We start from the raw sequence: 142,527 nt of genomic DNA, 5'->3' as shown, positions 1-142,527 counted from the left end.
GTGCTAAACTCATTTCCTCACCCATTGCTTAATTATTTTAACTAATCTTTTGAGGTTTGTTTTTGTTTTGTTATGGTGAAAGCTGAATATAGCCAATGTATATTGCAGAATCAACCTTCTAGATTAGTTTATTATCGTTTAGTGTTGATGGAACACACTTTAACTGCTGATTTTTGGCTGCTCAGGTGTTTAAACTTTGGTTGTCACTTTACTGTTCTACTTTTTATGGTATATTGCTTGTCGATTCTATAGTTCTTGAATGTCTGCCGGGCTTACTTTGTAAACTATAAAGGTTTTTATCAAATAAAACAGGGCGCTGGAGAAAAGTTAATCTGTCAAGGAGGCAACTACTGTCGCTCTAGTTTCGGTACCTACGCGCGCAAAAGGGTCAGCCGGGGACCACTTCTACTTTATAATTTGTTTGCACCTTCTTTAGTAAGGAGCTGCAGTTTTTCTTTTTGTGATACATAATAGCATCTCATGTCTAGAACCCTCCCGTTGGTGACTTTCAGAAGTCTTACTAACCCACAAGTAGGCAGTGTATGTTGACAAGAGTTTTGTTGCAGGGCAAATCTTCAGTATTTAGTTTAATATTCATCTGTGATGTTTTTGTTGAGTACAGACCAGGTGGAGCAGGCGTCTGAGCACTATGCATGAGTAGGCCAACAAAAGCATCTAAAACAAGGGAATGATAGCATAACCACACCAGCTAGGTGGGGAGGGTGACAGCACACACATTGGGTAACCTGAAGATGGTGTGTTAAGGCGAGTACTGTAACATAAGCACTTCAACACAGCAGTCCATCTACACTGAAAAAGCACAGCTAAATGGTAAAATACGGGCTAACGCAGTACTTCCCAAACTGTGGTCCAGGGACCCCCGAGGTTCCATAAAGGCTCCTCATGGAGCCCACCACTACTTTGATAGATTAATAACGGTTATATGAATAAAGTGGCTAAATGTACAACTGAACATTTTAAAACGTTCTGTAAATGTCAAGGAATTTAAAATTGGAGGCTAAAATGTAATTAGCATCCTCAGATTGATTCGTGGGAGCAGTGCAGGTGCATCAAACAGAATATAGTATGGATGATGTGTGGCTTCAATTAAATTTAGCAAAGCTCCAACCTTCCAATTGAAATTATTTTTTATTTTTTGTATTTGTTTGCAAATTAAATAAAACGTGTTATTTGTGTGTGTGTGTTTGATGGATGCTTGTTTCTGTATTTTTTGTGTATTGTTTTGTGGTTCAAATCAAAGACAGTGTTTAGGCTGGGATCCCCGACTTCCATTAATGACTCAGTAGGGGGTCCTCGGATTCCAATAATGATTCAGTGGGGGTCTCCGAGTTTCAGTAAAGATACATTGGGGGCCACAGAAGTCAAAATGTTTTGAACCAGTTAACCAGAATGAGAGCTTATGTTTTTTATCTTGTCAGACCAACAAATTCTGAATTTCTTATCTTCAGTTATTAGAAAGTAACCAAATCACGCTCCCTTTTGCAACTTAAACTTAATTTATTTAGATGTGCTTAGGCCTGGCATTGGCAGTTAAAGTAGGCCTGTTTTGACAGCCTCCGTTCATAACACAAATTTGGAAGACAGCTACAAACTAAAAATACTCTCTCAGTGAAAAGCAAACTATGGTCATACTGTGCACCGCTGATGGGACAAAACCAAAGAGATGACAAGCTATAGATATTCAATATCAGTCATCATTAAGCTATTTTTTCTGATTTTCATTCTTTGCGACAGGCACCTGAAAGAGATTGTATTTGCTTATTTTGTGCTAAATAAATGTCTTCTCGACTCTCTAGCCAGCGTCCTCTCCTGCTGTGTGTTTTAGGGTACAATGGTCACCGCTTGTCGCATGTCGTTTGAGCGAAGTAATAAAACAAATGTGTTGTTATGTTAAAGCTTCTTTGTGGATCACAAAAACCTCCTCTGAATCATGCCCGTTCATTTCTCTTTTGCTTATTGTAATGTTCAAGACGAATGTTCATAGCTTCCCATAAAACAGTATAACAGTTCAGGAGGAGGAGACGAGATTCTCACCTTTTTGTACACAACACAGAAAGACAAAAAAATAGGTCAGACAGACACACTCAGTACTCCGCCTTTTATAATGATCCAACATGTAAACGTGCTCATTCAGACGGAGCTCCATCGCTTATTCATAGCGCAACACTATCAGCCTGTGCATTGTGAGCAGGCTTAATGAAAATTAGCGCTGCATTGCACTTAATGGTGAGAGGCTTCCTAGTTTCCTTTATTTCAATGTCAGCACATATTAGCAATCACCGCCCGCCTTATGTCCATAGGTAACATTAGCTGGATCCAGTGGTACTCTCTTCCCACTTCTCTGTATAAATTAATTTAGAAGCGATACAAGATGGCGACCTGCTGAACCAGTTAAACTCCTCATGCCTAAAAAAACACAAGCATCAGCCACAAGAGAGGGCAGGGAGGGGATGGAAAAGCAGCGGTGGGAGGGGTGGGGGTCAGGGCTGGACTGGGAATCCAAAGCAGCCCTGGCAATTTTGTAAGGCCAGCCTTATTGTCAGGGGCATTCAACTGAGTAGCACTGTTGCTTTTGTTACTGGGGGTAGAGTTTGCAGTTCTGCTGCAAAACTGGCCCTCAGTAACAAAACCGGCCCGCCACTTTAAAACTGGCCCCCACACTTCCAGCCTCCTGGAGAATGACCTGATGCCCACTATGGCCGGTCCAGCCCTTGTGGGAGTACAAATGACGATGGGAGGCGTGTGGGTGCTGTAATGATGTAACATGGCTCCATGCCAGAACACTGGGCATGGAACCAGCTTGTTCTGAGGTTCTGTCAGGCAGGGTTCTCTGCATGACAGTTGATATGCTGGCTGTTGGTTGAGGCTGTAATAAATACCTCCTACCACATATCTTCATCTGGTGTGGAGAAAACGGACCAAATGTTTCGTGGCGGCCATCTTAGATGAGGAAGAAGGAATTTTTTTTTATTTAATTTTTTTTTTTTTTTTTACAGCGCAATTGTTGGAGGACATCGAAGAAGAACATCGCCGGTCTATTGGAAGTTGAAACTTAGACGGAGACTGGATAAGGATCACTATATTGGTTTGTGGTCACGGGAATATACATTTCTTTGGAAACTTTATTGCACTTGTTGAATACAAGTATTGGGCGTTGTAAAATGAATTAAACTGAAAAGGTCGTCTCTGCGGTGACAAACACACCTGAAGACCCGTGTTTGATATAGCGGCATCGTGCTGGGACATACAGTGACTGGCACACCTTTTGGACTTTAAGTACTTTTAGCAACTAGTAGGGTTTGGAATATATTGTGGGGAAGAAGTGTTTTACACCTCTTGTGAGTATGCAGAATGTTACGGCGCCGCCGTTTTTCTTGTCAGATCCAGGAGAACCGGTTATTAAGTGGAAGAAATGGAAAAAGATTTTTGAGAATTATGCCACGGTGTGTGGTACGAATTTGAGTGGTGAAAGGAAGCAGGCACTTTTGTTACATTGTTTAGGGGGTGAAGGACAGGAGGTGTTGGAAAATCTACCTCCATTGTCGCAAGCTGATCAGAGGGGGTTGAATGAATATGAAATATGTGCAAGACAACTAGATTTACATTACTTGCCAAAGATTAGTAATATTATGGAAAGGTACCATTTTGGTTTGCGGGAGCAAGGGAAAGAGGAGAGTGTTGAAGAATATATTACGGCTTTACGGAAGTTGGCTTCAAGTTGTAAATTTGGGGCGTTGGTAGAAGAAAGGATTAGAGATCAGTTTGTGCTGAGGCGTTGCAGTGATAAAGTGAGGGAAGAACTCTGGCTAAAGGACGAGCCACCGTTGGATGAGGTTGTTAGTATTGCAAAAAGGGTAGAGCATATGTTAAAGTGTGTTGGAGAACTAAGTAAAGCACATAAAGAAGACAAGGTCAGTGTAAAAGCACAAGAAGTGGAGTGTCAAGTCATACAAAAAGATGAGAAGGAAAAAAAGTATGAGGGTGTCCGTGAGAAAGGTGTTGTAATAGAAAATAGTGCAGGAAAGACACAGGGGAATAGGAGGTTTGCAACACCTTTTCAAGGAAATTGCTACAGATGTGGAAGATTTGGACACATGGCTAATGCAAGTGAGTGTCCTGCTAATAGGATTACTTGTAATGTTTGCGGAAAAAGAGGACATTTTGGAAAAAATTGTAGGATGAGGAATAGGAGAGATTCTAGATCAGAAATAAAGGAAGTCAGTTTTCAAGTTAGTGAGAGTGAGGTGGAACATCCCTCTGAGTGGGTTTTGGTGGGGGATGTTAGAGTCAAAATGAAATTTGATTCGTGCTCTCACATCACGTTTCTCTCAAAGGATTTTTTTATGAAGAATTTTCAAGGAAGGAAGAAACTGTTCAAACCTAATATTAAACCTACGGGTTATGGTGGGTTGCCAATTAAGTTATTAGGTTATTTTGATGACTGCATTGAGTACAATGGTAGGTTCACAGATGCTAGGATTTATGTTGCTGAGAGGGGTGATAATTTGTTGAGCTGGAGTCATCAAGCACGCTTGGGTGTCATTCTCAATCCTAATGCACATCCATCTGTTCAGGTACAATCTATTGAGGGTGACGAAAACAAGTTTGTGAGAGCTTTTGGTGAATTGTTCAGTGACACCTTGGGGTGTTTAAAGGGGTACAATCACCATATTAAGTTGAAACAGGGCGCAGTACCAGTTGTGGCAAAAGTTAGACGCATTCCCATTTGTGTCCAAGACGCTGTACAAAAAGAGATAGATAAATTGTTGTCCACTGGTGTTATACAGCCTGTAGAGGCAACGGAGTGGTTAGCTCCCATTGTTGTGGCACGTAAACCAAATAATGAAATCCGTCTATGTGTGGATCTTCGTGCCTTAAATGAAGAAGTGGTGGTTGACAAGTTCCCACTTCCCAATATTGAGGAATTAGTATCATCGTTGGATGGTGCTTGCTATTTTACCACAAAATATACCTCTCCAAAAACTATCATTAAGCTGTTTAAAAATGCTGTCAAGACGGATGATGGTCGCATCTGGAATCATAGTCGTGTAGCACATTTTGGGGGGTGTGGTGTGGCCGACAGGAGAGATGATACTTCTTATCGTTTTCCCTCTGACATTGATTTAAGGTCTGATAATACTCGTAGGAGTGTCAGAACACGCAGGTTTCCTTTACATTTGCGTGATTTTGTGTAGTTCTTTCTACCCTCTTTTTCTTTCTGTTCAAATGTGTTTTTTGTTCTCATGTTATTTCTGTTCTAATGTAAAGAGGAAGAAGTGTAATGATGTAACATGGCTCCATGCCAGAACACTGGGCATGGAACCAGCTTGTTCTGAGGTTCTGTCAGGCAGGGTTCTCTGCATGACAGTTGATATGCTGGCTGTTGGTTGAGGCTGTAATAAATACCTCCTACCACATATCTTCATCTGGTGTGGACTCACTTTATTACAGGTGCAAGCAGCAACAGGTAAGAAACAATGACGAGGAAGCAATGACACTGAAGGAAACAAATTGAAAATTAAAAAAAGTACCTGAATACAAGTGCAACCAGTGGAGGGACACTAATGAAGCAACAGTTAACCACAACGTGGTCCATGCTCCAGGGACGGGTTAAACACAGGAAGAGGAAGGGAAACTAACACACGCTGATCAATGACAAACAGGGAAATGAGACTGACGATGAAACCAACCAATGGGAAGTAATGGGCAGGCTAAAAGCCCCTTTGTAAAGTTTTTGTAAAAGAAACAAAAGGCTATCACAAGTGACAACGCTTGCGCATTGTCTAAGGTGAGACCTAACAACACAAACTGTATGTGCTTTTTCTTGAGCTCCTGAGCAGCTCCCCATCTCTCTGCCCTGCCATACCCTGCCCTGCCTAGAAACGCCAGACACTTAAGTTGCAAGTAAAGTTGCAACAAGGGTGACTAGATTTTTTTTATCGAACTGGCTATATATATATATATATATATATACTAAGACCCTCACTTATTTTTCCTCATGAAAACTTACCAAGAGCAAAAGAGGGACAAACACACAAAGGGAAAAGAAGGAGGAAGATGGGGAAAAAGTCTCAATGGGTGAAAGTAGGAACCTGCAAGAGTGAGATAAAGGGGCAGGGAATGTCTAGTAGTGGATTAAAGAGGGAACAGCCGTGCCAACATTTAATTGCACAGCCGAATGCTTCTGAGCAGAAGTTTGGGCACCGGCACTGATCCTTTTGCAAGTTAACCACTAGAAACACATGAAGTACAGAAGGGCTCTAGCCAGAAACAGGTTTTTTATGCAACGGGTAAATGCTTACAATCCTCAACTTTAAATGCAGATGGGAGCAGAAATTTTAAAATAGGAAGGGTTCAAATAGCTAGGAAAGAAGTAATTGCTTTCCCAATGTGTTCTTCTTTTTCATATGACTACAGTGAAATTTAACCATTATGAAGGCAAAAGTGTTGTGCACGCCCCTCCCAAGCTGATTATCACTATCCCACCCAACTATCTACTCTTTGCTTTTTAAATATTGCACCACGAATAATATTTTCTTTCTTGTTTTGATAGTTGTTTCTGTCGAACTACTGATGTTTCTAAGTGCTACAAAAACAGTTCTTCCTTATACCAATTTGATGGCACTCTTTCAACTTTCCTTGGAAAGATGGGAGTTCAAGAGATGCAGATGTGTGACCTGCACATCACAGCAGACGGGTGCAGTGAGTATTTACTCGCTGAGCCATCTAGCTAGCATATCAGATGACTGTCTGTGCCTTGGAGTTAGTGGTACTGAGGATGGTATGAGAATGAAGCACCAAGGACATGAAGACACAAGGAAAACGGAGTAAAAGCATGGGGACAAGAAAAGAACATTGTGTTGACAAGGAAAGGGAGGAAGTAAAGATAAAGGGTTAGACATAGCATAGGTGGAATAAATCACTAATAAACCAGTACGAGATGCTGATAAAGCTGGTGAGAGTAAAGGAAAGCGGAACCAGAAAGCAATTGAAGAAGAAAAGAAAAGAGAGGGATGGAGTAAGGAGTGATTTTAAGAGCGAACAGGAAAGGAAGATTAAAAGGGATGAACATAAAAGTATACCTTTGTGCTCGTTTTCTCAATATCTCATCACTTAATATGAGAATATTTAATAAGTTGTGCTCTCTTTTACTTGGAAAAATTACATTTTACATTTATCAAATGCTAAAAGTTTAGAAAGGACATTCAAGAAAGAGTAGAGAGGGAAAGGAAAATAAGCACAGGAATACCAGGAGGTTAGATGTTTATATGGTATACTGACCAGGAGTGTGCACCCAGTACAGGTGTCAAGCCAAGTGTACTAAAGCACAGATAAAAGAGTGTGAAAATGGATTACACATAAAAAGGGACAATTTTTTTTGTGGGATCCGTTATTCAGATGCTTTTGTCAGCACTTGTTTCCCAGTGTTGCCGGGTGGATCACCAACTGATTTCACATGTAAACTAGTTCCTCATGCATTCTAATCGAGTCAGAAAGACATATCTAGATAGAAGAGTGTGATAAAATATTTTCCTGGGCTGGTTTAAGATGTGCCTAATAATGTCTTAGGGCTATGACTGAACGTTCTGGGGCAAAAGAAGCCAAAGGCAGAGCACACTAGCCCAAAGCTCCTTAAAGTAAGTATAGAATACAATATGTTTGCAATAGATGCCAAACCAAACAAGCATTTGCGATGCAATAGGTCTCGTATTTGCTTAAGTTAGAGCAATTGGCATTGTAAATTCATAACTGGACTTTTCTTGCCACATAAATTGGTCAACCATGTCTCATAATTTTGGCTTTTCCTCCCACATAATTCCAGTAGCCCTCCCTATAACTAAATCACTTCCATTTACCCTCTTCCTCTATCTGCAGCCAAAAAAAGAGAATGTTGCCATTTAGCATCCTAATTTAAATCTGCCATACTAATTCCAAAAGAATACCACTTTCACCACTCCACCATCAAAGTTGCTGTATGGCTAACACAATTTGCAAAGCAAAGATACAAGACAGTCACGGAGGAGTAACAAGAGAAATAAACTAGATGGGTCATCCCAACATATCAAGAGTGTTCAAACAATCATAGTGTAATACGGATGTTAAGTTGGCCTGAATCATGGTCATAACTGCAACAAGGAGAGATTATTAAAACATGTACAATTATTGTGTAAACCCAGGAAAAACCTTTATCAGAAATAAACTTTTGGCATTAGACCGTAATGCTCAGAATAGCCCCTAGATGACACCACAATGAAAATAGAATTTGTAAGAAACACTATCATGTAACCATAGAGTTAGCCTCTAAAGACCATAACCTCATTAAAAGAAAATGGCAGAAAGTAATGCAGTGTGACCGTTAGAAATGGGGTCTCTAGTTGCAGTCGGTTTGCACCCTGTCCAAGTAGGGACCCTCACATATAGTCAGGATAAGGGAGATACCCGCTCAGATAACCCCTGCTCACCCCTTTGGTAGCTTGGCACAAGTAGTCAGGCTTATCTCAGAAGCAATGTGTAAAGCATTTGCACATAACATACAGTAATAAGTGAAAACACTACAAAAGGACACTACTCCAGTTTTAGAGAAATAGCCAATATTTATCTGTGTAAAACAAGACCAAAACGATAAAAATCCAACATACAGTGCCAACCATGTGACTTTTGTAAGATTTAGCTTAAGAATACAGTTCGATGAAGTAGATAGTTCCACCTGGGGCTATCACGGCGTCATGAGCAACAAAAAACAACAGTTTAGGCCGGCTGCGGCGTTGCGGGTCAGCTACAGTGTCGAGAAGACCCGCAAACAGTACCTTGGATTTGTAGGGCATTGTGCTCCTTGCAGTGAGCTCCGTAGAGCGCCGTCGCTGGTGTCGCATTGTCGGTTCTGGAGTCGGTGCGGGAGTCGTCGAGCCCTTGAAGTCACACACCTCGGGGATCGAACTCTGGGCTGATGAAATCAGGTGCGCTGGCGTGGATGGCATCAGGGCTGCGGGGCGAAGTGGGACAATGTGATGTGCGGTGCCCACAGGTCGCAGTGCAGGAATCCAGTGGTGTCTGTGAGACCAGGGCTGCGGTGTGAAGCAGGGCGGGGCGGTGCAACGTGCGGTGTCACCAGGTCACGGTGCAGGCAGCGTCGTCGTTGCTGAAGCGCTGTTGTAGGTAGGACCGAGCCAGCGGTGTGGGAGGGGACGGTGCTTCGTGACCCTCACGAGCGGGTTCACAGGTCAAGGTGCAGGCAGGATGCCCGGTGACGACATGGGAGTCGATGATGCTGGTGTCAGTGGACTGGGGCTGCAGTGCGGGACGGGACTGTGCTTTGTGTACCTCATGAGCAGTGTCCATAGGCCACGGTGCAGGCAGCGGTGCCAGTGTCAGAAGGAATGTCGTCGGGGATGTCCAGGCTGCAGTGTGAGCAGGCGATGTCGGAGTGTGGGGCCCACAGGTTGCGGTGCGAGCAGCGGCTCGGTGAAGTCATCCGATGATGGCATCGCTGAGACCAGGGTCGTGGTGCGAGAGGGGCAATGTGACTCTGTGAGGCGTCAGCAGGTCACTGTGCAGGGCAGCGACGTCCTTGGTGGTGTTGCAGTGGTTTCTCCTCTTGAACAGCACAAAACACACAGTTCCCAGTGCTGCAGGTGGAGGTAGCTGAAGTCTTTGGTGTCCCTGAGACTTCCAACAGGAGGCAAGCTCTACTCTAAGCCCTTGGGGAACTTTCTCAAGCAGGACACACAGCAAAGTTCACCCTTTGCTGTCCTTTCAGGCAGAAGCAGCAACTGCAGGCCAGTCCAGCAAAGCAACACAGCAAATGAACAGTACTCCTCCCCCAGCTCTTCAGCTCTTCTCCTTGGCAGAGGTTCCTCTTGATTCCAGAAAGATTCTAAAAGTCTGGGGTTTAAGGTTTTCTTCTTATACCCTGTTCTGCCTTTGAGGTTGGCAAACATCAAAGCAAAGTCTCAAGTGTTTGCAAGATCCTTCCTTGTCCAGGCCGGGCCCCAGACGCACACCAGGGGGTCAGAGACTGCATTGTGCGAGGGCAGGCACAGTCCTTTCAGTTGTGAGCAACCACTCCTCCCTCCCCTCTAGCTCAGATGGCTCATCAGGATATGCAGGGTACACCCCACCCCCTTTTGTGAGAGGTGCAAAACATCCCAACTGTCAAACTGACCCAGACAGACAATCCACAAACAGGCAGAGTCACAGAATGGTTTAAGCAAGAAAATTCCTACTTTCTAAAAGTGGCATTTTCAAATAGGCAATTTAAAACCAAATTCACTAAAAACGTATTTTTAAATTGTGAGTTCAGAGACCCTAAACTCTAAATTTGTATCTGCTCTCAAAAGGAATCTGCGCTTTAAGGATATTTAAAGGCAGCCCCCATGTTAACCTACGAGAGAGATAGGCCTTGCACTGTGAAAACTGTATTTGGCAGTATTTCACTGTTAGGACATATAAAACACAAATCGTATATGCCCTACCTTAAACATACACTGCACCCCGCCCCTGGGGCTACCTAGGGCCTACCTTAGGGGTGCCTGGCATGTAGTAAAAGGGAAGGTTTACACCTGGCAAGAGGGTACACTTGCCAAGTCGAATTGGCAGCTTAACACTGCACACACAGACACTGTAGTGGCAGGCCTGAGCCATGTTTGCAGGGCTACTTATTTGGTTGGCACAACCAGTGCTGCAGGCCCACTAGTAGCATTTGATTTACAGGCCCTGGCTCCTCTAGTGCACTTTACTAGGGACTTACTAGTAAATCAAATATGCCAATCATGGATAAACCAATCAACCGTACAATTTACACAGAGAGCATATATGCTTTAGCACTGTTTTAGCAGTGGTAAAATGCCCAGAGTCCTAAAGCCAAGAAAAACTAGTCAGAACAAATTAGGAGGAAGGAGGCAAAAAGACTGGGGATGACGGGCCAGCTGCAACAGTAGCCATATATTTATCCACTAAAGGGCGTGGTGCCTTACACATTTTCTGAGCTAACAGGCCTACTTCAATGACATTACAAATAAGGTCTTAAAACACAGACTACTCTCAGCTGTAAAACAAAAGCTCAAGCTGCCATGAGAAAGCTTAAACAGACACTGAATGGTGGGAGAGGCTGTTATTTTGGGGTTCCTACTAACCTAGTGTAGACAGAAAGAGCACATTGTTGTGAACGTTTTGGTGGTGGTCCCAATGTCCTAGGACCACCAAAGACTAAGTTATGAGCAAAAATGTTTTCTAAGAGTATTATGGGGCTGGTTTCCTGAGTGAAGTGAAAATTGTAGTATCGGTTCCCCCACTCTGTCAGGATCCTTTGAGAATTTCTGTGTTTTTGACATAAAGCATTTAGCAATTACAAGTGGTTTTTTGTGAAAGCTATTGAGCGTGAAGGGGACAGCCAAAAGAAATGACTCTGATTAGGTAACAGTGAGAACAATGTGACCAGTGCTTCAATACTGGCAATGGAATTTGTGCTGTTCTGCACTGTGAGTGGCATGGGCGCCATGGAGCATGAAAAGGAGAGACAAAAGAAAACAATAGTTCGCCCACCCTGAAGTATATCGGCAATAGTGCAATAATCCATGTAACAGGATAAGTCCACAAGGCTGTAACAAAACAGCTAAAGGTGGGAAAAACATAGACTATTTACCAATTACATCAAGGGGTTTTTGAAGGGCAAGCCCACTAACGAGTAAAAGTGATGGGCGTGAGATGGGCATGGTTCAAAGCCCAAAAAATACTTACAACAGGTCGAAAAGTGCTTGCACGCTCGACCTAAATAACAGCCAAATAAGGATTCATGAAACAAAGGTCTTTACCACCTTTTGGAATCCTTAAGTGCCAGCTCCGGTAGACTCTTGCAGAGATTTGTGGACTGAAGTAGGAAAAGCTTTTCTCCTGCCTTCGTCCAATTCAATCTTAAGACAACCGTCAGGCAATTATCGTCAGATTTCACCTCTATGGATAGAGGTGTGAAGGTGTGGTCCCATGATGCCCTATGTGCGAGAGTCTCATGTGAGCGAAATACACCCTTTAATGCATTGCCGTACATAGCCTGTGAAGTAGTTTGTGTATCAGACAGAGAGAGAGTGGTTTGTGTGCATATGTGTGTGTGGTATGCATGTAGCATACCTTTAGTCATGCCTCTATGCAGTTTGGTGCAATAATCCAGAGCAGTGGCAAAAACTGTGTGAGCAAAGAAAACAAGTGATTCTCAGACGAAAACCTTTGACCCTTTTGCTATGCTTTACGGGTTATTGTCTGTAGTTGGTGTTGTGCATCACTGTAATATACACCCTATAACCCTGACTAAAATCAGAGTGCACTGCAACTGTGCCATGGGTGCAAAGTACTATATAAATTATGCAATCGTAGTATCTACTTACTTGACCATTCTGAAAGTCACTTATGCCATAGGTACTACTTGACTCTGTTGAGTTTAGTTATCGCCTGTACACTTTCATTGTAAGAGTACGGCAGACATTCTAAACTATCTTTCAGCTGCAACAATGTAGTAAGTATTGCTCTTGGTGCTTAGAGGTTTATGGTTCACAAATAGTCAAAGAAAATGCTTTCAAAATACTTTGCATGCACAAAACCAAAGGACATGAGCTGGGTAACTTGTGAAAGAGTTGTCTGCACTGCTGGTTTCTCATTATGATAATTTGGTTTTACACCATGCTTCATACTCCAATGTTTGCTTACTCATGCTCTCTACAACAGTGGGGTATCTCTTATTCACTTTAAAGGTACTCAATTTACTGACCTCGGAAGATGAAAGGTTGAGTTGGTCCTATTCGGATTTGAACTCACAAGCAGCAGGCCACAGAAAAATGAGACGAGGGCATTTAACTATGTTGAGCCATCTTACTGTCTAATAGATAGTATCATCACACAATTCAAAGTGTATTAAAAAAAAACAGAGAACATAAGGTGACCGAGGTACGTTGACCCCGGACACAGCCCAAATAGCCCTAAATGACAAAGTTACTTCAATGCTGACACTGCTGTTCTTATTTTAAGGCTCCCTGTTTTTTTCCAGCAAATGTGTGCCTTGTCACAAAGTAACAAAGCTGGAGACTGCTTCCAAAACCTGTTTGCCAAACGCCTGCATATTGTGGCCGTAGGTGCATACCCCTAACAGTGCACTCACCACAGAGCTCATTTGTGTACCGCTCTGAAGATGGCAGAAGATTTGGTGGGATTGGATTGGAAATAGGTGAGCACCACGGACTAGACTTTTAGTTTACTTCTAATCAGTTGCCTTAAAGCTAGTGTTACTTGCCTAATAAAGGAATGACTAATTTTGTATGGTTTTGTGTTGTGACAATAATGTTCAGTGAAATGTTTGGAATCCGTTTGCAATGCTCAGTATGAGGTTAGGTGCTGCTGTGTATGTCTCCCTGTTACGAAGCAGGAGGCGCTATATATTGGCCATGTCCACACAATAGGTAATGAGGAACTAGGCTGGTGACGTGTTCTGGGGAATTCTTCCTTCGCAGTAGTATAGTATAGTATAATTGAAGTAAAACCAACGCGCTTAGCAATATCTTGCTCGCATTTTCTTAACGATCCGGAGCTTAGCTCCGCTCTAATACCATGTGTGAATGTATTTCAAAGAGTTAATATTTGTTAGCGCGACTGCCAGGAATTACTAAGTTTTATTGTTTCAGGAATTCCGGAGCTTCGGCTCAACGTACTTAATGTCCCCTTGTCATTAAAATCCCCATCGGTGTGGAGCGGGAGCAGGCCGTAAGAACGAGCGCGTACTCGTTTAGAAGACGCTGTCCTCTTTCGATGCTCATGCGTGCGCACGCGCATCGAGCCGATCAGAGGTTTTCCGACCGGCTTCTTGCGGCGTGTGTTCGCGAGTGGCAACTCTCCAGGAAATCGGCCTCAGAGCGCCCGTAGGGGCTGAAATAATACTAATAGAGCCTGGCTCAGGGGGCACACTAGATTTTTTACAAGTGCTATTATAAAATAGAATTTTTGCAGGTGGCTCCCTCCACTTTAAGACCTTTTACCGGATAAAATCAAAAAATTTACACCTGCTCAGGGTTTTTTGCCCCCCCCTGCCAACTCCTCCTACCAGAAACATACATACATATACTAAGATGGCGTACTACGCCAATGAGGAAGAGCAGTATGACGAACTGCAAGAGGCACCCTCAGAACACCATATGGAGGAAAGACTGGTGGAAGCACTTGGTTACCATGTGCAAGATTCCGTGAATTGGGCGCTAATTCAAGCCCTCAAAACATTTACCCAGCCTCTATCTAACTTCGCTAGAAGATAATTTTGGGGCGAAAGTAGTCAACAACCTCGCCTGCAAACCGGAGACTCCGGTGAAGTGTTGGGTCTTAAACTGCAACGCTCAAGTGGCACCTCTTCTGCAGAGATTTTGTCACAAATGGCAACCTCAGTGTTGCGTGACCATGTGTATGGAGGATTTTTGCCTCCTCAAACTTCGCCTTCCAACCCTTTGCAATCATCTTCCCAGTCCAGTTATCACGACCCTTCTTCCTCAAAATCGGATTCAGATGAATCACAGGCTGACCCTCAACCGCGCAAAAAGCTGCGCAAGACGAAGCATAGCGCACCCAAAGAGGACACCCCTCAAGGCAAGAACCTCTTATTCTCCCCAGAGGATATCATCCACCCTAGCTCTACTGAGTGGGTTCCTCACCAAGAGGTAGCAAACTACGTCCAAGACAGACTGCGCAGAAGCTTTGAGAAAGAGGTGCGCAACACTCTTAGATCAGAGTGTCCCCGCCCCTCCCTCATAGGCAAGGTGGCAGACACTCCAGAACTGGACCCTAGTATGGCATCCTTCCTCCGTAAATTCGCCAAGGACCCAAAAAAGGGTCTAGACCGTGCCTGGAAAGGTTGCCAGGACAAATTATTAGACATGTCCGGTCCGCTTACGAAAATATTGGATTTAGCCATAGAATCCAAAGAAACCGAAACCCCTTTGGATACGGAAACAATACTTCAATGGACCCAGAGAGCAATCTGCCTCTTGGGCAATGCAAACTGTGCCATGTCAACGGAGCGCAGACGATCTTTCCTCATTCGCTTGGACCCGAAGCTCGCCGAGTTGGCCACCAACGAAGCCGGATCGGCAGCTAACGGAATGCTCTTCGGAGATAAATTCATTTCCAATTTGAGCAAATACGTAGCTACATTCACAGCCCTTGATAAGGCCCAATCTAACATAAAAAAGGTATTCAATAATGCTCTTTTTATTCGGGCCGGATGCTTCAGGGGTCGAGCGCCAGGCTGAAGATACCAGACCCCCAGATATGCCTCCCAGGGTAACAGAGGAAACTACTCAAACCAAGGCAACTTCTACCCCAATCGCTACAGAGGGCGAGGTAGAAACTCAAGAGGATATCGTGGAGGTAACTCCATTCAAGACAGCACAAACTCAGGTGAGAATTATTCTTCCCTCAGAAGTGATATTGGGGGGCAGGATTTGACTGTTTCTCCCGGTTTGGGAATCCATTACCCAGGATCCTTGGGTTCTTCAGACGGTTCAGGGCTTTCAACTAGAGTTTTACGCCCCCCCCCCAAAGCAAGCGAGTCCTCCTATGCCTCTCCTTTTTTCCCTCGCAGATCGCAATTTCATAAAAGAAGAGATTATCTCTCTCATTCAAAAAGGGGCAGTGGTGGAATCCTCACCTCACCCTCGAGGTTTCGCCAGCACTATCTTCTTGGTACAAAAGAAGGGCGGCGGATCCAGACTGGTCCTAAACCTAAAAATTTCAATTCCTGGATGGTGTACCGCCATTTCAAGATGGAGGGCATCCACCTTCTCAGGGATCTTTTAAGAGACAAAGACAGGATGGTACGGCTAGACCTCAAAGACGCCTATCTCTCAGTCCCAATTTTCGCACCTCACAGACGTTTCCTACAATTCTAATGGGATTCCCAGTGGTTCGAATTCAAAGTGCTCCCTTTCGGCCTCTCCTCAGCGCCCTGGTGTTTCACCAAACTCCTTCGCCCAGTGGTGCAATACTTAAGAGAACGAGGAGTGCGCCTAATTATTTATCTGGACGATATTCTCATCATGGCCCAGGAAAAAGATCTGGTGCTGACTCACCTCAATTGGACAATAATGTTACTCCAGGACGTCGGGTTTGTCCTAAACTCAGAGAAGTCCAGCCTGACCCCTTCACAGAGTATGGATTTTCTGGGGTTTCAGCTAGACTCTCTAACATCATTACTAATTCTTCCGATCAACAAACGGAATCTAATCAAGAAAAAGTTGAGGAGAGCGCTTGTCTCTCCGACTATATCCTTGAGGACACTAGCCCGACTTGTCGGCCTTTTAGCATCATCTATTCAGGCAATTTTCCCGGGGCCTCTGCATTACAGAGCCCTTCAGAGGTTGAAGATTCGTCACCTTCAGAGAGGCCTTCAGTACTCAGAGTTAGTTCCCCTCTGAGAGGAAGCCAAGACAGAGATATCATGGTGGCTAGACCACATGGATGCATGGAATGGCAGAGCGATTTTTCCCTCCAAACCAGATATAGTGATAGAATCGGACGCCAGCCGTTGGGGCTGGGGAGCACGTGGCGGCCAGGTGGAGACAGGAGGCCGTTGGTCCCCGGGGGAACTATCTTATCACATCAACTGCCTGGAACTCCTGGCAGGATCGTTCGCCATCAAATCCTTGGCTCCCCGCCGGGCTCATTGCTGCATTCTCCTGCGGATGGACAATGTCTCCGCAGTAAGATACATCAATCGCCTAGGGGGGACCAGATCTCACCTCCTAGCGGAGATAGCGAAAGAATTCTGGCGCTTTTGCATCAATCAGAGAATTTCGGTAGTAGCGGAATACATTCCGGGCAGTATCAATACGACAGCAGACTGGAATTCTCGTTTCCTTCGGGATGGCAGCGATTGGAAGTTCAAACGGAGCATTTTTCAAACACTCCAACTTTGTTGGGGAACATGTCAGATAGATCTTTTTGCATCCCGATTGAACAGTCAGGACCCCTGTTTCTTCAGTTGGAGGCCGGATCCTCAAGCGAAGGGGACGGACGCATTCATGCTGTTATGGCCAAGAGACCTTCTCCATGCCTTTCCCCCCTTTGTGATGATTCCTCGCGTCCTGGCACAGGTGCGTCGCCAATGCTCAGAGATCATTCTAGTGACCCCTGGTGGAGTGCTCAGCCATGGTTCCCTTCCGCAATGAAACAGTCATGCGACTTTCCGGTGAAGATCCCGTGGTCGATGGATCTTCTGTCAGATCCATCAAACAATTTTCACCCATTGGTTCTACAGGGACTGTTAATCCTGATGGCCTGGAGACTTTCAGGCGATGATGGCAAGTGCCTGGAGTTTCGGACTCAGCATTGTTTTTCTTATCCCAATCTTGGGCCCCCTCCACTCAGAAAAGATACAAACAGGCCTGGAAGAAGTGGATACGTTGGTGCGATACAAGGAGTGTGGATCCCCTGGGGTCAGAGATTCATGTCATAGCCAATTTTTTGTCTGACTTGGCCTCCAAAGGTTTGGCTTATAGGACAATTAACAATTGTCATTCAGCTCTTTCGGCGGGTCATCCCCACATCCAGGGGAAACCGGTAGGCGAACATCCATTGATTTGCAAATTGCTTAGAGGTATCCGCATGGTAAAACCCCCACAACCAAAGTATACCTCCTTGTGGGATGTTAATATTATTCTATGTTTCTTAGAAACTGGCCGGATAATGACGGTCTATCTCGCAAACAACTATCAGCAAAATTGACTATGCTCTTATGTTTGCTCTCCTGCAGAAGAGTATCAGATGTTAAAGCTCTGGATTTATCAGGTAGAGTATTCACTCCTACTGGAGTATCTTTTTCCATTTCGAGACGTACAAAAACTTCATCCAAATGCATTTCTTATCCATCTTTCCCACATAACAAGAAACTATGTGTGGTTCAGTGTTTGAAGAGTTATGAAGATGTCACACGAGAATTCAGACAGAACGTTTCGGGGCAATTGTTGATTTCCTTACAAAAGCCGTTCAGTCCGGTCTCTGCAGCAACCCTAGCCCGATGGGTCAAATGGTTATTAGCCGAATCCGGCATTGACATAAGTGTGTTTGGGGCTCATTCAGTTAGAGGAGCCATGGCCTCCAAAGCCTTTGCAACAGGAGCCAGGCTTGAAGACATCATGGCTGCAGCTGATTGGTCAAACAATTCCACATTGAAGGTTTTCTATCACAAACCCACTGTGGATGTAGTGTCGGAAGTAGTAAATAGACTTTGAACTAGCATAATCCGAAGCCTCCGGTCCTGACATAGAATAAAAAATTTCTAGCTATCGCGTCAAGAATTTTAGATTCTATTAAGGACACGGAGGCGAGGATTATCCCACCCAATATGTACATTTATGTCATCAATGTGATAAATGCTTAATTGTCATTTTATGTCATTAATATGATTAGGATTAATTGTCTTAATTTAAAAATGTGAATTAAGTACCCTCCCATGACATACTCGATATTAGTGGATTGTTTTTGTTTCACTCAGGAACATCCAACACGACTTCATGAAAAGACTCCAATGAAGCACTGTTAAGGCGATCATCCTCCAACGTCTTGAGTTCATTACAAGGATCTGGAAAGAGTTCGTTATCAAGTTCTGCAAGTTAACGCATGTTTGAACTGTTTTCGCAAAGAAAGAGGAAGGACTATGGAGTTCATGCTATTTATGGACAGTATCGTGTCATGATTGGTGGGCTAAGGCTCATGGGATTTGTAGTTTTAAAAAATAGTTGTTTATTGGCTGCTGTGTTTGTCAGTAAAGTTAAGAGAAGCATAATCCTCGCCTCCGTGTCCTTAATAGAATCTAAAATTCTTGACGCGATAGCTAGAAACTTTTTAATTCTTCTCTTACAATTGCCTTTGGGCTGGGTCGCACAACCCTCCACCACCAACCAGATAGCACGCTACATCCGCAATTGTTTCGGCTATAGCCATCTGAAGTAATCGACAGGAGGTATGTCTATGGTAGTGCTTGCAAGTGTGTGTTGCTATGGGCCACAGGAATTACCTCTGGTATCAACAATTAACCCTCTGTCCTTTATTCCTGAAGGGGGCGAACAGAGCACGTGACAGGCCTCAACATTTTATTTTTTGCACTTTTAAACAGCTCAAAGAAAACAAAGCTTGAAACTCTGTTTTTTTTTGTTTATACTTTGGGTCAGGCCATAAATTATTATTTTTTTATTCATTTTAAAGTAGAATGTAGATATAGTTTAATAATTGAATCTGCTTAATAGCTTTATGTATATTGTATACAATTAAAAAAATGTATACAATAAAGCAATTGATTAATAATACATCCAGCAGATTGCTATGTGCTTAGTTGAACTCTAATGATGAGAGGTTCCCTGTACTGGGATTTTAGTTAGACCCTCATTATGGTATCAGTTATAAATGCAATTTGGCGATGGAAGAGAATATGCGGGCCAAGATGGCGGACGTGCTGTGGTGAGCTCCCACCTGCCAGCACCAAGAGACTGTTCGTCCTGGGTGCTTTCACGCCTCTTGAGGTCGGAGTCGGCCGGACAGGAAGATGATACGGCTAGATTATTTAGGTGCTGAAACACACTGAGTGGAGCAGGATGAGCTGCGGCCTCCGGGTGCTGCAGAATCCAGAATGGCGGGTTGGAAGTAATGCTCTTCTCCTGAATCGTGGCATTCGCTGCACCGCACCGGTGCCCATGTCCTTCTCTGGACAACAAGCAGCCCATGGGCAGAGAGAATTCCCCGCAGCACAATGCACCACAGAAGGCCCTCCCTAGGAGGCAGATTGGATCGCAGCTGCAATCACTGGTGGTACTAGGAGGGCTGTGCCAGTGACGGCGCCCAGGCCGTGAACACCCTTTATCCCCTGGCATAAGGCGAGCCGGACACAACCGGGTGCACCCCTCCGAGGTGGATTCAGCCTGTGGGACCTTTTTGGATGCAGGACCTTGGGGGATCCACTTGAGTTCAGTGGAGACAGGCTCTGGGGTTCAACGGGTTGAGGAAAGAGGCGATCATCAGCCTGGGGGTCTGGGCAACCAGATCAATGGGTGAGTGGAGGAGGGGGGACTTGTTGGGGTGTACTTTGCCCCCCTTCTGATCTGCACCCACTTCCCCTCCCCCGGTCACATCACATTCTGTTGAGAGAGGCCTTGGAGCACAGTGCCCCAGGTGACAAGTCTGGTGCAGAACTTTCTGGAGCCATGTAACTTGGACCATGTGGGGACCCTGAGTTGGTGACCCCAGAAGATCCAGGATTCCCCAGAGGGGGCTTGTGCTGACCAGTGGTGGAGGACCTTGCATACAGGGGTTGAGGGCCAACTGCTTGTGCTGCCTGGGTGGACGCCAGGGAACAAGCAGGTTGGCATCCCCCTGAAGTGGACTTAGACTCCGGCCTTCCATCAGCGAGGGACCAGGGGGACCTGACCCTTGGCACCTCCCTTCCATGTTGCAGTGGTGGGGCTCGGAGAGATGGGATGAAATGGGCTGCAACAAGGCCTCAGAGTGCCAAGCCATAACGGACAAATTGACAGCACCACTGGGGATCGAGGGCGAAGGGTGTCCCAGATGGAGGGAACAGAGCCGGGGCCTCACTGGCTGGAGACAACACCTCGTTAATCCTCCCTCCCACGCTGCAGTGGTGGGACTCAAAGAGACAGGACAAAATGGGCAGCGACAAGGCCGCACAAATCAAATCAAATCATTAACATTTATAAAGCGCGCTACTCACCCGTGCGGGTCTCAAGGCGCTAGAGGAAAAGGGGGGGTTATTGCTGCTCGAACAGCCAGGTCTTTAGGAGTCTCCGGAAAGCGGAGTGGTCCTGGGTGGTCCTGAGGCTGGTGGGGAGGGAGTTCCAGGTCTTGGCCGCCAGGAAGGAGAAAGATCTCCCACCCGCCGTGGAGCGGCGGATGCGAGGGACAGCAGCGAGTGCGAGGCCAGAGGAGCGGAGGAGGCGGGTGGGGACGTAGAAGCTGAGGCGTCTGTTGAGGTATTCCGGTCCCTTGTCGTGGAGGGCTTTGTGTGCGTGGGTGAGAAGTCGGAAGGTGATCCTTTTGCTGACTGGGAGCCAATGCAGGTGTCTCAGGTGTGCGGAGATGTGGCTGCTGCGGGGTACGTCGAGGATGAGGCGGGCCGAGGCGTTTTGAATGCGTTGCAGGCGATTTTGGAGTTTGGCTGTGGTCCCGGCGTAGAGGGTGTTGCCGTAGTCCAGGCGGCTCGTGACGAGGGCGTGAGTCACGGTTTTTCTGGTGTCGGCGGGGATCCAGCGGAAGATCTTACGGAGCATGCGGAGGGTGAGGAAGCAGGCGGAGGACACGGCGTTGACTTGCTTGGTCATGGTGAGAAGAGGGTCCAAGATGAAGCCGAGGTTGCGGGCGTGGTCAGCGGGGGCCGGTGCGGTGCCGAGGGCTGTGGGCCACCAGGAGTCATCCCAGGCGGACGGGGTGTTGCCGAGGATGAGGACTTCCGTTTTTTCAGAGTTCAGCTTTAGGCGGCTGAGCCTCATCCAATCTGCGACGTCCTTCATACCCTCTTGTAGGTTGGTCTTGGCGCTGGCGGGGTCCTTGGTGAGGGAGAGTATAAGTTGGGTGTCGTCGGCGTAGGAGGTGATGATGATGTCGTGCTTGCGTACGATGTTGGCGAGGGGGCTCATGTAGACATTGAAGAGTGTTGGGCTGAGTGATGAGCCTTGGGGTACGCCGCAGATGATCTTGGTGGGTTCTGAGCGAAACAGAGGGAGGTAAACTCTTTGGGAACGGTTTGCGAGGAAGGAGGCGATCCAGTCCAGGGCCTGGCCTTGGATCCCGGTGGAGCGGAGGCGGGTGATTAGGGTGCGGTGACAGACGGTGTCAAAGGCAGCCGAGAGGTCGAGGAGAATGAGGGCGACTGTTTCACCGTTGTCCATCAGGGTTCTGATGTCGTCTGTGACTGAGATGAGGGCGGTTTCAGTGCTGTGGTTGGTTCGGAATCCGGTTTGTGAGGGGTTGAGCAGGCTGTTGTCTTCCAGGAAGGTGGTCAGCTGTTTGTTGACGGTCTTCTCTATTACTTTGGCTGGGAAAGGCAGAAGAGAGATGGGGCGGAAATTTTTCAGGTCGCTCGGGTCAGCCGTAGGTTTCTTTAGTAGGGCGTTGACTTCGGCGTGTTTCCAGCATTCGGGGAAGGTAGCAGAAGAAAAAGAAGAGTTGATGATGGTCTGGAGGTGCGGGGCGATGATGTCGTCGGCTTTGTTAAAGATGAAGTGCGGGCAGGGGTCCGAAGGGGCGCCGGAGAGGATAGAGTTCATGATGGATTTGGTTTCTTCCGTGTTGATGTGGGTCCAGTTGTTGAGGGTGATGGCCGGGGATGCGGGTTCGGTGGTGTTTGGTTGGGTCTAGTGTCCGAAGCTGTCGTGGAGGTCGCTGATCTTGCGATGGAAGAAAGTGGCGAGGGATTCGCACAAATCCTGTGAGGGCATGACGGCGTTGGCGTTGGCGCTGGGGTTGGAGAACTCCTTGACGATGCTGAAGAGTTCTCTGCTGTTGTGGCTGTTTTTGTCCAGTCTGTCGGTGAAAAAGTTCCTTTTAGCAGCGCGGATCAGGTGGTGGTGTTCGCGGGTAGCGTTCTTGAGGGCGATCATGTTGTCAGCGGTGTGGTCCTTGCGCCAGGCTTTCTCAAGGGCGCAACAAGTTTTCTTTGATTCTTTGAGGGTGTCAGAGAACCAGAGAGGTTTTTTGGTGTTGGTCTGTCGATGCGTGCGTTTGAGGGGAGCAAGGTTGTCTCCTCAGTTGGAGATCCAGTTTGTGAGGTTGAGGGCTGCGTCGTTGGGGTCGGTGGTGAGGGTGGGTTGGTTGGCGGCGAGTGCGGAGAAGAGTTGCTCTTCAGGGATCTTGTTCCACTGTCGACGAGGGATGGGTTGAGTGCGGAGGTGGCGGGTCTCGCGTCGGAATGTGAAGTGGACGCAGCTGTGGTCGGTCCAGTGTAGGGCAGAGGTGTGGCTGAAGAAGACGTGTTTGCTGGCGGAGAAGATAGGGTCGAGCGTGTGTCCGGCGATGTGGGTGGCGGTGTTCACCAGTTGTTTGAGGCCGAGGTTGGCGAGGTTGTCGAGCAGGGTGGTGGTGTTGGGGTCGTTGTTTTGTTCCAGATGCAAGTTGAGGTCGTCTAGGAGGATGTAGTCCGGTGAGGCGAGGGCGTGCGGGGAGATGAAGTCGGCGATGGCATCGCTGAAAGGGGCGCGTGGTCCGGGAGGATGGTAGACAAGGGATCCTCTGAGGGTGGTCCTCGGGTCGGTGCGAATCTGAAAATGCAGGTGTTCAGCGGCGAGAGCGGTGTCTTCGGTGGAGGTGGTGACGCTGATGGAGTCTTTGAAGACGATGGCGATACCTCCTCGTGCTTGGTTGGTGCGGTCTTTCCTGGAGATCTTGTAGCCTTCGGGGATGGCGGGTGGCGATGTCTGGAGCAGAGGAGGCGTTCATCCAGGTCTCCGTGATGAAGGCGACGTCCGGTGGAGTTCAACGGCGTGTTTGTGGACGGAGCGAGCGTTGACTAGGATGCACTTGAGGTGGTTGATGGCGCGTGGGCTTGTGGTCGTGGTAGTTGCGTGGTGGAAGATGCGTTTGCAGGAGTTGCAGGCGAAGGGTCCTTGGGTGCGTTTGGGGTGAGCTTGGAAGCAGGTGTTGGAGCGTCCTGGGTTGAGGGCGTGGAGGGTGGTGGGGTCGTAGCGGATCAGCGGGGCTTGGGAGAGCTGGGGACCAGGGGTCGTGGCGCTGGGCGCGGGCCAGGCGCAGACGGGCTTGCCTCTGGCGCGCCTCTGGCACAGCGGCCGCCATATGAGGTAGGAGGGGGGGAGGGGTCAGCTGGGGGCGAAGGGGAGCTGGGGGGCGGGGGCGTGTAGGAGGTCGCGGCGGGAAAGCGCGAGGGAGGGGGGACAGGTAGAGTGAGAAGAGCTGGGGGAGGGGGTTTAAGGGTGGAGGGGGGTGAGTGTTAGGAGGTTTAGGAGATTAGGGAGAAAGATAGGAGTAGGGTTGTGAAGATAGGGGAGGGGGGTTGTAGAGGTGGGTGAGGGTGAGAGGTAGAGTGAGAGGATAGGAAGATAGGTAATAGAGGGGGTGGCGGGAAGAGGGGGAGAGATAGAGAAATAGATAGAGAAAATAGATAGATAGAGAGATCGATAGATAGAGAAATAGAAAGAGAGATAGGAAGATAGGAGGAGGTGGAGAGTGAGGGAGTTAGATAGTGGGATAGAGAGATAGAGAGATAGGTAGATAGGAGGAGTGAGGGAGGTAGATAGTGAACGGGTTAGATAGGGGAGATAGAGAGGGGGATGCGAGTGAGGGAGGGGGATGAGGAAGGAGCAGGAGGGCAGGCGCGGGGAGAAGAAGATGGAGGAGGCAGAAGAGCCGAAGGCAGAAGATAGAAGACCGGAAGAACAGAAGAACAGAAGAACAGAAGAACAGAAGAACAGAAGAGAGGAAGACCAGAAGAACACAGAAGAACACAGAAGAACACAGAAGAAGATACAGAAAACGAAAAACAGAGAGCAGAAGACCACCGAAGAAGATGAGGAAGAAGAGAGGCGACAGGAGAGGCTGAGAAGCACACAGAAGAAGAGAGAAGACGGGGAAAAGAAGAGTACAGAAGAAGATTACAGACGAGGAGCGAGGAGGAAGAACAGAGAAGAAGAAAAGAAGAAAAGAAGCAGGAGCAGCAGAGAGGGTGAGTAGCGCAGGGCAGAGCAAGGGGCTGGGAGGTGGGGGGTACTTACTGTGAGGTGGGTCTCAGGAACTCAGGAACATGGAGGAGCTGGAGGAGCTGCAGCGGCAGGGGGAGCGACCTACCCTTGGGTCAAGGGTCGCTACCACTGTCGCGCAGCGGCTGCCATATGAGGTAGGGGGGGAGGGGTCAGCTGGGGGCGAATGGGAGCTGGGGGGCAGGGGCGTGCAGGAGGTCGCGGCGGGAAAGCGCGAGGGAGGGGGGGACAGGTAGAGTGAGAAGAGCTGGGGGAGGTGGGTTTAAGGGTGGAGGGGGGTGAGTGTTAGGAGGTTTAGGAGATTAGGGAGAAAGATAGGAGTAGGGTTGTGAAGATAGGGGAGGGGGGGTTGTAGAGGTGGGTGAGGGTGAGAGGTAGAGTGAGAGGATAGGAAGATAGGTAATAGAGGGGGTGGCGGGAAGGGGGGGAGAGATCGAGAAATAGAGAAAATAGATAGATAGAGAAATAGATAGAGAGATAGGAAGATAGGAGGAGGTGGAGAGTGAGGGAGTTAGATAGTGGGATAGAGAGATAGAGAGATAGGTAGATAGGAGGAGTGAGGGAGGTAGATAGTGAACGGGTTAGATAGGGGAGATAGAGAGGGGGATGCGAGTGAGGGAGGGGGATGAGGCAGGAGCAGGAGGGCAGGCGCGGGGAGAAGAAGACGGAGGAGGCAGAAGAGCCGAAGGCAAAAGATAGAAGACCGGAAGAACAGAAGAACAGAAGAACACAGAAGAACACAGAAGAACACAGAAGAACACAGAAGAAGATACAGAAAACGAAAAACAGAGGGCAGAAGACCACCGACGAAGATGAGGAAGAAGAGAGGCGACAGGAGAGGCTGAGAAGCACACAGAAGAAGAGAGAAGACGGGGAAAAGAAGAGTACAGAAGAAGATTACAGACGAGGAGCGAGGAGGAAGAACAGAGAAGAAGAAAAGAAGAAAAGAAGCAGGAGCAGCAGAGAGGGTGAGTAGCGCAGGGCAGAGCGAGGGGCTGGGAGGTGGGGGGTACTTACTGTGAGGTGGGTCTCAGGAACTCAGGAACATGGAGGAGCTGGAGGAGCTGCAGCGGCAGGGGGAGCGACCTACCCTTGGGTCAAGGGTCGCTACCACTGTCGCGCAGCGGCCGCCATATGAGGTAGGAGGGGGGGGAGGGGTCAGCTGGGGGCGAATGGGAGCTGGGGGGCGGGGGCGTGGAGGAGGTTGCGGCGGGAAAGCGCGAGGGAGGGGGGGACAGGTAGAGTGAGAAGAGCTGGGGGAGGGGGGTTTAAGGGTGGAGGGGGGTGAGTGTTAGGAGGTTTAGGAGATTAGGGAGAAAGATAGGAGTAGGGTTGTGAAGATAGGGGAGGGGGGGTTGTAGAGGTGGGTGAGTGTGAGAGGTAGAGTGAGAGGATAGGAAGATAGGTAATAGAGGGGGGTGGCGGGAAGGGGGGGAGAGATAGAGAAATAGATAGAGAAAATAGATAGATAGAGAGATCGATAGATAGAGAAATAGATAGAGAGATAGGAAGATAGGAGGAGGTGGAGAGTGAGGGAGTTAGATAGTGGGATAGAGAGATAGAGAGATAGGTAGATAAGAGGAGTGAGGGAGGTAGATAGTGAACGGTTTAGATAGGGGAGATAGAGAGGGGGATGCGAGTGAGGGAGGGGGATGAGGCAGGAGCAGGAGGGCAGGCGCGGGGAGAAGAAGACGGAGGAGGCAGAGGAGCCGAAGGCAGAAGATAGAAGTCCGGAAGAACAGAAGAACAGAAGAACAGAAGAACAGAAGAGAGGAAGACCAGAAGAACACAGAAGAACACCGAGGAACACAGAAGAACACAGAAGAACACAGAAGAAGATACAGAAAACGAAAAACAGAGGGCAGAAGACCATCGAAGAAGATGAGGAAGAAGAGAGGCGACAGGAGAGGCTGAGAAGCACACAGAAGAAGAGAGAAGACGGGGAAAAGAAGAGTACAGAAGAAGATTACAGACGATGAGCGAGGAGGAAGAACAGAGAAGAAGAAAAGAAGAAAAGAAGCAGGAGCAGGAGAGAGGGTGAGTAGCGCGGGGCAGAGCGAGGGGCTGGGAGGTGGGGGGTACTTACTGTGAGGTGGGTCTCAGGAACTCAGGAACCTGGAGGAGCTGGAGGAGCTGCAGCGGCAGGGGGAGCGACCTACCCTTGGGTCAAGGGTCGCTATCACTGTCGCGCAGCGGCCGCCATATGAGGTAGGAGGGGGGGAGGGGTCAGCTGGGGGCGAATGGGAGCTGGAGGGCGGGGGCGTGCAGGAGGTCGCGGCGGGAAAGCGCGAGGGGGGGGACAGGTAGAGTGAGAAGAGCTGGGGGAGGGGGGTTTAAGGGTGGAGGGAGGTGAGTGTTAGGAGGTTTAGGAGATTAGGGAGAAAGATAGGAGTAGGGTTGTGAAGATAGGGGAGGGGGGGTTGTAGAGGTGGGTGAGGGTGAGAGGTAGAGTGAGAGGATAGGAGGATAGGAAGATAGGTAATAGAGGGGGGTGGCGGGAAGGGGGGGAGAGATAGAGAAATAGATAGAGAAAATAGATAGATAGAGAGATCGATAGATAGAGAAATAGATAGAGAGATAGGAAGATAGGAGGAGGTGGAGAGTGAGGGAGTTAGATAGTGGGATAGAGAGATAGAGAGGTAGGTAGATAGGAGGAGTGAGGGAGGTAGATAGTGAACGGGTTAGATAGGGGAGATAGAGAGGGGGATGCGAGTGAGGGAGGGGGATGAGGCAGGAGCAGGAGGGCAGGCGCGGGGAGAAGAAGACGGAGGAGGCAGAAGAGTCGAAGGCAGAAGATAGAAGACCAGAAGAACAGAAGAACAGAAGAACAGAAGAACAGAAGAGAGGAAGACCAGAAGAACACAGAAGAACACAGAAGAAGATACAGAAAACGAAAAACAGAGGGCAGAAGACCACCGAAGAAGATGAGCAAGAAGAGAGGCGACAGGAGAGGCTGAGAAGCACACAGAAGAAGAGAGAAGACGGGGAAAAGAAGAGTACAGAAGAAGATTACAGACGAGGAGCGAGGAGGAAGAACAGAGAAGAAGAAAAGAAGAAAAGAAGCAGGAGCAGGAGAGAGGGTGAGTAGCGCGGGGCAGAGCGAGGGGCTGGGAGGTACTTACTGTGAGGTGGGTCTCAGGAACTCAGGAACCTGGAGGAACTGGAGGAGCTGCAGCGGCAGGGGGAGCGACCTACCCTTGGGTCAAGGGTCGCTACCACTGTCGCGCAGCGGCCGCCATATGAGGTAGGAGGGGGGGGAGGGGTCAGCTTGGGGCGAATGGGAGCTCGGGGGCGGGGGCGTGCAGGAGGTCGCGGCGGGAAAGCGTGAGGGAGGGGGGGGACAGGTAGAGTGAGAAGAGCTAGGGGAGGGGGGTTTAAGGGTGGAGGGGGTGAGTGTTAGGAGGTTTAGGAGATTAGGGAGAAAGATAGGAGTAGGGTTGTGAAGATAGGGGAGGGGGGGTTGTAGAGGTGGGTGAGGGTGAGAGGTAGAGTGAGAGGATAGGAAGATAGGTAATAGAGTGGGTGGCGGGAGGGGGGGAGAGATAGAGAAATAGATAGAGAAAATAGATAGATAGAGAGATCGATAGATAGAGAAATAGATAGAGAGATAGGAAGAAAGGAGGAGGTGGAGAGTGAGGGAGTTAGATAGTGGGATAGAGAGATAGGTAGATAGGAGGAGTGAGGGAGGTAGATAGTGAACGGGTTAGATAGGGGAGATAGAGAGGGGGATGCGAGTGAGGGAGGGGGATGAGGCAGGAGTAGGAGGGCAGGCGTGGGGAGAAGAAGACGGAGGAGGCAGAAGAGCCGAAGGCAGAAGATAGAAGACCGGAAGAACAGAAGAACAGAAGAACAGAAGAACACAGAAGAACACAGAAGAACACAGAAGAAGATACAGAAAACGAAAAACAGAGGGCAGAAGACCACCGAAGAAGATGAGGAAGAAGAGAGGCGACAGGAGAGGCTGAGAAGCACACAGAAGAAGAGAGAAGACGGGGAAAAGAAGAGTACAGAAGAAGATTATAGACGAGGAGCGAGGAGGAAGAACAGAGAAGAAGAAAAGAAGAAAAGAAGCAGGAGCAGGAGAGAGGGTGAGTAGCACGGGGCAGAGCGAGGGGCTGGGAGGTACTTACTGTGAGGTGGGTCTCAGGAACTCAGGAACCTGGAGGAACTGGAGGAGCTGCAGCGGCAGGGGGAGCGACCTACCCTTGGGTCAAGGGTCGCTACCACTGTCGCGCAGCGGCCGCCATATGAGGTAGGAGGGGGGGGAGGGGTCAGCTGGGGGCGAATGGGAGCTGGGGGGCGGGGGCGTGCATGAGGTCGCGGCGGGAAAGCGCGAGGGAGGGGGGGGACAGGTAGAGTGAGAAGAGCTGGGGGAGGTGGGTTTAAGGGTGGAGGGGGGTGAGTGTTAGGAGGTTTAGGAGATTAGGGAGAAAGATAGGAGTAGGGTTGTGAAGATAGGGGAGGGGGGGTTGTAGAGGTGGGTGAGGTTGAGAGGTAGAGTGAGAGGATAGGAAGATAGGTAATAGAGGGGGTGGCCGGAAGGGGGGGAGAGATAGAGAAATAGATAGAGAAAATAGATAGATAGAGAGATCGATAGAGAAATAGATAGAGAGATAGGAAGATAGGAGGAGGTGGAGAGTGAGGGAGTTAGATAGTGGGATAGAGAGATAGAGAGATAGGTAGATAGGAGGAGTGAGGGAGGTGGATAGTGAACGGGTTAGATAGGGGAGATAGAGAGGGGGATGCGAGTGAGGGAGGGGGATGAGGCAGGAGGGCAGGCGCGGGGAGAAGAAGACGGAGGAGGCAGAAGAGCCGAAGGCAAAAGATAGAAGACCGGAAGAACAGAAGAACAGAAGAACAGAAGAACACAGAAGAACACAGAAGAATACAGAAGAAGATACAGAAAACGAAAAACAGAGGTCAGAAGACCACCGAAGAAGATGAGGAAGAAGAGAGGCGACAGGAGAGGCTGAGAAGCACACAGAAGAAGAGAGAAGACGGGGAAAAGAAGAGTACAGAAGAAGATTACAGACGAGGAGCGAGGAGGAAGAACAGAGAAGAAGAAAAGAAGAAAAGAAGCAGGAGAGAGGGTGAGTAGCGCGGGGCAGAGCGAGGGGCTGGGAGGTGGGGGGTACTTACTGTGAGGTGGGTCTCAGGAACTCAGGAACCTGGAGGAGCTGGAGGAGCTGCAGCGTCAGGGGGAGCGACCTACCCTTGGGTCAAGGGTCGCTACCACTGTCGCGCAGCGGCCGCCATATGAGGTAGGAGGGGGGGAGGGGTCAGCTGGGGGCGAATGGGAGCTGGGGGGCGGGGGCGTGCAGGAGGTCGCGGCTGGCAAACGCGAGGGAGGGGGGGACAGGTAGAGTGAGAAGAGCTGGGGGAGGGGGGTGAGTGTTAGGATGTTTAGGAGATTAGGGAGAAAGATAGGAGTAGGGTTGTGAAGATAGGGGAGGGGGGGTTGTAGAGGTGGGTGAGGGTGATAGGTAGAGTGAGAGGATAGGAAGATAGGTAATAGAGGGGGTGGCGGGAAGGGGGGAGAGATAGAGAAATAGATAGAGAAAATAGATAGATAGAGAGATCGATAGATAGAGAAATAGATAGAGAGATAGGAAGATAGGAGGAGGTGGAGAGTGAGGGAGTTAGATAGTGGGATAGAGAGATAGAGAGATAGGTAGATAGGAGGAGTGAGGGAGGTAGATAGTGAACGGGTTAGATAGGAGAGATAGAGAGGGGGATGCGAGTGAGGGAGGGGGATGAGGCAGGAGCAGGAGGGCAGGCGCAGGGAGAAGAAGACGGAGGAGGCAGAAGAGCTGAAGGCAGAAGATAGAAGACCGGAAGAACAGAAGAACAGAAGAACACAGAAGAACACAGAAGAACACAGAAGAAGATACAGAAAACGAAAAACAGAGGGCAGAAGACCACCGAAGAAGACGAGGAAGAAGAGAGGCGACAGGAGAGGCTGAGAAGCACACAGAAGAAGAGAGAAGACGGGGAAAAGAAGAGTACAGAAGAAGATTACAGACGAGGAGCGAGGAGGAAGAACAGAGAAGAAGAAAAGAAGAAAATAAGCAGGAGCAGGAGAGAGGGTGAGTAGCGCGGGGCAGAGCGAGGGGCTGGGAGGTGGGGGGTACTTACTGTGAGGTGGGTCTCAGGAACTCAGGAACCTGGAGGAGCTGGAGGAGCTGCAGCGGCAGGAGGCGCGACCTACCCTTCGGTCAAGGGTCGCTACCACTGTCGCGCAGCGGCCGCCATATGAGGTAGGAGGGGGGGGAGGGGTCAGCTGGGGGCGAATGGGAGCTGGGGGGCGGGGGCGTGCAGGAGGTCGCGGCGGGAAAGCGCGAGGGAGGGGGGACAGGTAGTGTGAGAAGAGCTGGGGGAGGGGGGTTTAAGGGTGGAGGGGGGTGAGTGTTAGGAGGTTTAGGAGATTAGGGAGAAAGATAGGAGTAGGGTTGTGAAGATAGGGGAGGGAGGTTGTAGAGGTGGGTGAGGGTGAGAGGTAGAGTGAGAGGATAGGAAGATAGGTAATAGAGGGGGGTGGCGGGAAGGGGGGGAGAGATAGAGAAATAGATAGAGAAAATAGATAGATAGAGAGATCGATAGATAGAGAAATAGATAGAGAGATAGGAAGATAGGAGGAGGTGGAGAGTGAGGGAGTTAGATAGTGGGATAGAGAGATAGAGAGATAGGTAGATAGGAGGAGTGAGGGAGGTAGATAGTGAACGGGTTAGATAGGGGAGATAGAGAGGGGGATGCGAGTGAGGGAGGGGGATGAGGCAGGAGCAGGAGGGCAGGCGCGGGTGGAAGAAGACGGAGGAGGCAGAAGAGCCGAAGGCAAAAGATAGAAGACCGGAAGAACAGAAGAAGAGAAGAACAGAAGAACACAGAAGAACACAGAAGAAGATACAGAAAACGAAAAACAGAGAGCAGAAGACCACCGAAGAAGATGAGGAAGAAGAGAGGCGACAGGAGAGGCTGAGAAGCACACAGAAGAAGAGAGAAGACGGGGAAAAGAAGAGTACAGAAGAAGATTACAGACGAGGAGCGAGGAGGAAGAACAGAGAAGAAGAAAAGAAGCAGGAGCAGGAGCAGCAGAGAGGGTGAGTAGCGCAGGGCAGAGCGAGGGGCTGGGAGGTGGGGGGTACTTACTGTGAGGTGGGTCTCAGGAACTCAGGAACATGGAGGAGCTGGAGGAGCTGCAGCGGCAGGGGGAGCGACCTACCCTTGGGTCAAGGGTCGCTACCACTGTCGCGCAGCGGCCGCCATATGAGGTAGGGGGGGGAGGGGTCAGCTGGGGGCGAATGGGAGCTGGGGGGCAGGGGCGTGCAGGAGGTCGCGGCGGGAAAGCGCGAGGGAGGGGGGGACAGGTAGAGTGAGAAGAGCTGGGGGAGGTGGGTTTAAGGGTGGAGGGGGGTGAGTGTTAGGAGGTTTAGGAGATTAGGGAGAAAGATAGGAGTAGGGTTGTGAAGATAGGGGAGGGAGGGTTGTAGAGGTGGGTGAGGGTGAGAGGTAGAGTGAGAGGATAGGAAGATAGGTAATAGAGGGGGTGGCGGGAAGGGGGGGAGAGATCGAGAAATAGATAGAGAAAATAGATAGATAGAGAGATCGATAGATAGAGAAATAGATAGAGAGATAGGAAGATAGGAGGAGGTGGAGAGTGAGGGAGTTAGATAGTGGGATAGAGAGATAGAGAGATAGGTAGATAGGAGGAGTGAGGGAGGTAGATAGTGAACGGGTTAGATAGGGGAGATAGAGAGGGGGATGCGAGTGAGGGAGGGGGATGAGGCAGGAGCAGGAGGGCAGGCGCGGGGAGAAGAGGACGGAGGAGGCAGAAGAGCCGAAGGCAAAAGATAGAAGACCGGAAGAACAGAAGAACAGAAGAACAGAAGAACACAGAAGAACACAGAAGAACACAGAAGAAGATACAGAAAACGAAAAACAGAGGGCAGAAGACCACCGAAGAAGATGAGGAAGAAGAGAGGCGACAGGAGAGGCTGAGAAGCACACAGAAGAAGAGAGAAGACGGGGAAAAGAAGAGTACAGAAGAAGATTACAGACGAGGAGCGAGGAGGAAGAACAGAGAAGAAGAAAAGAAGAAAAGAAGCAGGAGCAGGAGCAGCAGAGAGGGTGAGTAGCGCAGGGCAGAGCGAGTGGCTGGGAGGTGGGGGGTACTTACTGTGAGGTGGTTCTCAGGAACTCAGGAACATGGAGGAGCTGGAGGAGCTGCAGCGGCAGGGGGAGCGACCTACCCTTGGGTCAAGGGTCGCTACCACTGTCGCGCAGCGGCCGCCATAAGAGGTGGGGGGGGAGGGGTCAGCTGGGGGCGAATGGGAGCTGGGGGGCGGGGCGTGCAGGAGTTCGCGGCGGGAAAGCGCGAGGGAGGGGGGGACAGGTAGAGTGAGAAGAGCTGGGGGAGGTGGGTTTAAGGGTGGAGGGGGGTGAGTGTTAGGAGGTTTAGGAGATTAGGGAGAAAGATAGGAGTAGGGTTGTGAAGATAGGGGAGGGGGGTTGTAGAGGTGGGTGAGGGTGAGAGGTAGAGTGAGAGGATAGGAAGATAGGTAATAGAGGGGGTGGCGGGAAGGGGGGGAAAGATAGAGAAATAGGTAGAGAAAATAGATAGATAGAGAGATCGATAGATAGATAGAGAGATAGGAAGATAGGAGGAGGTGGAGAGTGAGGGAGTTAGATAGTGGGATAGAGAGATAGAGAGATAGGTAGATAGGAGGAGTGAGGGAGGTAGATAGTGAACGGGTTAGATAGAGGAGATAGAGAGGGGGATGCGAGTGAGGGAGGGGGATGAGGCAGGAGCAGGAGGGCAGGCGCGGGGAGAAGAAGACGGAGGAGGCAGAAGAGCCGAAGGCAGAAGATAGAAGACTAGAAGAACAGAAGAACAGAAGAACAGAAGAGAGGAAGACCAGAAGAACACAGAAGAACACAGAAGAACACAGAAGAAGATACAGAAAACGAAAAACAGAGGGCAGAAGACCACCGAAGAAGATGAGGAAGAAGAGAGGCGACAGGAGAGGCTGAGAAGCACACAGAAGAAGAGAGAAGACGGGGAAAAGAAGAGTACAGAATAATATTACAGACGAGGAGCGAGGAGGAAGAACAGAGAAGAAGAAAAGAAGCAGGAGCAGGAGAGAGAGTGAGTAGCGCGGGGCAGAGCGAGGGGCTGGGAGGTACTTACTGTGAGGTGGGTCTCAGGAACTCAGGAACCTGGATCAACTGGAGGAGCTGCAGCGGCAGGGGGAGCGACCTACCCTTGGGTCAAGGGTCGCTACCACTGTCGCGCAGCGGCCGCCATATGAGGTAGGAGGGGGGGGAGGGGTCAGCTGGGGGCGAATGGGAGCTCGGGGGCGGGGGCGTGCAGGAGGTCGCGGTGGGAAAGCGCGAGGGAGGGGGGGACAGGTAGAGTGAGAAGAGCTAGGGGAGGGGGGGTTTAAGGGTGGAGGGGGTGAGTGTTAGGAGGTTTAGGAGATTAGGGAGAAAGATAGGAGTAGGGTTGTGAAGATGGGGGAGGGGGGGTTGTAGAGGTGGGTGAGGGTGAGAGGTAGAGTGAGAGGATAGGAAGATAGGTAATAGAGGGGGTGGCGGGAGGGGGGGAGAGATAGAGAAAATAGATAGATAGAGAGATCGATAGATAGAGAAATAGATAGAGAGATAGGAAGAAAGGAGGAGGTGGAGAGTGAGGGAGTTAGATAGTGGGATAGAGAGATAGGTAGATAGGAGGAGTGAGGGAGGTAGATAGTGAACGGGTTAGATAGGGGAGATGGAGAAGGGGATGCGAGTGAGGGAGGGGGATGAGGCAGGAGTAGGAGGGCAGGCGTGGGGAGAAGAAGACGGAGGAGGCAGAAGAGCCGAAGGCAGAAGATAGAAGACCGGAAGAACAGAAGAACAGAAGAACACAGAAGAACACAGAAGAACACAGAAGAAGATACAGAAAACGAAAAACAGAGGGCAGAAGACCACCGAAGAAGATGAGGAAGAAGAGAGGCGACAGGAGAGGCTGAGAAGCACACAGAAGAAGAGAGAAGACGGGGAAAAGAAGAGTACAGAAGAAGATTACAGACGAGGAGCGAGGAGGAAGAACAGAGAAGAAGAAAAGAAGAAAAGAAGCAGGAGCAGGAGAGAGGGTGAGTAGCGCGGGGCAGAGCGAGGGGCTGGGAGGTGGGGGGGTACTTACTGTGAGGTGGGTCTCAGGAACTCAGGAACCTGGAGGAGCTGGAGGAGCTGCAGCGGCAGGGGGAGCGACCTACCCTTGGGTCAAGGGTCGCTACCACTGTCGCGCAGCGGGCGCCATATGAGGTAGGAGGGGTCAGCGGGGGGAGAATGGGAGCTGGGGGGCGGGGGCGTGCAGGAGGTCGCGGCGGGAAAGCGCGAGGGGGGACAGGTACAGTGAGAAGAGCTGGGGGAGGGGGGTCTAAGGGTGGAGGGGGGTGAGTGTTAGGAGGTTTAGGAGATTAGGGAGAAAGATAGGAGTAGGGTTGTGAAGATAGGGGAGGGGGGGTTGTAGAGGTGGGTGAGGGTGAGAGGTAGAGTGAGAGGATAGGAAGATAGGTAATAGAGGGGGTGGCGGGAAGGGGGGGAGAGATAGAGAAATAGATAGAGAAAATAGATAGATAGAGAGATCGATAGATAGAGAAATAGATAGAGAGATAGGAAGATAGGAGGAGGTGGAGAGTAAGGGAGTTAGATAGTGGGATAGAGAGATAGAGAGATAGGTAGATAGGAGGAGTGAGGGAGGTGGATAGTGAACGGGTTAGATAGGGGAGATAGAGAGGGGGATGCGAGTGAGGGAGGGGGATGAGGCAGGAGGGCAGGCGCGGGGAGAAGAAGACGGAGGAGGCAGAAGAGCCGAAGGCAAAAGATAGAAGACCGGAAGAACAGAAGAACAGAAGAACACAGAAGAACACAGAAGAACACAGAAGAACACAGAAGAAGATACAGAAAACAAAAAACAGAGGGCAGAAGACCACGAAGAAGATGAGGAAGAAGAGAGGCGACAGGAGAGGCTGAGAAGCACACAGAAGAAGAGAGAAGACGGGGAAAAGAAGAGTACAGAAGAAGATTACAGACGAGGAGCGAGGAGGAAGAACAGAGAAGAAGAAAAGAAGAAAAGAAGCAGGAGAGAGGGTGAGTAGCGCGGGGCAGAGCGAGGGGCTGGGAGGTGGGGGGTACTTACTGTGAGGTGGGTTTCAGGAACTCAGGAACCTGGAGGTGCTGGAGGAGCTGCAGCGTCAGGGGGAGCGACCTACCCTTGGGTCAAGGGTCGCTACCACTGTCGCGCAGCAGCCGCCATATGAGGTAGGAGGGGGGGGGAGGGGTCAGCTAGGGGGCGAATGGGAGCTGGGGGGCGGGGGCGTGCAGGAGGTCGCGGCGGGAAAGCGCAAGGGAGGGGGGACAGGTAGAGTGAGAAGAGCTGGGGGAGGGGGGTGAGTGTTAGGAGGTTTAGGAGATTAGGGAGAAAGATAGGAGTAGGGTTGTGAAGATAGGGGAGGGGGGGTTGTAGAGGTGGGTGAGGGTGAGAGGTAGAGTGAGAGGATAGGAAGATATGTAATAGAGGGGGTGGCGGGAAGGGGGGGAGAGTTAGAGAAATAGAGAAAATAGATAGATAGAGAGATCGATAGATAGAGAAATAGAGAGATAGGAAGATAGGAGGAGGTGGAGAGTGAGGGAGTTAGATAGTGGGATAGAGAGATAGAGAGATAGGTAGATAGGAGGAGTGAGGGAGGTAGATAGTGAACGGGTTAGATAGGGGAGATAGAGAGGGGGATGCGAGTGAGGGAGGGGGATGAGGCAGGAGCAGGAGGGCAGGCGCGGGGAGAAGAAGACGGAGGAGGCAGAAGAGCCGAAGGCAGAAGATAGAAGACCGGAAGAACAGAAGAACAGAAGAACACAGAAGAACACAGAAGAAGATACAGAAAACAAAAAACAGAGGGCAGAAGACCACCGAAGAAGATGAGGAAGAAGAGAGGCGACAGGAGAGGCTGAGAAGCACACAGAAGAAGAGAGAAGACGAGGAAAAGAAGAGTACAGAAGAAGATTACAGACGAGGAGCGAGGAGGAAGAACAGAGAAGAAGAAAAGAAGCAGAAGCAGGAGCAGGAGCAGGAGAGAGGGTGAGTAGCGCGGGGCAGAGCGAGGGGCTGGGAGGTGGGGGGGTACTTACTGTGAGGTGGGTCTCAGGAACTCAGGAACCTGGAGGAGCTGGAGGAGCTGCAGCGGCAGGGGGAGCGACCTACCCTTGGGTCAAGGGTCGCTACCACTGTCGCGCAGCGGCCGCCATATGAGGTAGGAGGGGGGGGGAGGGGTCAGCTGGGGGCGAATGGGAGCTGGGGGGCGGGGGCGTGCAGGAGGTCGCGGCGGGAAAGCGCGAGGGGGGGGACAGGTAGAGTGAGAAGAGCTGGGGGAGGGGGGTTTAAGGGTGGAGGGGGGTGAGTGTTAGGAGGTTTAGGAGATTAGGGAGAAAGATAGGAGTAGGGTTGTGAAGATAGGGGGGGGGGTTGTAGAGGTGGGTGAGCCTGAGAGGTAGAGTGAGAGGATAGGAAGATAGGTAATAGAGGGGGTGGCGGGAAGGGGGGAGAGATAGAGAAATAGATAGAGAAAATAGATAGATAGAGAGATCGATAGATAGAGAAATAGATAGAGAGATAGGAAGATAGGAGGAGGTGGAGAGTGAGGGAGTTAGATAGTGGGATAGAGAGATAGAGAGATAGGTAGATAGGAGGAGTGAGGGAGGTAGATAGTGAACGGGTTAGATAGGGGAGATAGAGAGGGGGATGCGAGTGAGGGAGGGGGATGAGGCAGGAGCAGGAGGGCAGGCGCGGGGAGAAGAAGACGGAGGAGGCAGAAGAGCCAAAGGCAGAAGATAGAAGACCGGAAGAACAGAAGAACAGAAGAACAGAAGAGAGGAAGACCAGAAGAACACAGAAGAACACAGAAGAACACAGAAGAACACAGAAGAAGATACAGAAAACGAAAAACAGAGGGCAGAAGACCACCGAAGAAGATGAGGAAGAAGAGAGGCGACAGGAGAGGCTGAGAAGCACACAGAAGAAGAGAGAAGACGGGGAAAAGAAGAGTACAGAAGAAGATTACAGACGAGGAGGAAGAACAGAGAAGAAGAAAAGAAGAAAAGAAGCAGGAGAGAGGGTGAGTAGCGCAGGGCAGAGCGAGGGGCTGGGAGGTGGGGGGTACTTACTGTGAGGTGGGTCTCAGGAACTCAGGAACCTGGAGGAGCTGGAGGAGCTGCAGCGGCAAGGAGAGCGACCTACCCTTGGGTCAAGGGTCGCTACCACTGTCGCGCAGCGGCCGCCATATGAGGTAGGAGGGGGGGGAGGGGTCAGCTAGGGGGCGAATGGGAGCTGGGGGCGGGGGCGTGCAGGAGATCGCGGCGGGAAAGCGCGAGGGGGGGACAGGTAGAGTGAGAAGAGCTGGGGGAGGGGGGTGAGTGTTAGGAGGTTTAGGAGATTAGGGAGAAAGATAGGAGTAGGGTTGTGAAGATAGGGGGGGGTTGTAGAGGTGGGTGAGGGTGAGAGGTAGAGTGAGAGGATAGGAAGATAGTTAATAGAGGGGGGTGGCGGGAAGGGGGGGGGGATAGAGAAATAGATAGAGAAAATAGATAGATAGAGAGATCGATAGATAGAGAAATAGAAAGAGAGATAGGAAGATAGGAGGAGGTGGAGAGTGAGGGAGTTAGATAGTGGGATAGAGAGATAGAGAGATAGGTAGATAGGAGGAGTGAGGGAGGTAGATAGTGAACGGGTTAGATAGGGGAGATAGAGAGGGGGATGCGAGTGAGGGAGGGGGATGAGGCAGGAGCAGGAGGGCAGGCGCGGGGAGAAGAAGACGGAGGAGGCAGAAGAGCCGAAGGCAGAAGATAGAAGACCGGAAGAACAGAAGAACAGAAGAACAGAAGAGAGGAAGACCAGAAGAACACAGAAGAACACAGAAGAAGATACAGAAAACGAAAAACAGAGGGCAGAAGACCACCGAAGAAGGTGAGGAAGAAGAGAGGCGACAGGAGAGGCTGAGAAGCACACAGAAGAAGAGAGAAGACGGGGAAAAGAAGAGTACAGAAGAAGATTACAGACGAGGAGCGAGGAGGAAGAACAGAGAAGAAGAAAAGAAGAAAAGAAGCAGGAGCAGGAGAGAGGGTGAGTAGCGCGGGGCAGAGCGAGGGGCTGGGAGGTGGGGGGTACTTACTGTGAGGTGGGTCTCAGGAACTCATGAACCTGGAGGAGCTGGAGGAGCTGCAGCGGCAGGGGGAGCGACCTACCCTTGGGTCAAGGGTCGCTACCACTGTCGCGCAGCGGCCACTATATGAGGCAGGAGGGGGGGAGGGGTCAGCTGGGGGCGAATGGGAGCTGGGGGTGGGGGCGTGCAGGAGGTCGCGGCGGGAAAGCGCGAGGGAGGGGGGGACAGGTAGAGTGAGAAGAGCTGGGGGAGGGGGGTTTAACGGTGGAGGGGGGTGAGTGTTAGGAGGTTTAGGAGATTAGGGAGAAAGATAGGAGTAGGGTTGTGAAGATAGGGGAGGGGGGTTGTAGAGGTGGGTGAGGGTGAGAGGTAGAGTGAGAGGATAGGAAGATAGGTAATAGAGGGGGGTGGCGGGAAGGGGGGGAGAGATAGAGAAATAGATAGAGAAAATAGATAGATAGAGAGATCGATAGATAGAGAAATAGAGAGATAGGAAGATAGGAGGAGGTGGAGAGTGAGGGAGTTAGATAGGGCTGAGGCTTAGTGACTCCTGGAACATCTGGAACCCTGACCAATGAGAGTACATACACACCTCAGCGGCACACGGCTCCCTATCCTGCATAGACTATGCCTTCCTCCCAGTAGCCAATCTCTTGCAAACTACGGGGTGTGGACGCTTCCCCAAGGGATCGCAGACCACACCTCAGTGGTGTAGGAGGCTGGCCTGGCTTATAGTGGGTACCTTGTGGTGCTTACACCTTGTGCCAGGTCCAGTTATCCCTTATTAGTAGAATAGAGGTGTTTCTAGCAGCTTAGGCTGATAGAGGTAGCTATGGCAAAGCAGCTTAGGCTGAACTAGGAGACATGCAAAGCTCCTACTATACCACTTATATCATAAGGCACAATATCACAAGAAAACACAATACTCAGAGTTACAAAAAATAAAGGTACTTTATTTTAGTGACAATATGCCAAAAGTATCTCAGAGGATACCCTCACTTAGGAGGTAAGTAATATACACAAATTATACGCACACAAACTAAAATCAGGTAAGTAACAGTTAGAAAAGTAGTGCAAACACTGTAGAACCACAATAGAATGCAATAGGTAGAAATAGGCCAAGGGGCAACACAAACCATATACTCCAAAAGTGGAATACGAATCACGAATGTACCCCAGGCCTATGGTAGGTTGTAGAGGGTCACTGGGACTGTAAGATAACAGTAAGGGTGTCCAAAATACCCCACCCCAAGACCCTGAAAAGTAGGAGTAAAGTTACCCTACTACCCCAGAAAGACAGAATAGTCGTGATAGGGGATTCTGCAAGAACCACAAGCACCAGCAAAACACTGAAGACGGATTCCTGGACCTGAGGACCTGTAAAGGAAGGGAACCAAGTCCAAGAGTCACAAAAGTGTCCAGGGGGGGCAGGAGCCCACTAAACCCCAGATGAAGGTGCAAAAGGGCTGCCTCCGGTGGAAGAAGCTGAAGATTCTGCAGCAACAAACAGGACTAGGAACTTCTCCTTTGGATGGAAGATGTCCCACGACGTGCTGGAGGTTGCAGAAGTGTTTCCAGGCAGAAATACCACAAACAAGCCTTGCTAGCTGCAAGAGTCGCGGTTGAGGATTTTGGGTGCTGCTGGGGACCAGGAAGGACCAGGATGTCGCCCCTTGGAGGAGGAGACAGAGGGGGCGCTCAGCAACTCAGAGAGCCCCCACAGAAGCAGGCAGCACCCGCAGAAGTACCAGAGCAGGCACTTAGAAGATCTGAGGACATCAGTCAACTCAGAGTCACAAAGGAGGGTCCCACGACGTCGGATTTCAACTCAGCAAGTTCGGCAATGCAGGACGGAGTGCTGGGGACCCAAGCTGGGCTGTGCACAAAGGAATACTTGGAAAAGTGCACAGAAGTTGGAGCAGCTGCAGATCACGCAGTGCACAGGATTACTGTCTGGCGTGGGGAGGCAAGGACTTACCTCCACCAAATTTGGACAGAAGGGGAGACACTTGGACCCAGCTCCTGTGTTCCAGGGACAACGCTTGTCAGGATTAGAGGGGACCCAGAGGACCGGTGATGCAGAAGTTTGGTGCCTGCGTTAGCAGGGGGAAGATTCCGTCGACCCACGGGAGATTTCCTCTTGGCTTCCAGTGCAGGGTGAAGGCAGACAGCCCTCAGAGCATGCACCACCAGGAAACAGTCGAGAAAGCCGGCAGGATGAGGCACTACAATGTTGCTGGTAGTCTTCTTGCTACTTTGTTGTGGTTTTGCAGGCGTCCTGGAGCAGTCAGCGGTTGATCCTTGGCAGAAGTCGAAGAGGGAAGTGCAGAGGAACTCTGGTGAGCTCTTGCATTCGTTATCTGAGGAATAGCCCACAGGAGAGACCCTAAATAGTTAGAAAAGGAGGTTTTGCTACCAAGAAAAGGAGGCTTAGCTACTGAAAGAGGTAAGCACCTATCAGGAGGGGTCTCTGATGTCACCTGCTGGCACTGGCCACTCAGAGCAGTCCAATGTGCCCCAACACCTCTGAATCCAAGATGGCAGAGGTCTGGGACACACTGGAGGAGCTCTGGGCACCTCCCCCGGGAGGAGCAGGTCAGGGGAGTGGTCACTCCCCTTTCCTTTGTCCAGTTTCGCGCCAGAGCTGGGCTGGGGGATCCTTGAACCAGTGTAGGCTGGCTTATGCAGAGATGGGCACCATCTGTGCCCCTCAAAGCATTTCCAGCCAGAGGCTGGGGGAGGCTACTCCTCCCCAGCCCTTCACACCTGTTTTCAAAGGGAGAGAGTGTAACACCCTCTCTGAGAGGAAATCCTTTGTTCTGCCTTCCTGGGACTGGGCTGCCCAGACCCCAGGGGGGCAGAAACCTGACTGAGGGGTTGGCAGCAGCTGCAGTGGAAACCCCGGAAAGGCAGTTTGGCAGTACCCGGGTTCTATGCTAGAGACCCAGGATGCATGGAATTGTCCCCCCAATACCAGAATGGTATTGGGGTGACAATTCCATGATCCTAGACATGTTACATAGCCATGTTCGGAGTTACCATTGTGACGCTACATATAGGTAGTGACCTATGTATATTGCACGCGTGTAATGGTGTCCCCACACTCACAAAGTCCGGGGAATTTGCCCTGAACGATGTGGGTGCACCTTGGCTAGTGCCAGGGTGCCCACACACTAAGTAACTTGGCACCTAACCTTCACCAAGTGAGGGTTAGACATATAGGTGACTTATAAGTTACTTATGTGCAGTGTAAAATGGCTGTGAAATAACGTGGATGTTATTTCACTCAGGCTGCAGTGGCAGTCCTGTGTAAGAATTGTCTGAGCTCCCTAAGAGTGGCAAAAGAAATGCTGCAGCCCATAGGGATCTCCAGGAACCCCAATACCCTGGGTACCTAGGTACCATGTACTAGGGAATTATAAGGGTGTTCCAGTGTGCCAATCAGAATTGGTAAATTTAGTCACTAGCCTGCAGTGACAATTTTGAAAGCAGAGAGAGCATAAACACTGAAGTTCTGGTTAGCAGAGCCTCAGTGATATAGTTAGGCACCACACAGGGAACACATATAGGCCACAAACTTATGAGCACTGGGGTTCTGGCTAGCAGGATCCCAGTGACACATATCAAACACACTGACAACATAGGGTTTTCACTATGAGCACTGGGCTCTGGCTAGCAGGATCCCAGTGAGACAGTAAAAACACCCTGACATATACTCACAAACAGGCCAAAAGTGGGGGTAACAAGGCTAGAAAGAGGCTACCTTCCTACAAGTGGCACTTCAATTTGGGGTCCCAGCGGCAGGAGATTGCCTGATAGGGCGACTTAATGCATGGCTTTTTATGGATGAACAATTCACTGATCATCTGGATGAGGAACTGAAAATGTTTCTAGAGCTTAATAAGGGCCTCGTGGACTCACCTGGGATGCTGTGGGGGGAGTACAAGACTATGATGGGAGGGGAGTTGCTTGCTCCCAGACTAACGGCATTGAACGTGAGCGGGTGGCTCAAATAACTAAACTAGAAGCCTCCATTCTGGCACATGAAAGGGAGGCCCCAAAGAATCGTACGGACATAGTATACCACCAATTGGAGGTGGATTGGTCACCCCATGAAAATTATGCCTAGAGGAAGCCCATAAATGCTGGATGGTCTTGGCACATAAAGTATATGAATGGGGGTACAAACCCAGCAAATGTCTATACTGGCTGGCTACCAAGGAAATCAAGATGGAGGTGATTCCCCCACATATGGAATGGGGACAGGCAGATAGTGGAGGACTCCAAGGGTATTGTGTCTTGACCCACTATTATGAAAAGCCCTATGGGGAGCGGGAAAGCAGGAGCTGTGAACCTGCCTTGCTGCTGGTCTAGGATCTGCTGCTACCCCAGGTGACTGGAGAGAAAAATGCAGCCCGAACATATGCCCACTCTTGAAGAATGCGGGGAAGCCCTCTTAGACCTCAATTCCTGGAGGATGCCTGGTCCAGATGGATTCCCAGTAAAATACTACCATGGAATTCCGACCAGAGATTTTAACCCCGACACTGACCTTTTCACAGAGGTAATTGACAAGGGCCACTTCCCAAAGAATATAGACCTGTCAACCTTGATTGTTCTGCCTAAGACAAGGTAGCCTCTGCTCCCATGTGCCTCATACAGACCTATTTCCCTCATCAATCCTAAGGTAAAACTCTTGGCTAAACTCCTTGCCATCAGCCTGCTGCAGGTGATACCCCAGATGGTGCACCTGGACCAATGTGTATTTATCCCCCGTTGGAGCACACAACACTGTATTAGTATGGTACACCTAACACTATCTCGAATTAAGTCTCTTGGGGGATCGGCAACCATGCTGTTGATTGACGTTGAAAAAGCTTTTGACTCTGTACACTGGGTTTTCCTTGATGAGACCCTCTCCAGTATGGGTTTTGGGGACAAATTCTGAGCCTATTTATGGGTATTCTTTGCCTTCTCACAAAGCCAAGTATGTATAAATGGGGTTTGTCTCATAAGTTCCTGATCCGGGGTAGACTAGGCAGGGGTGCCCCCATCACCCTCTTATTTGCTCTGCCCATTGAACCACTGGTGTCCGGGTCCGCTTTGATGCTCAAATAAGGGCCTTTAACTGGACTTTAGCGACGGAGGACTGGATGGCTTTATATGCGGATGATGCTCTACTCTTCCTTGCGCGGCCAGCTTAAATGAGTCCCCGCCTCCTACATATTCTAGAAACCTTTGGGGTGCATCTGACCTGATGTTCAACTGGAACAAAACTCTCCTGGTCCACATTTTGGGAGACCATTAGGATGAGCCCTAGCATCCTGAGATCCAGGTATATTGCCTTTGTTTTTTATACCTTGGGGCCCACATCTCCTGGGAGCCAGGCCTTACATGGACCTCAACTTGCACCCTCTGGTGCAGAGTATCAGAGCAGATATGGCCCACTGGAACAAACTCCTTCTAAAACTCTTGGGCAGAATTGGCCTTTTCAAAATGATGGTACTCCCCTGCGTCTTATATTCTTGCAGAACTATCTATTTCAGACTCCACAATCCTAGTTAATATCCTTGCCAACAATGGGGGACAGTTTATATGGGCATGTAAACCCCCATGGACAGCCCTGACCAAATGTGTATGTACAGTATATGATGGAGGGCTGGGGATGGCCAATGCGTGGCTCTACTACTGGACAGCCTAGCCACTGATCATCAATGTTTGGATGCATGGGGGTGAGGAAACCCGACATAATAGGGAAAACTAACCTGCATTGACTTTCACGGCCTAATGGGTATTGTATACGGAGCTTCTATCATGACCACGCTCCCTGAACTGACCCAAGTGGTGTTCCGGTGGTGGGGAGCAGCTTTACGTTGAACAGGCTCACCCTCAAAACTCCCCTTTGGGAAGGTAGTGGACTTACACAAGTGGCAAAACTGGAGGAATTCTGGGGGTAGGATAACATCAGGAACCCGCCTTTGGGGGATATGTTGGACCAGACCCATGTTAAATACTTTCAGTCCTCTGAGAGGAATGCAGTATGCCTACTTCCCAGTTCTTCTGTTATTTACAAATTTGGCACCCACTCCTCACTCACAAGGATGATCTTGATGACGTCCCCGAATATAACCATTGGAGAGGCAGCTGCTCATTGGCCCTCTGGTGAAGGGGGATTTAACAAATTTATAAAACCCTAATAGCACACTCACTGGAACAGCTGCTCCCCCTCAAAGAGAAATGGGAAGAATGGGTAGGAGAATTAGAAGAGGCCAACTGGTGGGAGGCATACATGGCGCCAATTACACTGGCCATTTTGATGAGGCTTTGACTTACACAATTCAAATACTTACACCACGCATATTTTACACCCCTCCGCCTGTAGAAGGCCTGGGTACATGCATCTTCAGCTTGTGCTAGATGCAGGACCCTCACAGCATTTTTTTATATGCTGTGGTCCTAGCCTGTTATTTTCAAATACTGGAAGAGAGTTATGTCCACCATTACACTCGTAGTGGGTGGACACATAGAGATGAACCCCAAGATTGCATTGCTGGGCATCCTGGTTGATATGGAGAGGATCCGGGGGGACAGAACTTTTGTGGGCTTGGGCACACTTCTAGCCTTAAGGGACATAGCTGAACACTGAATTCTCCTTTGGCCCCACCCCTCAGGCCATGGAGGGAGGGCATGGACTGGTGTGCCAAGATGGAGGAAACTATACATTGCTTGGGTTTGCCCTCAAAAGTACAGGGAACTGTGGCCCAAGTGGTGGACCTATTTCAGCATGAATGGGTGAAGAGGAGTCACCTCCAGTGCTGATATTAACCACTGGTTGAGGGCAGAAGGGGGCGGGCAGGGCTCTTGGAGCATGTATGTAATGTGCTGTTTCATTTTGTCAGCATGACGTAATGTACTGTTCATGTTAAAAGCAATAAAACGTTCTTATTAAAAAAAAGCACTTTGGCCAGAGCAGTTTTTGCCCAAATCAAAAATAGAACAGTCCCATACTAATTTCACATTTGTAAGTACTGTGTGCTTCTCAAGCTCCTCTCTGTTTTCTTGTGTTTTTTCTTATTTAAATCTCACCTATTTCTTCTATTTCTCCCCACTTTCCTGCTTCCCTTGATCCTGTCCTTGTTCCCCTTTCCTCTTTTTTTGGAGGGCTCTGCAACTTCAGTTTGCTGCTATTCCGCTTCTTTATAAATAATTTTCTTTTGTGCATTTTTGCTTTTTTTAAATTTAGTGGTCCAATAAGGCCTTGCACTATCTTGGAGGAGTAACTTTTAAATAGTGGCTGCTGAAGCATCATGACACATATGAGTGCATGTGTAATTTGCATACATGATTGGACTTTGCCATTGCTTGTTTAGATCGGCTTAACAGGACAGCCATCTGCATCACCTAATGTTGCCAATGCTTTAAAATACACGTAAAGTTCCCTATAGCTCTCCACAGTGGAATAATTCTCTATCACCTCATGCTATTGGCGTTTGGTGTGTAATTCTAGAGTGAAGAATAAACTGAATTGTCACAGAATAAATTCATAGGGCCTTATGTGCAAAGAATGCATTCTGCAAAAGAGGTCACAGTTTGCATACCGACTTTTATTGAATGTGTTGGTGTTTAGCCTACTTACCTATGTACTAATAGGTTGGTTCACAAAATGTGGAATCCTAGTAGGTTACATTTTGACATGCTTCATGACTGTTGATGAGATAAGTCAAAATTTGTGACCCACTACAATTCACTGCTATCACAGGTATGGTGGCCTGCTGGGGTCTGTCCTTCATACAATCATTGTATTAATGTAGCCCATTTTCCGTAAAAGGATCTAGGATGCATTTTAAATTAAAACTTTGACAAACTTTGTTCAGGAGTATGCAGTGGTCCAATGGACTACTGACTACTAATAGAAATGTTTTGTCAACATTCACAAAGGGGAGGGGGTCGCTTGAAGACCCCTACCCATTTGCAAATAGGTTACCAAAATAGGTTACCATCTTCTTTGAGGTGCCAGTAACCTACCAATGGTTTCTGACTGCGATTGCTGTCTCAAACTTTTGATAGGTGCATTAAAGAAACATAAATTGTAATGGATGCCCTAAACACTTACCTTCCAATTTACGATTCGGTATGTACTCAGAAACCTACTGAATTGCGGTTTTGGTTTTGTGCATATCCGAAAGCTAGCTTTCAGTCTCAAAGGTTCCATATTTGTGAATTGTAGCCTTTGCAAGCACAAAATAGCTTATACATAAAGCCCTAACTTCTTACTGGCATAGATACACTGTACAAAAAAAAATGATTTTTTGTTTTTTTTGCACTGCTGTGGGCTTTTTATGTCTCGCCTAAGATAGCACATTTGCTGTCTGTTGCTCATTGCATACCATTGGTTGGCTTCATTATCACTCTCATGTTCATTAGCGAGTGTGAGCTTCTTTTTTTTTAGTTTGTCCCTCCCCTGGAGCTTGAAACCATTAGTTGTGTCATTCCACTGCTCAATTTTCGGACGCTACTTTTTTTCTTTTTGTTTAAGCACTCCATGAGAGTGTAGGTGTTTTCCTGCTGTCTCCCTCATGTATGTCTCACCCTCCACTGTGCTCGCATCCTTCCAGCTGCCCTCATCTGCTTATCCCCAGGCATTCCTTTCTCGCCTGTGGACTTCTACCTCCATACCCGCTCTCATTTGTTTGCTCCCCCACCATTCCTCTATCTTCTGTTGCCCCCATGTTCCTTCTCCACGCCCCTCATGTTGCTTCCCATTACCCATGCGGGGGGCATGGATAATGGGAAGCAACATGGAAGTGTTGCTGCATGTAGCTCCTCATATGGCTTCCACTTTCTGCGTAGCCAAGCCCCCTCGCTGTTGTCCCCACCATGATGCTTCCCCCTCCCAATGTTGCTTATCCACACTCACGCTACTTTACTTTTTTTTTGGTTTACCAATCCAACTCGGATTACCAAACAAAAAAGTGTTAGCCTCATTTTATAGTCATGTGCATGCTTGACGCGTGTGCCTACAAAATGACGTGGCTGGCCGCGTATGGCATTTTTTCCTTTTTCAAAGCCATGCTGCGCAGCATCAGGGATGCTGTACAGTATGGCTAGAACCACTGACAACGCCAGCAGGTGCTAGGGTGACCAGGCGTCCCTGATTTACCGGGACAGTCCCAGTTTTTCATTAGCTGATTTCTGCAAATTTGGCTCATGTCCCGGTATTTAGAGGGAGCCGGCTGGTTTCAAAAATTACACTTCATTTATTTTATTAGTGCCTCTTCTGTCTTCCTATGTTGATGAGAGCTGTCATTCCGAGTCGCTCCCTTGCTGTAAAATTGTAGTCCATCTTCTATTTTTGCAAAATGTCCAGGTTTTTGGTTCTTAACATCTGGTCACCCTAAGCAGGTCCCAAAGGTGAGACCTACCAGCTTTGGCAAAACTTTGTAATATTTTAGTCAGGACTCAGATTGCAAGCCAGATCCAATGTCTTTTGCAAGGCAGTGCTTGTATTTTTTTTTTTATTGAATCTGGCTTATTGGCTCACTTAATAGCGTCAGCACTTTCTTATTTTAAAAGAGAGGGACATTTAGCCGCAGGTGCAATAGAGGGCGCTGACAGCAACGAGATTCAAGCAACTATTTATAGTCGTGGTTTTCCTCGGTTCTCTCTTGTGTTCTCTTACTTTTTGCGCGGACTAGTTTGAGTTTCCGTCGGCTCGCAGGGATTTCCCTCATTCTGTCTCTCCCAGACCCTTCATAAGGCGGTGAGCCGGGCATCTCTTTCACTCTCTGGCTGCGCGTTCCCTTGACAAGAACATGAGGGTTGCTCGGATACCACGGACATCTTTAGCTCTCTGCGTGTTCCTGCATGGAATACTAAGCGGTGAGTTTGGGTATTTTAATCGCGCACACAATTAATTTATTTACTAAGTGTTTTTTAATGTACACATTTAAAAATAGTTTCTGGACAGACGTCCTTGTTTTCAGAATCACAGCTTACAGCATGTACAACCTGGAGTACTTCTAAATCATTCACATTACGTTAACCCTTTAAAACCATGTAGCGGCAAAATGTGTCCTTTGAAGTCTTCACTGTAATGAGCTATTAGTGGACTGATCTGTGTTACTCTGAGTTTATCCAAGAATGTAGAATTAAGTCCCGGCTCTCTGGTGGCTTTCTGTGTGAGCTTCAGCAAGTGGGTTTACATCCCTTTGCAATCATCATTGACAGTTCAAAAGTTAAAAGGTGATGTTAGATTCTCTGTTCAAGAGGGTGAGGAACTGGCCTTACTGCTCTCCACATAAAATGAGGTTGTGTTATCCTGGAACAATCATGACAGTTTACAAGAGAATATTTATAACATTTTATTGATGTGATTAAAGCTTTCATGTTTACTTTTCCCGTACCTGGATATTGTTACTTTTTGTATTGTGTATAGACTTTTGTTTTTTGGATTGCATAGACCTTTACTGTATGTTTCTGGTTGATGTTCTATTTTATTTTTATTGGAAACAAATATAATTTAAAAAATAGTGCAAACCAAAATACCTTGTGCATTGAACCTTCTGGCATCCTTTTTTTGTTTTTAGCGGGAGGTTTTAAAGCCACGCTGCTGCCGAAGAGCTGGGTTGCTGTTCCCCGTGGAGGGACCCTGGTGCTGATCTGCACCGTAACCGGCTGCGAGCCCGGGAAGTCCACGCTCTTTGTCTGGAGGGGAACCGGAGACTCGTCACTCGGTGGAGCCGTCAGCACAGCGGAGAACCAGTCCAACCTCACCCTGTCTCCCGTTGTCTTTGATAATGCTCAGACGTACGTATGCCTCGCCTCATGTGGGTCGGAGAGGCGCCAAACCACAACCAACGTGCACGTGTACTGTAAGTAGGATTCTGAAGACATGGACGTAAACGTGCTAGAAGCCTTTGTGTAGCGCCCAGTATGCCAGCATCCTGCTTTTCTCTGCATGGACAGATTCTGACTATCTCCGACTTTGGCCCTTTAATCGGGGGGCAGTGGTCTGTTAGTGCCGGCGGCTACCTGGAACACCAGACACATGACTCTCAGGTCACCATGTTATGTTCTATGCATCTGTACTCATTCCGCAGCCCTGAGGTGGGATTGCTTTTGGTAAATAGAGGTCCAGGCTTTGGAGATTCCACCACAGACCTGAATCCGTTGTGAAATACAGTAACTGTTTTCCTGAGAATATTTGTTTTTGATATTTAGATGTTCTACAGGCTGGCGGGATGTTGCTGCAGGTCTGGCAGAGTGTTGTTGTGCCAACTGTGTTATTTGACTCTTGCTTTGACCAGTGTGTTTTTATGTGTGAGAAGTAATTACAAATATGGCATGCTGCTGCTGAGCCCTGATATCCATGTACTGGATTATCTGGACTGTGTTGTGTGGGTGGCATGAATTCTGGTAAGATATGGGCAGTTCTATAAGTGGTATGTGGTTATTGTATGGGTGAATCCTCTTGTCAATACACATATAGCCAACTAGATAGTATATTGACTGCGAATTGTGCAATGTGTATGGTACTTTGTCTGATATGTTCTGTTGGGAATTCGTGTAGGTTATTGACTTGTAAGTACTGTTGCGAGCAAGTTAACATCCATGTATATGGCATGTCTGTATGCGCATGTGCTTGTACAGAATTCTGTTTAATGTCATGGGGGGCTGTGCTCGTTTTGAGTGCTTTTGAGGTCCCAGGACAGCCTTTTATGGGAAGTCTGAGCGGTGTTGTGTGTGCATGTGTGATGCACTGTCATCCTGTTATGGTTGAAAAATTACAATTTACTTCCGAACGTGATCAAAACAACACATAGAATAGATTGGGTGGTTTCTCAGGAGGAATGTTAAAGAGCTATTAGCTTTGTCAATTTGTTTTAGCCATGTTGTACACCACCTTGCTCCTGTTTAACATGGCTAAAAGTTAGTGGCGTAAAGGAGAGTGGCTTGGAGTGGAGCGTGATAAGGTGGAGTGTCATGGAGTAGAGTGGAGTGGTATTGCATGGGGTAGAGAGTCGTGGAGTGGCATAGAGTGCTGTGGAGTAGAGCTGAGTGATGTGAAGTGAAGTAGAGTGGACTTTCATGGAGTGCATAGAGTGGAGTGGTGTAGAGTGTTGTGAAGTCTTGAAGAGGGAGTAGTGTGGAGTTGCGTGTCATAGAGCTGAGTGGTATGTAGTGCCTGTAGTGGCATAGAGCAGAGTGTAGTGGTGCATAGGGTGTTGCGTAGAGTATTTTAGAGTATTGTAGAGTAGAGTGGCATAGTAGAGTGGAATGGCATAGAGTGGTGTGTCATGGAGTGTTGTGGAGCAGCATAGAGTGGTCTAGACCAGATTGGCATAGGATGGAGTAGTGAAGTAGGGTGGAGTAATGTGTCATAGAATAGAGTGGAGTAAAGTGGCATGGAGTTGCATAGAGGGACTGGCATAGAGGGAGTTTCGCAGAGCATCATAGAGTGGAGTAGTGTCGTAGATGGCATAGAGTGGAGTAGAGTGTTGTAGAGTGGAGTAGAGTGTCATAGAGTGGAGTAGAGTTTAAATGAATAGACCGTCATACGGTGGAGTATAGTGGAGTGGAATGTTGAATAGTGCAGTGTCATTGAGTGCAGCAGAATGGCTTAGAGTGAAGTGGCATAAAGTACAGTGGTGCATAGTAGATTGGCATAGAGTGCAGTAAAGTACACTGGTTTTGATTTTGAGTAAAGTGGTGTAGAGTGCACTGCATAGAGTGCAGTGACATAGAGTAGAGTGGTGTAGAGTGCATTGGCGTAGAGTGGTGCAGAGTAGAGTAGAATGGTGTGGAGTGGCTCAGCGTAGATCGAAGTGGCGTAGAGTGCAGTGGTGCAGGGTGGAGCAGAGTGGCTTAAAGTGCAGTGACTTAAAGTAGATTGTTTCAGCGTAGAGTGAAGTGGCATAGAGTGGAGTAGTGCAGGGTAGAGTGGGGTGGTGCAGGGTAGAGAGCAGTCGCATAGAGTGCAGTAGCATAGAGTGCAGAGTAGATTAGAGTGGGGTAGAGTGCAGTAACTTAGAGTGGAGTGATGTATAGTAGATTGGTGTAGAGTGTAAAGGTTTAGAGTGGCATAGAGATGAGTGATGCAAAGGAGAGTGCAGTGGCATAGAGTGCAGTGGTGCAGAGTAGTGTGGCATAGAGTTCAGTGGCAGAGAGTGCAGTCTTGTAGAGTGTTGTAGAGTGGCGTAGAGAACATTGGCATTGAGTGCAGTGGCATACAGTAAAGTGGTCTAGAGTGGAGTAGTGTAGAGAGCAGTGGGGTAGAGTGCAGCAGTGAAGAGTAGAATAGAGTGGCATAGAGTGCAGTGACAGAGCACAGTGGTATAGAGTGCCATAGAGTGCAGTGGCAGTGAGTAGAGTGATGCAGAGTAGAGTATATTGGTATATAATGTGCAGTGGAGCAGAGTAGTTGGTTTAGAGTGCAGTGGCTTAGAGTGCATTGGTTTTGAGTAAAGTTTTGGATGTAATGGCTTGGAGTGCAGTAGTTTAGAGTAGAGTGGTGCAGAGTAGAAAGGTTTAGAGTGGTGCAGTATAAATTGTAGTGTAGTGGCATAGAGTTGAGTAGAGTGTAGTGGCATAGAGTGCAGTGGCATAATGTAGATTGTTTCAGATTAGAGAGAAGTAGCGTAGAGTTGAGTGGTGCAGGTTAGAGTGGAGTGTCATAGAGTGCACTGGCATAGAGTGGAGTGATATAGAGTTGAGTCTATTAACATAGAGTGCAGTGACATATAGTATGGTTTTGCAGAGTAGAGTGGCATAGATTGGAGTGGCATAGATTGGAGTGGCATAGAGTGGAGTGGTACAAGTAGAGTGGAGTGGAGTGGCCTAGTCTGGAGTGGTGTTGTTGTAGGACTCTTACATGTCGGCGGCAGCACCATCACATGTGGGGGACTGAGTTGATCCCACACTGTCTTGAAGCTGTTGGCCTAATCCTCTCAGCTAGCTAGCAGCACCATTACTTAGAAAGTGAAGGTGATTTGTGGCACCCTAGCGTATGATACTCTGATTCCTCAGGGAAGTCATGGTAGAATAGATCTTATACCTCTCTCTTGTTACATAAGTCTCATACATGCAAAGACAAACAGATGCAGGGCATGGTTCAATATATTTTATTGAAGGAACTGCATTCTATATAAGAAGGCATGAGCTGCAATTATTAGGAAAATGAAACATAATACAACTATCATTGTGACCATGAGAGTGAAACAGATTAAAAAAGTCCCAGCATCCTGGAACATTAGTGAATCGAAAATTGCTACCTACACTTCTGACATTTACATAAAAGCATAGCAGTGATAGCCCTTTTCTGCCCACACTAGTCCCTGGAAGGAAGCCCCTGACCCAAACCTGAATAATAATCTAAGGGTTGCCTGTGATCTGCTGGTAGTCCTCCCAAGTGCAGTGATGATGAGTGCAGTTGTGCATAGTAGAGTAGAGTAAGGTAGAGTGCATGGGCATAGAGTAGAGTAGAGAGATGTAGAGTGAAGTGGTGTAGAGTGCAGTGTCATGGGGTGCAGTGGTGCACAGTGTATTTGAGTGGAATAGAATGGATTGGGGTAGAGTGCTGCGGGGTCGACAGTAGTGGTGTAGAGTGTAGTGGCGTAGAGTGCATCAGCATAGAGTGCGTTGGTGGTGAGTGCAGCAGAGGGCAAAAAGTGGTGTAGTCACATAGAGTGCACTGGCACAGAGCAGAGTCGCACAGAGTAAAGTGGCATAGAGTTCAGTGGCGAGAGTGCAGTGTTGCAGAGTGTATCATAGAATGCAGTGGTGTATAGTAAGGTGGTATAGAGTGCATTGGCAAAGAGTAGAGTGGTACAGAGTAGAGTGGAATAGAGGAGAATGCCATGGAGTACAGTGGTGCAGGGTAGAATATAGTGGACCAGAGTTCTCTGACATAGAGTGCAATGGTGTAGAGTAGAGTGGTGTAGAGTGCAGGGGCATAGATTAGAGTGTTGCAGAGTAGAGTATAGAGGCATAGAATGCAGTGGTGCAGAATAGATTGATATAGAGTACAGTGGTGTAGAGTGCAGTTGCATATTGCATAGGTTGGAGTGGCCTAAAGTGGTGTAGAACAGAGTGAAGTGGAGTGGCACAGGGTAGATTGCAGTGACATAGAATTTTGTGCCGTAGTGTGGCATGATATAGAGTAAAACGGCGCAGAGAGGAATAGAGTGGCATAAAGTGCAGTGGTATAGAGTAGATTGTTTCAGTGGAGTGCAGTAGCGTAGAGTGCAGTGGTGTAGAATACAGTGGCATAGAACAGAGTGGTGTTAAGTGGAGTGGCACAGGGTAGATTGCAGTCTCTTATAGTGGAACGGGTCCCTTTGAAGACAGAGCCTGGCATTTGACCTCTGACTTTGAATGCACAGCAAATGTGACAAGAGAAGATTGAGATTTAAATGTCTGTTTACAGAAAGTCAGTACTGGTGGACAGAATGCAGTAAATAGGATATGGGTCATTTAAGGGACAAACTCAAGTTGAACAGCCTAAAACAATTAAAGGCAGCCAATAGAAAGCAAGCAAATTTGAGTTACAAAAAACAAAGCCAATGGTAAGAACTGCATGGATTGCATTTCTAGGGAAGCTTCCTGAATGTCCCTGAGATGTTGTTAGCATATCAGACAGGCACAGCACCTTTTTCCTGCTGCCTCCCAATATCAGTTTGGCGGCGGTGCTCGTGCAGTAGCATTTGTATGTACAAAGTTTTTCTTATTTTATGTAAAGTGATGCTAAGATGAACTGTTGCAATTTGACAGAAGCAACAGTTTGCAAAGTAATAAAATTACTGTACAAAAAGGTAAAGTGCAAACACTTTTATAAAAGCACGTGCATACTAACACATGCAACGATTATTCACATCCTTAGTCAATGGAAACCTGCCCTTCTGATACATAACAAATGGGAACACAACTAACATTATGTGTTATCTTAATAATGGATTGCCCAAGGTTATATTTTTCATGCACTCACTCTCCGAAAGGATGTCGTTTTACCTGTTTTCAAATGCCTAGTGTCTATGAACTCTAACTATATAAATTAATCCCAGCAACCATTTGCTTCTCATATAGCCCCCTCTGATGATCACACCGAAGTCATTAATGTACCACAAAGAAATTTAAGTAAATGCATGGAATAGTTTCTTTGAGACCACAAGGCTAATCCCAATAACCAATGGGCTGACCACTAACTTTGTGCTCTCTGATGGCGTATTTCCCACCATAAAGTGCTTCAATACCTCATCAGGTGTAGTTAGTGCGTTCATTCATTCTCCAAAATAATGTCTATTGATGTTGCTTTTAATTAACCAGTGCTACATCATTCATGCAGCAACTTTCCAAAACTATGTCAATTGGTGTTTCTTTAAATAGCCAGTTTTATATATGTTACACACTCACACAGCAAACAAATGTCCATTGATGGTGTTTTCAATTGGCCAGTGTAATGTAAATATTTCATGCAGTCACTGTCCAAAAGAATGCCATTTGATGTTGCTTTCCATTGATTAGTGGTATATCTTTCATGCAGTCGCTCTCCAAAAGAATGTTATTTTCAATTGGCAAGTGTTTTACCTTTTATGCAATCAGACTGAAAACAAATGTCCATTGATGGTGTTTTTGATTGGCCAGTGTTATGTATATATTTAATGCAGCCACTCTCCAAAAGATTGTCAATTGATGTTGCTTTCAATTGACCAGTGTTATATCTTTTATGCAAACACTACAAAATAATGACCATTCATGTTTTATTTTTTATTTCCCTGACAATCTGGTTGCAGCCTTTTCCAGTGATCCTGTCATTTTCAGCACCCCTCTTGTGGCGGGGGTGCCCGCTGACCTTACCTGTGAACTCAAAGATGTCTTTCCTTCTCGACTCTACACACTGCGAATCATGTGGAACAGCCATGAAGTGGAGAAAAAGACATACGAAGATACAGATGACTCTGAGGAGGGCAAAAAAACGACTACTTTGAGTCTGCAGCACAAATTTACTCCTTCTGTTGAAGATGATGGCGCAGAGATTGTGTGTCTGTCTGAAATGTCTTTTGAAGATCCAGATATGGAAATGGAACCAAAGAGAAGACAACGCTCAATGAAGCTCAATGTGACCTGTAAGTAGATTTTTGCTTGTTTTGCACGTCATTTGCCAATTCTAACCCATCAAGATACATTCTTGCGTGAGCTCTGAAAGAATCTTTAGAGTGTTGGCTTAAGTGCACCATCTGTGCACAATACATTGTGGCCCATGTTCATAAAGGTTTTGCACCGTCCTTGCTCCATGCAAGAGGGCACAAGGGCAACACATATAATCAATGAAATTTATCAAGCCATGCAAGGCTACCTTGTGTGGCCCTGCATGGCCTGGTAAATCTAAATTAACGCAATGCAGGGCAAATCTCTGCCTTGCGTTACTGTGCCTCAGCGAGGAGTCCCATGGGTGGAGTGCAGGGGTTCCCACGCATACACCCATGGACTTTGGGGCATTCCCATATTTACCATTAGTGGTAGATCTATGAATGCATCAAAATGCTACTCATCCCCAGGTGAATAATAGCAAGGAGAAATATCCTTATTCCTTCTCATTTGTTGCTCTTTCTATGTGTGCTGCATTCTACAGCACACATAGGGTTAGGAAAATGCCTCTCAGGATTGTTTTTGTGCAGGAAGGTGTCCCTGCACATAAACAATTCTGCCTACAATGCAGGAACCCTGGCACGTCGATGCTTGCATTGGCAATAGGCAGCCAAAGGTGTGTTAGGGCTAGGAAAGTTCCAGAATAATATACAGGTATAAGGTGGTGTATTCCTGTTCATTCTCTTTCACGCTGTGCATCAAGGTAGCTTGCTGCCATGCCCGGTGCGAAAGATTGCTAAATCTGCCCTTAAGTGGACATCTCTACCTCATAACCAAGAAACCTATAATCTTGAAAAATGATCAATAAAATTTAAAATCGAATGTTGGTGGAGCGCAATGGGCCTGATGTGGAGGTCCATTGCCCTCCATATGGAGTGGGGTAAGAGGAAGTGTCATTGGGTGGTTACCCCTGAAATGACAAAAGCAAGGATGAGAAGCCTCATGAGAAATAATTCTGCAAAAAGAGCCCATGCTTATGCCACATTTTAAAAGCTCGAGCCCTCTAAATTTATCATGACCCTATAGCAGCCACTTCTTGTCTGTGATGAAAAGCTCTGCCTTTTAAAATACCGCCTCGCATGAAGGCTCCTTCCTTACGTCAGGGGTGAATAGACTTGTGGATGATGGGGATATCCGACACTTCAGTTGGCAATCTCAGTGTCTGGTGAAGAGAACGATCAGTCCCATGTAGGCTGACCAGTGCTGCAGAGCTTATTTCGTCTCTGGCTTTGCTCTTGTTTTCAAATGATCATTTAGGGCCAGATGTATCAAAGGGTTTTGTCCATTCTGTGTCTATGGGAAAATGTGTTCGTACATATGGCCCTTAGCCTTTAATGCCAGACCAATGATATTGCGAATTCCGTTAATAAATTTATCAGCACCCGTTGCACCCGCCGGCACTTCCGTGTGTGAAGTAATAGTTTTGCGCCCATTCCTTTCACATGCAGATCTTTGACCCCTCTTCCCCGTCACCCCTCAGTGAGACAAATGTTCATAGCCTTTTGAATATATGGCCTCTAAAATGTAATACAGTACACAGAATAAAGGACCAACAGCTGGATGCTATGTTGAAATATGAGCGACCAAATAGTGCAGTGCCAAACGAAGCATTAGGACACAGAGAGTGATTTCAGCAGGCACATCACTTCGAGGTGACCTTTGATACCCCAGTAGTTTACCTGCTGCTCTGTATAAAACCAGTCAGACTTACACTTTTTGTGGGTTCAGTTTTAATTTCCTTGCAATAGTAGGATCTTACAGTAAGTTGTGGTTTTGAGTATCAACTATGTTATTTTTATCATGATTTGGTGTAAAGAGGAGGTAGGTACGGCAAGCAGGACGGGGAATCCCTTGTAGGGAAGCTGACTCTGGACTATGAAGTCACTGTGACCTTTTGGCCTTCGCCGGAAGTGAACCTTGTCAGAGGATTACAGGGGCAGAGGCAGTTTAGGCATTACTAGGAAATCTGGTGGTGCCCCTCACTCAGCACGGAGCGGGAAAGCCGTGAGTTTGATGGGGCAGGAGGACCTACATCTGGAATGCTGATGAGGGAAATGCTAGGCTGAATTTCTTGTGTTTGAAAATATCAGACATGTGTAGTTTTTACAGGTGTTGTGATGAAGGCAAGCAAGTCTTTAAATCATGTATTACATGTTAACTGTTATCAGTAAAATGTTGCAGAATCACTGCTTATGGTGAACGGTTCGTTTGATGTCAAATGTCAACCTAAGGACCATACGGAAACTATGCATAGCGTATTTCCTACTTCTGTATCTCTTAGGGAATATACTGTACTGGTGCATCTCGCTCCAATTGGCCAGCCAGGAGAACCTTTCGTAATGACGTTTTTAAAAGGTTGGAAAATCTCTTCTAGCCCCCATTCAGGGAATAAAATAAGTGGGAAAATGATGTCGTTTCCCTTTGGTGCCTCGAGTGTGAGGAATACCAGGTATGTAGGAATTGTCAATGGAGTTTACTTGCTGATCCGGACGTAGTGCAGAGAAGCAGCTTCAGAAGCACCGGAAGTGAAAACTTCCATTTGGCCACCTGCCTTTAGATCACATAAGTTAACCCATGAGCGAGGTTCAACGTTTTTGCACACTGAGGAATCTCTTGCTTAACTGCAGACTTGTCCAATCTTGATATGCTTACCATAACACGTAGCATGTTTTTCAGATTGTATGCAATTTTTGTCACCGATGAAATTCTCCTTCATCCTCCCTGACAAAGGCTGACCAATAGATGGACTCCAACTGGTCTCTCGTGGCGAGAGATAAGACACATAGGGGCATATTTACAAGCCCCTAGTACCCTCTTAGCGTAATTTTTTTTCTACACTAATGCAGCAATAACCAGTCCCCCACCCTAAGCCATATTTACAAAGTGGTGCAATTACCACTTTGTAACCCTTTGCACCACATTATACCTGCGGCAGGTATAATGTATGCAAGGGGGGGGGGGCGTGACCCTGCAGGGAGGGCCAAAATAGTGTAGTGAAATTTACAAGATTTCACTGCACCAATCTAGCGTCATTTTTTAATGCCTGCAGGGCAGGCTTTTAAAGTGATGCTAATGCATTAGCCTATGGGCCTCCCTGTGCTTTGCTGAGGTAGTGCCATCATTTTTTAACATTCCCATCCTCATACAGCATACACAGATTAGGCTAGTTAATTCTTGTATATCTCGCTTTAAAGTTGGAAATATTGTCCAGAGTAATGATATGGTTGTATGGGAGGTGGTTGGATTAACGTATAGTAAGGAAAATTACTTTACGTAAAAATAATTAAAATTCACGGAAAAACACAAAAGTTAAAGATGCATTATAGTTAGGAAATAGAATTAATAAAAACATAGAAATTCACTTAAAAAAACAAAGGTTACAGGGACATTTCAGCTAGGTTCTGAATTTACTTGTGCAAAACCAGAGAAATTTTGCAGTTATAGTCATTTCAAGTAACTATAACTTGCGGCCTAAGGCAACTATAACTCGGGCCCTCGCCATGCGCTGCTAATTGCCCCAGGTATTACAGTACTCATGGCAACTTTTATAATGTCAATAAAATATCAATTAAGCATTAGAAGTCAAATTATTGAAGAAAAACTGTGCATGGCGGCAGTGGCGTAGCTGGGTTGTCAGCACCCGGGGCAAGGCAAGTAATTTGCGCCCCCTAACCCGTGGATTTTAGCACTTGAGTCCCCCCCCAGATGTTGCGCCGGCCCCCCCTGCACTCCCCACGCTACGCCACTGCATGGCGGGGGCGCAAGTTATAGTTACCTTACGCCATGAGTGGTAGTTACTTGAAATACCTCTAACTATAACTGCTAAATTTCTCGGGTTTTGTGCGAGTATATTTAGAACCTAACTATAATGTCCCTGTAACTGCTGTTTTTTGAGTGAATATATATATATATATATATATATATATATATATATATATATATATATATATATATATATATATATATATATGTATATTACCTAGTGGCAGTTGCCACTAGGTAGTTATAGTTAGGACCATGTTTCCATAGAAGAAGCATTTTTTTACTTGCATATATCTTTGGCACTGTGTGACGAATCTTCACAAAATGTTCCCAAAAAAGTGGCCCGGTGATCGTGGGTGTGCATGGAAAGTTTCAGGGTAATCTATCAAGCGGGGGCGATAAAAAGGGGGGTTCATAAAACATTGCGTTTACCATGTTAAATCCTATAGAATCTGTCAACACATCTACAACCCGAACCACTGGAATTACACCAAATTTGGCAGAAAGCTAACTGTCGGTACTCAGATTATGCTTTTTGTTAATTGGTGTAAATCCACTAAGTAGTTTTTGTGAAATTTAGGGAAATTCAAATTTCTATATCTCTAGTGGTGAAGTATTCATGAACAAAGACAAGCTCATGCAGGGAAATACACAGCTCTAATTTGCTGCCAATACTTCAAACCAGGAAGTGGTGGCAGCCATCTTGGGACTCGGCTTGAAAAAAAGTGACAAAAAAGAAAAATGAGCCAGGGTAGAGACATCCTGACCCCTTAGCACTGCTGGGATGGGGGCGGGGGGTCCCAGAGGTATCCACTCCGGAGCAAAAACACATTTTTTAAATTATTGTTTTGCCGCAAATTCGCGAATATCGCAAATTAGCGGCAAACAAATTAAAAAAACAAGCACAGGCTCCTGCGCTTGTTTTTTTTATGGGTCGGGGGCATTATTAAATGTGTCGGGCGGGGGCTCCCAGGCCCCCTCAACCCCAAGGACCACTACCTCCCCAGGGGATTCATTTTAATGAATGAGGGGGGCCATGGCCTCCCCGTGCCCCAGTAACCACCACCTCCCCTGGGCATTGATTCTAATGTAAGCAGGTGCCCCCTGGTCCACCACCTTCCCGGGGCATCGATTCTAATGTCAGTGGGGGGCCATGGCCCCCCAACACCCTGGGTACCATCACCCCCCCCCCCCGGGCAAAAAGAAAACAATGGAAAGGAGGTCCGCTTTGGACCCCCTTAGCCCCTGACACCGCCTCCCTACCCCCGGGGTATCTTCACGTTGGAGGGAAGCAGGTCCCGCTGTCAAAATGCAAAGTTTCTTCTCTGTTCCCTGCATACATGCAGGGTCAGAGATGAAATGCTTCAGCAAGCAGCTCCCTGTTGTCAAAGCAGCTCCCTACTTGCTGAAGCATTGGCACTGCGAGGGAAGCTTTAAGGCTTCCCCCATGCGCCAGATAGCCCGTAAAGGGCTTTTAGTTCAATTACATTTTTTTTCTCCAAAATAAATAATTATAAAAAATAGGTAGGTACTGCGGGGAGCCCTTGAGAGCACACAAACCCGCTCAGACACTCATGCACTCACAGCTCCACTCACACACCCACTCAGACCGTCACGCACCCACTCACAGACCCACTGACACACTGATGCACTCACTCACAGACCTGCCCGGAAGGACTGCACGGCAACCCCTACTGCGCATGGGAGAAGGCTGGACATGGTGCAATATTGGGCGCTTACTGGGGGTTGGCCTCAGGCCAACCGCCGCTGCGCATGGCCGAGGGCCTTGTGCGGCAGTTGTTGGATTGATGTATAGCAATGAAAATCACTATAAGTTAAAAAAAATATATAGAAATGTACTGCATCAGTAAATACCAGGTGCATTAAATACCTCAAAGCTTCATTAAGTTTGAGCAGGACAAAAGGCTTGAATTTAACAGGGGAAATCAGTATGATATTTACCAAAGCATGCAGACTTTATTGCTGTAAGCACCAAAATGTACATGCCATGCCCCAAAAGCTCGATATAAGTGCTATTTATCATATCTGATCAATTCCAAACCTTGGAGGGTCAGATTTTATTGGGTGTCATGGCTTTAGTGTGCCATCCGTTCTCCTTCTCTACAGAAATATTTTACACTAATGACACCAATGCTCAATAGAATAGCCCGATGGATGCAATTGTATCAGAGGTTCCCATTGCGAATCCTCTTTTAATGAAGTTCCCTTTGTTAGCATTACAAAAAAATAGATGTACATAGTACCCTTGCTTAACCTACGACTATATTTCATTTCACTTCTAACCTTTCGTCACTGTGCATTTTCGGTCCCGTTTGTGTGTTAAATTGAGGTACAGTCAGCTAGCTACTGGGTGTGAAATAGTGAACATTAGTGCTAACACTTATCTCATATTTTGTTCTTTTAAGATGCTCCAGAAAGTGTGGTTATCTCAGAATCTCCGTCGATCGCTGTGAGAGAAGGAGCCCGTCTAACGCTCAACTGTGCTGCTAAGAGCAACCCTCCGCCAAGCATGACGTGGACAAAAGAGTCAGAGAAACGGCAGCTATCCCTCAGAGAAGGCAATAGCTTCGTCCTTGATAGCGCTAAGATGAGTGACTCTGGAGTGTACACCTGTGAAGCACAAAATGAAGTGGGGAAGCGCTCTTCCAGCACCGAAGTCATTGTACAAGGTATATATCAGTGCTTAATTTGTGCTTGTTGTTTTGGGTGCTGAGCACCGGCACTTATTTTTGAAGGCCGGGGCTTATTCTTCTGCCTCTAGCATTTGCTGCGAGCAAAAGACAAATATGGGAAAGACGGAGGAAGAGAAAAACGAAAAAAGCATCACAAAGGGAGAAAGCAGAGAGCTGAAAGAGTGAAGTATAGGGGCAGTAAGTGGCTGGCTTTATATGGATTGAAGAGGCTCGAGGTGGCTTCAGGATTACGCTGCCTCCGTATTCCGTGCTGCAGATTTAATTGCAGCAGCCGCTTGTTTAGGAGGAGGGCTTTGAGCACCGGCACATTTGTATTTACAAACTTTATTTAAGCACTAGTATATATCTTTATGTTTTCATTGCTTTTAGCTCTGCTGAGATGAATGACAGAACAGGATCCAGTGGAGATACTGACAGGGAAATTTATAAAATGACTGCATCTCAAGGGTCTGTGGCTCTGACATACCTATCGTAGCAGTAATTAGCTTGTCACTCATCGGTCACTAACCTGTCACTCCTAGAAAGCCTCACTTATAATAACTGGAGTCTTACTTTTTCGCTAGGGTCTCGGACCCTCACTGTTAATGAGAGTGTAGTTCTGACCAGCAGACATTGTGTGGTGCTTTTGAGTGGGACTTATGAGTGCTTGACCCTGACATGCTGAGTTCTACTCCCTCCCTTCAAACCCCGTAGTAGTGTATGTTCTCCTACTCCTACTTAAGCTAGCAAACATGTGAGAAAGAGCAGGAGAGTCAGAAAGGAAGGAAACTTCAGACTCCATAAAACAAGGTGGAAGTACCAGAAACATTTGGAGTCCAGCCTGTCCTTATGCAGTTTTTGTTTTTTGCCATTTTATATGGCGTAAACTTGCTTTCTTTAAGCATAGGAAGATTAACTGATTTGCCCGGAATCACAGGGTGTTGAGCCAACGCTGAGATTCGAACCTATTTCCACTGTCGACGGCTCCTTCATCAGATTCATCTATCCTCGATGCTTTAAATTTAGGATTGCTCTGTCCCTTTAGAAAAAGTCATCATTATCTCGTCGTCCTCTGCTAACTATCACCAACTTTCTCCACTTCCATTATTCTTTTTTTTTAAAAACAACGTTTTTTTGAATAGGCTAACCCCCTTCCTCGCTACACACATTGAACACTCCAATCTGGATTCAGAACACTGTGCTTCTCAGAATCCACCCTCTCTCACATGTTCAACTTTGTAACCTGTGCCTACCTCAGTCATCTCTTCTAATCTCATACTCCTTCACCCCCTGGCAAAATGTTATACTTTTGCCTGCCCTACTTTGCTCCCCATCCTACCCAATCCCAGGATCACAGAGTCAGCTCCCATGCGGTGTTTACCCTACCTGTTAGAAACTTTGGGGGTAATTTACGAGCCCTGTGGCGCAGGCGACGCAGCAGGTGTCTTGCTGCACTGCCCTGTGCACCTGGGAAAGAGTAGAAATGTGCCACATGTACAAGATACGCGCATTTCTGTCCTCTCCCCCTGTGCTGGTGCACAAATTGCTGCCTAGCGCCAATGCAGGTCATGGTGCAAGGATGCCTAAATTGTGGGGATGATTGTTTTTGTAAGAAAGAGACAAAAACAATCACAAGAGGAGTTGTCTTCTTTATATGTGTGCTGCAGAATGCAGCACACACAGAAAGAGGAACGAACATGGAGAAATAAAGATATTTCTCCCCTTTGCGTCACTTCTACGCCAACTCTGAATCTGAATCCTTGTAAATTCAGGAATGTTTCAGATTCCTTAGCGTTCCATAGGTGTTGCATGGGAACACCTAAAGCAACACCCATGGAACAATACTTTCACACAGTTTTATGGATGAAAACAGGCCATATTTATAAGACCATGAAAAGCCATGCAAGATGGATTTCCGGTGCGTCATAAGTTTGGGATGGCACACTGCGCTGCCGGAGCATTAAAAAAAAAAATGACGCTCCAGTAGCGCAGTGTGCTAATAGGGCATTGTAAATGCTTCTTAGTCTCTTGGTGCTCCCAACCCTACTTCCCTTCCATTTGGAGGTCGATTACACGTTGAGCGGTAAGCTCGCTTCAGTCCAAAACTTCTATAGTCTGCAGAAATGGAAATATAAACAGTGCAGTTTTACAGCACCTGAGATTACCAGAAAGCAGAAGGAATTTGACCCAGGTAAATGGGGACAGCATGTAGAAATAGGTGCACAAGCCCTGATCATTATTCCCCATTCCGAGTCAAACATTTACCATCTCACCTTTGCTGCGCAGCTCGTGATCGGGTACTAAGAGCCCACAAAGTTCAATCCTTTGTCGTCTCTTTCTCACTTTAAAACTCATCCCTTGGCAAAATGTTCACTCCCTTTGTGTTTTTCTATCATCTCCACACAGAAGGAAGCCAAATCCTTTCTTATCTTCCTTCCACCTCTCCTCACCCCCAGGCAGGAATTTCATGCTTGAGATCGTTGTCCAAGAGTTATTTGTGAGGTGCTGTGTTTCACTATGCACAATCCATCCAACCATTGGATACTTAGAGGTTTATAATCTTGAATGCACTTTCCTACCAGTCTAAGAATAAAGTTACAGTACCAACAACATACTTCTTCTAGACTTCCAGTGAATTATTAAACGTAATGTTAGGGCTTATTATACAATACCGTGCTTCAGCCTCAAGAACATAAGAACTTTAAACAAGAGTTGGTCGAGCCAGCAAATTTACAGAGAGAGTCTAGCTCAGACCTTAGAGTCTATATATGAGCCAAGCCCTGAAAGTGGTTGCTATGTAAATCACACAACAAACGTCGCCTAAAATACAATAAAGTCACTTCATAGTTTAATAAAGTGTCTTTCTTTAACATGTTAAAGCTCTGACTTTAATACCTCGCATTATAGCACTGACTGAGAAGTATTATCACAAATTATAGTGAACTAATGATTTATGTTTAAAAACTAATAGTCAAGGCAATTGTCATGTAAACCCTGCCTAGTCTAATACATAAAGCACAAGAGGTGTTTGTAGAAGTAGTATTCTGAACTCACCTATTTGACCGTGCTTTCATATGCGATAATGAAGAAAAAAAAGTTTTGCTGAAATACATATTTGCCTAAGATCACACAATTTATGTGAGGAAGCTGTGGTGTATCAAGGTTTTCTTTCTGGTTTCACTTTGTACAACTCAGCTGGGAAATAGGTATCTCTATGTTTTTCCTTCTGTTGAGTTTTTTTTTTTAACTCTGTGCATATTTCTGCAGTTTTTATATAGTGTGATCTCGACCAGAAGGCAGTGTAGTGCTTTACATGAGCACCATGTACAATACACACGGTCACGTTCATTGCTTATAGGCACAGGAAGATTAAGTGATGTGCCCAGAATCACAGCATGAGCCGATGTCGCGACTCAAATCTGGTCCCCCGCTCCAATGTCGGCAGCTCTGGCCATATTGCCACATCGTGGCTGGAGGGGAGCAGGTAGAAGCCACATGAAAGCTCAGATTGTTATGGGCTTGGCTCAAAGTCATATGCCACTGAATGGCAATCTGTTCACTTCATGTATGGTAAGTTAATGTTAGGGCTCCCTACCCTATTCATTTCCCATTAAACATCATGACCACAACACCTCCAGCCAGTGACCTTGGGGTACACTTCAAAGACTTCAGTGATTACACCTAATATAGCCACAGCAGCCAAACTTCAACTACTGAACTTACGGAAACATTTCCTTCTAAAAAGCCTTTCTGCAGCCATGATGGACACACTTTAGCAGCGATGACAGCCACGAAATACAATACTTCTTTTCCTTTTTAGAAACTTACTAACTTTCCCTTCTGCTCAGCAAGCAAGGGAAAGCGAGCAGCTTCCCATTTTATTTCGAGCCTACCAGACGTTACTAAACACCTATTGTCTGCTTACCAAATCTTACATAGAGTTTAAAGCCTATCCATTGCTTACCATTGGTTGGCATTATTGTTACTCTCATTTGCTTGCTCTGCATTTGATGGCTTGCCTTGGTCATCTCTTGCCTGCTTCTCAAATGGAGCGTAGCCTCTTTACTTGTGTTCTTCCACTGACCACTTTTGGAGGACTACTTTTTTCTTTTAGCTCAACCACTCAAGAAGATTGCCTCCATCCTGTGTTCCTTTCCCTCCCACTCTGTGTTGCTCTCTCTCATCTGTATGCTTTTCTTCCCAACCGCAAAACCCCACCACACTCCATGTTTCTTGTGTGCTTTTCACCCCTGCACCTTATTTTCTCCTTTTTGCTTTCTCCTTTGTGTAGATTACACCCCTCAAAATACCCACAACCAGTGCTTAATTTGAGCCCGTGATTTCCAGGACTCAATACCAGCCATTCTTATAGCTTTTGGGGCCAGAATAGTCTGAATTATCACACTAGTATGATGGTCTGTAGTTGTGTTGGTACTGTCATTTGCAGCATTGGCAGGGGCACTGGTTGGTACACGCGGCAATGGCCTATTGACGACAGCCCTGGTACTTAAGTACTATCGACAGCCCCCCATGTTCAGTTTTCTTTTCTCCTTCCTGTGCTTTTCTCCCCCCAAAAACACACACCACCCCTTCTGTGCAATATTTTAAGGTTTCTCCAGTGTGATTTTTACCCCAAAACAGCCCCCATCTGTGTCTCCTGTGCTTTTCAAACCTGGAAAGGATGTGGTGTAAATGACAGAGCCACTGACTTTGAAACTGGGGACCCAGGTTCGACTGTCAGCATCAGCTGAATCCTGTGACGCTGAGTAAATCACTTGGACAAATCACTTTATCTCTCCATGCCTAAAATACAAAAAAAAGCAAAAAAGAATGTGTTCTTGTGTAATGTAACTGGTACTCATGTAAAGCACTCGAATACTTTCGGATCGAGTTTGCGCTACATAAAACTGCAAAAAAAACAAAGGGCCAGATGTAGCAAACGATTTGCGCCTCGCAAACTGCGAAAATCGCCGTTTGCGAGGCGCAAAAGCCTCTTTGCTATGCAGAAATGCATTTTGCGGGTCGGGACCGACTCGCAAAATGCATTTCCGAATTGCAAATAGGAAGGGGTGTTCCCTTCCTATTTGCGAGTCGCAGTGGAATGAAATTCCATTTGCGACCGCAAATGCGGTCGCAAATGGAGTCGCAGTTACCATCCACTTGAAGTGGATGGTAACCCACTCGCAAATTGGAAGGGGTCCCCATGGGACCCCTTCCCCTTTGTGAATGGACCCACAAATATTTTTTCAGAGCAGGTAGTGGTCCAAGGGACCACTACCTGCCCTGAAAAAATACCGAAACTAAAGGTTTCGGTTTTTTTTTTAAGTGCAGCTCGTTTTCCTTTAAGAAAAACGGGCTACACTTAAAAAAAAAAACTGCTTTATTTAAAAGCAGTCACGAACATGGAGGTCTGCTGACTACAGCAGGCCTCCATGTTTGCGAGTGCCTAGACTCGCTATGGGGCCGCAATTTGCGACCCACCTCATTAATATTAATGAGGTGGGTCATTGCGACCCCATAGCGACTCGCAGACAGTGTCTGAGACACCGTTCTGCATTGCAAATTGCGACTTGCAATTTGCGAGTCGGAAGGACTCTCAAATTGAAAGTCGCAATTTGCAATTTTCCTGCATCTGGCCCAAAATCTCTTTCCTCTCCTCCGTGTTCCTCTCACCCTTGTTTGCTTCTCCCTTTCCTGAAAGTGTGCAACATTAACACCATAGAATGCATATCCCTGCGATGGGACACAACCCAGAGAGTACCTTTATAACTAGCTTTTCCACATTTTAAGCTCACTCGAAACATGCCGTTTTGCACATGTCCAACTCCGAGTACCTGTGGGCTTTTCCTGTCTCCTGATAAGAAAGAGACATGCCCAGTCTTGCAAATGATAACATGTCACTGGAATCTAGGTCACTGAGGTTAAGGTTTGGAACGAAGGGGAAGTGGTTAGCTTTAAATTACTGAGAAAATGTTTAAAGTGCCTTATAGACTAGATTGGCAAAGCTATAAGTCAGCAATGTGAGACGTATCGACTTTGACAATACTTTGATCTTGCATGAAGGAGATGTACTGTTGGACCAGGAGGTGTAGCTGACCCTCGAGGGATGGCAGCTAACCCCCTGTGTGTGGCAAATAAAGGGCACAGAAGCATCAAGGCACAAAGGCGGGCCAAAGCAAAGGGTCAGCAAGTGACCAAAACAAGGTTTGGTTCAAAGGGCTCAATCAGGTGAGAGGGGCGTGCCAAGTGCATAGACAAAAGGTGACCAGGACAAGCAGATCCAAACAGATCATTCAGATTCCATTACTTCATTTGATCAGATTCGAGAGCAGTGATTGATTAGAGTAGATGGTTGGACCGGCCATGTCTGCACTTGCTTCCTGATTAGGGCAGGGGAGAGCATAGCTGAGCTGTTCTGACGACCAGAGACTACTTTTCTATGTACATTTGGAACTCACCTGGAGAAACACTGAAAGAGAAGGCAAATGAGCTAGTATACCTTCATTGAAGAGAGTGCAAATCAGTTAATGTATCTTCATTGAGAGTTTTGTTGAGAGCTTTTTACCTCTCGCTTTTTTCTTTTCTCAGCACAGTTCAGATTCAATGATGAAAATTAACAACAATTGGTTGGCCTACTAAGCTTTTCAGCGAATTATCTCACCCCTGCTGCACAATGGAGACACTTGCATTCCGATGCTACGGATGGCATGGAATGGCACACAAAAACAAAGAGAGGACGCGACTCATGCCAAACCTCGCTACAAAAAGCGCCAAAGCTTGTCCATGCACCACCCAAAAGCATTGTAACTCCAAATCACTTTCAAGCTCTGCAACATGTCAAGGATTGCGGCACTGATCTACAAAACAACGGGAAGGCTGGAACTGAAACCGTTTCATACCCTAAAATGGGACTGCGAATCCCACCCATCTTGAAGAACTTGCCCACTCACAGTGATCTTATGGAACTATTGGAGGAACACTATATCTCCACGTTCACGATTGAGCCCCGGCAGGACGACGCCAAAAAAATTCCCAAAACACCAGAAGATTATAAGAGAGTGACCAGCATGCTTACGGGGCAGAAACTGGAATACCGTACTATTTCCTTGACCACAGTAAAAGTCCAGGACTTCTAATAGGGGGACTACCAGTAAATGCATCCTTTGGACACATCATTCGTGATTTATTAGAACTTGCCTTCCTGTAAAGAACATAACCCAGACGTTTCCCCTGTTTGTTGTAACTCTGTCTGCAAGCCAAGATGGAAAACCTGCTGATCTTTCAGTAGTCCTAAGACTCTGCAGGTGCACCGTCACCACAGAAGGACCTAAGGAGAGATAGGGTCCAGTCATGTGCTATAACTGCCAACGTTTGGGACACACCTCTGTATTCTGTCATCAGAAACCAAGGTATGTACACTGTGGAGGGGAGCATACCTCTGATCAATGCACCAGTAATAGAGAAACAGAACCAGCAATATGCAAACTGCACACTGCACACTGCACAGGAAATCACCCTGCAAGCTATCACTGCTGCCCCTACCTACTGAAAGTAAAGAAGGACGAACCACAGAAGTAACTACCTCCACCACAAAAGGTATCTCGTCACTCACTGTCCCTAGATGAGGGCCAGTGGAAGGCATATGCCCACAAACCCGTAACATCACACAGGATCCCAATTCACACCTCAACATACAACCATAGAGATGCACACATGGATAGAAGGACTCACAAAGATGTTATGAGACAGAAGCAAGGCAATTCACCAACAACAACAACCCTAGTTTCGTCCTACTAAATAAGCACTGCCGTCAACTGGCAGGAACTCATTGTGAAGATTGCAAAAGTAGTTGCTGATATGAACATTCACCCTATGGTACCAACAGTGGCGGATCTCATCATCAGACTTTTCCATGGTGAAGAAATCAACTGTCGTGGCAACCAAGACCAAGAAAAACTCTGTCTTCTGGATGTGGGATGACTACTGCATTTAAAAGAAAACTGACAAACTATTCCACCTGAAGGAATTTAAAGATGTGAATGTAGCTCTTATGTCTGAGACCCATCTCCAAGGAAATTAGAAGCTCAACCTAGCAAATTATACACTATACCGCACAGACCGCTAGACTGGAGCTAAGGGTGGAAGAACAACTGTGATCATCAGCACAAAAGTGAACTATTACAAGATTGCACTACGATCAGTGGGGAGCATTGAAGCAACTGGTATACAGATCCAAATATCTGTAGGCCCACTTCATTTGATTGCCGCCTACTCACCCCCAAGCCAGTTAAGCCCAAGCGACATAGATGCTTTAGCATCCCAACATTAATTGGAGGTGATCTTAATGCCAAGTACCAGTGCTGGAACTCCTGGACTGCAAACAGCAAAGGACATACTCTTTTTGCCCCTCAAGAAAGAAGGACTTTGTAGTTGCTGACCCAGCTCATCCAACACACTATCCAGGCGCTGCATGGCAGAAAAAGGATGTCCTGTATATCGTCGTCATGAAGAACCTTTCCCAGGCTATGGAGCTGGAGACTTTAACAGCACTGACGTCTGACCACAACCCGGTATTGATCACAGTTGAGGATGTAATTGAAAACCACCAACAGGGAACCAAGTAGAATTTCAAGAAGGCAAACTGGTGCCTCTACAAGAGAAACCTAGATGAAACACTAGCTCTTGATCCATCACACTGTATCAAAGACATTGACCAAGCGGTTGACCACTTCACAGGTGCAGTCCATACTACTATCAAATGCAGTGATCATCAACGGAAATCCCAATACCTCCCCAACAGCACCAAGCAATCAATATATGAGCAAAAACAAAGAACAAACATAGTGGCAGAAGTATTGCACCCCTGGTCTGCTGAATAAGTACAACATTCTGACAAAACTGCTGAAAGCACAAATAAGCCAGCACAGAGGTGAAAAATGGATGCAGCCACAGCTAACTTGAAGGACTCAGATAACCCTCTGGAGAATAACCCAACACTTGACTCGAGAAAAGGAACCAAACCCAACGGTACAAGGAAAAATTCACCTGGTATGCAGCAACAGAGAGAAGGCAGAGGCCCTTGCTGACACTCTAGCGGCATCCTTCAAGCCCAACTAAGCCAGCAAACTGAAAGCAGAAGTAGGGGAAAAAGTCACCAAGCATCCCCTGAAGCACCGACAAGAAACAGAAGGTGAGACCATTGAAGAATGCTCAAGTGACAAAGTACAAAGCCTGGTAAAGAAACTGAAAAACTGCAATGCTCCAGGAAAAGATGGAATAACCAACCAAGCCATCAAGATGCTCCCAGATGCAGCAGTGGATCCTCTTGCTGAAATCTTCAATGCATGCATCCTTCACCAGTATTTCCCTAAAGCCTGGTAAGAAGCAAGAGTTGTCATATTTCCTAAGGCTGGGAAGCCAATAAGAGATCCTGCAAATTACCACCTTATAAGTTTGCTATCTGGCCTATCAAAGCTCTTCGAAAAGGTGATTCCTGCACATCTCAGTGACTTTCCATCAAGTGAAAACCTTCTTGCCAAAAAACTGTTTGCGTTTCGGAAAGGACACTCTACAAATCAACAACATATCAGAGTTATGGACATTATTAGCCATGGATTTAACATCAGCAAAACAACTGGAGTTGTCTTCCTGGACCTAGCCAAAGCATTTGACCAATGAAGGGCAGAGAGGACTAATCTACAAGCTTGTTAAGCACAAGTTTCCAAGCTACCTAGTAAACCTGCTTACATACTACCTGGTAGAACGTACCTTTAACATGGCGATACAAGAGGAATTTTCAACTGTACATTCTATTCTTGCTGGAGTACCTCAGTGATCAATTATTGGAGGATTTCTCTTTAATATATTTACAAACGATATCCCCATGGACTTAAAGATAACAGACCTTGCTCTTTACGCCGGTAATTTTGCAGTCATCTTCCAATCTTTCAGCAAAAAGGAATCGGCTGAGAACCTTGAAACATTGCTCTGAAAGCAAATCAAAAAGCATCCACAGATCCTCCTCAATGGAGGGGAGATAAAGTGGGAAAACCTACCTAGGGGTGACACTTGACTCCAAAACACAGCTGTAGAAACTACATTGAGAAGACTTGCCAGAAAGCATCAACCAAACTGGCTGCATTGTGCTCGCTTCTGAGGACTAAGTTGATGCCTATGCGGAGCAAGGTGCGCACAATCAATGCAATTATTTGACCAACAATGGCATATGATTCACCCGTGTGAACGGTTGCCAGCTGGAGTATTGGAAGCCACTGCAGACACTACAGAACAAGACCTTACCAATAGCAGCAGGTGCCTCTTGCTTCACAAGAGCAGCAGACTTCCACAGAGATCTAAGCGTTGAGATGTTGGATGACCATCTCCCAAACTCAACGAGAAATTCTATAAAGGATTAGATCAAAAGGAAACCCCACTGATCTAGAAACTTGCTGACATTTCTGCAAACCACTTTGACTGCTATCTGCGGCCCATCACAGTTCTGACCATGTGAACCAACTTCACATATGACAAAGTGTCACAGATCAATAAGTAAACAAACTGGCAACTTAAAAATTCAAAATGAATGTGCAGTAGTGAGGCTACCACTTCGGTATCCAAACACACCACAGTCAGAAGGAATCTGATAGCCAGAGAAGAGGACGACAGTCCCCAGCACTGTCGCTGGAAGAAAGTGATGTCACCACCGCCTGAGATGCTGTGCAATACCTCCTTAAACCTATGCAAATGCAAATGGATGCATATTTTGGATACGGTAGCCCATGGGTTAAATGAATATATAGAAGAAGCAGCGCGACAGGCAGCATCTCTGAGTAACGTATAATGATTCTTCTTTGGTGGTTGGCAAAATCACTAAGGTTGTCCCTGCTGTTAGGAAGTCGGGATGTGGCATATCAGATTTTCAGGAGCCTGTCAGCTGAGGTGTACTTAGAGAGATTTGGTAAAACACCCCCTCAGGGTGCGACTTATTGGAAGTTACCCTTTATAATTTTAGGTTCTTCCTTTAGTCCATAGCTGGTCCGTTTCCCATCAGATTTTTCATTTTGGACTTCTGTCGGGCAGTATGCGGTACTTCTTTCTGCCCTATTGATTTACAGCCATTAGACTGAGTGCCACCACCTTTAACTTGTCTGCGTGCTCATAGTTTCATTCACTATGATCTTCCCATCCTGGACCCCTCCTCTCCAGGATGCCTAGATTTGAGGAGGCTCTTTGCGGGTCAAGGTTGTTCATGGAACCTTGATCAATTACTAGCATTTAGCAGCTGCCCATGCATTGCAAGTTACATCCTTTACCATGGTTTACTTTGAGAAGAGTATAGCTCTATTTTTTATGAGCAAATTATCACGAACGCTTCTAATGCAAGGATATATATTTTTAAGAGCTGTAAGACTCGTTATGAGTTACGATTGTTTATGCAACCTTGACCCATAAGTATCAGCATTCAGTTGCTGCCCACGTGAGTCACGTGCCCGCCCTTTTCAGTATACCATAGGACACGGAGAGAGACGGTTGCCGTTTTTTAGCAGATTGATCGAACTGTTTTTTGCAGTTGGTTTATTCGACTCACTGGGTGAAATCAGTTGAATTTATAATGTAGTGTTTTTTTTCGAGACCCTAGAGTGTTTTTGGATATGGACTGCATTTTTTGAGACAAGACCTTACTGACTCGATTTATACCGGCTAATTCATTTGAATAGTACTCCTGAGGATGGTGAGTACATGGCAGCGTGTGCTTTGTAAATGGATCAACTAACCTAAGAGGGCAGACTAAAGTCGTTTTTGCAACTGTTTTGCAGCAGATGTGGTTTTAGTTAACTTGGAGGTGCAGACGATGAGTTGGGCAAAGGTTACCTGAATTATTCCGTATTGAGTATGGTGAGTTGCTTCCTTCGTCTTAACATCTTAGTGGTATAAATTGTTCTCCTTGACATCTAATCTGAGACATACATATTTGTGGCCGAATTGTTGTATTTTTTCTAGTTCACATATTCTTTGGATCTTGGGGTGGCGATGAAATTGGAGTAAATTTGGATTACCGCTCGTGTTTAATATTATTTCTTGGGATTGAAGTGCAGTGCTGCACTTGCTGGGGAATTACAATTGTCCCTAAACAACGTTGGACTGTAGAAAGTAGTTTTTCAGGTCAAGTAGTTGGGGAGGGCGGGGAGTTGGCCCAGTTTACATTTAATCACATAATTCACAACTCTGACTGATGTGTTTTCCCCTTTTAGGTTGCTCTATATAGTCCTGATGAAGATCCAGCTGTAAGGGTTACTACATCATCTATATTGGGTCAAAACATTGACAATTTGTATATTTGGCTTGGGCTGACTTATGTTCCCCACTGTGGGGCAGTACCTTTTAGCATCCTGCATACCACAGAGGAAATTGTAACTGTGTAAAACTGCTAGACAAGCTTAATAACAGTTTGAAATTCTTCTTAATTATTTGCTCTATTGCGCAATTTTCTTTGATTTCTTTTCAGGAGCACATGAGCATTTCTCTTCTTCTCAGTATTACTGTTCTATTGGAGAGCAACCTATATAAATTGTATTAATAGATAGATGTTTGTGTCAAATATAATTGTTGTATGAATTAGGACTTAATATGTATTGTTTTTCCTTTATGTTATAAAGTTTGTTGTGATTTTTTTTTCTCCTTCTCTTCGCTTTCCCACAAAGGTAAGGTGAGGTAAGCCTATTTGGTTGGCTTACTTCGGGGATATAGGAAAGGTAGGCCATATCTATTTGTCCTACCTAGAGAATTCACCCCGGTGGGACCAAGTGTTTGTTGTAACATATTGTACCTAGGTCCTAGGGTTTGTTGGGTTACCCCGTTGTTCTGTAACTGCGGTTCAGGGAGCCATGGCCAGAGACTCGACCTTGGGAGTATCCATCCTAAGAAACACAGGGTGGCAAGGTTCAAAGAATCGCTGGAGGAACCTGCAGCCAGGACAGCGGTGTCCAGGAGAAAGCAATGGGTGCTTGGGACCTTCAGTGGCAACGAGGACAACCGGGCCAAAAAGTGCAGGCTTCTCATGGGCACCTGGAGCCAACACAGCAATGCTTAGTGAGAGCAGCCCAGCCTGGGCGCAGGATATTCTGACTTGGAGCTGCTACCTCTTGTTAGGGTGACTGGGTTTGTCAGGACTCGCACTGCGCAGCAGAACGTCGGTGGTTAGCGGTGCCCCCGAAGCCGATGATAACATCATGTAGGAGAGGCCTCGGGCTGCTGTGTCAGTTATGTGGAGGTGAGCACGGGCCTATATCAGCTGTTTATTTCCGCTCTGTATGGAGCTTAGTCTACTTCCTGCGCTGGTAATATTCTGTTGAGCACAAGATTTTCAATATATGAGGCTCCAGGATTTACTTCCCCGTTCGGGCAAAACTATAATTTCACTATTTCTTTTTCAATGCGGCTCAGAGTAGTTACCTCGGCTCAGCTCTGTTAGCGAGGGGCGGGAAACACAGTATAGTTTTGTTAGAAATGGGGTCTCTAGTTGGCAGTCGGTTTGCACCCTGTCCAAGTAGGGACTCTCGCTCTAGTCAGGATAATGGAAATGCCCACTCAGATAACCCATGCTCACCTCCTTGGTAGCTTGGCACAAGCAGTCAGGCTTATCTCAGAATCAATGTGTACAGCATTTGAAAATAACACACATTAATAAGTTAAAACACTACAAAAGGACACCACACCAGTTTTAGAAAAATAGCCAATATTTATCTATGTAAAACAAGACCGAAATGATGAAAATCCAACATACAGTGTTAAAGATATGAATTTTGCAAGATTTAGTCAAAAATACAGTTCCTTGAAGACGATAGGTCCACCTGTGGCAATCACGGCGTCGTGATCAACAAAACGAACAGGTCAGGCCAGCTGCGGCATTGCAGGCCAGCTATTGTGTCGAGAAGTACCTTTGAAATTGCAGGGCATCGTGATCCCTGCGGTGGGCTCTGGAGAGCGGTGTGGCTGATGTTGCATTGTCGGTTCTGGAGTCAATGCGTGGGTCTTTGGGCCCTTAAAGTCACATGCATTGCAGATCAAACTCCGGGCTGATGTAGTGAGGAGCGCTGGCGTGGATGGGGTCAGGGCTGCAGTGCTAAGCGAGACGATGGGACGTGCGGTGCCCACAGGTCATAGTGCAGGCAGCGGCTCAGGGATGGTGTCCAGCGGCATTGGTGAGACCAGGGATGCAGTGTAAAGCGGGGCCGTGCAACGTGCGGTGTCACCTGGTCATGGTGTAGGCAGCGTCATAGTCGCTGCTGAAGTACTGTTGTCAGAATGCCCAAGCCAGCAATGCAGGATGGTATGGTGTTTTGTGACCCTCACAAGCGGTGTCCGCAGGCCACAGTCCAGGCAGGGATGCCTGGTGACGAGACTGGAGTCGATGGTGCTGGCATCGGTGGACACGGGCTGCAGTGGGGGAAGGGATGGTGCTTTGTGTTCCTTACAAGTGATGTCCACAGACCACGGTGCAGGCAACGGTGCCGGTGTCAGCAGGAGCGTCGTCGACGGCGATGCCCAGGCTGCGGTGTGAGCAGGCGATGCCGGAGTGCGGGGCCACAGGTCGCAGTGCGAGCAGCGGCTCAGTGAAGTCATCCAGTGACTGCAGGTCGAGGAAACTGAAGTCTTTGGTGTCCCTGAGACTTCCAGCAGGAGGCAAGGTCTACTCCAAGCCCTTGGAGAACTTTCTCAAGCAGGGCACACAGCAAAGTTCACCCTTTGCACTCTTTTCACGCAGAAGCTGCAACTGCAGGCCAGTCCAACAGAGTAATCCAGCAAACGGACAGTACTCCTCCTCCAGCTCGTCAGCTCTTCTCCTGGGCAGAGGTTCCTCTTGATTCCAGAAAGATTCTAAAAGTCTGGGGTTTTGGGTCTTCCTCGTATACCCCTTTCTGCCTTTGAAGTTGGCAAACGTCAAAACAAAGTCTCAAGTTTGCAAGATCCTTCCCTGTTACGCCAGTCCCCAGATGCACACCAGGGGGTTGGAGACTGCTTTGTGTGAGGGCAGGCACAGTCCATTCAGGTGCAAGAAACCACTCCTCCCTCCACTCTAGCTCAGATGGCTCATCAAGATATGCTGGCTACACCCCAGCTTCCTTTGTGTCACTGTCTAGAGGAGAGGTGTGAACAGCCCAACTGTCAAACTGACCCAGACAGGGAATCCACAAACAGGCAGAGTCACAGAATGGTTTAAGCAAGAAAATGCCTACTTTCTAAAAGTGGCATTTTCAGACTTACAATCTAAAAAACAACTTCATTAAAAGGTGTATTTTTTAATTGTGAGTTCAGAGACCCCATACTTCATTTTTCTATCTGCCTTCAAAGGGAATCTGCTCTTTAAAGTTATTTAAAGGCATCTCCCATGTTAACCTATGAGGGAGATAGGCCTTGCAACAGTGAAACCCGAATTTGGCAGTATTTCACTATTAGGACATGTAAAACACATAGTACATGTCCTGCCTTTTAAATACACTGCACCCTGGCCATGGGGCTACCTTGGGCTACCTTAGGGGTGCCTTACATGTACCATCAGGGAAGGTTTGGGCCTGGCAAGTGGGTACGCTTGCCAGGTCGAATTGGCAGTTTAAAACTACACTCACAGATACTGCAGAAGCAGGGCTGAGACATGTTTACAGGGCTACTAATGTGTGTGGCACAACCAGTGCTGTGGGTCCACCAGTAGCATTTGATTTACAGGCCCCTGGCACCCCTAGTGCACTTCACTAGGGAGTCACTAGTTAATCAAGTATGCCAATAAGGAATAAACCAATCAACAATACAATTTACACAGAGAGGATATGCACTTTAGCACTGATTAGCAGTGGTAAACTGCCCAGAGTCCTAAAGCCAACAAAAACTGGTCAGAAAAATTAGGAGTAAGGAGGCAAAACGATTGGGGGATGACCCTGCAAAAAGGGCCAGGTGCAACAAGTTTCAATAGGGAAAATCTTGCTTTTCAAAAGGCACATATATTTGTTTCTGCTCCCCATTTGAAGCCTTGCAAAGCGGCCGGTCGTTAAGGTGATGTTTAATGTGGTAGAAAATATACCATAAAAGAGTCCATTGCAACATGGATGCTGATTAAGTTAAAAACAGCCACACACTCAGGACCATGGGGGCAGTGCACGAGAGCACGTGATGACTTGGCATCATGCTATGAACTACTTGAGGTATTTCCATGAGATATAAGGACGCACTTCTGACTCAAGCAGGAATCTTTCAACCTTAAGCACGTTGAATATTGTGCTAAATGGGGAAACTCTTTGAATTAAAAAGCGTTACCTCCTGTTCGGGGAAATGATTTTTCTCAGAGAAATTGAAGCGCCATCCAGGTGCTTTCAGTTCTCTACAGAAAACTGCATTTGCAACATTAATGAAAACAGCTCCATTAATGCTTTTGTGGTGTAAATCTGTTCACAGCACACATTATACGACCGGGCGGCACATCGCAATGTAATTATCAGGGCCAAAAAAGGCCAGACTGCATGCGGCCTAGCGGTTACAAGCTCTCACAGTCTAGTTCAAGAAGACAAATCAAAGGTGTTAACATGGACCAACATTGTAGTTTCCAGCTAATAATTGTAACTCTAGATTTATTAATCTCGACACACTGTCGCCAAAGTTTGGCTCAAATTTAAAGCGTGTTCAAGCTTCCTTTGTCACTGTTCTCCAGATTATCTCTTGGGGTAGTTTGTAGTTATAGTCTTAGGTCGAGTTTGCAATATTATCTCTTGGGGTAGTTTGTAGTTATAGTCTTAGGTCGAGTTCGCAAGCGCTTTGACCTGTTGTAAGTGTTGTAGCCTTTTAACCACGCCCATCACTTTCATTTGTTCGTGGGCGTGCCTTTCAAAAATCACTTGATCTCATTGGTAAATGCTTTACATTTGTCCTGCCTCAGGGCAGTTTAATTACCATATACTTCAGCATAGGAAAACTACTTTTTAGGTTGAGTATAGCAGTGCGCTAGCGCTGCTTTTCCAACGTGTTGGTATGTATCCTGGCTTTTAACCATGCCCACTGCACGCCCATCGCTATCACTCATTCATGGGCTTGCCTTTCAAAAATTCTTATATTTTCGTTGGTAACTGCTTTACGTTTGTCCCTCCTTAGGGCGGTTTTGTTACCCCTTTGGCCATCGACCCTGTTACATGGCTAATTGCACTTTTGCCGATATGTTTGACTGCAAGCGAACTTCTTCCTTTTGTGTCTCCCCATCGCACTGATGCTGATGCCGTGGTGCTTTAAATCAGCTCTCTTAAGTGAAACTGTATTACTTTTCATTTTCAGTTCATGAAAAGTCCGGTTAGGAGTTTATAACGCTAATAGCTTTTACTCTAATAAAGGCGAGACCCATTGCATTGCAAATGCTTGTTTTTTTGTCTGCACTTTGTGGCTGCAATAGCGCTCCCGATCACAGCGGTATTGTTTTTACATTATATGGACTCTGATTTGCTTAGTACACATTCTTTGCAGCAGGCACATTAACCCTGTGCGCTACCATGCTTCCACTAGACAAAAGTACATTTTCTTGGCTGTCTCAATGCTCACAGCACTCACAGCGCAAACTTGATCGCTGGTATCATTTTTACATTATATGCACTCTGAGCTGCTTAGTATACGTTCTTTGCAGCAGGCATAGTAACCCTGTGCACTATCTTATGATGACTTCAAGCTTCCACTAGACAAAAGTATGTTCTCTCTCCAGAAAGAACATAAATCGCCAGAGTTATTTTGACACTTTTACATTATATGCACTTTGTGATTTGCCTAGCACATGTTCTTTGCAGCAGGCGCATTAACCCTCTGCGCTACCTTATAATAATCCCAAGCTTCCAAAAGAGAAAAGTATGTTCTCTCTCCAGAAAGAACATTAACCCTCTGTGCTGCCGTATAATGAGTCCAAACTTCCACTATAAAAAAGTATGTTCTCTCTCCAAAAAGAGCATTAATCGCCAGAGTTATTTTGACATTTTAACATAAAATGCATTCTGATCTGCTTAGTACACATTCTTTGCTGCACACATACTCATTCTAGGACTTGTAGTTTTATTTTATAAGGTGATACAAGCTGGAAACCAGCCCTTGGAGTAGTATTAGTTAAGTTGTCCAGCTCCCTGATTCGCTCGTTTAGTTTATGTTGCAGCTTTGCATTCTGGGACTTGTAGTTTTATTTCTATAACGTGATACAAGCTGTGAATGCAGAGCAGAAACCTGACTAGATTAACTACACACGTTTGAGACTGTGATACTTTATTTATGTATTTATAAAACTAATCTTGAGGAAAGCTTACAGTTGATTATGTTGTACAATGATCAACATTTTATAACTAATATTTCAGTTCAAGACTGACTGAGGATCATTAATATCATGTGAGGTGGCTCTCCTCAAGCGTGTGAAAAATCCTGGGCATTGTGTTCGACTCTCCAGACTGCAATAAAGGGACAGTGATCCAGTAAGCACACATTCTTGGAGTAAAATTATTTATTCATTGCCCAGCGAGCAATGTCGCCTGTACCAACTGCCAGGTAAATATGTTTTGCACCTGGGAGTAGTTTGTGTTTTAAGGGCTTTGTTTAAAAAAAAATTCCAGTAGGCCTATTAACCCTTTAATTATATGCATGGCCACTGGAATTATGTGGAAGAAAGGACCTAAATAAGCGGCAAGGTTGACCAATTAATGTGGCAAAAAAATCCCAGTTATGCATGTAGAATGCTAATAGTTCCAACTTAAGTAAATGCAATTCCTATTGTATCGCACATGCTTGTTTGTCAAGGTGCTGCAAGTATAGAGCAATCCTACAGATCAAAATTATTTGCATTCTTCTTCGAGATTCAAATGCAGGAAAGCTGATAGGAAATTAAAAAGGTGAAATCCAGCTGAGTTCATGTATTTAGAGGGTAATTCTTTTGAAGTTACTTATATCACAGTGTGCAAACAACATTTTTCTTAAGGGGATTAACGCTAGAGTCTGTAGTTTAGCATTTGGCAGGTCTGAAGCCCGCTCCTGTTGCTTCACGCTAGTGTGAGCAAACGCTGCCATTTCCCCCACAACTGTCAGCAAGCAGGCTGGCTATATTTCATGTGACGCCTGAACCTGGCATTACGTATGTAAAATCCCTGTACATGCTCTAGATGGAAAATGCACAGGTTTAAACCTGTGACTAGTTCAAGCTTGTATGAGAAGCCATAAGGCTTCACGGCTTCTCGGATTGTCACAGTTTATATTTCCAAACGTACTGCTGTCATGCCATGTTTAGAATCTCTAAATAGCACCGGGGCAGAATATTTGGTTAATAATGTAGCATGTCACCGGTTCCAACCGCACAGAGTTTAATTTTTATTAATTATCATTGTTGTTAGTAAATGTTTTCATTTAGCCACAGGAGTCACCAAACACACTTCATGACATTTTCTTTAGGCATTCTTAATGTATTACACGATTACACGCTCTGTATACCGAATGTGTGCTAGTGCTCAAAGCACTGCCCAGACACCCGTGGTTGGCACTATAAAAAGTCAGAGCATCAATAGCTAGGGTTCTCTGTCCTAAATCAGCCTCAGGCCTCCTTAATTCACTGGCAGGCACTCCCTTCCCCGTTATCTCACTCTTACAGGTGTTTGCTTTCTCCCTTGGTGACAGATTTTCTGTATTTCTCTTCCTCTGTCATTTCATTTTGTCCCTCAGTTGGTCTTGGGAAATGTCCGATTTGGAGAATTAAGTGCTGGTCCCAAAAATAAGTGCTGCTGCCCCCCACCGGCAACCACCGGCTCAAATTCAGCAATGCTTCTATGTTGGTATATGAAACTATTGAAAGTCATTTACTTTTAAACTAGAATCCTGTTGTGAAAGGTTATTAAAGAGCCTGATTGACTTCATAACTTGTGTGGCCTTTGTAAACAGGAAGGCTGAGAAAATAGAATGATGCTGAAATGAAGCTGAATTCACTTGTTTAACAGGCAGTTGTAACAAAGCTCTGCATGAAAGCTTTCCTAAAAACAGCCCAGTTGGTGCAGGGGTTAATGATTGGGTCAGCAAAGGAGTATTTATTCTATCTGCTATGAATCCTGCATCTGCCACTGTCACCACAGGGTAGCACAAACTTACAATTTATCTGAGGTCTGAACCTCATATAAGTATTCATCCAGTACGTACAATTCCTGTACTTCCGGACACAGAGCACGCATTGGCAAAAATATGTTAGGGCGCCTTGAGAAGCTCTGTCTTCATAGTTTAAAAAATACCTTTTAATTCTGTGGTTGTCACAATTTTGGTATGCCTTATCATTTCTGTTTTGTCAAAGACAGTTTTATGTCAGGGCATTTGAGGCAGTTTACGCAGTGCTTAATTTGAGCCGATGATTTCCGGTGAGGGGCACCAGCACTTATTTTTTTACGGCTGGCACCTATTGTTATGCCTCACGCATTTACATTTGAGAAGACGGAGGAAGAAAAAGAATGTGTAAAAGCACCACAAAGAGGAGAACGCAGAAAGCTGCAAGTGTGAGGGGGAAGGGAGCGGCTCTAAATGGTTTAAAGAGGCCTGAGATGGCTTCGGGATTACCCTGCCTCAGTATTATGCGCTTGCACATTTAATTGCAGCAGCCGCGTGTTTCAGAGGAGAGCTTTGGGCACCGGCACATTTTTATTTACAAATTAAGCACTGAGCTTACGGCTGTTTTATCATATAGGACATTGAATTCCAGAGCGCAGGTGGGAAATACTCTGGTCAGTAGACCCGTATCTGTGCAAATCCCGATACCGTTAGCGTTTTGATTATTGTGCATAGGGGCAGAAAATGCACGTTGTGACATCTCATCTGACGTCGGAACTAGGTGTTCTTAATATATTAATATATTCTTAATATCTATATTAATATGCTTACAGTGTTGCACGACCTCTAGACTGAATCTATGGACAGAACGCACGCTGGTGTAAAATGTGATGTTTGCGCTTTCATAAGAAGCCATGTGGCTTCGTGGTTTAAAGCTCTGATTTAATTTTAAATGTATTTCTTATTTTGTGATTATCGCAATTCACGTACTTTGACATTTTAGTTAGAGCTTGAGTACTATGGTCAGGGCATATCGGGCGGTCACTCGGCTGCTGTTCCATTTATAGAGGCTATTAAATTAGTGTCCCTTCCACTTTCCTTTATGGCATTATTTTTTTCTACATTCTTGTTGTGTTTAATTTCACATTAATCTTCTTCACAACTTCAGCCAGCAGTTCTCATTGCAGGTTAAGGTTTCTTTCTGCTCATTACCACAGGAAGGCATTTTAATTCCCTTCCACAGTGCCTGGGTCTTTGGTTATCCAGTTTTTGGTTGCCCCCTCATCAGCAGCATTGGAATGCAATTCAAGGGTTATTCGGGACAATTATCAGAGTTGTTCCCAGTTACCATTGTGGCCTCACAGAGCAAGCTGATTCTTGTATCGTTGACTGGACAGTAGTTTGTTGGGGTGTCCTAAAGTCTGGCACTATGTAATGCAGCCTTGTTGGCATGCATATGCATTTTATCAGGCCAGTCTCAATAGGTAATGTCACAGTTCACCTGCTGTGACTTTGCTGCATCTGCCACATACTCTATATTATACATAACCGATGTCTACCTAATAATTACAAAAGTGTCGCCGCACGATGGCAGGTCCGTTCTAAAGTGCCAACTGTTCACTGTATAGTCAAGGATGGCGGTATTTAAGCACTGCACTGATACTATTCAGAGGAAGCCTGTGGCCTGGTCTTGATGTAGGCAAGGACAGGAATCCACTCTGTCCATAAGCCACTCCTTATGAAAATCATAGCCTCTGATTGGACCCTTTTTTTCCAGGGGCAAAGTTACAAAACGCTCCCTCCTGGGAGGATACAATGCTGCGTTGAGATCACTAAATTTTGGGAACTCTCTCCCGTTGTTGCTCCACAGCGGCACATGTCACGAGGGCACATCGGTGGGCAAATCAGGCATGAAGTGGAGCCATCTCCCCCCTCGCCTCGCATGCACTGCTGATTACCCCACATAATACATCACTCATGACATCCTTGATAACATCATTCATAATATCAATGTAACATCTGCAGTAAAATTATTTAACAGAAAACTGTGCGGGCGCAAGTTATAGTTACTTGAGATAACTATAAAAGGTGTGTTTCTTTGGTTTGGTACGTCTAAAATGTGAGCCTAACTACAACGGCCCTGAAACCTTTGTTTTTTTAAGTGAATATAAATATATATATATATATATATATTTTTTTTTTACTTAATACTTACCTGTACTTTTTGGTAAAACCTTTACTACACGTATAGCTTTACCATTCAAGCGCTTCACAAAATCAAGAAAAATACTTACCTTTAAAACCCTTCCCATGGATATGCCTTTACCATTCATGCCTTTAGATACTTTGAAAAGCAATTGCCTACAGAAGTACTGTCTTACTGTTCCTTACTGCAGAATGTTCCTTTCCTACTGTATCCCACAGTGGGTGTTTGGGTTTAGCATATTTAACAGTCATATGACTCATTAACACATGTTCAAGTCATACTTAATATTCAGAAAATAAATTATAAGGAGGGGCTCTTGTTCTCCAATATTGTGGTGCTTATGTGTTGACCCAAAAGTGATAACAAGGATACTCAACACTAGCAGGGATCTCCTTCACAAGCTCTCTGAAGCAGATTTCTCAGCCAACTGAGCTATCTTATCAGAAATCACATATAGGCAAGGCGCACATTTCCTACCGAGGTCCCTTTATTTGTATTAGGCACCTGCTTTGCATGGAACCATTGTGTAAGACAGATGGGTTGAGCGTATTCACTTGTTAATGCTTTGTAAGGTGTTCAAGTAGAAATCACAGGGAAATAGAGCCCTGCATAGCAGTACGAGTTTCCTTACCCCACTCTCCAACAAGCACCTAGGGCACACAATGGCAGCTGAGGATTAGACTCTTCTCCCATACTTTGCCTGGTCGTCTTTTCTGGCAAAACAGGTGTGTGACATTTTGCCTTTGTGATGACGATTGTCATGAACTTGGCACTTCCAAATTTAAACAGGTGCAATGAGCAGTTACTTCAAAACCTACTAATGGCTGCAGGAGCCACTTGGGTTCCAGGCCACTGGTTTACAGATCACAAGATGCATGCGATGTCTGCGGGTGAGTGAAAGTAGAAGTCCCTGATGGTTAAGATCCGTGCGCTCAAAACCAGAGATGGAGGGAAGTATCACATGGTGCGTGGCCTCAAGGCAGCACTAACAGGGTTAATGTCTGAACCATAATAACAACCTGGCCATAGCTAACTGTGTCTGATGTGAGATTTACAAGACTCCTACCATTTTAGCTCATACCACTTTGCATTCTTGTACTTGTAGTTTAAAATCTCCCTATTCAAAGTGCAGGACACGAGTACTTGAATGTAAAGAATTTCAGATACACACTTGAGGAGCATAGCTGTCAGCTGGCACCATGTCATTGGGCCATGTTCAGCTAGCTAGTCCTGCCTGTCAACCAAAAGTCTCATGCATGGTGGGACTTGTAGTTTTAACCTACCATTGGAATGAACCTGCACTAGATTTGTTGTGGGATATGTTGAAGCAGCTCAGAATCAACACAGCACTGCTCTCACTCATTCAAGAATTATATAGTCAAAATTGGGCCTAAATGATTTTACACACCCATGAGACCTTATCAAAGAGAATTCAAATGAAGAATGGCCTATGGCAGGGCTGTGTTCTGGCACCCATACTGTTCTCTTCATTCCTTTCCGACTTGCCAAATACACTATATGGAGTTGTCGGCTTATGCGCAAAAATGGACGGGTCCCATATTTATTGCCTATGATATGCCGATGATTTAGTGATAGTTGATATAATGGAGCTGGGATTGTAATGGAAATTGGAAACTTTTAATGAATATTACTTAAGGAAAAACTCATGGTTAATTTGGATAAAAAGAAAATAATGATGTTGGGGAAAGGAATGGGGGTATGTTAATGACACTTTGATGAAGACAAAGTTGATGTGGTTGATAAATATAAATATATGGGTATGTGGTTCCACTCGAAATTAAGTCAAAGAGAACATATCAAATTACTTAAATCTTCTGTATTATCGTCGGTATGGGGCTTAAAACAGTTTAGCCGGAGGTATGGAGGGCACCCTACACCCTATATTGTCTACCTTAAATGCAATGGTGCACCATTCCAATACGGGGTGGAAGTTTTAACTTTAGCCATGAAGTTGAATTGGAATATTAAAGAGAGTAAATACGTGAAAGGGTTGCTTGCTCTCCCACCTTCAAGTATCATCCAGGCCATACGATCTGAATGCCAGCTTATGGCGTGGAGTTATTTGGGGATGCAAGCAACGTTGAATCTCTGGCAGAGATTGAATGGAGAGGGTAACCCTAAAATAGGGCACCTCTGTAAAAGGGAGATAAAGAAAAGTGATTTGAACTGGGCCTGCCAGGCTAGGCATTTCATCCATCATCTGGTTTTTTTTGCATTTGTCACCATAAGTGGGAAGGGTATGCCCAAATGTAGGTCCCCTGCTCTCTGTGCCACCAGATTCAAGGTAGCCTGGCTGATGAGGGGAGATATCCCAAAATGTTGTTTCCGGTCCAGGGAGGACCTGGCCTGGCAGTTCGGGCTGGACTGTTTCCCTGGGGAGCAGGGTCAAGGCTTATTTGCATACAGCTGGGTCCAAACCGGGAATGGCTTGGCAAGCAAAAAAACGGATGGACTAAACCCAGACCTGTGACCGGGGGTGAATGTTTGATTTGTTTCACAATCCACTCATCATCTATTCTTTTTGCATACTGCCTGCCTCTGATCACTTGTCTGGTTGGGTGACAGTTAGGTTTTGTGTATTCTCCTAGACAGCCACACAATGGGCGCTTGGGTGTGACTTGATGTGCCATCCTGGGATGATGGGAGGGAGGAGCTGGACCCAGCCTCACGTACACCTGAATAGGCTATGTCCTATCCCCACACAAAGGGCTGCATACCTCCTATAGTGAGTGTGGAGCTGGGGTCAGAAGGGCATAACCTTTGTGCACTTCAAAGGCCTGTCTTTGAAGCCTCCCTCTCTTCGAAGGTCCAGCTGGGTATTATAACTGAACCTCTGACACTACCAACTCAGTACACCTCTGGACCTGTGGCAACCCTGCCAGGAAGAAGGGCTATTGTGCTGCTGAAGGATTGAAACTCTGCTGAACTGCTGCTTTACTGCACTCCTGCCTTGTTGTGCTGTCTGCTCCCTGCTCTTCTGCTACTTGGGTAAGAGAGACTGGACCTGCATCACTTGAAGCCAGAGTGACCCTAAGGTCTAGTTGGCTGGCCTCCTCATATGAAGTCTTGGGGACATAAAAGACTTCCTACCACCCTGCTTCTGCACCTGGACTCTGCCAGCTGTGAGTCTGTCATGCCAAGTAGTGCCACCCCAGTCATGGACCTTGGAAGTGGGCCTAAGGTGTCAGCTCCAGCAGAACCAACGCATTCTCTGCTGTGGTAGGAGAATTGATGCATCGCTGCTGTTGGATGGAACAGAAAAAGCACATCGCCTTCAGAACCAACATTGTGACGCTTTTCTCAGCACGCGGTCCTCTCATCACCATCGATGGCACCCTCAATGATGAATTTCTGCATCGCAGCATCTGGATCAACGGAACTGACCCATCGCCTCACTTTACGTGACGCTCCGGTGGTGTCATGCCCTGCACAGTAGTTACAAGGTGGCGTTAAGCCACTTTTTGTGGCTTAACGCCATCTTGTAAGTACAGCACCTTCGCAAACACAGCACTTTGCGTGGAAGAGGCGTGCAATGGGTGTTGATGTGGGCGTGCCACAGCAACACCCATTGCATTTTGACGCTGCCTCAGATTTGCCAGTTTTTGTAAACCTGAGGCAGCACCAAAATCTAACGCCACCCCAGGGGTGGGGTGGTGTTAGCATGGTGCAACGAGGAGAAATACTTTTATTTCTCCTAATTTTTTGCTCTTTAAGATTGTTTTTGTGTAGGAATTCAAGTTCTACTTACTCAATGTTTGTCGTTTTGGTCTTGTTTTATTCATTAAACATTGTTCTACTTTTATAACCAGATGTATCTTTTTGTGTGGTGTTTTTACTGTTTTACTGTTTGAAGTGTTGCACAAATACTTTACCCATTACCTCTAAGTTAAGCCTGACTGTCTGTGCCACGCCACCAGAGGGTGAGCACAGGCTAATTTAGGGTTTGCCTGACACTTACTGTGACTAGGACTGCGGTTGCTGTTTGACTAAGGTTTACACCCCTGTCAATCTACAACCCACTTAACAGCCGTATTGTCTAATGTTTGAACCTGCAATTAGCAAGTGCCCTGCAGGTGTATGCAGCATATGCATTACCTTCCAAGTTTCTTATGGTATACCTAGAGTAAGGTTATCAGAAAGTCACCAAGAACTCAGTGCTCCACTCATAGGCTTTTGTTAAAAATCTAATGCACTGTGGTTGTAGTAGTCTTGCTCTGTTTCGGTTGACCCTATTGAACTAAGAAACCTTAAAATAGAAATTTGCAAAAGACAGCACAGCGTGACCTGATGATTTGTGTCACTGGGAGAGCATGTTTTCATTACTCAGTTTTCATTTAAAAGGTATTGATTTGTGGTAGTTGTAATCTTGATTTGTTTTAAATGAAACAATTGCTTTAAGAAACCTGAAGGCAATGATTTGCAAAGGAAAGTAAAAAAAAAAGTTCCGGAAAGCAAACATTGCAGGCCACAAATACCGAGCATGGGCCTTAATAGCTCATCTACAACAGATATTTTTGAGAATATTGCAGAGATCGTTTTGTAAGATGTGTAGGCAATCCAACCCTTTATTCTTTTGAAGTTAAGAAATCAAGCACTGAAAATTAAGTAATAACACCATGTTTCCAGTTGAAAGTAAATTAGGCCCTGGCAAGAGGTTTTCTTTCAATTCTGGCATTTCCTTATTCTTTTTAGATTCTGGTCAGAACTTCCAGAATGAAAGATATTTGAAAATTAAACGATGTCATTAATCAAAATGTGAAAATATTGATTTGGATGTATAGTTTTGACATACCTTTGGATATTCTTGCTTTTCCAGTATCGAAAAACGTGTTTTTCTTTTACTTTCTCTTTTTTTAAGCAAGGCTTTAGAAGAACACATTGGCAAAGCCAGTAGTTTGGCACTTTCATAAAAAGGCGGGACATATTGACTTTGCCAATACTTGTGAAAGATTGGTTAATGTATGCCTCTTCTTTCCGAAATGCTTGCAAAGATGTACTAACAATATCCAGACCCCTTCAGGTTTCTTTGCATCCATCATAAGTCTCAGCTTTTGCCAATTTTTTTTTAACAGACTTGGGTTGAGTGGTTCTTCCTCTCGCAAGAAATAGGAAATTTACAATCAGATTGTCAGTTTTGCTGTATCAAATAGAAGCAACGTCCAATTACTGGGTGTGAATTCAGGGCGAGATGGCTACTTGCCTACTGGCCATCCCGTGGGCTCGGCTGCATTTGTTGCCTCTGCCCAGGCAACTATTGTAGTAGTAGGCTCCGGGGGTCACGAAGCCTTGGTGTTGGTAACAAGTTAAGGCCATCAAAAGTTTCAATTGGGTGATGACTTTAATTACCCAAGTAGTGTCTACACCTTGGCAATGAGATACATGATCGCCATCATTTGGTTCTTGGCAGGTTATGTTAAAGACCAGGGAATGGTCAACTATTGTAAATCCCCCCACCCCACCCATCAACTTTTAAAGTCGACTATCTTCACAATTTTGAAATCTGGTATATATCAATAAAACTACAAGCTGCGTCGTGTCAACCTGTTAAAAACCTTTTCTTAGAAATGGATTGTTCTTGGAGCAATTCAGTTTCTAGCCTTAGAAGCCAGTGGGAAACGTTACAGGGACTTAGGTGTCTGAAATATCTTCAGTTTCAGATTAGTTTTTTCATGTTTTGAAAAGTTTTTTTTCAGAGATCTATGGTTCAGCCCTCAATACTGCGATTAGATCTTCCCTTGGTACTGCAGTTTCACCAGTGTCATCCACATGAGCCACCAGAGAAGGTTCACATGCACTTTTCACAGCTAATATTTGATTTCTAGTGCTATTAGTTCAGCTAGGTGAACTAGATAGTTAGGCACTCTTCTTTCCTACACCATTTGTGTTTCAGCTGGCAAAGGGACAGTTTCATATCCGCCACTTCAGATGTATACCAAGGTGCTGTCTTAGATCATGGTTTTAACAGTTGAATTCTTATGGCCAAACTATCTAGTATATTTAAGAGTAAGGTGTAGAAGATTTCAGTCCTTTTAATTGGATTATTTTCAGGATTTATAGAAGGGCCACACTTTACTATCTCATTCAACAAGAAGATAAGTGCTTCTTAAGGGCATTTCTTCCAATCAGGCTGTTTTATTTGTAGGCGCTTTTTTTATGATTAGCTGTTTCTTCAATAAATAGTTTAAATAAATTAAACTGCAAAATGAGTGCTCTGTATCATTTCAACAAGGTCTTCTACCTTTATCTGATTCGCTGATGAGAAGATAGGGTCCAGAAGGTGTCCTTCATTTTGAGTCTTTTAAAAGTTTTAGATTACATATCATTCCAATTTGGAAACGACTGCCAATGCTCCAAGCCTCATCAAGCCACAAATTGAAGTCTCCCAGAATCAATTTTGTTCCAGAGCTACAGTACTAATGCTCTCCACTATCTTTTTAATAGAAGTGCTAGAGGTGCAAGGAGGGATATGAGCTAGTAAAAATTTGTCAACATTCTTTTATGTAGCTGGGGTTTTTCCTCAGGTTTGTGTGTTGCTCTCAGTTAGTGTGTGACTTTGGGTTTTCAAATTGTTGTTATGTGATTTCACTTTGTATGATCATTTTACGTTATTAGATGCTCACTGGAAGTAGCAGTATTTATGGTATCATTTTATTTGCTTGATTGTGCATCCTAGTGTGTTTAGTAATATTCACACTTTGTGAAGTCTGGGATGAAGAATATGGATAAGAAGGTAGTGACATAGTTACTTAATGGTGATATTCATTACTTGGAGATTTCCTTGTCACAGCCCTGGGCTCCCTTGCTGCCACCAAATATGAGGAGGCACCCACAAATACACTTGTTTTTCTCTTAGCTAGAATATTACAGGAAGTACAAGGGGTTTAACATCAATTGTATACTTCTAATGAAGGACAGGAGCTTAATTCCAGGGTGGGGAGACTGTAAGAGTGGCCTTATTTGCATATGCAAGCTTGGACATTTGAGTTGAGTGTGTGTAATGAGGAAAACCTCACTTTGTCAAGACATAGGGGGTCATTCTGACCCTGGCGGTCATCGACCGCCAGGGTCGACGACCACGGAAGCACCGCCAACAGGCTGGCGGTGCTTCCCAGCCCATTCTGACCGCGGCGTTAAAGCCGCCGTCAGAAAAGGGAATCCGACCCCCTTCCCGCCATCCTGTTCCTGGCGGTTTTTACCGCCAGGAACAGGATGGCGGGAACGGGTGTCGTGGGGCCCCTGGGGGCCCCTGCACTGTCCATGCCACTGGCATGGGCAGTGCAGGGGCCCCCTAACAGGGCCCCATAAAGATTTTCACTGTCTGCATTGCAGACAGTGAAAATCGCGACGGGTGCAACTGCACCCGTCGCACCCCTGCAACTCCGCCGGCTCCATTCGGAGCCGGCTTCATTGTTGCAGGGCCTTTCCCGCTGGGCCGGCGGGCGCTCCCTTGGCGGGCGCCCGCCGGCCCAGCGGGAAAGTCAGAATGGCCTCCGCGGTCTTCTGACCGCGGAGCGGCCATTTGGCGGTTCCCGCCAGGTGGGCGGCGTCCGCCGCCCGCCAGGGTCAGAATGACCCTCATAGTCTAGAGTGATGAAGATTTCAGGTAAGTATCTGGTTCATTTGCACTGCGCAGTGCAAACCACATTTATGCATCCGAGAAGATGAATTTTATTTTGCACAATCAGTTGGTGCTAATATTCCTTGTACACCATTAGGTATGTGTAAGTTCCATTTCGCACACATCAGGTGCGGCCGGTGTTGATGTTCCTTCATAGCAAAACATTCACCGGTTGCACCACCCTCAGAAGTAACCTTTCAAAATTGTCTCAGGCTTGCTACTGCAGCACCTGCATGCCAGTTTACTGCCACATTGAGTTGGCAAGTCAAACTACTTGCCAAGGCCTGAACTCCCTTTTCACTGCACCTATGTCACCCTTAAGGTACACCCTAGATAGCGCTATGGGCCGGATGCTGTGTATGTAAAGGTGGGACATATATTTTTATGGGTTACATGTCCTAATAGCGACAAACAACCTATTTAGTTTTTCACTGCTGTGAGTGCTGCCCCTCTCATAGGTTTGCATTGGGAATTCCCTTTATATGTCTAAGTGGTAATTTCTGATCTGTGAGGAGAAGTGTGGGCATGTTTGGTATGTTTGGAATGGTAGTGAAAATCCTTCTTACTGGTGTAGGTGGATTTTACATTATTATTTTAGAAATGGCAATTTAAGAATGTGGGCATTTCTCTGTGTTTATAACTCTGGTGCTTTGCAGCCTGACTCCATTCCACATCTAGGGCAGAGTGACTGCTCCACTTTTGTGCATATTCTCGAGACAGGCATCCATCACGGAGGGTTAGGTGTGACAGGGTTACATCAGCATTCATCTACATACTGGTGGTCTTCCTGGACTGGGAGAGAGGGAGAGTCGTTCACACTTTACACTTGACTAGACTGTGTCCTGCCCTCACACAAATGGCTCGTTTACCTCCTACTGATGTCTGGAGCCAGAGAAAGGGAGAAGGGGAAATTCTTGGAACTGGTCAGATCTGTCTGGAAACCCACCCACCTCCTAGAAGCTGGGCACCTGGAAGATAAGTACAGGGGCTCTCGCCCCATTGTTTTTAGAGCACTTTTGGAACTGGGACTGAACCTCTGTTGGAAGGATTGCTGGACTGCAAAATGACTCACCTGGACTGCTCTACTGTGGTTGCCCTGCTATGTGCTGATGCTCGATGGCACAAAGGACTCCCTGGATTGCTTTTCTGCTTGTTGCCCTGCTGCCAGCTGCTCCCTGACTCTTTTCTGCAAGGACCTTGTGGTGCTGCCTGGAGGGATCACCATCAGGGCTGCTGGACTGGATGTGCTGGTCTCCCTGCCTACTGCGGCCTGCCTTGTGCTCCCCGTGTTCTCCCAGGAAGTCAGTGTGTGGTTGGTGCTGGTTTTCCTCTTGGCCTCCACAACTATAGCAGCTGGGGAGAGTTTCATTGTCCACTACTATGATACTCAATGTAGGGAGAGCACTACATGGATTCACCTAATTGTTTTACTTCTCCCTTTCGCATGGTGAGTGCTTTACACTTCACTTTGGTTCCCAACAACTAGCACGTAGTGAGCACTTTGTCTTCCAGGGATCTACTGGCCCTGCTATATGGCAGCCTTGGGCAAGCACCTCGAGTTGGGGCAGGTCACCAATGCTGTGTCGGATTCTCAGTGCGTGTCTAAAATGGGAGGCCAGTAGCCCCAGAAGGAGTTCCTTCTGCATCCCTCAAGAGCACGTCAGGTGTGGACTCTCTGCGGTGAATGTGGTTACCAGTGCGAGTAGAGAGCTTGTGCCGGTGGGATCTCCCTGTTACTCATGCAGGATAAGGGGTGTGCACTAAGTCATTGGGCGCTCAATGTCTTTCTTCCTCCGGGAGACTAGGCAGCACCGATTTCCGCACTCTGACCCCGCCTCCGAGATCCAGTAACCGGGGCAGCGCTGCAGCCAGGAGAGAGGCCTTCACAGCATGGACCCCTCCCCACCCAAACTGCTGAGTGCCGGGAGCTCCTTCTTTGTCAGCGTGTACACTGGGGTGGCCCTGTACTAGGAGGGAGATTCTGGAGTCGCTGGTCCCATGCTACCTGTCCGCCTAGCTGGAGTGGAGGGTGATGTAGGCAACTTGGACCAGCGGTCCCCATGGGCATGCTCCATAGATACTCCTGGCGGCAACAGGAAAACTGCGGTTTTACATGTGGAAGACACGCAAGGGCTCCTGCGTTCTTCTCGTTTCCCTAAATAACTTTCTTCCCAATCATGCTATCAGATAATTACCGTATTACTCCTAAAGTGAGTGCAGGTGAACTGCACTCGGTGCTCAGGTGGAGAACTTTTCAATGATTCATGTCTGTATTGCAAACTGTAAGGGGGCATAGGTTACATTACACAACCTGAGGGTGGGTTGTACATCGTTTCTTTCTTTATTTTTTGGGTACATTACTATCAGGATAATGAGTCTCAGTCCTCACATGATATGAGCAACGTGCCTCGTGCTATGATTTTTTGTGCCTCGTAACAATTTATGTATATTGTTTATCTGGCCTCAGGGGCTTAGAGGAGTCCACTCATGTGCTGACATTCTGATGCTTTTAATATTTCTGAGTACATTTCATGACATAAGGTGCCATTGTGGCATGCATCAAGAAGGATATTAGGAACTATTCTGTAATTGTACAAACTGCATCCCATGTATGACCTATGAGGTTTTGTGACATGATGACATTCTTACAATATATATGATATTTCTATATATAATCCTATGTGGAGTCTCTTTTGTGGTGTGTTTATTGTGTCGCTGGTGTGATTCTGTTGCGCAAACCCTTTCCACGTGACCTCTGAAGATAAACCTGTGATCTTTGTGCCAAGCTGCCACGAGGTGACACAAGTTATCTTTAGAGTGTAACTTACTCGCCCTGACTAGAGTGGTGGTTTCTGCCTGACTTAGGTGCCTACCCTAGCCAGTCATAAACCCCATTTCTAACAGAAATTATAATGTTTCACCATTAAACTTCAGCCCAGGCACATAAGGGGCCCGATTCACAAAGGTAAACTTAGACCAAAAGTCTAACTTTACTGTAGATAAAGTTAGACTTTAGGTCTAAACTTAGGGGGTGATTCTGATTCTGGCGGGCGGCGGAGGCCGCCCGCCAGAATTCCGCCCCCATTATACCGCTCCGCGGTCAGAAGCCCGCGGAGGGTATTATGAGTTTTTCCCTGGGCTGGCGGGCGGTCTCCAAAAGACTGCCCGCCAGCCCAGGGAAAAACTCCCTTCCCACGAGGATGCCGGCTCGTAATCGAGCCGGCGGAGTGGGAAGGTGCGACGGGTGCAGTGGCACCCGTCGCGTATTTCAGTGTCTGCAAGGCAGACACTGAAATACTTTGCGGGGCCCTCTTACGGGGGCCCCTGCCGTGCCCATGCCATTGGCATGGGCACGGCAGGGGCCCCCAGGGGCCCCGCGACCCCCCCTACCGCCATCCTGTTCATGGCGGCTTTCCCGCCATGAACAGGATGGCGGTAGGGGGGGTCAGAATCCTCATGGCGGCGGAGCGTGCTCCGCCGCCATGAAGGATTCCCCCGAGCAGCGGTAAGTCGGCGGGAGCCCACCGACTTGCCGCTTCTGACCGCGGCTGAACCGCCGCGGTCAGAATGCTCGTGGGAGCACCGCCAGCCTGTTGGCGGTGCTCCCGTGGTCGGTGGCCCTGGCGGCCACCGGCCGCCAGGGTCAGAATGACCCCCTTAGTCTTTTGGTATACATTTAGACTTTTGGTCTATGTTTACCTTTGTGAATCAGGCCCATAGTGTGACATCAGTTAACACTGGCAGTAACTATACTAATCGCATGACAAATCCATATACATATGTCGGAAATCAAAAGAAAATCGTACAGATGGATTGCTTCACTTTCTTTGTCTGAATTGGTCTTTTCTAGCACCTTTCAGTTACATTTTATTGTACAGCAAATATAACTCTGGAGTTCCTTATTTGATCCTTATAGCTCTCAACACTGTATTCTGTAGGTCCACCAAGAAGCACAACGCTTGCAGTTTTTCCTAATGCCACAGTGAAGGCAGGAGACATGGTCAGCATCACTTGCACCTCTCTCGGTGTGCCTGCTCCATACATCACCCTGAGGAAGAAGAATGAGGCGGGGTCCACGACACTCGCCACCGGACAGAGCTCATACACAGTACTCAAGGCTGAAGAGGAGCACACAGGGGTTTATGAGTGTGAATCATCCAACGACCTAGGCAGTCAGCACACAGAGCTGAAACTTGTTGTCCAAGGTCAGTAATATTCTTCTGTGAAAATGCGCCCTAATCCGATCATACTGAAAATAAATCTGTTGTGTTCAAATATCTAATGTGAGAGCACACATGTCAAGTTCAGCATGCACATGTGATAAGAGGCTTGTTTTCCACACCTGGATATTGTAGGTCTTGTCAATGGGCTCTTATGGGCTTTATGCATTTGAACTGACTTCCACCTTGTGCAGTTAGCATGCAACATAATCCTAAACCTACACATTTTCCACTGCACTGCCCAGTAAATGTGATTGTACTAATTATATTTGTACAATCTCCATTTGTAAGGGAACACATTTTTAGAATGGGGTTCAGTGATACAAAGTTTTATATTTTATTTAATTCTGCTGCTACACATCTACAGTGTTCCTTGTCAAATCCATATTCCTACAATTTTCTTAAATATTGACCAGTATTTTTATGGACTTTTTTTCCGATCAAATAACGTTGATGAAATTAAAGATATCTTGATTTTCAAAGTTACACACTTTTCCCTTAAATGTGTACTTGAGCTATTCCGTAGTCTATTATGTACACAGTTTACCAAACGATGAGAAATACTCAGAAGTATTTAGAGGTGAGGCACTCATGCATCAATTACTGGGATATGTATCGGAGTTGGCATCGAGTCTTTACCACTTTGCCCTCTTCCGTGTCCAAGTATAGTGAATTGATGGTCACCACCCTAGTGATAGGTATCGCTATTGCCTCATAAATTAGAAAAACAACTGTCACAATGATGTCTTGAGGAACTCACTGTGATGGGCAAGTGTTAAACAATCAGCTCCCACTACACCTCATGTTTGTGTTTCCAAAGGGATAGGGACCTTTGCAGTACACCTCACAGACATTTGAATCTCAGTAGTTGTAAGTATAGGTTGCTAGTTCTCTCTGACTTTTTTCTTTCAGAAGAGTACTACTTTGTAAAGCTAGCCTATAATGATGAAATAAGAACATATCTGCTCGGAGAGGATCCCTATGAGATTACAAGTTGACCGGCCATGTGAGCGATGTTATTGTAAGGCGGCCTGCTGGAAGTGCAAATTGGGTTTCCATCCCCTTCATTCACACTGCTGGTCGATTCAACAGCAGCTGTCCACCAGGATGGATGACCAAGCAGAAGTCATCCAATAATAGCACAGACTTGTGGCTTACCTGGCAGTGATGTTGACCATCTCATGTACCACAATAGAGGCTTAGCCAGCGTGCATGTTCGTCCTTTCTATGCAAGATGTTAGAACAAAGACCCACGTGTGTTGCACCACTGGAGAGTATTTTGCAGAGGATGTATTCCTCTCCGGATGTGTGTGAGGACCCGCCCCGTTTACAGAAGAGAAGTCTTGTACAGCACAAAGCTAAGGATGTTTGCAGTGATGGAGAAAGCAAAGGCAAGGAGTAATTCTTTTCTCCAGCATACATATTCTCCAGTCTCTGCAGATCGGTGAACACAAGAGGTAGACGAAAAAGCAAACAAAGCACAGGAAAACGGATGGGACTTCTCCATTGGTAACCGTCTATTGACAGTGGCTCAGGCATCCTTGTCCGCTGAGCACCTGAAGACTTTGATTGGGAACACAGTGAATACAGTCATCTTCAAACTTTTCTCCTGTGAGCCAAGTCCAAGTGTCCCAACCTCAATAATTAGGGCTGGAGGGATAGTGGATTGCACTATGGCCCCAGGAAGATCCATTTTAAATGGAGGTCCCTGTTTGGGATACATGAGGCAAACATAAGCTATCCAGATAGCTCCAGCCATCCATGTTGCAGATGAATATTTACCAGAGATAAATGTCCTCATCAATAACAGGTCTGCCAAAGCCGCCATCAATTAAAGCCACCCTTCAAATAACTGGAAGAAACCAGATAATGTATCTTCTACCTATTGGTCAGGCTGTGCATCATAGGAATGTTTGGCAAATTCTTTCCAGAAACTGCAAACCTTTACTTTTGCTTATCTGCCCTTTCTGTGTGCACCTCTGTAGCATCTGATGATGCTGCCCTGTAGCATCTGAAGATGCACCCTTGTTCACCCCTCCCACACCCCTCTCCGGTAAATGTGCTGACGCAGCTTTGAGGAGAGTGTTTGCAACAAGAACCTTTTCCATCTGAATGGTGGCATACATGGCGTTTTTAGCATAGTAGTTATTTAAAGGTTTTCATTCTGCTTTGGCTGTAAAGGAAGACTCAGATTAATATCATCTCCCCGAGACTGTGAAGAAACAGATACAATTATTTTCTAGCCATTGTCTGTGGGCTTCCATACTGCAGTAGCGGTAGCAGCGTGATAAAACGTTTGCTGTGATACTGAAAATCAGACAATGTGCAAAAGTCGACATTCTTGAAACTGTCATTCAAGGACAAGAGGTTTCTCGTATCTGAACTGGAGAAAAAGATGAAGCTGGCAGAGGAACTCCTATATACACCGCAGAATCCAGCACAGGCCTTGTGAGACCAACACACTAGTTACACCCATCCATGTATATCATGCCTCACACTCATCATTTTCCAGGTCGAAATCATACGTGTTTGATTCACATGATGTGTAGTTGTAAAATCACCCTTCCTGCATATAGCTGAGCCCCACCCTCAGGCACTGCTGTGAGACAGTTGGAGGCCAGATGTGAAAAAATGGCCCAAATCCTTTTCAAAACAATGGGTCTTGGAACTGTTTCACCTGGATTACATGATTGGTTTTGCTTACTTTCCGCCTTCCTTCTGATTGCTTTTATGTCATCTCCCAAGAATCCAGAGAGGAGATGAGCTGAATAGAATGAGGTGCAAGATCGTCTGAGGAAAGGACTGATTATCCAAGTACCAGTGAAAACAAGGGCCAGGAAATCAATCCTTTCTGTTCCAGATATTGAAGTTGTCAGGGAACTTCTGACCAGTGTTTGACATCAAGATGGCAACACATTACTTATTGATGACATTCTTCAAAAACAAACCCTTCAAAGGATACTTATTGTGGTGCTACCTGTGATGTTTTTGACCTTTGCAAGCCTGGAAGATGCATCTTTTTCCTATTTTCAATTCTATCTTCCCAACTGAAATTCCAGGATTTGCATTGCATTGACTCTACTCCTAATGTAGGTCCTAGTGAGCCTTTGTTGGTTTCCTACATATTAACTTAGGTCCTTGCCCCTTCGGTTAGTCTATTTCATTCACTAGGAATATACCTTCGTCATAATCTTTATAATTGTTTTATCCGTGTGGGGAAACTAGACCAGGATTTGCTGTCCAAGCATTAGGTTGGAAACATTTTACAGAGCCATGGCTGAACAATGAATATGAAGAAGTCTCAGAAAACTGTCGGCTTCTGAATATCTGTAGTTTATCTGAGCTTTATTGGGGACAGTATGGAGAAGGTTTTCAGCCAGAACAGTGGCACTTTGCGAATCAGGTCCATACACTATGCTCAAATCTCAAGTGTGTTTTAATCAATGCTGAATTTTCCTAAGCATGTGCACCAATGCTAGCAGATTTTGTTACTTTCAAATCTTAGACATGAAGGGGGAAATCTACTAATGCTTGATGCAATGCAGCACAGCAAACAAAGTTGCTGTGCTATGATGCCTCAAAGGGGGAGGGCAACAACAGCTCCATATCTACAAAGATATAGATCTGCTCTTTTTCTCTCTACAAGTGCTAGGGCACTACATACTATTGCACCGATGTTCAAGGATGTTTGTGTTCTGTCAAGTTTATCTTTGTTCTGGAATTGATCCAGCTTTAATACTTTTCCACTTTGTATGTGTGCTGTACAGTACAGCACACATGCAAATTTGGAAAAATGTAGAGACTTTTTAAACTTGCTTCACCATTATGCCTGTCTTGAGGAGACATAGGGGGTCATTACGACTTTGGCGGGCGGCGGAGGCCGCACGCCAAAGTACCGCCGTCAGAATACCGCTGCGCGGTCAAAAGACCGCCGCAGTAATTCTGAGTTTCCCGCTGGGCTGGCGGGCGACCGCCAGAAGGCCGCCCGCCAGCCCAGCGGGAAACTCCCTTCCACGAGGATGCCGGCTCCGAATGGAGCCGGCGGAGTGGAAAGGGTGCGACGGGTGCAGTTGCACCCGTCGCGATTTTCAGTGTCTGCTATGCAGACACTGAAAATCTTGGTGGGGCCCTGTTAGGGGGCCCCTGCAGTGCCCATGCCATTAGCATGGGCACTGCAGGGGCCCCCAGGGGCCCCACGACACCCGTTACCGCCAACCAGGTTCTGGCGGTAAGGGGGTCGGAATCCCCATGGCGGCGCTGCCTGCAGCGCCGCCATGGAGGATTCCTCAGGCCAGGGGAAAACCGGCGGGAAACCTCCGGTTTCCCTTTTCTGACCGCGGCTTTACCGCCGCGGTCAGAATAGGCCTGGATGCACCGCCAGCCTGTTGGCGGTGCACCCGCGGTCCAGGGTCGTAATGACCCCCATATTGTTTGTTGCAAATTCCTTTCTTCAAATGTTCGTAGATAGGGATTTGCATCAAACCTCATAGGTGGTTGCATGTATTGCCCACGTACCACCCACATTGCACTATTGTGCATTAATTTAGGCAACTTGCCAAGTAATCCCAACACAACACATTTGTGCCAGGTTTGCATCACTTTTGTGAAGCAAACCAATCCAGTGCAAAGTCTTAGTAAACTTTCTCCAGAAACCTTATGCTTTGCATCAAAATGCAGCATGGAAACCACTACTTTCGAAATATTGGATGAACCTTGGATGAAAAAACTCAATCCAAGGTTTAAGTACAAAATCCTATTAAACTTTCACCAAAAACCTAACCTTTTCCATCAAAAGGCAACATGTAAACCACTAATTTCGAAATATTGGATGAAACTTGGATTGAGAAAACTCCTTTCTCCTAGTCATGATAGACCGTCCAGCAAGATTTGATACGATAAATCATAAAACCCTTTTAGCAATCCGATCAACTAGAATCAGATTTGAAGGGCAAAGTCCGACATGGTTCTCCATCTTCTCATCTCGATCTCAACTTGTTTAAATGGAATCATTTAGCTGGCTCTACTGCTTGTGCTTCCTCGCTTTCCTTTATTTTTCTATACAAACTCCATGTGGGCTTCTGGATGTCAGGCCAGTATTGGATGATTGTCCTGGAGGCAAAAATTATTTCAACTTTAGATACGCCATATATTTTATTTTCATGTCATGTGTGTTTCATTACATTCGTGTCTGTGTCTTTTATAATGCTAATGGTTTCTGCTTGGGTTAGCTCAGTTGATAAGGACTAGTTTGAGGAAGAATGGGAAAGTGGTAATTTCCAGGTTATTTACTAGTAATCCTCATTGCAAAGAGGCCTTCTCTTCTTCATCTCAGTACGGGATGCTTTCATCCTATGAATCATTTGAGGCAAGTGTAGTTGTGAAGTTGTGGATCTGGCAGAAGACAGAGGAGATGTAGCGGGGAGACTACTAATATAGGATTCATCAACAAAAAGGCCATTTCACACCGAAGGCCAAACATTGTTGCTCAAATGAAGACTAACAATGCAAAGTTTAAAATTCATCATCCAGTTATCTAGCACTTCTTTTTGAAAAACTAATGTGATAAATTACATGTTTTATGGATAAAGGCTATACAGATATGGCTAGTCTTAAACATTTGATCATCTGGCTTCATCTGCCTGAGTGGTGTATTTTTAAATTTCCATGATGTAAGTTTTACTTTGCATTAAACTTCTTTCTTCTGCATACCATAGCGGAATACCCACACAACCTTGATTCTTAACCTTTTGACTTCTGTGGACCTCAACTGAATTATTGCAGGACATTGGGGACTCGAGTCTAAGCAATTTCTAGGATCAGATCCTCAAAACAATTCACATACAAACAGGGTAAACCTCAAACAACTTTGCAAATTATGAAATATTTCACCTAATTCAAAAACGTCAAAAACATGTAAACATCGAAATTTTATTGGAAAGTTTGCAGCTTTTGAAAATTTAGTTTTATTTCTAAAAGATGACATGATGTGTTACTCTAGCATGTCACGTTTCTTTTATGCCAGTAATGCAGGCTCTCTTTTTGTCTATACATATCAGTGCTTCAGCTGAGGCCACCAATGCCAATTCAGAACCAACCACAGTACCACAATTGCCCGGCTCGCAGCCATAGATGACATCCGCTCACTCCTCGACTGCAGACAAACAGCAGCCCTCATCCTACTGGATCTCTCAGCCGCCTTCTAAACAATGTCTCACCGTACACTATGCACCAGACTCCATACGGCAGGCATACGCAGCAATGCCCTTCGATGGATACATTTCTTCCTGACAGGCAGAACACCGAAAGTCAGTCTCCCGCCACACCGATCAGAGCCAGCGGACATCAGCTGTGGAGTACCCCAAGGACCATCGCTGAGCCCCACGATGTTCAAAATATACATGATCCCACTCACCCCCATCATCAGGAACTACAGCATGAGCATGATCTCCTACGCTGATGACACCCAGTTGATCTTTTCCCTGACCGAGAACCCCTCAACAGTCTTGAAGAACTTCAGTGACGGGATGGAAGCAGTCACCACCTGGATGAGGGAGAACTGCCTAAAGCTGAACTCTGACAAAACCGAGATCCTCATCTTGGGATCCTCCCCGTCAGCCTGGTCCCCCACCCTTACAGACCACGTACAAAACCTAGACATCATCCTCGATGCAACGCTCACCATGACCAGGCAGGTCAACTCGTTGCCTCCACCTGCTTCCTCACCCTCTGACTCCTCCGAAAGATCTTCAGATGGATACCAGCCAACTGCTGGAAAACCGTGTCACATGCCCTAATCACAAGCAGACTTGACTACAGCAACGCCATCTATGCTGGAACTTCCAAGAAGAACCTGAAAAACCTGCAACAAATTCAGAACGCCACCGCCAGACTCATCCTAGACATCCCCGCCGAGAACACATCACAGAACACCTGAAGAACCTCCACTGGCTCACCGTCGAGAAGAGGATCAGCTTTAAACTCATCGTGCACGCCTACAGAGCCCTCCACGACAGCGGACCCATCTACCTCAACCAATGCTTTACCTGGTACTTCCTTTGCCGTACTCTCCGCTCGTCCCAGCAGTCGCTCATCAACGTACCCCACATAAAGAAGTCTTCAGCTGGTGGAAGATCATTCTCATACCTGGCAGCTAAAGGTTGGAACACCTTACCACCGCACCTCAGACAGTCGCCATCGCTGCCTCAGTTCAGGAAGGACCTCAAGACTTGGCTCTTTAACTAATCTCTGAGGACACCCCATAGGGCCTTGAGACCCTATGGGTGAGTAGTGCGTTCTAGAAATGATTGATTGATTGATTCGATTGATACCACATCCTGTTTGCTGTACTTGTTCAACTCCCACGAATCAAGATAAGGAGGTCAACTTACATTTAGCCTCTAATTTCAAATTTCTTCACATTTACAGTGTTTCAATATTTTCAATTTTGCTTTTTTATATAATTCTACTTTATCAATCTACTGATATGTAATTTTCTAAACAATTGTGCCCCCCTGAGTAGGCATCATGCACCCTGGGTTAGGAACTGCTGCCAAACTGATTCACAAACATCTTTTTGTCCATTTATAATACTATGCTTGAAACACACTCTCTAACTGCACAAAACACAATAGTTGTAATTCACAAATCCTCATGCGAAATTGTAGGCACAGTAGTACCCCTGCCTCCCTGGCGTAATGTTGTGCCGTAAGCGTATACCTTAATGCTTTCAAACATTTACTGGCACAGTGCATTATGGGTATTTTCAATGGATAGAGCTTGAAAATATTGAGTAATATCTTCAGAATGTATGTGTGTCATGGGGAAAATGAATCTTAGATACAACACTGCAAGCCAGCTACAAGTGAGCAGGTTTGCTAGTATGAAGCATCCTTCACCATATGAAAAACCCTCACCTCTGCGAGTACTTATCCAATGCCAGCTTGCTAAATATTACTGCTGTCCACCATTGAAGAAAGCCACACACAACACACAGGCCCACACAGTGGAATTACAAAGGAGTCAGATACAGTGGTTGCAGTGAATTTCAGCAACCAAGTAGAAAGGAAGATGCACAAAATGCAATCTCTGACATATATCTCTAGAAACAGCACCACATAAAGGCAAAAATGGTTTAATTGTCACAAACATTCTTTAAATAACTGGTTATGTCAACGTAAACCTGTAAGTGGGAAGGACAATAGCACATCTGTCAAAGTTCATCAACAAAGTCACTATCGCACATCATTGACACACGGCCACACATCATCATGCAAGTGACAACATGCAAAGTGTGAGCAGTTCTGAGTTGCCAGGCCTAACTACACCTGCTCTGTTCACTCCCCTCAGTGCTCGTCACCCCCAATTCCTCTGCCCCTTCACAAGAAAACGATAATAAACAGTTTATTATTGTTTTCTTGTAAAGGTTTTGCAGCTGCTGGCTAATGGAGGAGCCGCACCTGGATATTGATAGACTGTGCAATAGAGTTACAGCAGTTGGACAGCAATTACCAAAGACTGTGAATAAAATACAAATAGTGGAAAGTCAGAAGCTGGAGAATAGCAAAGTACGTTTGGAAATGAAGGTTTCCAAAAGTTGCACAAAAAAATTTCAGGATGCGCTTAAGGACACAAATATTTGCTACCCTGAAGTTGGCCATACAGCTCTCAGTGCTGTTATTTTCACCAAACTTCTTAACAGTGCTGTTTAATCCTCATTTTAACTAGGCAATGGTGAATCTGGTTGAGCTACAGTTCTTGTCTAAACAGCTGTCAGGACAGAAATCTTACAGCCTTGCCTGGCCCTAACGCTGGTGGCGCCCAGTGCGGCAATGTTTGTTGGTGCCTATCAATGACCACCTCACCATGGATTCCCTCACTACCACCATTTAACAGTGCCCCTCAAGTCTCCATTAACCACTCTCTCACACATGCATTTCTTTTGTTTTATAGAGCCACCCATACCAGTGTAGGGTGTCAGAGCACTTTACATTGCAACACACATTACACTGAGACAATCAATCATAGGTGTCTAAATCACTGTATAACAAATGTTACATAAGACCGAGGATGACAAGGTGTAGGACTCACATGTCATTCTTACTGGTAGGCTGTATAGTTTGAAAGTACTTGGTCTGGAGAAGCACAAACTCAGAATTTAAAGTGTAACACCATGGTTTGGGATTCTCTTTAATCATAAGCATTTATTTCTACCCAAATGAACCCTTTTTTTTTTTGTTGCAAAATTCGTCTAGTGAAAGACTGGTGAAAAAATCCTAACGCTCTAATCAATACCTTGCAGTATGCATGCAGTTCTTTGATGACACTTAATAGCTTATTGCTTCTTCTTAAGATTTTAAGTTATAAACTGTAAGTAACAAAAGGATCTCTCTGACAAAAGTAGTAACCCACTGACCTATTTGCACTTCGTGATCTGCATGGTATAAATTATTTGCAAAAGTATTAACCCTCAGCACTACCTTAAAACGTCCCCTAGAGAAAACTCTGATCCCTCCCCAGACAGAACATTAATCGCCAGAGTTATCTTGACGTATTTATGGTTGCCTGAAAATTCCTGGAGGCTGCAGCAGGTGCTTTCAAAACCATAATATACCTGCAAACACAGAGCCCCCGGCAGAAGTCAGCGCCCAGTGCGGTGACACCGGTCGCACCGCCCTAGAGCTTTGCCTTGAGAGGTGCCTGGAATTTGTCAGGGACAGATGGTACTGTGAGAGGAGTGGAGTGAATGGAGATGATTTTGCATGCAGCGATTAGACAGAAGATGGTGATGCCGATGGAGGCATCGCCTACTCTTTCCTGACCTGAACTCGTAGTTTATCTGGAAAGAAGGCTTTATTTGGTATTTAAAGTAAAAGCTCAACGGATGTGGAATTGTGGCCCTCGGTGGTGTCCAATGGAAACTTAAAGCAGGGAGAAGAAAGTGGGAGAGGAAGTTTGTTTTTATCACAAGTAAAGTTGGCTAGAACCCTTTTATAAGGTCTGAGTAACAACGATGGGCGAATCAAGTCTAGACACGTGTGGGTGCTTTCCAGGAAAGTAAAACATAAGGTGGGCCACATATCTACAAGGTCAATATGACACCCCCATTACATGTCAACTGTATGTTTTGTCGTACTTCGTGTACCTGAAAGAAGCTCAATATATATTGTGTAATTTGTATGACCATTTTTGAGAAAATTGCTTATTGTTTCATGCCTAGTCAATCTCTTACATTTTCACCAAGACTGCAATACCTGGTAATGTTACTGGGACAATGTGTGTCAATGAATATTGTCTTTGATGATACCTTAGAGCTGCAAAGCAACCCAGTTTAGCTTTCTGTGATACCCATACATGGATCACGATCAACTCTCTGCTATAGTTTTTTAGGTAGATGACAACATGTCTGACCAGATTTAAGGAGTGACTCTGGAGTGAGCTTGATTGAAATACATTAGTGAACGTTCTTGTTATCATTATTGTGTATTGTGACATGTTGCAAGATTGTGCAATACGTTCCATGCCCGTCGCGTATATTTGTCTCTAATTTTTTGCAGCAACAACGAGCCAAGCAGGGGGACCCACACAATCAGCTGGCGGGCAATGGAAGATAACAACCCATTTGCAGGCAACCACGATTATGGGTTCAAGGCAGGGAGAGGAAGGCAAAAATGAAACCTGGTCCCAGCCCACAAGTAGATTAACTCGGAAGAGCGGCAAGCATCTCCGAGACTCAGGAAATCAGGAAAAGATGACTGTTTTTGACACCAACAAAATCTTCAAAGAAACTGAGGAGGAAGAAATTCTTGTTTCAGAGGACACTGTGATACCAACAAATGAGGCCCCAACATCCTCTCACACTACAGGCACCTTTCCTGTCCCTCTTCTTGCACCTCCACAATCATCTGCCCGCCCCAACGAAGGGTGCCAGCTGCTGAAGACCCTCTTTTCACCTGGCACCTCCACTACCTGTAGGATCCCTACTCCCTACTATTGTACCCATCCTCCCTACCAGAAAATAGTTGAGGAAGGACTTAGGAATTTGGTGAATGGACAGCAATCACTCCTGAAGGCCATGTTAGAACTTACTAAGGAGATCCATGATGGTTTCACTGGCCTTCTGGAGAGCCAGGCTGCCCAACATAGGGATATAATATGCCTTTTATCCTCCTGCATGACAGGAGAGTCCTCACCTAAATCACCCATCTGTGCAGGTTGTCAGCCCTGCCTGTAATTTCACCACACCTCCAAACCTTGTGCCTCGTCCCCATGAGAAGGTGTCGTGGTCAGGTTATGGAAGTGCCTTTGTCTGCTAAATTGGAACTCATTGAATTCCCTGTTGGTGAGGTTGTGCATGATGTCATCACCCCAAACCGGGACATATTCCTCCATGAACAAGTGGAGTCACTTTGGTCTTATTATTTTTCTTTTTTATGGACCTTGCTTTGCATTTTTTCTCATATTTGAACCTATTGCTATACATTTTTGGATTTTTTAGACTGATGCGTTTGCAATCCCTTTACAAACTGCGATTGTATTTCTGATTTGTTTCAGGCTATTTTTGTATTTTTTTAAGATTATGGGCCTGATTCTAACTTCGGAGGACGGTGTTAAACCGTCCCAAAAGTGGCGGATATACCACCTACCGTATTACGAGTTCCATAGGATATAATGGACTCGTAATACGGTAGGTGGTATATCCGCCACTTTTGGGACGGTTTAACACCGTCCTCCAAAGTTAGAATCAGGCCCTATGTGTTATGACCCCAAATCCTTCAGTCTTATTTTCTGAACATTTCACTTTGTGCTGATATACGTAAATAAAATGCTTTACTATTTTCAAACTCTGGAAATATCTCTGTCATACAAGAGCAATACCCCGAATGTATGTTGAAATATGGATAGTGGATGTTCAGTTTGGAAGAAGGTGTACCTTGAGGGAAGGTTACATTTTGGACACAACTTTTCCTATACATTACCGATACAAGTCAAACATCCCACTCACCTTAGACCATGGCATATTTTATTAGACAATGTTTTTAGAGTGGTTTGAAGGTTTATTTTACATACGTTTCTGAATAGGTAGTGATATGGGTGAGTGGTGTGGCATGTAGGATTATATATGATAGTTATTTCTAGGATATTTTATAAATGAGTGGCATATATGTTCAAGGGATTACGGGTCATACACATTTTCATGGATATTTCCCATGTCTTTGGCTATGCAAGACAGATCCACGTTTGTTAGCAAACCATTTTTCTTCACATGCTGAAGAATGTGAGGGTATGAAACAGCTGTAGAACCTCATTGTCTGGTATCCTACTTATTTATTATTACCAGATGTGCTCACTGCTGCTTCAATCTAGCATGAAGGATTTGGGTTGGTCCTGTGTACAGGTGTACATGTTTTATTGGACTCGGGCCCACTCCATGGTCTTCTATTCAGGTCTCGCTACAGGTCCTAGAAGTCTTTCTCCTAAGGAGTGCCCGGCCCCTAGTCTCAAGCACCACACATATATGGATGGTCGCCTTTGGTGATTAGAGGGAAGAACAAAGTGTAGGTGACCAACTGGTTGCTGAAGCTATGGGGAATGAATCTTAGTAGATGGCCATACCTTTCCTGTATTGGTGATGTTGGACTGAGCAAAGGAGTTCAAAAATGGGAGCTAGGGGAAGCATTCTGGTTTCAGTCAGGGATGGGAGAATCAACAAATGAGGCTTGTGTATTGGAAAAGGACCCATTGAATAGCAATCTGAAAGATTATCCGACCAGGAAAACCTACATATCAGCAATACACCCCAGATACATTAGCTGCTGAATGAGGGCTGAGTGGTGTGATGACCCTCAGTGTTTGCCTGCAGCATCTGAAGCACAATGTCCCTTTGGTCTTTCCTGATATGTCTTGCAGATGTGGAGTGGTGGAATCTCTTCCAGGGTCACAGAGCAAACCCCACTGAAGAAGATTGTCAAGCACCTCATCTACAGATCTTGAAATTGGGAGAATGGGTGTTCTAGTAGGGTAGTGCAGAGGCCAGTGGGTTTCACAGTGATGTGCACATTTTTCTAAACTGAACATTTATAAAAAAAACACACTCTGTATATGTCTTTGTTGGTTAAGCTTGACCAATGGTTATGTCCACTTTCTGAAAGCTTTGGATCTAAAGTGACACTTTGCTGCTCACATTCTGGAACCAATTAACCTACCTGGTTCTGCCACAAAGGTTGTCTGTTAGGATAAACATCTGTCAGAGTGGAGGGGGCACCAACTGCGGTGGAAGGGTGGGAATTGTGAGATGTCTAGCAGATACATCTGACAGAAAAAGACAGTGCACTAAAGTATGTACCATGGGTATATGTTTCACAGATGTACATCCTACAAATCCAGAACTGTAGCATAATGCACATGTTGACATGGTTCATATGCTCAATATTGGTGTCATGAGATTGACAGTTGATGATAAGGGTGTGAAATCTAAGACCATATAAGTGTATTTACATAACACCTACTTGATTCTGGAAGAATACATCACTGTAGTGCCAACTGTAGCTGCTCTGTTGTGTCAACACCACGTGTGGTGTCAATGTGGTCACAATTTTGCACTACAAGAGATTGAAAAGTACATATAATTGTTGAGGTGCTATTTATGCTGACACCGTTTTGAATTGATTGCGGACCAAATATCTCACACGAGGTTACATTTAAACAGTGATAAATGATGTGTAATTCTGTGCCGAAAATATAGGAGGCATATCAGTGCCAATTTTAAGATAAACGGTTTTCTTGGAGACAGTCTTGCAGGCGATTTAGGTGACCATTGCTGTACTTGCATACAAAACTGAAGTATTATTTAGTGGCAGGGGTCCCACCTCTAACACCACAGTTGTAGGTTCTCAGCAGTGTCGTCAGCCATTGATGTTAACATATTTCTCAATTACAGCTACATGTGTGTTGTTGTAGGCTGTTTGTGGGGAATCTACAAAGACAAATGTATTTCCCATGCATGGTCGACACTTTATCACTTATTTATATCTAGAAGATCTCATCCAGGATTGTGAAACATCTTCATAAAAAGTAACCCAATGGTCCTACATGGGCTGGGGTGGTGGCAACGTATGCTAGTCATTTGCAAGTGTTTCAGTAAGGATTCAACATGATATCACTGTTAATGGGAAACAGCAAGTTCTGTCAGAAAAAGTTGCATAGGCACAGATGCCTTCTGTTGGGTGGTGATTCTGATGCTATTTCTGTCATGCCAAGGAATGCACTGTGGTTTCTTCCAATGGCAGAGCAGCCCTGACCATTCCACCAGTGGATCAATATATTCTCCTTCACCGTAGTTGAGTGGGCGTTCTCGGCAATGGGAACATAGAACATTCACCATTATGTTTAGCATGTCCCGTAACTGCCCACTTCTAACTTCTTGATATGAAATATTGAACTGACTTACACACTGATGAGGCACGCAGTATTGGTGGTTTTCAATATAAGGGGATGAAACAACAGTGCATCTTTGAAATGGAACAATGAGTGACTCTTGTTTGGATAGTTGAGGCATTTCACTCTGGTGACCTCAAAATGAATGCCACAAAGAGTCGGGGAACAGGCAAGTTGTGGTGGTGACTAAGAATGGAAAGAATTGAGAATTGCATGGAAGTGAAAGCAGAACCATACAAGACCTTGTACACCTGCAGGTACTTTGTATGGCCTGTTCATATGGCACCACAATAGTAGCTGCAGCTGGGCACATTAAATGCAAGGCGGAAGCATGCATGTTGTTGAGCATAAATTGAAGGCTACGGACAACATTAGAGACAGTGAAGTAATATAAGGTGCAGAAAATGTGAATATTGTGAAGAGACGTGTTGTCTTTTTTTGACATATTGGGGTGACATATGTGGCTAATGCAATGAAGCCTGCACATCTATTTGGCTATGTGAAAGATGCAATATATGGGACGTCCAGCTTGCAATGTTGCCACACTCATGATGTTAGTTGGTGCCCCAGTGGGTCCATGTAAACGTCGGCTGAACATCATAAGCCACCACAGTTGTATACTGCCATGCATAGATTTATGAAGCTGCGGGGTCACAATATTATGCTTCTGAAATATTGTGCTCACAGATTTGTTTTGTGAATTGCAACCAAAGTATTTAAAGCTGTATTTTACTTGGCCACAGATTGCCAATTAGAGGAATCATTTAAATACCACCATAGTAAACTATTTTCATGCACCATTGTGATGTTTTGCTGCACCACTGTGATTGTGGTAATCTGCTTATTTCTCAAATTGTCCTGTTCACAGCTACCTACCCAAGTACCACAGTAAGATTACCCCCAGCTGAAAAAGACCCAACAGAAAAAAGCATGACAGTGGCCTCTTCAACGATTGTGTGGTCAGAAGATGAAGCTCTGGTTATTTCCAGGAACTCCACCATTGCATCTTTTGGTCTGGGCGGTGATGACTTGGGCTTCGACACCGCTGATATTTACAACGCACCTGGGAATGAGACTCAGGAGGTTAAAATACTTCTATCAAGTGAGTATCACATTTGCCCAGCGTTGTCTCCGGCCCTGGTGACCCGTGTTAACTTCCTGTTTAACTTCACTGAATAACGTGAAGAGGTGATGCTCCTTTAAAATCTAAAGGATGCTGTGGTATACAGTCAGCAGGATGCTGGCTCCCATCTCTAGACATGCCTCCATGCCGTATGCATCAACAGAGTTGCCCTTGGAACCAATTTTCATGTTCAAGGGCAAGCTCACCACACAAAGTAAAATCCTCCATCCTTAATGGGTGAGAACTTCAAGAAAATTAGAGGTAGAAGTGGGTGGGTCTACGTTTTGGTTGTTCTCTTTAATAACTGAGGTTCTGATGAATAATGGCATGTGCTGTTGAGGGATAGCTTGGTGCATACGTCTACCTGTGATGAGGGTGAGTTTAGATGGGGCGTTTGGAGGAGAGACGCTCTGTCTGTGCGAGGCAGTGCCAGATTACCAAATAGGCAAAGTAGGCACCGGCTTATTGGGCCCCACTCCTTTTAGGGGCCCACGACAATGGATCAAAATAATATTGATTACAATAAAGCTTTCTTAAGTAGTTTCCAAAAGATATAAAAAAATGAATCTCCTCAAAGAAACGAAAACTTTTCATTAAATACTCCATAGAGAAAATACTCTATTAATGTAATGTACCATTAACAACTTAAAGTACATAAACCATAGACATTAGATTCACATAAATTTGTCTCTTAAAACTCATCTTCTATCAGCTGTCAGTTTGTAAAAAGATTCAGTGCAAACTACCACCTATAATGTTTAGTTTTGTGTAATAAAATTGGTTTATTAAAATTGTTGATGGGTAAAATTAAAAACATATTAGGAGATAATTTGAGAGGGGTGACCCGAAATTTCGACTGCCAAGTGGCCTCCACAGGGTTTAATCCGGCACTGGCGCGAGGGAGGGGCATTAACAACGTGTACCTTAGAAGAAAGTAGCGGGAAAACAATATTGCCTTTCTGGGGAGTGAGGGGTAGGTGGTATGTTCTATTACTTTGTGGATGTTCCCTTTGCAGAAATGGTTTGTGCCACGCCAGCATAGAGTTTACCCCATAGTTTGCACTTTAGGAATATAAACTGCTGCAGCTGGTTCCCATCTGTGCTCTGCGCTAAGAAATGTGTGTTTTATGTAAAATAATCGGACCACCTCAGGGAGAGTTCACTATGTAATTGGCAAAAAATTAAAAGAATAGAATAAAACCGAGAATTGTATCTACTTGGCGAACAAGTGGATTCAAAGGTAGGCTGCGCAGTATACAGTAAGAGTTGTCAGTGCTTTCTAATTTTTATATATTTTTCAGAACAAGAATCACTGACAGACGTCTACGTGGGGATTGCTGTCCTTTCCTGTGTTGCAGTGATGTCAGTTTTGGCCATCATAGCAGCTGTGCACCTTTCAAAGCAAGCCAAGTCGAAAGGATCATACAGCCTTGTTAATGCTCTGAAGACACAGCCGTGACAATCCCATGCAGCAAGAGGTGGGCCTGAGAAGAGTCTCTTTTGTGTGTCTGATCTACCCCAAACCAGACCCCAATGGACCTGCATTGAGAGGACCAGGAGATTGTGGTCTGGAAGACGTTGAGTACATCACAGGCGAAACACATTGAATTGTTGGTGCATACGGAGGACTTTTGCACTACATTAGGAGCAATGTTCAGGGTTAGAGATTTGTACATATTTAGTAATGTATAAATACGTACATGTATGTGTGTACGTTATTGTAGTAACCGTGATCCAGATTAGACACTCAAAAATCTGAAGTTACTAGAATTGCAATACGTTTAACCATTAACCTTTTACTGCTGAACGATGTGTGAATAGCCAGACATTTGAGGCATGATTCGTATGGCTCCCACAGGGTTCACCTGGAAAATTTACCAGAAAACAGATAGAAGCTTAGGGTTATACCATGGCCCGCCTTGCAAAACAAACACGAGTGGCGCAACATTAGCCCTTGCAGCCTCCGTGGTAGGACCTCTCAGCACAGTACACTGACTGGGTGCAGCCTCTGGCCTGAGAGCTCCAGACTGGGCCTTTGGGTGGGGGGGCTCCACATACTTTGCAGGGGAGGGGCCTCAAGTTTTGTTACACCACTGATAAACAGGAATATTAGGCTACAGATGTATTCATGGAGAGGGACATGACCATTCTGCTCTCAGTGCTGAGTTCTAATCTGGAAGCCCCAAATCCTAAACTGTCTTTCATTTCTGCAATATGAGTGTCTCTTTTGTAATGTCATACATTTTGTAGCATGGAGTTACATCAAGTAAGAGACTGGGCTCCCTTTTCCTCTCTATCCACTCCTGACTCTGCTTCTGTCACTTCTTGTTGATACTTTTCTTTCACTTTTCACCATCACAATGCCATTCCACTTATTCCACTATCAGGGCTGCTCCTCACCTTCCCCTGCTCTGTCTCTCTTCCCACCTTATTGTTGTATCTATTCACTTCCTCCCATTTAACTTCCGCCTTTACGGGCACATTTCTTTCTTTGCATTCTCGCACCCGGGCCCCACATCTCTGTAGGCTTCCCTCCATCTTTGTGTCCCAATACACTTCCTGCCTACTCCTCACATCTGCCTGCCCTTCTGCGTGCCTACTGCCATATAATTGTCCTCTTCCTCTTCACACCCATAATTCACATCTCCAAGCCTCCCCTACCAGCTGCTCTTTCTCTGTGCTACGTGCTGCTTTAGGGCCGAGCCCCATGCCTGCCTACTCTCTCTGCCACCTACTTTCTCTCACACTTCTGTCCCAAGCCTTGCACGTTTTTCCCTACACGTAAGGCTTGCATCGTGACTGGAGCACCTGTCAGCTCCTGTGTACTTACCTCCATTGCCATAATTAGTGCTGAATGTGGAGTCAGTCCTATCCATGGGCGTAGCTTGGTCAGTAAGATTGTGGGGGGGTGAGCTTCAGATTTCCCAACAATCAGGCTGGCATATAGAGATAAAATACATTGTAGGAGAAGCAGGGCGCAAGAGAGGGGCTGAAGAGGCAGCGGAAAGGGAGAGGTATGTGGATTGGTAGGAGTACTAAGAGAGAGAGAAACACAATATTTTGTAAAATAATCAACATTTTAGGGCTATCAAAATAGAGATGAAAGAGGGTGCATGTGTGTTTTTGTCAGTGTGCATGCAAAAAAAAACAGGTGAAATCTGACAGACACCTCACTATACCCGACTAAAAGCTCCTGTACCCAACTATTTATCACAAAATACATTTATTAAGGGGTTGTAACGCCCCAAATACACCTCCTGAAGCTTTGCCCCTAGTCCTATACAGATCAGCCAAATAAGACTGTAAAGATTTTGAAACCTGTGAAGGCAAGGTTTCAGTTCCTCAACATGGTCAGCTTTTACTTACGAGATTTAACAGGACCTTCTGTACACTCACTATTATCTATTCAGGGACAATCGAAGCTGTTCTTGAAAGATACACACTTCCAGAGCTTTTTAGGTCCATGGCCTCCATGAGACTATGAAAGCCAGTGTGCCAATTGAGTGGTGCACTGTGGCCCAGGCGGTGACACCGCTGACAAACAAGCTCAAATTGTGCATAATCCACAGAACAATATTGAGTACCAGCCTTGTTTGATTGCATCTACCATGGGAATGCATTAGAGGCAGAGGGCTTTTTATGTCTTCCTAAACTTCCTTATCCATATGATTAGTAGTCTTGGTTTTTAACATATGTTTGTGATGGCTGAAAGAGCTTTCAGCATGATATCTGTGCTACAAACAATGGGTACGTAAAGTAATTCTTCCAGTATTATACTGCTTGTGTAATCCCTCCTGCTCCTAGGTGTTCGGGACGAAAATATCAATAATTATTGTTATGGATCCCTTCTGAACCAATATGGCATTAAAACACGCCTGCTTATTCCATGATCCAATAACCCTCAGATCTATAAGTCAGGTTAACTATATGTTGTGTGTGCATACCTTATTTCAGATCCCTAAGAGCTTATAGTGTTCATTACTAAATGAAGGCCTAAGGTTAGAACTGGGCCTTGATGGGCATTGGTTCCATTCCCACCCACTACTCTTGACTTAGTGTCATGAGAATGGAACTGAGTTCCTTACATGGGCGTTTTAGGTTCTGTTCTTCATTAGACAGTGGATGAGTTGCTCCTACTTTTTTGATACAGAGTAAAATTGTAAATCAAAAGATACCAGGCTGTCAATGAAGTTGGTTAGACCTCACTTTCTGTGTATCATATCTCAGGTACTAGGCAACACATATGTGACATTGCTTTTATGTTGGATATTTCTTACAAAACAGAAATATTTTTGTAAAATGTTCCAGTTACCCTAACATGCATATGATAAACAATTTGCTAAAATGGATTTCAATATTTTGTTTTGTAATGTATATTTTTGTAAATACACTTGTGTAACAAGCATTTATTACTGAGAATAAAGTCTAGATTTGTAACTTTGAAACTATTGTCAAGTCTCCTTCTCCCTCTTCCTCTCTGATGAGCTATCATATGGACTGCAAATGTGTTTTGTATAAGGGTATTTCAGTGATAGCATCCACTTAACCTCATTGTAGTTCAAACTCTGTCATTTTAGCTTCTTTTTCATCAGAAATTTTCGAACTGAAATTTATAAAAAGTGGATGCAGCCTCTTGCTCAGCTGTTTGGCAGACATTATAAAAATCAAGTTCAGCGAGAAAGATCCAAGATGGCCGCCTGAGCAGACGCATCTTCTCATTGCTACGACAGCCCACAGTGCCTAGGCCCCGCCTCGGTCATTCATCTTGGATGTGGCACTGGAGAGCTCGTGGAGGGGGTGCCCCCAACGGCGAGAGTGGTGAGGAAAATTGGGCTGCTCCAAGCCGTGCTGCGGTGGGGCACGGTGTGAATGGTTGCAAGGTTGTGAGTTAAAACACAGGTGGTTTCCCCCCTGGAGTCCATCGGAGGCCATCCCACAAGGAGCAGCAGTCGAGTGCCACATCTGCTGCAAAGACAGCTGAGTTGTGGCAATCACCACAGGAGGACAGGAGGGCAGTGCGGCCCAATAGGGCCTGAGGGCAATGATCCCTACTTTACCCAGCAATACTGGAGGAGGCCATGGCATTGGGGCAGTGACTCGCACATGCCGGGCAGCTTGATTCTGCACCCATTGAACCTTGTGAGGAACCACAGTGGGCCCATAGACTTAGGCTCACCACTGTGGCACAGTTGAGACACTCCCCTATTACTGAGGTGAGCCCCCATTGATGGGTGACGGAGCAAGTGAGGTGGCCCTGCACTGTGCACCAACAGCTCGTACAGGGAGTGCGGTGGGGGCACATCAGCTCACAGAGATTAGGAGTGAGGTCCCTTAAGGAACATTGAAAGCCATTAAGCACATGAGAGCGCAGAGTGGAAAGTGAGACTGCAGAGAGGGAATCCCCCCTTCCTGCACTAATATAACGCTGGTCATATCGAGATATTGGAAGTTCAGGATTTTGAGTTCAGTCACAGTTTGAGAGGATGCGTAGAGCACACACTGAGGCCCAGGGAGTGAGCATAGTGCCCCCAGATGCCGTCCAAGCTACAGAGTAGGCTGAGGGCTACCTTAAAATAATGGCACATGATTGAAGAAGGGATCAAAAAGATGGCACAGAGCATGGTACACACTGATGGGTCCCAGGCCAGGTGCACGGAGCCGCCCTCCAACCTAGAACTAAAGCAACTTATTTTGGGGGCCAAAAGAGCGATCACAGAAAAAAAGAGATGGGGTGGCGACCACAGTGGTTCTACTGTACCAAGACATGGATGAAATGAGGGATCATATGAATGGGCACCAGAGCAGATGACAAGGTGGTAGTTGTGAGGTCCCATTTTCATTAACTAGAGGACCAGGAGAGGCGCTTGCAGTGACAGGAAAATAAATTGGCAGACCTGGAAGACAGGTCAAAGCAAAATATTGTGCACATAATGGGTTTGCCCGAAGGAACTGAGACCTTGTCCTTGTTTTAGCACTGGTTTCCCTCCGTCCTACCGCACATGGAGGGATCGGAGGGTATGCGAGTGGACAGAGCATACAGGACACCTGGTAAGAGACCACTGCCGGAGGCACCACTGAGGATGATTATGGCCAGAATGTTCAGGTGCAAAGACAAGCTGAGAATTCTGACAGCACCCTACCAGCAAGATACTGTAGAGTACAATGGCAATAAATTCTCCTTCTACCCTCCAAGGACTATGGTACTGCAACCCAAAGGAAGAGGAAAACATTTGTGAAAGTGAAGAAAAAACTCAGGGATTGTGGTCTAACCCATGTGTTGTTGCCACCAGCGCACCTCAGGATAGACATGTAGAGGAAGAGACACTTATTTGATCATACGGAGGATGCTATGCAGTTTGTGGAAAGCAACTGGACAGAATGCACGATGGGGGCACGTGAATATTTGTTTGAACTTAATGACTCTTTGAGGTAGGTGGAACTGATGATATGATATGGTATCGCGAGGAGGGGTGATTACCAGAAGGACTGTGAGTACTTCCAATGTCGACTTTTGTAAGAAAGGTATTTCTTACTGACTGTGTTCATTTATCTTTTTTACACTGAATATAAGTGTTAGTTGTAGAGATCTTTGGGGTGCCTCCCAGTGGGAGCCACTGAAACTGAACACTAGGATGGACACTAACAAGTGTATCATGTTGGGGAAGGGACAACACTGACTGTGTCAATTGTAGAGGCTAGGTTTGGGTTGGCCACATGGGTGGGAGGTGTGGTTGTGGTACAGTGGTTACTTTGAGGAGGAGGTTACATGTTCAGCGCACCTAGGGGCCAGCAACACATGCTAGGCCCTGGAACGCAGTGGTGGTCTGAAACGCATGGATGGGGGTGATAACATTAGCTTGGAACGTCAAGGGTATCTAAAACCCTATCAAGCATCATAGGACATGGTCTTACTCCAGAAAACAGCAGGCACACATCGTGATGTTCTGGGAAACATACTTGCTCTCTTAGAAGCATGAGAAACTCAGAGCCATGTGGGGGGCATACTATGGTATGCTGGTGTCACATCGACTACACATGGGTTCTGATTTGGGTTGATGCTAGTGTCCCCCTCAAAATAGATACAACATTCAGAAATGCTGATAAGCATTATGTAGTGGTCACAATGGACAGCTCAAGGGCCACCACCAGGCCACTGGGTAGGTCTTCCCGGGCACTGATGGAAGTCTTGGACACACTGAACTTGGTGGAGCACTGCAGGGCCAAACAGCTAGACAAGGGTGTACTCTTTCTATTCACCACCTCATTCGACATTCTCCAGAATAGACTATGCATTTGTACACCCAGAACAGGTTGCAGATTTTGGGACCGCACCTCATCGGATCATGCCCTGAGGCAGTGTACTGCTGGGGCATGCCTATATGCCACCACTCCTGCAGTGGCATTTCCAGACCCGAGTGCTGCTTGGTCAGTTGTTTAGAGATATCTGGGATGCAATCAGGGAATATTTCACTGTTAATACAGGGTAGGTTGCCATGGCTGGCCTAGTTTGGGAAGTCTTCAAAATGACCATGCAGGTCAAGTACATGAGTGCGACCTATGTAGTGTGGAAATCTCTGGGGACTATGATTACTAAATTGGAGAACCACATAACGGAGATAAACAGACAGTCCCCACACAAAGCTTAGATATGGGAAACGTGCCAGCATCTCAATAAGGAGCTCACTGAAGCTAGGGACACACTTGGAAAACACAATTACAGAACATACACTGAGCTGATACATGAGCAGGGGCACAAAGTAGGTCACCTCGGGCTTAGCTCATTAATAGGGAGAAGGGAATTACTCTTAAATGCCTCACTGGATTAAGCTGATAATAAATGGGCGATTAAGAATATGAGTATGGAGAAGGCACCCGGACAAGACAGACTACCTGTAGAGTCTTACTAGACTTATGTAGACCTTCTGATGCACCCTTGCTGGCGATGTACAAAGAAGCAATGGAGATGGGAATCCTGTCAGCCTCGCTATGGGAGACATGCATAGTGGTTTTGCCTAACCTGGGAAGGGATCTCAAGGACTGTGAGTCATATAGACCATTGTCTATTATTAATGTGGATGCAAAGATCCTGTGGAAGATCTTAGCCCACCGATTAGCAAAGACAGTATAATTGATTAAACACCCTCATCAGGCTGGGGTTGTGGGAGGTCTACAATATCCACTAAAGTATGTAAGGCATTCCTCATCTTGGAAAAGGCCACATGGGGGGGACGAGCAGTGTGCCCTTGCCAGTCTGGATGTTCACAAGGCATTTGATACAGTGGATTCGTTTTTAATGTAAAGTGCATGAAGGCGCTTTGATCTGGGGGTGGACTACCTGAAATAGGTGGGACTCTTATACATAGGAAATAAAGCTAGAGTTAAGGTGGGTCATAGGGTATCAGATAGTTGGGCAGTGGAATGAGGAATGAAACAGGGTTGCCCCCTGTCCCGGTTAACCACCGGCATGGTGTAACACGCTAGGCATGGAGACAATGGTTTACTAGTGGGAGGCAGCTGTGAGATCATATCCTTGTACACCAGCGACATACTATTGACAATCAGGAACCCAGCGGGCAGGTGGAGAACACAATACGAGAGGTGGGGTCCACTTGAGTTTCCGGCTAAATGCAGAGAAGTCAGTTCTGTACTCTGACACTGCTGATCATATGCTAGAAGAGGACCTCCCTAATATAAGACTTTAGACAACCCTGGTATATACATGAGTTCCACCATTGCAGAAGTGTATGACTCAAACATGGGAGCACTCCTGACTATCCTGTAGCATAGTGTCCAAAGAGGCTGAGGGTCCTAATGTCCCTAATGGGGCAAATAAAGATCAGTAAAATGATAACTCTACCCAGGGTACTAAGGGGCATATTTATACTCCGTTTGCGCCGAATTTGCGTCGTTTTTTTCGACGCAAATTCGACGCAAAACTAACTCCATATTTATACTTTGGCGTTAGACGCGTCTAGCGCCAAAGTTCATGGAGTTAGCGTCATTTTTTTGCGTGAACACCTTCCTTGCGTTAATGATATGCAAGGTAGGCGTTCCCGTCTTAAAAAATGACTGCGATGCATATGCGTCGTATTTATACTCCCGGGCAAAAATGACACCCGGGAGTGGGCGGGTCTAAAAAACCCGCATTTGCGCCGGATTTTAGCGCCTGGGTCAGGGCAGGCGTTAAGGGACCTGTGGGCTCAGAATGAGCCCAGAGGTGCCCTCAGCTGCCCCCAGGGACACCCCCTGCCACCCTTGCCCACCCCAGGAGGACACCCAAGGATGGAGGGACCCACCCCAGGGACATTAAGGTAAGTCCAGGTAAGTATTTTTTTTTTTTTTTTGTGGCATAGGGGGGCCTGATTTGTGCCCCCCTACATGCCACTATGCCCAATGGCCATGCCCAGGGGACATAAGTCCCCTGGGCATGGCCATTGGGCAAGGGGGCATGACTCCTATCTTTGCTAAGACAGGAGTCATTTCAATGGGGGATGGGCGTCGTAAAAAAATGGCGCAAATCGGGTTGTGGCGATTTTTTTGCCTCAGCCTGACTTGCACCATTTGTGGACGCCCATACGCCATTTTCCCCCTATGCCGGCACTGCCTGGTGTACGTCGTTTTTTTCAACGCACACCAGACAGCGCCGGCGGCTAACGCCGGCTAACGTCATTGAATAAATACGGCGCCCGCATGGCGCTTCAGAATGGCGTTAGCCGGCGCTAATCTTTTTGGCGCAAAACTGCGTTAGCGCAGTTTTGAGTCAAAAAGTATAAATATGGACCTATATACTTTGCACCATATGCCAATGCGCATACCTGAGGCAATCTTTCACAGTCTAGAAGTTTTGCTTTGACTATTGTACTGTATGGGGATCCGGGAGGGCTAGGATTAGCCTGGATGTTGTGAAACTCCTGTACGATGGTGGGGACCTGCGGGCACCAAATTTTAGAGTATACTACTGGGCAGCCCAGCTCAGAGTGAAGTCCCAAAGTTCAAGAGGGAAGTGTGGACTCGGTAGTGCAAATACCCAGACGCCTCACACATCCCTTATAGCTGCTGGAACTTCAATTGGTTAAGAAAAGGAGAGCCCTACTGCTGCAGATCCGGATGATCATAGATGTTTGGGGCAAGCATTCAAGGAAGAGCGGGGTAGCTATATATATATATATATATATATATATATATATATATATATATATATATATATGCAGAAACTGGTGCCCTGGAACGCGTGGATCTGCCTGAAATGGCTTAATTTTTAAGAAACATAGGTGGGGGTGCTGCCCCACAGTGCCTAGAAGATCTGTATGAGGATGGTAAAATGATTGGGTACGTGGCCTTCTGTGACAGGTGAGAAGTGGCCAGCACATGCTTCCTGGCGAGCTCTGGATTGGTGACCGCATTGCGGAAGGCACAACTGACTGCATGTCAACTCTTAAAGCACAATGGGAAAGGGACACAGGGGAGGCATTTGGGAAACACTAATGGGAGAACATTCTCAGCAACTGCAGGCAGGTCACGCGTATTGTGAAGCTGAAACTGATCCACTATAAATGCGTGCAGAGACTACATAATGGCACAGTGGCTTCACAAAATAGTCCTGTCCAAACCAGAGACTAGTCCGAAATGTAGATCAGCCGCGGGCACGTATATGTGGTGGGCTTGTCGGGGAGCACAGGACTTTTGGAGTCAGGTGGTTGCCACACTGAAGGATCTAACCGAAATGACACTGCAGCCGACGGTGCAATTATGCTTACTGGAATTTGTGCCTCGCCCTAAACACACTAAAGTCATAAACAAAGTAACAGAGCTGGAACTCGCTGTGGGCAAGAAATGTATTGCATTGAAGTGGATAACGAGTAGACTGCCCACTAAGAGGGGATGGGTGAGGGAACTCACCTGCTGGCTGCAGGCAGAATGTGGATGGTGGTCATAGGAATACTGGCCAGGGGACCATATAGAATGGAACATGGTGAACATTGTTATGCAAAGGGTAATAGAGGATCCTACTGAGGAAAGAGCCCCACAACGTGCTGTTGAACAGAATGCTTTCAGGAGAATCCTTGATCAGCTGAGCCCACGTCTTAATGATTATGAAGCTAGATGATGGTACTTGCGACTCCAGTGGCCTAACGTTAAATGTATAATGCTCACTGTGAGCTTACATGGTTGGAGGGGGGTGTTTTAAGAGGGATGTCATATCTTTGTTGAAAGCAATAAAGAGAATTAAAAACAAATAAATTAAGCTTAGGCTCAATATTTTCAAAGGTCAGAAATAAATGTCAGATTTTCCAAAACTCTCCAAAAATACGTCCACAAATGGTGCCTGGAATTTAGCATGTACTTGAAGTCGATGTATTACCATCAGCATGAGGTCTGTGAAATATGGTCTTTTCACCTTTTTAATTCATCTTTCTTTAATTGAAATCATATATAGTTGACATAATAGACTAGTAGGACTGACGGTGCAAAGAAGGAAATGTCATGCTCACTACAGTTGAAGTTGGTCGACATGAGATCCTGACTATTCTTTTAATCAATATGACAATTCAGTGGTACCCCTTCACCTTTTTTGGACTCAGACCTGTCAACTTCTATATATTTTTAGGTCACAGTCTACCAGATGTCTGATATGGGAAGGACATCTTGGGGAGTTTCAGAAAGTTGACATGGGAATGCGTTCTGCCCGTTGCTTGCCATTGGCTTTGTGGTTTGTAACTCATGGTTTCTTGCTTCTGAATTGCTGGCTTAGGCTCTGCAGGTTCTCTTCTTCCCTCCCCATGCCAAAACCTTATTTACCAGTATCCTTCCGAGAGCTCCCCTTCTGTAAACAGGATGGTAAATCATGTTCTTATCTTGTCACATTTGCTGTGCATTCAAAGACAGAGCAAATTTCAAGTTGTGTCTTCCAGAGAGCTTAGTGTTTACTTTGCTTTCAGCTGACTTCAAAGTGTGAGCATTTTCCTGTGTGTACCAGAACAGTGAATAGATATAAAGCACACACAGACCGTGCCAATTCTCTGTTTCAGACTGATGTGTATGGCACAAAAGCATTTTGTGTCTGCACCACAGTGTGTGCGGCTGTATCCATCCTGGGGACATGCACAGGGCTGTCCTGCACAGGGCCTTGACAATGGTGCATTGAGCATCTGAGGGGCAGTGAAGGTAGAGTCTCACTTACAAACATGGCTTCAGAGACACAGCAGTGCGTTATAGTTGCGCTTAATCTCAGCACGTCTTTGCCTGCCCTCTGCTGCTCTGGTTATGTCTGCTGGGTGAAGGGATGGCAAGGGGTCGTCATTCTCATCGGAGTCCGGCTCTGTGGGTTCGACTGGCATGCCTCTGGCGGTTGCGATGTTGTGCAACATTGCACATGTGGCCACGATCTTGCAGGTGGTCACCGGACTGTATTGCAGTGCGCCCCCACTCTTATGCGGGCATCGGAAATGGCTCTTTAGCAGGCTGAAGGTCCTTTAAATCACACTTCGTGTCTTTCTGTGTGCCACAGTGTATCTCCATTCACTTGGCCTGGCAGGATTGAGGTACGGTGTCAAGATTTAGGACTGCACTACATATGCAGTGTCTCCTACAATGACAGGAGTGCAGTATGAGTTTTTGTTATCTGTGACATCACATATACGTTATGCAGCATTGTTCACTGTTACACTCGCTATTTTAGTGATTCCTTAGAAATGCACTGCGAATGCCTTTCATACATCGTGAAAGGCGATTTTGCATTCGCAAACGGTAGAATTTACCAATTTGCACAGTTTGCAAAAGCAAAATCCTTTGATATATATGGCCCTAAATGTTTAATTACAGGTGAGTTATTCTGTAAAAGAGCAGGGAGAGGTGTGTGTATGTGTGTTGTCTGTTCGTGGCAATCTGCGTGTCTGTGTGTACGTTGTGTGTGGGAGTGTGTGTGGTTTAGTACTTTACGATTTGTTTTTATAGAATGATGGGTCACTTGGACAGTAAAACGCATATTCTTATCTTTGGAGCATTAGATTCATAGTATTTATTATATATCCAAATGCAACAACATCTCTCTCACCTTCCTTCATTTCATTCACGTATTTATTTTATTTTTATTTTGTCGTTTTTTTAAAATACAAGAGCGTTCTATTGTCATCTTTTTATATCTCTCCTCTCAATTCAATTCAATAAATCTTTAATTGATCTTTAAAAATAGACCATAAAAGTACAGAATGAAAACAATACAACAATGCATAAAATTAGAATGCATAATTAAAGTTAAAAGAGACTAGGCAAGTCATCATATTATATACAGTCTAACTAAAATAGAATCACAGTACAACTGCCAGGTATTGTCAATAACAGCCATTACAAAACACACTACATAATACACTTAAGATCAGCTACTCCTCCATGGATTTCCTGCTGCAGACTGACGATTGTAAAAAAGAACATACACTAAAAAAAACTGCTTATTACCTAGCGGCTGTAAATACAATTGGGCCTCCCTACACTTTTTTTTTTTTAAAGCTAGCAGTTTCACAATGTGCTTCAGATAGAAGGAAAATAATTGTCCATAAATTTTACAGAATAAAACAAAATGCAGCAGCAACTGTACTGCCATCCCATAGCAAGGACTAGAGGGCAGCTTGGAGTCACACACTTTATTCCCTTCAGGAAAGCAAAGGAGGTGCAACACTGTGCCTGACCTGAAGAGGAAAAGGAGCCACCTCTCCCAACGTGTAAGCTCCAAATGTAACGACTTTGTAATATAGCTTGGACACGGAATGGACATGCCTTTGTCCCGATTAAGACAATTGTGTATAGCCTCCTTATTAATAACAGCATTGTTAATAGTCCAAACACTTACCCACAACATTAGAGGGGCCAGCTTAATAATGGCAGAGACATAGTCCAAATAAATTTGGAGCTGGAAGGTGATAGATTCAATATTCGCCTATAAATCCTATTTTCCTCTAACTGTATGACAGAGAAATTATGAAAGTCCCATACCCGAGTCCCATAGTTGGCAGTGGGACACATTGCATGGTATAAACCTTTAAATATGGGAAGATGGTGCTTCTGCCACCCTTCTGGGAAAGGTTAAGTAGTGAACCTTCCACCTTCTCTAGTTTCACTCATGTGGTATTCACCTGTGGTTGCCAGGGATTATTTGTATCAAACATAATACCCAAATGCCAAAATTGTGCACCGAGCCTAAGCGCTGCTCTTGTGTCTCCATGGAAGACAGACACTCACGCCCCAGCCCACAAGCCATTATATGGGATTTCCCAAAGCTGGTTTTCAGATCAGGGCTGCCAATAAATGTAACAAATGAGTCAACCAGGGCGCGCAAATCACGGGGTGTCCTGACCATCAATACCAAGTCATTGGCACATAATAATGCAGGAACAGGAGAATTTTCAATCCTAGGGACTTCCTTGGTAGAAGCAGACAGCTGGGTTGAGAGGTAATTGATGTAAATAATAAATAGCAGGGGTGCCAAAACACATCCATGGTGCACTCCACTAGCTAAGGGAAAAACATCAGAAAGTCATCCTGCTTGACCATACCTCACTCTAACACTCAAGTTTTCATGCAAGGAGTCAAAAAATTGACAAGGGAGACGTTGACCAAAGATTAAGCAGCATCAGCCAATTCAGCAGTTCACCCGATCAAAGGCTGATGACAGGTCCATAAATGCCAGGTAAAGTGAACAGCGCCTCGCAATAGTGTACTTACTCACTATCCGATGTAAATTCAAGCACTGCCCACTGTGGCTATCCCAGGACAAAAGCTGTACTGATAGGGGGACAGAATGTTGTCGTCATTGGCCCACTCCTTAAGAGGAGTAAAACACACCCTCCCCAGGATCTTCACAGAGCTGTCAATAAGGGAGATAGGCCTATATCTAGCAGGGGAACCTATGTCCCCTGCTGGGGGGGGTCCAAGACTCTCGAATCAGGGTGCAGAAGGAGTTACTGAATATTTTTACCATGAGGAGAGCCCATAGGTTAAGACTACATTTAAATAAGTCCATCTGAATCCCGTCTGGACCTGGTGCTTTACAGTTGGAATTAAGAGCATCCACGACTTCCTGTTCAGAAGCCTGAAAAGTCGGGGAGTGCGCTTCAAGTGCCTTTGTCCTGCGTCTGCATGCTATATATTCGGGCATGTAATACATCACAGTAGAATGCTTGACCCAATCCTGACCAGAGATGTTACCCAATAGGAGTTGGTTCAGGGGAGTATTCCGCTGATGAAGGCAGTTAACTATGTCCCAGAACACCTTGCTGCAATTACGAGTGACCGCAAGCTTAAAAGTCTTCCAGTCCCTTATGAACAGGGAGTGCTTCCTCTCCTTGAGAGAACACATATAAACTTGCCTAGCATCTCTAACAGATCCTGCATCTTTGAGAGTCCTGGAAGAGCCCTCCTCCGATGCTGCTTAGCCACAGAGCAACTGGCATCAAACCAGCGGGGATGCTCAGACACAGGCATAGCTGGTTTCGACAGGTGACCCCTAATGGTTTCACATAAAAACTGAAAACAATCAATCAGTATTTGTAAAGCGCGGCTACTCACCCGTTAGGGTCTCAAAGAAACTGGTTGGTGGGGGGAGGGGACTCATCTGAACAGCCACGTCTTGAGGTTCTTCCTGAAGATGGTGAGCAACAGGCTTTGTCGGGGTGCAGGGAGAGGTTGTTCCAGCTCTTCGCTGTAGTGTAGGTAAAAGATTGTCCTCTGACGGTGGTTTTGCGGATGCAAGGGACGGTGGCCAGGGCCATCTGGGTGGAGTGGAGGGATCTAACGGGGGTGTGGAAGGTGACGCAGTGGTTCAGGTAGGCTGGTCCTGCGTTGTATATGGCCTTGTACGTGTGGGTGAGAAGCTTGAAGGTGATTCGCTTCTCGAACGGTAGCCAGTGGAGGGTCCTCAGGTGTTAGGAGATGTGTTCTCGGCGAGGGAGGTCCAAAATGAGTCTGGTGGCGGCGTTCTGGATGAGTTTAAGTTTTGTGATGTTCCTAGTTGAGGTGCCGGCGTAGACGGCATCGCCGTAGTCGAGTTTGCTCATTACTAAGGCGTGGGTGACTGTCCTGTGACAGTCAGCTGTGAACCATCTGAAGATCTTCTGGAATTTGCAGTGTGTGTGCCAGCAGGAGGAGGTGACAGAGTGTACCTGGCAGATCATGGAAAGGGAGGAGTTGAGGATGATTCCTAAGCTGCAGGCGTGCTCGATCTGCGCAGGGGGGGCAGTGAGGGATGTCGGCCACCATGAGTCATCCCAAGCTGCGGTGGCGTTTCCGAAGATGATGAGCTCCGTCTTGTCAGAGTTGAGCTTGAGGCAGCTTTTTCTCATCCAGGTGGCGACGGCTTCCATTCCTGCGTGAAAGTTCCTTTTGGCTGTGTCCGGGTCTTCCCTGAGGGAAATGATGAGTTGTGTGCTATCGGCATATGACATGATTTTCATTCTGTGGCTTCTGACGATGGCAGCAAGTGGGGCCAGGTATACGTTAAACAGTGTGGGACTCAGTGAGGATACTTGGACAGTTGACTCCTGTGGGTCTAGAGGTGTAGGGCGGGAGTCTGCTCCCCTGCGTCCTCCCGGAGAGGAAGGAATGGATCCATTCCAGAGCACTTCTGTGAATTCCTATGTCGTGGAGTCTGGTGCGCAGAGTGCTGTGGGAGACCGTGTCAAAAGCTGCTGAGAGGTCGAGGAGAATGAGTGCTGCAGTGTGGCCACGGTCTAGGAGTAATAGGATGTCGTTGGTGGCTACCAGGAGTGCTGTCTCCATGTTGTGCAAGCCCGACTGGGAGCTGTCCAGGGAGTTGTTGGCCTCAATGAAATTCCGTAGTTGTGCATTGATTGCTTTCTGGAGTACTTTGGCGGGGTATGGTAGCAGCGAGATGGGCTGGAAATTCTTTAGTTCTGATGGGCCGGCTGAAGGTTTTTTCAAGAGAGGGCGTATTTCGGCATGTTTCCAGTCCTCAGGGAAGGTGCCCATGCTGATGGAGCAGTTGATTGTGTTGCGAAGCTCGGGGCGATGGATGCACTGGCTCTGATGTATATGTGGTGCGGGCATGGGTCCGAGGGGGCTCCGGAGTGGGTGCTGTTCATGATGTTGACTGTTTCCTCTGTGGTGAGCGTGGACCAGTCGTGGATGGTCTGGGTGGGTTTTGGGGGGACGGGTCGGTCGCAGATGCCAGGTGACGGAAAGCTGTCATAGATGTCCTGAATCTTGTGGTGTAAAAAGGAGGCGAGTTTGTCGCAGAGATCCTGTGACGGGGGATGCTGGTAGCTTCGGAGGGGGGATCTGTGAACTAATTGATGACTGAGAAGAGCTCCTTCAGGGGAGGAGTTGATGCGCTCCCAGAGTGTGTCCTTCCTTGCGTTATTGATTTTTCGTCGGTGAGCGGCAGTTGCGGATCTGAATGAGGCGAGGTGTTAGCTGGATTAGCTGTTCCTCAATTTTTTCTCTAAATGTCTGTGAGTACGCTTTGATTCTTGGAGTTCTTGGTGAACCAGCTGGCCTTCTTAGGTACGCGTTTGGCCAATGTCAGCTGGAGAGGGGCTAGAGTGTCGGCGCATTCGGTGATCCATGCATTGAATTTGCGTGCTGCTATGCTGGCTTCGTCAGAGGGGGAGGGAGGGATTTGGCGAGTGATGAAATGATTTGCTCATTGGTGATTTTATTCCATTTCCTGTGGGGGGGTCGTGGAGGTGCGGGTGCGGCTGCTGGATGCGGTGATTGTGAAGTGTATGCAGCGGTGGTCGGTCCAGTCTGGGGTGGAGATGGTCTTGACGGTGATCCAGTTGCTTGAGGTGATGACGGGGTCCAGTGTGTGTCCTGCAATGTGTGTGGGTGCGGAGACCAGCTGTCTGAGGCTGAGGGTGGCAAGGTTGTCGAGTAGAGCAGTAGTGTTTGGGTCGGTGCGGTCCTCGAGGTGGAAGTTCAGGTCGCCGGGGAGGAGGTAGTCGACTGATGCAGGGGCTATGGGTAGCTATGTCTATGATGTCGTCTATGAAAGCTGGCTGGGGGCCGGGTGGCCTGTACACACGAGGGTGCCATGGATGGAGGAGTTGTGATTGGAGTGGACCAGGAAGTGAAGGTTTTCCATGGTGGTGCAGTGATCTTCTTGGATGGCCTTCACACGTAGTGAGGACTTCTGTACGATGGTGAGTCCTCTACCTGGATGGGAGGGTCGGTCCCTCCATAGGATGCTGTAACCGTCGGGAATGGCTATGGCGATGACTGGACCCGAAGTCGGGTTGGTCCAGGTCTCGGTCAGGAAGGCGATGTCCGGTTGGGTCGTGTCGATCAGGTCCCAGTGTTCGGTGGTGTGTTTGTGGAGGGAGCGGATATTCAAGAGGAGGCAGTTGATGGAGCTGTGGAGGTTGTTGTTATCTTTGTGTGCGGAGAGTATCTTCAGTTTGTTGAGGTTGGTGTTGAATTTGCAGTTCATGCAGGTGAAAGGTCCGTGGGTGTCTTTGAGGGAGATGGTGCAGCAGTTGTTGAAACGTCCAGAGTTGAGGCGGAGGAGGGTCTCGGAGTTGTAACGGAGGCAGTCCAGGGGGTAGTTTGACAGAGATCCATGGTTCCTGGCGCTGGGCGCGGTCCAGGCGCAGAAGGGCGCAGACGGGCTTGCCTTTGGCGTGCCTTCGGTGCACCAGCAGCACACCTGCTGCACGCTGCCACCATTAAGAAGGGGAGGGGGTGGGAAGAGCAGTCAGCTGGGAGGCGTGAGGGTGGGAAATGTACTTCGGGGGGTGGAGCAGAGGAAGAGGGGAGAAAGGAAAAAGCACTAGGGAAAAATGAGGGGTGATAGAAGAAAAAGGTAGAAAATGAAAGAGTGAAAGAATGACAGAGAGAAGAAAAGAAAAGGCAAATGATAGAAGAAAAAGGCAGAAAATGCAAGAGTGAAAGAGTGACAGAGAGAAGAAAAGAAAAGGGAAATACTTACTTGTGATGGCCTCTAGACAACCAGGGATGAGGTGCAGGGACAAGCCTGTGGGTGGAGGAGGGCCTCGAACTGAGAGTCAGGAGACTCTCAGTTCATCTCAGGCAAGAGGCAGAGGCAGCAGCAGCCAATGGAGCTGGGGAGGGCAGCAGACGCTGACCAGGAGGTCAGTGCAGTTGCCCTCTCACAGCGCTGCGGCTGCCATTAAGAAGGGGTGAGGGCAGGGGGAGCAGTCAGCTGGAAGGGGGGAGGGCGGGAAAGGTGCTTCACGGGACATGAGGGCAGAGGAAGAGGGGAGAAAGGAAAAAGCACTAGGGATAAACAAGGGATGGTAGAAGAAAAAGGTAAAAAATGCAAGAGTGAAAAAATGACAGACAGAAGAAAAGAAAAGGCAAATGATAAGAAAAAGGCAGAAAATGCAAGAGTAAAAGAGTGACAGAAGAAAAGAAAAGGAAAATACTTACTTGTGGTGGCCACTAGCCCAACAGGGAGAAGGCGCAGGGACGAGCCTGTGAGTGGAGGAGGGCCTCGAACTGAGAGTCAGGAGTCTCTCAGTTTGTCCCAGGCAAGAGGCAGAGGCAGCAGCAGCAGCCAGAGGAGCTGGGGAGGGCAGCAGACACTGACCAGGAGGTCAGTGCAGTTGCCCCAGCAAGAGGTTCCCTGAAGCAGTACTTAGACAGCCCATAAAGACTGACAAATACTTTGGAGTTCAGATCCCAGTGTGGCCTCAGGATCCTTAAGAAACCACACCACTCTTAGCCCATCCCTGGAATGCATACTGATGGTGGGTTATCTTTACACAAGGGGAAGGCCCCAACAATTGAGATGACACTGGGATTGCCCCTCTGGATTTCAGCTGCCTCCCCACCAATACACTACTGCAACAATTGCCTGGAGGCAAATTTGAAATTTATAACAGACACCCGACCACCTCCCCTGTATATAGGCTTAATGGGTGCACCCAAAAATGCTCCAGAACGTCCACCAGGTCTACCTCCCCTAGCCTATCCCCTTGTTTAGTATTAAAATCCTCACATAGCAGAAGCCATGACTGCAAAGATTGCCCGCTCTTTGAAGTTCAAGACCCATAATAAACTCAAAAAAGTCCTCAAACAAACTACAATAAGAACTCAAGAAAACATTATTATTAAAATTGAACAGATAAACACGAAAAGCACTATGCTTATCTTTGGCGAGCAAAGCTTGAAATAATTGGCTAGCTGTATCAACAGTTGAGATCTCGAACCCGAGATTTATCTTAACCTGAGTGACAAGGCTTCCCTGAGCCCTCCCATGCGAGAAAGCCACCGCAGGAGTCAAATAAAGTGAGAAGCCCTTACAAACAATAGAGGAGATAGCCCAGGTCTTCTGCATGGCTACCAGGACATATGTATCAATAAAAGCAACCTAGTCAACATCCATAACTTTATCTTTAAGTCCCGCCACATTCCAACTAATAAGGGAAAAAAAAGGTTAGCTGGTGGTGCTCCCCCAGAAGCCAATCTCTTGCCCTGGGCTACACCCTCCACTAAGACTTATCAATGCCCATTAATTGATAAATAAGATGACTGCATTTGTGTGACTTCTGGGGAGACTTGCAGATTTAAAGAAGCAACAGACAAAGTTTCATGTGGCGAGGTGACAGGATTTGATCTTTCATTAAACCTGCTCCACCAGTTAAGGTGACCCATATCCAGATCCCTTTGTGGGCCCCGTGTGTTCAAACAGAGAGAGTCCAGCTTGTTTTAATCCGACAAATGCACAATCCAGTTCATGTATGGGATGCATTGGCCTTCCAGAACTCTGTTCCCAACCAAACCAGGTGAGTGGTGGGGGTGGTTTGGGTTAGGTGAGGAGGTCTATTAAAAAAACAAGTGGTAAAATATTAATGTTCCTAGCCGCAATACAGCCCTGAAGCCGCACAGAAAGAATTCTTTTAGCTAACTCAGGGTATCTCAAATTAATAACACAGTCCCTTTGAATTGCCTTAGAGGATGACCCAATCCATGCCACACAATGCACCATCAAAATTTTCTGGTGATCCCGAAGCTAGTTATCAAGGGTCGCTTCCTGAGGCCCTCGGTCAGTATGGATGTCGTAGTCCGCCCCTTACCAACACAACAGCTCCATTGTCCCACACAGCACTGAGCACAAACTCACAATACAGCGCTTTCCCCACACAGGTGAAGCTAGTTATCAAGGACCACCTCCTGGGGCAGTATAGATGTCGTTGTCTGCTCCACACCAACACAACAGCTCCAATGTCCCACATAGAGGTGAGCACAAACGTGCAATATAGCGCTTCCCCCAGACAGGTGCAGCTAGTTATCAAGGGCCTCCTCCTGGGGCCCTGGGACAATATGGATGTCGTTGTCCGCCCCTCATCAAAACAACAGCTCCAATGTCCCCTCTCCTCTCTCCATCGCCTCCATTCTCTCCATTCATTCATTAATGTATTTTATTTTTCTTTATTCATTTTTGTAAATACAACAGTGTTCCTTTATCATCTTTTCATTTCATCTTCTCTGCTCTCCCTTGCCTCTCTTCTCTCATTAATTCAATTTTTCTTTCTTTGTTTTCGTTTCTTTTTTTATATGTCTTCTACTGTGTTCTGTTACTGCTCTAATTTTATAATTTTTCGTGTTGTCTATCATTACTGCATTCACACCTGTTTCATTGTTTTTCTTCAGTTTCGGTCTGTCTTGTTTCGTTCTACCCTTTACCCCTCTATCCTCTCTTTCTCTCTTACAGTCCTCCCTTCCTATTTATATTTTTTTCCTGATCACTCTCTCCACATCTCTTTGTGTCTTCCCTTATCAGCATACCGTCTCTTTCCTCTTTCATTTCCTCTTTCTTGAGGTACTATTTTGTTCTTTTTAGCTTCTAGTGCCCTGCAAACAGAAAGTGTGTGACTGGCAAAAACATGCTCAGCAGCACAAACAAAATTGCAAAGTTGCATTTTCTAAGGGTAACTGTTTGTTTGATTTTGCCATTTCTACTTTTCTCACTTTGCACTGATGTTTTGTTTTGTTGTTGCTAATGGGCACTGTTCTGAAAAGGTGACTACTATCTTGCACTAAATATTGCAAAGCAACATTGTTTCTTTCTTCTGTGTCATTTTTAAATGACGCTTTAGCACATATTTGGGCAGTACGCCCGAACCACCCCACTCAAATCCAATCCATCTCACTCCACTCCAGACCACTCACCCAATCATTCTAATTCTCCACACTCCAATTCAACCAACCCACCCCAATCCAAAACATCCTTCCCCACTCCAATGCAAAACAATCTGCCCGCTCCAGTACAGCTATCCAAAACAATCTGTCCCACTCCAATCCACAACAATCTGCCCCACACCAATCCAAAACTATCTGCCCCACTCCAACCTGCCCCACTCCAATTCAAAACAAAATGCCCCACTCCAGAACAATCTGCCCCTCTCCAATTAGGCCACCTCCAGTCCAATCCATCACACTCCAGTCCAATCCACCTCACTCTGTCCCAATCTATCACACTCCAACCCTCCCAACAAACCCCACTCCAATATGCCCCATTTCAATCCAAAACAATCTGCCCACTCTGACAGAAATCCAAAACAATCTGCACCACTCCAATTCAAAACAATCTGCTCAACTCCTACCTACTCCACCCAATCCAAAACAATCTGATCCACTCCAATCCAAAGCAATCTGCTCCAGTCCAATTTGCCCCACTCCAATCCAAAACAATACACCCCAGTCCAAGTCCAAAACAATCTGTCCCACTCCAATCTAAAGCAATCTGCCCACTCCAATCTAAAACAATCTATCCCACTTCAATGTGCCACCACTACAATCTGCCCTACTCCAATTCAAAGCATTCTGCCCCACCAATCCCCCACTGCAATCCACCTCACTCCAATCGAGTCCACCTCAGCCTGATTCATCCCACTCCACCCCACCCCAATCTGCCCCACTCTGATCTGTCCCACCTTGATCTGCCCCACTCCAATCTGCTCCATTCCAATCTACCCCACTCCAATCTGTCCCACTCCAATCTAAACAATCTGCCCTACTCCAATCTAAAACAGTCTGCCCCACCCCAATTCAAAACAATCTGCCACACTCCAATCTGTCCCATTCCAATTCAAAACAATCTGCACTATTCCAACCAAACCAGTCTGCCCCACTTCAATTGAAAACAATCTGCCCCACTCCAGTCCAAAACTATCTGTCCCAATCCAGTCTGCCCAAATACAATACAAAAAGTCTACCTCACTACAATCCAAAACAATCTGCCCACTCCAATCTGTCACAGAACAATCCAAAACAATCTGCTCCACTCCAATCCAAAACAATCAACCCCACTCCAATCCAAAACAATGTGACCCACTCCAATATGTGCCCTTCCAATCTAAAACAATCTGCCCACTCCAATCCAAAGCAATTTGCCCCACCCCAATCCAAAACAATCAGCCCCACTCCAATCCCAAAAAATTGCTCCAGTCCAAAACAATCTACCCCAATCCAAAACCACCTGCCCCACTCCAACCCAAACCAGCCTGCCCCTTTCTAATCCAAAACAATCTGTCCCACTCTAGTCTCTAATAATCTACCCCACTCCAGTCTGCCCCTTTCCAATCCAAACCAATCTGCCCAAATCCTTCTGCCCCACTCCCATAAAAACAATCTAGCCCACTCCAGTCTGCCCCTCTGCTAACCAAAACAATCTGCCCCATTCTATACCACTCCACTCTATGCCACTCCACTCTATGCCACACCACTCTATGCCATGACACTCTATGCCACTCCACTCTACGACATGATACTCTGATCTGTGACATTCTTTGACACAACACTCGAAGGCACGCTACTCCACTCTAAGACATTCTACTCTACTCTGCTCTGCTCTATGCCACTCTACTCCACTTCATTCTGTGACACTTTATTCCAATGTACCCCACTACACTCTATTCCACGCCACTGTACTCCACTGTTAGACCTGGCATCTTTTGGTGTGGTTCCCCCCTCACAATTTTTGCTTTCTGACCTCCTGTTTTGACTGTGTGCCGAACTTAATTTTTGCTGGCTTTAGGACTCTGCACGTTTTCACAGCTTAACAGTGCTAAAGCGCATGTGCTCTGTGTGTAAAACATGGTAACACTGACATATCCATGATTGGCATATTTAATTTACTGGTAAGTCCCTAGTAGGGTGAATTATCTGTGCACAGGGGGGCCTGTAAATCAAATGCTACTCGTGGGCCTGCAGCACTGATTGTGCCAACCACTACAGTAGCCTTTGAAACATGTCTCACACCTGCTTCTGCAGAGCCTGTGTGCGCAGTTTATACTGCTATTTCAACCTGGTAAGTGTACCCACTTGCCAGGTCCAAACCTTCCTTTTTATTACCTGTAAGTCACCCATAAGTAGACCCTTGTTAGCCCCAAGGGCAGGGTGCAGTGCCTTTAAAATGTTGGACATGTAGTTTTAAGTTAGTCATGTCCAGATAATGACTGACTATTGCAAGGACTATCCCATAGGCTAGCATTGGGGTTGCCTTCAAACTTTTTTAAGTATAATTTCCAATTAGGAAAATATAGAAATATAGACTCACAAATAAAAAATACATCTTTTGGTGAAGGTGGTTTTTAAATTGCAGGTCTAAAAATGCCTCTTTTAGAAAGTTGTCATTTTCTTACTTCAGCCTTAGCCTGCCCCAAATACACGTCTGGGTGTGACAGGAGATACATCTGCATTCATCTACATACTGATAGTCATCCTGGGCAGGGAGAGGGGAAGGCAGTTCACAGTTACATCTGAATAGGCTGTGTCCTGCCCTCACACAAAGGGCTGATTATTCCCTACTGGTAGTCTGGAACCAGAACTGGGTTGAAAGGGAATCTTGTACACTTCAGAGAATTCTTTTGAAGTCATCCTTACACCAAAGGCCTTTTTGGGTAAAAGTACTGGACCCATGACACCATATACTCAGGACACTTTTGGACTGAGGACATTCTACCGGGAAGAAGGACTGCTATGCTGTCAGGAGAAATTGCCATGTTGCTCTTTCCTCTGCTGTGTTGGTCTGCTGCCTATTGTTTCTTGTCTGGGAGTTAGAGGACTGGACTTAACTCTCTACATCCTGCAATTTAAAGTTTCCCTAAGGGACTGTCTGAGTTTGCCTCCTGTTTCTGAAGTCTCAGGGATATCAAAGACTTAAGCAGCATCTTACTATGAGCACCCTCTGCTGTGAGTCCTGCTCTGCCAAGTGGTGCCAAATGCAGTCCTGGGCCCTTGGATGTGAGTGTGGTGCTGCAACACAAGAAATGACTCATCAACACCGGCTTGTCACTTGGAACTGATGCACCTCGCTGCAGAAACCCCATCTTGCTGCTGCCTGCACCAAAGCCACAGCTAACGCTCACCAACAGTGCGACGCAATGACCCCGACGTACAATGCACCCACAGCTTGGCTGACGCAGCACTGGTGCATCGGAACCGGCACACATCACTTCTGGACATTGATGCATCAACAAAGTTGCCTGATCAGGAAATAATGCATCTCCTGCAAGCGCAATGCATCTCCTCTTTGGATCAACGCATCATCACCGAGCATCAACGCAACCAAGGTACTGTCAGTGGGTTTGCGTGACTCCTGTGCCTGGCCTGTGCTCTATAATGGTTGGACTAAACTGTGGGATTTGCCCAGGTCCAGTGCGACCAAATAGCCTCGGGTGGGTGGTATTCACTTCTAAACACTGCATTTTGATGTAATCTTTGAAAATTCATAACTTGACTTGTAAGTGTTGTATTTTTGTCGTTGTGGTCAGATAAATTTTGGCTATTTTTCTAAACTGATATGGAGTCCTTTTGTGGTGTTTTCACTGTGTCAGTGTGTGTGTGCACAAATACTTAACTCATAGTTTCTTTAATTAGCCTGACTGCTCTGTGCCAAGCTATTAGAGGATGAGCACAGGTACACTTTTAGTGTGTATCTTATTTGCCCTGACTGGGATTGTGGTTGCTACTTGGATAGAGTGCAAACCTCTGTCAACTAGAGATCCAATTTCTAACATCCACTGCTCTTTCATCCTCCCATACTGTACTCCACCCTGTGTGCAATCTAAAACATTCTACTTCACTCTCCAACATTCTACAAAACGTCATCCATGCCTCTTCACATCACTTCACTTTAATGTATGACACACTACTCCACTCTACATCACTAAGCCACCCTACACTACTTTATGCCTGTCCACTCTAACACTCAATGGCAATTCACTCTACGACACTCTACTCCACTCTACACCACCCAACTCTACAACACTCTACTCCACTGTATGGCACTCCACTCTACAACATTCCATTCTAACACACTCTACTTCAATCTATGACATTTCACTCTACAACGCTTTGCTCCACAACATTTCACTTTACAACAATCCACTCTATGACACTCCATGCTATTGCACTCCACCCACTCTATGCTACTCCACTCTACAACACTCTACTCCACTCTACTCCACTCTATGCCTCTCTACTCTACAAGCTCTAATCTATGCAACTTCTATGCAAGTCAATGCCACTTTACTCTACTCTATGCCACTCTTCTCTATGACACTCTATGCCACTCCAGGACACTCTAATCCACTCTACATCCCTCCACTTTATGCCACTCCACTCTACTCCCCTCTGCTCCCTCCACAACACTCCAAGTAGCTCCATTCTATGGCACTCTACTCCACTTTATGCCACACCACTCTACGACAATCTACTCCCTCTACATCATGACACTCTACTCCACTGAATGCAACATCTTCAACGCCACTTCACGGAACTTAACTTCACTCTATGCCACTCCACTCTAGTCAGCGACACTGTACTCCATCGTACGTCACTGTACTCAATGACACTTTAAGCCACTCTATGACACTCTACTCAACTCTACAAAACTCTATGCCACTTCACTGTAAATACTCTATGTCCCTCCACTCTATGCCCTTCCACTCAACCCCACTCTACTCCCTCCACGACACTCCATGCCACACTATGCCACTCCTCTCTATGTCACTCCACTTTACCCAACTACATGCCACTCCATGACACTCCACTTCACGACACTCTACACCACTCCACGACACAATACTCTACTTCACTCTACTCTACTCCACTTTACTCTTCGTCACTCCACAACACTCTGTGCCACTTCACAACATTCTATGTCACTGCACAACACTACCTCTGTGCCATGCTAAAAAACAGCCAAACCTGTGTACAACATGGCTAAAACACATTGGCAAAGCCAATTGCTTTTTCACAGGTGAGGCCTATTGGCTTTGCCAATGCTTGTTTCACTGTGTGAGAGAGAGGTGAGGCCTTGGAAGCGTATGCTCAGGCACTTCTTCCTCCCACCCCCAAGAAACACAAAAGCTTGTCAGTCGGATGGCAATGACCTGGGATGTTTTAGACCCAATAATGGACATCGGCTGTGTAGGGACTCCAAACACGACCTGTAAACCCACTCTATTCAGGGGGTTCTAGTCCACCTTTTTATCCACCTTGTGAAATTAGGTTCTTACCAGGTGGCTGTGTGAAGGAAGCCAATATCATATTGTCATGTTGTATCTACGTGTGTTGTCAAGTCTGATGACTGCACAACTCATATGACACAGACTAAAATGTAACTTAGTAACTTAGTTAACAGGTTAATGAATGAATAAGAGTAAATAATTTTGAGGATTGTGTGCTCAGACTGCCTTTTATAAGAATTGATTGGCCATACATGACCTTTAATGTATTTAAAATATGTTCACATCACAAGATTTGGACCACAGTTTAGAGTATTTATGGGAATGAGAGCAAAGTATCACATGCTGCTATTTCTGGGTAGTTTTTTGCTTGGAGGTTATGCTGCTGGGCACCATGGTCTACTGTTGTCATATATCTAGTTTCATTTATGATAATGGTTACCCATATGTGGAGCTTCAGTAACACAACTAGGGCTGGATTAACCAACATTTTGCACTTTGTTTGCATCACAAAAGTGAAGCAAACCAGCACAAAATGTTTCTTTTGTTATTTACATTCTGGAAATTGCCTAAAAGTAAGGCAAAGTAGCACAAAGCACTACTTTGTATTACTTAGCATCAAGGGGGGGGGGTTGTATTGGCACTCCCATGCAACAACCAATGCTTTTTGACCTAAAGCACTATCTACCAAAAATTTGGAACAGGGCTTTGCATCAACAATGAATGACACTTCTAAGAAGATGTTAAAAGGAGACATGTTTACAGTTCTCATTTCTTTTCCTACATTGCCTGTATGGTGCACTGTAGAGCACACATACAAAGTAGTAAACGTTTAGAAAATTGTCTAGGAATAGGATTGTGTACTGGAGCAAACACTTCCAGTGCAAAACCTACGATAGACTCACACACACTTGCACTGGTGCGCAAAGGTGTGTACATGGTGCTTCAAAGCAAACTTCAGAGCTAGGGAGAGAGGACAAGAGAGCCATGTCTACATAGATATGCCACTCTCTTGCTCTCTTCTTCTCATGTAACATGGCACAGCATTGTTGCATGAGAATTTAGTAAATGTTGGGCCTCATTTACAAGAACTGATGCATCGCTGCGTTGGGGCAGCGATGCGTCAAAAATACTTGCGATGCGGAAAGAAAGCTTACGACACAATGATTCATTGTATTTACAGTATGATGTACCATGGCGCAGGGTCACAGGATGCATCAGAAATACTGACACATCCGAGAGAAGGATGCCACAACCCATTATCTCAAAAAGTGAAGGTTTGCTGAAGTTGGTGTCCGAAGTGATGCAACTTCAGCATTGCCTCAAAAATCTGAGGTCAGTTCAGATTGAAGCAAGGAGCTTAATGTGTGGGGACCAGTGTAAAACTCTTTAAAATAGTGGAATGGCACCTTCTACACTTTTACATTGGTCCAGGATGTAAGAGGTATGTAGTATGGCTATGTGTCACATTCCAGTGGGCATAATGTACTTATGTGTATGTAGAGACCTGTATGTAGAGACCTGATTATGTGTGGCCTAGTGAGTGACAGTGTAATGTAAGTGAATCAAAGTATATGTTGGAATGTAAAGTGGCAATACATGTATTACCTACCTTATGTGCGTAATTACTGTTGTCTTTTCAGTATGCAGGCCTGGACTTGGGGACCCCTCAATCCATGGAGAAGTGACAATTCTGGCCTGTCCCTTAAAAAAAAAGTACACAATGTCACATTGCCTTGGTGCAGTGGATGATGAAATCCTAGGTGCCATGGTCCTAGGTTGGTCAAGGGGCCCTGCAACTAGTGGGGGGGGGTGAAATACAGACATATTCCAGTGTGGAAAGTGACTTCAGCTGCTTAGATTACTATTGAAAAGCCACTGCATCATTTCCTATGCCTGGGTTAAGGAGGTGTAGGAATTTTGATGCATTCCAGGCTAAAAGTGACGCATCTCAAAGACGCGTCACACTTTGGAAAACTGCGTCAGTCATAAGTGAGCTTTTACAAAGGAACGCCTACCCTGCATACATTATAAAATGCATGGCACAGTCGGTTCCAGCACAGGTATTTTTTGACTCATCCCATAAAAAAATTACGCATTGGACCCAATGCATTGTTTTGTAAATATGGGGAAACATGGAGCAGAGAATGCACCGCCAATGCATCAAAAAAATGGACACAACAGCAGTGCAAGCTACTTGTAAATATGTCCCATTGCCCCTTGTGAGAGATAGGAGATAGTATGCAGAGTATTCCTGAATCATAGCGTGTTTACACAGATGGGCGTGTGATTCTCTGCTGAACAATGGGATAGTGGTTTATGAACATGAAATTATGATACATACTCAATACAGAGATGTTTTGAATTACTTATATATTAAAGGTGTGGTGATTGCAATAATCACATGAGTTGTGTGGTTGCAAAACGGTGAAGAGGACACTGCTGTCGCACCACATGCCACAGAACATAGGGCCTTCGAAATTAACTATCGATTGAGATTTAAAAATGGAAAAAATGGTAAAGAAGGGTTGAGCAATCTGAGGCTTTCTTTTGAAATAAGTAATCAAGGGCAGACAGTATTTATGCCATTCAAAGAAGGAATGTCCTTAAAAACAGTCATAACTCCATACAAATTCAGAACGTAGGAACAATCAGCACAATACATCAGTATACTGTGCGGTATACTTTATAGTATAATGTAGACTTTCTGCTTGCTGGTGACCTCATACAGTGCTCCCCTGTGTTTTTGGCTAGGTTTACACTATACAAATACCACATCCCTACATATATCTTATGTCACACAGGTGCGCCCTAATGGGGCTTGCTGATCA

At 46.1% G+C, this 142,527-nt stretch overlaps 1 protein-coding gene across 1 annotated transcript; it reads left to right on the top strand.

Annotated features, from left to right (window-relative positions):
* Positions 1-48,620: 48,620 nt before the first annotated feature.
* Positions 48,621-116,599, top strand: VCAM1 (vascular cell adhesion molecule 1). Its single transcript, XM_069232176.1, has 7 exons — positions 48,621-48,832; positions 49,540-49,824; positions 55,741-56,073; positions 62,284-62,547; positions 96,413-96,679; positions 111,996-112,229; positions 113,552-116,599. Exons 1-7 carry the CDS (start codon positions 48,766-48,768, stop codon positions 113,707-113,709), a joined length of 1,608 nt encoding a protein of 535 aa, XP_069088277.1. The 5' UTR covers positions 48,621-48,765; the 3' UTR covers positions 113,710-116,599.
* The last annotated feature ends 25,928 nt before the right edge of the window (positions 116,600-142,527 follow it).

Source organism: Pleurodeles waltl, chromosome 4_2, assembly GCF_031143425.1.
Source record: "Pleurodeles waltl isolate 20211129_DDA chromosome 4_2, aPleWal1.hap1.20221129, whole genome shotgun sequence".
NCBI lineage: Eukaryota > Metazoa > Chordata > Amphibia > Caudata > Salamandridae > Pleurodeles > Pleurodeles waltl.
This window is presented reverse-complemented; position numbering and strand designations above follow the sequence as displayed.

Coding starts and splice junctions, on each gene's coding strand:
- VCAM1 (XM_069232176.1), top strand. CDS start 48,766: ATGAGGGTTGCTCGGATACCACGGACATCTTTAGCTCTCTGCGTGTTC. Junction 48,833..49,539: donor CCTGCATGGAATACTAAGCG/GTGAGTTTGGGT, acceptor TTTTGTTTTTAG/CGGGAGGTTTTAAAGCCACG. Junction 62,548..96,412: donor CACCGAAGTCATTGTACAAG/GTATATATCAGT, acceptor TGTATTCTGTAG/GTCCACCAAGAAGCACAACG.